This window comes from Jaculus jaculus, chromosome 9 (assembly GCF_020740685.1).
Source record: "Jaculus jaculus isolate mJacJac1 chromosome 9, mJacJac1.mat.Y.cur, whole genome shotgun sequence".
NCBI lineage: Eukaryota > Metazoa > Chordata > Mammalia > Rodentia > Dipodidae > Jaculus > Jaculus jaculus.
This window is the reverse complement of record NC_059110.1, coordinates 11375901-11520079: the sequence shown is the minus strand read 5'-3', so window position 1 is coordinate 11520079 and position 144179 is coordinate 11375901. Positions and strand designations below refer to the sequence as shown.

At 42.5% G+C, this 144179-nt stretch overlaps 1 protein-coding gene across 1 annotated transcript; it reads right to left on the bottom strand.

Moving 5' to 3' along the window:
• Positions 1–30324: 30324 nt before the first annotated feature.
• Nox3 (NADPH oxidase 3) lies at positions 30325–103938 on the bottom strand. The gene is made up of 14 exons (XM_004651111.3): positions 103853–103938; positions 103223–103318; positions 102994–103104; positions 101957–102041; positions 91850–91995; positions 88851–89032; positions 84788–84917; positions 76871–76963; positions 73429–73682; positions 63012–63174; positions 51118–51264; positions 47518–47642; positions 32913–33048; positions 30325–30853 (listed from the first exon to the last, which is right to left on the bottom strand). The coding sequence occupies exons 1-13, from the start codon at positions 103898–103900 to the stop codon at positions 32922–32924; spliced, it is 1707 nt and encodes a 568-aa protein (XP_004651168.2). The 5' UTR covers positions 103901–103938; the 3' UTR covers positions 30325–30853; positions 32913–32921.
• Between the last annotated feature and the right edge of the window lie 40241 nt (positions 103939–144179).

The following is a 144179-nucleotide window of genomic DNA, read 5'->3' as shown; positions in this document are numbered from 1 at the left end:
CTCCAGCCCATATTTATTTTTCCCACAAAGTTTTATAACTTGTTTTTGTTTAAGAAGCCCCAAAATACAAAGCCACATCCTTTTCTGTGTGCCGACACCATATCCTTCCTATACAGAATTTCTGTCTGGCAGCAAGAGACGAGTTGGTTCCATTCACACTAATTATATCACAGCCTCCTTTACTGCCAAGCGCTCCCATATGGCCATTTGGTCTGGTAAGTCTTTAATGTTTATTTGAAGCAGCTTTGCATAATGGATTGGTCTTTCACCATCTCTCCCATCCATTAGTTCTTCGATTAAGGCAGGCTTATTTTATTATCGTTATTGTTTTCAGATAGGACCTCAATCTCCCTCCTGATTGTTTTATTCGAATCTCGAATGGCCTGGATATTGTGTTCATCCATTTCCCTCCCTATTTCTTAATTTTAAACTTTCTGAGATGCAGAGGATGTCTTCAACAGCTTGGTGCTATTTTACCTCAGATGGCAGCCTACTTTTCCTCCATGGGCTCTATTTATCCCCAAACATGTCCCAGCATTACAAATCTCTTCCTTGTGTCATCTTGTCTATATATTCAGACAAGAACCTGCTTATCTTTAAATTTTTTTGTAGAAGTTCCTTTAGAGTTGGACTGCGGCCTCTTGCCTTGTCCCAGGCCTGGTTCTCAATGAATCCCTGTATTTGTCCATCATTATCCTTTCCAGCGTCAGCCCTCTGCCGGAAGAAGGTGAGCGCACGTGTTAGGACAGGCAGTTCACACGTGGAACACGGCTCACAGAGGAACTTCTTAGAGCGGATTCCAAACGAGCATCACCAACGGCTGTTCTCACTGCTGCGCTTTGTCTTTGCTGTGATGCAGATAGTACTGAGATAAAGATCAAGAGAGCTGATTTTTTTTTTTTTTTTTTTTTTTTTTTGGTTTTGCAAGGTAGGGTCTCACTCTAACCCAGGCTGACCTGGAATTTACTTGGTAATCTCAGGGTGGCCTTGAACTCATGGCGATCCTTCTACCTCTGCCTCCTAAATGCTGGGATTAAAGGCGTGTGTCACCATGCCCGGCTGATTTTTTTTTTTTTTTTGAGGTAGGGTCTCACTCTGGCTCAGGCTGACCGGGAATTCACTATGTAGTCTCAGGGTGGCCTTGAACTCTCTGTGATCCTCTTACCTCTGCCTCCCGAGTGCTGGGATTAAAGGCGTGCGCCACCACACCCGGCTCTGAATATTTTTTTTAATAGCTGGTCTTCAAGTCTTTATCTCCAACAGTTTGGGAGTGTTCAAGTGGACACAATGATATGCCCATATGGTCTGATAGTTGGCATATAGAGATGCAATTTACAGGAGCACAACTCTTTGAAATAAAGTCTTATGTGATCTGAATGTTTCCTCCCTCCAAAACTTTTTAAAAATTTTCTTCTCAGCCGGGTGTGGTGGCACATGCCTTTAATCCCAGCACTCGGGACGCACAGGTAGGAGGATTGTCGTGAGTTTAAGGCCACCCTGAGAACGAAGAGTGAATTCCAGGTCAGCCTGAGCTAAAGTGAGACCCTACCTTGAAAAACCAAAAAAAAAAAAAAAAAAAAAACCCAAAAAAAAACGCCCCCCCCCCAAAATTTCTTCTCTCTCTCTCTCTCTCTCTCTCTGTGTGTGTGTGTGTGTGTGTGTGTGTGTGTGTGGTATATGTGGCATATGCATATGCATGTGCCCTTACAGGGTCCCATCAGTGGAGGGGAGGGTGTAAGGTCTCACCTGTTGTGGCCAGGGTCGAACATAGGACAGAGGAGAATATCTTCCACCTGGTCTTGTTTTGAGTCTGAGCCCCCCCCCTGTTTTTTTTTTTTTTTTTTTTTTTTACTGTTTCTGGAGCTCGCTAGGCTCTGTAGATTTTCAGTTCTCTGCCCCCCAGTGGGAAAGGGGTTACAGGTGCACACGGCCACATCCAGCTGCTCTATGAAGGATCTGAGCCCAGGCAGTCTTAGGTCTCCCCGGGCTCTTGTACGTGCACGGGAAGCGCCTGCCACGCCGCTGGCTCATCTCTCCTGCCTACTCTTTGCAATTTCATTGCTATTGTAACAGTTCTAAGAGGGGGAACCTTTAAAAGGTAATTAGGTAATGAAGGCCCCTCTCTCATGGGTGAGATTGGGGACATTATAAATGGAGTTTGCTTGCTTTCTTGCCTTCCGTCTTCTGCTAGTGGATGACAAAGCAAGAAAGCGGAGAGGTGTGGGCCCCGTGATCTTAGAGTCCCTAGCATCCAAAACTATAAGTCAATATATTTTTTTGTTCATTATAAATTGATCAGTTTGCGATTTTTTAAAAATATTTTTATTTATTTGACAGAGAGAGAGAGAGAGAGAATGGGTGAGCCAGGGCCTCCAGTCACTGCAGACGAACTCCAGATGCCTGTGCCCCCTTGTGTATCTGGCTAACATGGGTCCTGGGGAATTGAACCTGGATCCTTTGGCTTTGCAGGAAAATATCTTTTTTTTTTTTTGGTTTTTCGAGGTAAGGTCTCACTCTAGCCCAGGCTGACCTGGATTTCACTATGGAGTCTCAGGGTGGCCTTGAACTCACAGCGATCCTCCTACCTCTGCCTCCCGAGTGCTGGGATTAAAGGCGTGCGCCACCACGCCCGGCTGCAGGCAAATATCTTAATGGTTAAGCCATCCATCCAGCCCTGTGATTTTTTTTTTTCAGCACAGAATGGAATATGGTGAGCCTCAAGTTTTGATTTTTTAAGTGACAATGAAAATGATTACATCTGTCAGGGCTTCAAGGACCTTGTTATGCATATGAGGACTCAGGGGAACAAAAAGAGAGTTACCTCAAAACAAGGAAAAAAATACCAAGACCAAAAGCCAGTTACCCAATTTCGTGTATATAGTGTCAGTTTGAGCAGCGCTGGCTCCAGGATACTATTTCTAATGGTCACTTTATGAAATGCAGCACTTGTTTCAGGTCCAAAGTCCAAACTGATTTTGTCTTCTTATTCTCAAAGTCTCTTTTTACAAAAGTAATGACTATCCCAGATACCAAAACATCTCTCTCTCTTCTGGGTCCTCAGGCCAAGTGTACAATTGTGTTCCCTCTCGCTCTCCTTCCTTTTTGTAAAATAAGGCAAACTGATTAGGTAGAAGAAATAACGCTTGAATGGAGACAGATTTTGGATTTGGTATTTCTGTGGTAGAAATGAGAGGCTTGAATTGAGAAATATGATTATTTCTTATTGTTTCATATGAAGTAAGAAAAATGGTATAGACAGGATAGTTTTCTGCTTCCCACACTAGGTGCATTTTGCACGTCTAGGTCCGTCTCAAAATGCTGCACTGCCGTGTGTCAGGCTTTGGGAAATACACACTGAATATTGAGGTTGACTGGTCTGTGATGTTGACAATCCACATCTGTTCTTTCGTGGCTTTTCTCCAGAGTCCTGGCTGCTTATTTCGACTCCCTCCCTGAGTCTGGGTTTTGCCCCTGCTGATGGAATCTGCTTCCATCAGGGTGACGTCACAAGTCAGAGGTTACAGAGGGTAGTGGGCAGCCAGTTCTCTGCATTAGATAAAGTTGGGAGTGTTCTGACCTCATGGCTTTATTTTCAAAGACAGCAGGCCATGACACAGAGGCGATCCTGAACATGGTGACTGCTACGGTCAATCAAGTAGAAGATGCAATATTCTCAATATAAAACAGCCCGGTTTAGGCTTTGATGGTGTTGCTCAGTGGATTATCAGGCAAACAAATGCTTGATAAGGCATACATAAGCGATGGATGATGATATTAACGAAGCCATGTAAAAAAAATCATCACTAGACCCCAAAGACAAAGGCTACATGATTCTGTTTATATGAAGTGTCTGGAGTATTCAAATTTACACACACAAAAATTAGCATGAAGGGAACCCAGGGGGAGGACAAGGAAGAAGCAAGAAATTGTTTATTGGGTACAGATTTTCAGCTTGCATTCAGCTTGTATTTAGGACATGAGTGGCGGCGATGGCTCTGCCATAATGCGCGTGCATGTTCAATGAGATATGAAGTACTAGCTAGAACTGGCCAATTTTATAGTGCATATACTTTACCACAACTGGAAAAATGGTTCGAATAATGTATTTGGTTCTTGTACATCACCACTTTTAAGCTATATGAAATATTGTCTGTATTTGGCCTCTCTGTTCTCATAAAGATTCAGGATAATAGTGTTTTTACCTCATGACTCTGATAATGTACCTTGTTGGGAAATGTGCTTTGTGATAACTGAAATTATTTGGCCAGAAAGAGTTGACCATGGTTTCTGGGAAGGCTTTTTTCCAGAATGCCACAGGTATTTCAACTTATGAGATCTACTTTAGTATGTCTCTAAACCATCAAAAAACCAAACAAGGGCTGGAGAGATGACTTAGCAGTTAAGGTACTTTCCTGCAAAGCCAAGGGGCCCAAGTTCGATGCCTCAGGAGCCATGTAAGCAAGATGCACAAGGGGGCGCATGTGCCTGGAGCTCATTTGCAGTGGTTGGAGGCCCTGGAATGCCCATTCTCTCTCCCTCTCCCTCCCTCCCTCCCTCTCTCTCTCTCTCTCTTCTCTCCCTGTCAAATAAAATAAATAAAAATACAATATTTAGAGTAAAGCAAAACAAAACATGATGGGCTATGGAGATGATTCAGTGAATAAAATGGTTGCTATGCAAGCAAGACTGGAGTTGAGATTCCCCAGCACCCACATAAATGCCGGGCAGAATAACGACCCACCTCTAATGCCAGCACTGGGGAGGTAGAGACAAAGGGGGCATCTGGAGAAGGCTTGCTAGCTAGACTAACTGAATCTGAGAGCTCTGGCTTTAAGTGAGGGACCTGAGACCTTGCCTCAGTAAGAAAGGTGGAAGAAACGAAGGCAGCTGATGTTAGCCTCTGGTCTCTGCATGTGTACACACACACGCGTACCTGCATGCATGTGTCCTCACATATCAACATGTACACACCAGCACATGTGCCACACACCTGTAAATGATAGTGAGTAAACATGAAAGATACTAGTAATTCCATAATGTGGCACACACACGGCTTTGCTCTCTTCCGCCTTTTATGCTGGAAAAATTGGAATGTCTAGTAGACTTGGGGGAGTTTTATCTTTCACACAGTTTTACTCAGAACGTTCTCCTATTTGAAATTTCTTCACTATAAAGGTTTATATAAAATCCAGTTTTATAAATTTGACATTTAGTGATACCAAGTTTATGGAGCCTTTTGAAGCCACTCGGAACAGAGTTCCCAAATGAGCCATTTTTTTTTTTCTTTTTTCCTTCTTTTAAAATCCAGACATATCCAGGTACTCATTTCTCATGATTCACAGGGGCAGAACACGTGTCATCATATGAAAGACCTGGGGAAGAACTTACCACAGGACAAAAAAAAAATGTGACTGTGTTTGTTCCAGGCTTCTGTGGGTTGGAGGAAATGGATGCACAACAATGCCCTCTTTCTTTCCCCTCTAAGTTCTCGATCAAATCCTGAAGTAGTATACGGAAGACACAGGAAGCAAAGAGTTAGTTTTCTTATGATATTGGATGGCATGGGCTCAGAAGTGGCATGATGTATCTAAGCATGCGACAAGTGGACCCTCTGATCACAGGCACGCCACTGTCCCTGCTGCAGAGACAGAGAGCCATTACACCTGGCATGTCATGCCCAAAGACAGGGCCATGCTTCCAGGTCTGCTACTTGTTCCCAAGTTGCCCAGTAAGGTCAAGCAGACCTCTTTCTTAGGAAGGGAGTGGCCTCTCCCAGGGGTGCAGGAAGCCAAGATCAGGAGTCCTTCCTCCTACTCCCCCCCCCCCCCCCCGCTGCATCAACCAACCTTCTGGTCAGAACCTGGACAGCTGGGCTTTGGAGGTGGGCACAGCCTCTGTCTGTCACCGTGGCGCAGTCCCTGCGGGAGAGGCTGTGCAGAGGGTCAGAAGCAGGAAGAAGCTGGAATGTGGAGATCTTAGGCCTCAGAGCCGCCGCCGAGACTCGATGTGGAAGGGTCTATCCGCATCCACAGCTCACTCTGGACCGTGGCTGGCCACAGCCTGTGTGGCCTTGCCAGCAGGCACCAGTAGCAGTGATGGCAGCTTGGAGATAATAACATAGCAATAACGACAAAAGCCAATATGAATAAGCATTTACAGAATGCCAAAAATTTTGATAGAACAATTCACATGCCTTATCTCATCCTTTACAGTTTTCTGGTGACTGAAGGGTAGAATCTGAATGACCAACATCATCCTCTGCTAGCTATACACACCTTGTGGTATTTGTGTGTGTGTGTGTGTGTGTGTGTGTGTGTTTGTTTTTAGTGGATGAAGGTAAACCACAGTACAGATACCGTGACATTCTACTCCTAAATCTTTCAATACACACCTCCTTCCAAAAAAAGAATATTTAGTATATAATCATACCATCATTATCATTCTGTTCAAAATTAACAATTTTTCAATATCGTATGCCCAGCTATATTCCGAATGCCCCAATTATCCCCAAGACATGACTTTTATAGCTCATTTGCTTAAACCAGAATGAAATTAAGTGTCGTATCTGATTATGATATCTCTTAAATATCTTGTAATATATTTTAAAAAAACCTCCTTTATTCTTTTAAGCATCAACATTATCGTTTAAAATAAGTCACAAGACTGGAGGGATGGCTTAGCAGTTAAGGCATTTGCTTGCAAAGCCAAATAGTCTCGGCTCGATTCCCCAGGACCCACATAAGCCAGATGCACAAGGGGACACATGTGTCTGGAGTTTGTTTGCAGTGGCTAGAGGCCCTGGCGCACCCATTCTCTCTTTCTCTCCCTCAAATAAATTACATATATTTCTAAAAAAAAAAAAAAAAACCTCATGACGTTGGGTTTTGAAGAGAACAGAACTGTTGTGATTCTCCATGTCCTTCCTATATTTATCTGACTGTCTCCATGTGGTGTGATTTAGACTTCTCTGGCCCCTGTATCAAAGGACCTGATTAGATCAGGGTGGACCCTTTGCAAGAATGTATCCTGGGCATTCTCACCCATATTTCTGTTGGCAGGGAGGCACCTAGTTTCTGGAGATTTCATCAGTAATGACACTGGAATTGGTTACTGGGTTAAGGGGCCGACTGCCTGATACTTGCATTGCTGCATTTTATCTATAGTGCTCCGCTGTTGTGGGTACCGTTCCCATTGGACTGAGAAGGAGCCATCACACCGGACTTCAGTTCCTGGTGCTCAAGGGCTTCCTCTCCCTGGCTTCCCTGCCCCACAGCAGAGGCGCGGCCAGCCTTCCGTGAGCGCTGTGTCGCAAGCCCGCTAAGCTGCTCCAAGGAAAGAGGGGAATGGCAGAACTGTCCTGGGCACTTCTGGAACCCTGTGTAGGAACTTAGGAGAGTAGAAGAAACAGTTTTGCAAATTGACTTTATAAATTTACAGATTTCCTTGTTTACGTCTTCAGTCTTAGCTTATTTTGGCCTGAAGAAACATCTCCTGGTTATACAAACTCAAATCAAACGCATTAGTAAACATCGGTGTGGCCACAAGTGACTGCTGTTGGTGAAAGGCTTGGATGGTGTAAACAGTGTAAAACTGTCCGTCAGAATGATTAATCTTTCTAAATCTTTTACTACTTTGGGCCATTTATCCTTTTTTTTTTTTTTAAATTTATTTATTTGAGAGCGACAGACACAGAGAGAAGGACAGAGAGAGGGAGAGAGAGAGGATGGGCGCGCCAGGGCTTCCAGCCTCTGCAAACGAACTCCAGACGCGTGCGCCCCCTTGTGCATCTGGCTAACGTGGGACCTGGGGAACCGAGCCTCGAACCGAGGTCCTTAGGCTTCACAGGCAAGCGCTTAACTGCTAAGCCATCTCTCCAGCCCTTTTTTTTTTTTTTATTCGTTTCTGAAGTACTGTTTCTCTACATGACTGTTGGCTTGTGAGGGCATGCTTGGTCCTCTGACTTTTAAAAATGATGTATCTAGGCAAAGGAGGCGTCTTTGGAGTCAGACTTAGATTCTGTTTTAAATTTTGTATTTATATTATTTATGTTAGAGAGAGAAAGAGGGAGGGAGAAAGAGAGAGAGACAGAGAGAGAATGGGTACACCAGGGCCTTCAGTCAGTCACTGTAAATGAACGCCAGATACGTGAGGCACCTTGTGAACCTGGCTTACATGGGTACTAGGGAGCTAAACCTGGGTCCTTTGGCTTTGGGGGCGAGTGTCTTAACCACTAAGCCGTCTCTCCAGCCCTAGACTTAGCTTTGAATCCTGGCCATGGTGCAGTTTCATCATTGGCACTCTGTGCCAATGAGCCCATCTTGAGTGTGCGTTTGTTTCCTCATCCGTAAGATGTGAAGACGCATGCGTCATGGAGTTACCGTGAGAGTCACGAAATGAGTCAGCACGTAGCTCTTGCACATGTCCCGGTGCCGAGCCTCCTGTGTCGATTCCTCACGAAGACCCGATGTCGTAGACCTTTCATGCATCACGTGGGAGACTAGTCAAACATTTCGCAGAATTTTAGCTCCTAGCAGAAGTTTCACAAATTAAAATGCTCTCAGTTTTCCCTTGCGCTCTAGTCCATGCCCGGGGTGGCGGGGTGGGGGGCAGGCATGCCAACTTCAACTGACACCTACAAGTCACCACGGGCAGAATGCCAAGACAAATGCCTCCACTCAGTTGCTTCTTGCTTTATTGTGTGGCTTTCCTCGTCTGTGTGTGGTGCGCATACCTGTGTGTATGTATGTTCTCACGTGTGGAGTCACATGTGCGTGCACATGTTGTGGAGGACTTAGGTTGACCACGCGTGTTTTCCTCCGTTGTTTTCCATCCCGTTTCTTCAGGCAGAGTCTGTAACTGTCCACCCAGAGCTTACTGATGTGCCTAACTTAGCCAGCCACTTCCGCAGGATGGCAGGTGCGTTCTCAGGATCTGAACTCAGATCTTCATGTTTGCTCAGCAAGCATTTTTACCTAGTCTGCCATCTATCTACCTGGCTCATATCACTCGGCGTTGACACCGAGAAAGTCTTAAACATGAAAGAATGGAAACTTCCTCACTGAGAAAATTCATGGAACGTCCAGAAGCATGTGGTGCACACATAAATAAACAATGTCTATATCTAAGTTCACATGAAAACACATCCTAGACAGAGAGGGCCTAAATTTTTAGATCTGCACCATTTAGGGGCAAACCTAGATGTTAATAAATATTTTGCTTAGGATTTGGATAATTTCAGCTCATTTGAAATTTCCCCTTCCTATTTCTTTCTCCCTTCCCTTCTTCTTTCCTTCCTTCCTTTTTTTTTTTTTAAAATTGATTCTCATATATCAGGTTACTTTATTGTTGCTGGGACGAAATGCCCAACCGGAAGCAGCTTAGGGAAGTAAAGACTTTATTTTTGCTTACAGTTCAGAGGGTTGAGCCCATCATGGCAGGGAAAGCATGTCAGGAGCAGAGAACTGGCATCACGTCCTCACATCAGCAAAGAGGAAGGAGAGAGAGAGAGAGAGAGAGAGAGAGAGAGAGAGAGAGAGAGAGAGAGAGAGAGAGAGAGAGAGAGAAGCAAGTGGAGTTGGACTATAAAACCTCAAGGTCTAACCTTAGTGGCACACTTCCTTAGCAAGGCTCTGCCTCCTAAAGACTCTACAACCTTCCAGAACAGCGCCACCTGCTGGCGATCAAGTATTGAAACACATGACCTTATGAAGTATATATACTACATTCAAACCACTATAGCTCACTGTGTAGCCCAGGTTAGGTTCAAACTCTTAATTCTTCTGCCTCTGCCTCTCATGTGCTGGCATTATAGTCACCACACACAGCTTCCTTTTGTTTTCCTCCCTCCCTCCCTCCTTCCTTCCCTTTCTCCCTTCCTCCCTTCTGCCCTTTTGTGGTGTTTGGTATTGAACCCAGGACCATGTGCATGCTAGGCAGCTAAGAAAGTACCCCTTGCACGTCTCATTGTCTGTCTGCTTTTGTCTACCCGGCTTGGACTGTAAGCTCCTTGCAGGCAGCGCTGCAGTCTTAGACATTTTACCCTACGTTGGAGTGAGGGCACAGTTTGCGCTCCTGAAGTACGTATGCCCCTGTCATTATCAGGGCCCCAGCAGGAAGCACGTGGAGGATGTCAGTGTCTGGTCGGCAGCTCCCACCATTCTTTCGTGCTCTGCATTTCAGTCACACGTTGCTGCTCCACACCTCCGAGCATTCTCTGCTAAAGAAAGCTGACTGAGCAAACCCGTGAAGACGTTTTTCATTTCCCGTGATGGAGCATAATGCGTTCGTATATAAACACAATAACACAGTCATTACATATGCACTTACATTATTGTAGCGACTGTGTGCTCAGCAACACTCCCAGCCAGGCAGGGAGCCCAACAGTTCTCTTTTCCATTCTGATCTAAATCATGTTCATAATAAAAGAGTTTTCAATCAGGGTAAATACAATTTCATCCCAGCATAACATCTATATTCCTGCCCTCCTTTTTCTTTTCTTCTTCTTTTTTTTTAAATTCCTTTCTTTCATTCTAGGTCATTCACCCTGCTACGCATGAGATTGTCCTCCAGTAGGGGATAACAGCCTTGCTCCTCAGTGAACTATAACAATGGCGCTAAATGCATCTCCTGTAACATACCTCTGTGATTTGCGAAAGTGGGAATAAATCAAAGCCGGGAAGAGATGCCACGTTAAAGCCAGAAGCTAAATGTTACATCATGGAGCGTGAGGCCAGGGAAGAGCAGGCCTGCTTTTTCCGTGGCAGCACAATATCTTTGGGCTTGTTACCTTCGCCACAGACCCATTAAAACAATCATTCTGAATCGGGAGGAAATTGTCACCTCTTTCCTTCCTGCCACGGCACCTGACGTTGGAGGCTGCAGACATTGTTCATTCCTTTCAAGGCTCTTAACACACACACAGAAAAGAAAATGAAGCTTAATTTATTAAAAAAAAATAAATAAAGTGTCAGCTTACCCTCAGGCTCAGCACTGGCACCAGTGGGAAGTTAAAAAAAAAAACAAAACACAAAGATAAATACCTCTTGGTGAACTGGCACTGACTATAATTCTCTGCTCTCTCTATTGCTCCCCCGTATGCAATGCATTAATCACGCCGGATGGGTTGACGTTTCAAAAACTTAAGCAATTTTAAAACAAAGATGCACCATTAAAAAAAACACCCCATGATAACATAGCTTTAATTTGTGATTCTTCCTTTGTACCAGTGGTGAATCTGAAAAAGATGCCCTGGACAGGAGTATCAATAACGCATGCTTTGTTAGGGGGCTGGTGGGAGGCAAGAGGGGACATTGTGTGGCCACTGCAATCCTCTCTTTCCCCCAAGCCCGTGACCTTCCTGAGATCACAGAGCGGGCCCCATTTGTTTGTCTTCCCATTCTCTAAAGGCTTAGCTCTGCCCTGGATGCTGGGGGGACTTCCCCAAGGGACGGACGATCTGTAAACAGCTGGATCACTTTATCCCACGGAACGTAAGATGCTACTTTCCCAGACCCCAGAGCCCAGGCGTGTCTCAGGACTTGTCCTTGATTCCATGCCATACTCACATGACTACAGGGACCTCTGCTGCCGACTTTCAGCCACTGTGGAAGTGCCCCTTCTTGATGAAGACCCTTGTCACCCTGAACCCAGTGTGCTGCCCACTTCCCGGTGCCACCCCCTCTAGAAGTCCGCTGCTCACTGGATCTGCTCATGTCGTCTTTGGCTTCTTTGGTGCTCTCGCTGGGTCTTGTCCCCAGCCCTAGTTGGATGAAATTTGGGAGGTTTACACCAGCTTCCTTCTCACGTCTCCTTCCTTTGCTACTGTCTTTCCACTGCATTGTCAATTTCAGTCCAAAGTCTGAAGGAAACAGGCGAGCAGAAGTGGAGTGAATGTTTCAGGGCTCTACAGTGGTCACATGGTCACCTCGACATGGTCACATGGCCAAACACACTTCGCACTGGATTGGGACATCAGTGGACAAGGAGGGTCTTGTAGCATGCGCCTCGTATTGGTCAGCCTCACGTTGCCGGGGTGAACCTCCAAACCAGACACGGTTTATGGAGGAAGGGATTTCCTGACCCTTACAGATCCAGCGGAAGTTTCCATCACAACAGAAGAAATTGACCCCCTTTCAGAGATCCAAGCAGAGAGAAAAGCCAACCACCAACCCCACAAGCAGGCTCACCCAGGGACTCCAGCAGAACTGAAGCACTTTGCCTCCCTTTAGAGTGGAATCCAAATCCGCCCCTGCACCTTAGGGCTGGTGCCAGGGTCCGCCCACAGTGACACCAAGTTACAAGTGGGAATTGCACTCCTGAATCTATTGGGGGACATCCATTCAAACTATCCCACTCCTCAAAACACGAGTCCTATAATGACCAAGGGAAGGGAGGGAGAAAGGAGGAGATGAGAGGGGATGAGAATGGGAGAGGTTAAGCCCAAGGTAGTTTTACTATGAGCTTCTGAAAGTTTTCAAGACATCTGTCATCAATTGTGAGTCATATCACTTTGTAAGAGATACAACGTAAAACCGGACATACTCTCCTTGTTTCTAGAAGGTTTTCAATTTTTCACCTTTAATTTGTGGCACAGTTACATAGACCATCAGCAAGGATGAACAGGGAAACACCATTCACTGAGGAAAATTCATTTTTTTTCTCAATTATAGCTTAAGAATAATCCCTTGCCTAACAGAGCAAAAATCAATCAGGAATTATTTTCTCTTAGTTTTTTCTTCAGAAAGCTTTAAATTTTATTTTAAATTAACAAATAATAATTCTATATATTTATTATTTACAATATGTTTTGATCTATGTACATGCATTATAGAAATGTTCAGTCAAGCTAATTATTAAATCAGTCACTTTGCCAACTTTTCTATATTTCTGTGATGAAAATCTTTCCCTAGCCCTGAGAACTTCCTTCTCTTTTTTGAAATTTTTTTTGTTTGTTTGTTTATTTTTATTTATTTGAGAGTGACAGACAGAAAGAAGGAGGTAGAGAGAGACAGACAGAGAATGGGCGTGCCAGGGCTTCCAGCCACTGCAAACGAACTCCAGACGCGTGCGCCCCCTTGTGCATCTGGCTAACGTGGGTCCTGGGGAACCGAGCCTCGAACCGGGGTCTTTAGGCTTCACAGGCAAGCGCTTAACTGCTAAGCCATCTCTCCAGCCCTGAAATTTTTTAAAAATATTTTTATGTTTATTTATATATGAGAGAGAGAGAGAGAGAAAGGGAGAGAGAGAGGGGGGTTAGAGAGAGAATAGGCATGCCAGGGCCTCCAGCAGCTGCAAATGAATTCCAGACACATGCACCACCTTGTACATTTGGCTTATGTGGGTCCTGGGAAGTTGAACCTGGGTCCTGTGCTTTGTAGGCGAGCACGTTAACCACTAAGCCATCTCACTAGCTCCTTCCCTCTCTCTCTCTCTCTCTCTCTCTCTCTCTTTTTTTTTTTTTTTGAGGCAGGGTCTCGCTCTAGCTCAGGCTGACCTGGAATTCACTATGTAGTCTCAGGGTGGCCTCGAACTCATGACGATCCTCCTACCTCTACCTCCCAAGTGCTGGGATTAAAGGTGTGTGCCACCACGCCCGGCGCCTCTCTTTTTTAATGTATAATTTTATTATTGACAACTTCTATACTTACCAACAATAAACAATTATAATTCCTTCCCCTCCCCCACTTTCCCCTTCACAACTCCAGTGTTAGTCTTTCTTTTATTTTGATTTCATCATCTTTTTCTCCCATTATGAGGGTCTTGTGAAGGTATTGCTAGACACTGTGAGGTTGTGGGTATCGAGGCCAATTTCTGCCTGGACATTTGCATTGTAAGGAGTCCTACCCTTCCTTTGGCTCTTACATTCTTTCCACCACCTCTTCTGCAATGGACCCTGAGCCTTGAAGGTGTGATAGAGATGTCTCAGTGCTGAACACTTCTCTGTCCCTTCTTCTCAGCACTGTGTTGCCTTTTGGGTCATCCAAGTGGTCACTACCATCTGAAAAGAGAAGCTTCTCTAAGCAAAAGTGAGAGTAGCATTAATATATGAATATGAACACTAAGTGTAGTGCTTACTGGGCAGTTTGGTGAGCATAATATATGCATTTAACCAGATGAGAGCAGCTTTTATACCCCCAAGGCTCATGATCTCCCCTGCCATAGGCTGTTGACTAGGTTTTCAGTACCAGGCATGTATTCCCTCCCAGTCCAAGTAGAGAGCAGTTGGTTTCCCCAGAGCAGACATGCCACTATTATACTCATTCAGTCATTTGGCCTGTCTGGCCAAACTTGAGGCTTCCAGTGTCCACTGTTTTCAATGTTGATGCTTTCTGTCTCCCCCAGGGTTGCATGTAGTGCAGCTTTTTCCAGATTTCAGTCAGCTGGTCTAGAGGGAGAAAGTTTTTAGCTCAGCCCCAGCTTGATTTCTCAGTGACCTTGCCACCTAGGCATGTGAAGTCTTCAGCAATAGGGTCTTACCAGCTCTTTCTCATGGGAAACCAAGGGCATTGGCAATAGCCTGTAATGTTTAAGAGGCAACAGGGACCTCCCTGGCCAACAGCTCACTGGAAGGTATTCCATCCCTGGCACTGAAATTTTTCTAGCAACAATCTATGGCTTCTGGATATGCCATTATCCAAAAGTAGGTTTTTATATGTCTTATTCAGAATATTTTAAAATTTGATTCACCCACTCCTCCACTTTTTTATGCAGTCTCTTCCCCTGGCCTTGCTTAGACCATTCCACTCTCTGTAATCTGTTCTTCTACTTACATATATACAATACCATCTCCTTAAGTCCTTCCCTTTCCTCCTTCCCTTATAGCCTTTTTCTAGCTTACTGGCCTCTGCTACCAATTTTTGGTTCTGACTCACACACAAGTCTACACACTTGTATCTAGGATCCACATATGAGAGAGAACAGGCAAAGTTTAGCTTTCTGGGCCTGGATTTACTCTTTAGTAGAATCATTTCCAAATCCATCCATTTCCTTGCAAATTTCATTTTTCTTTACCGCTGAAGGGTCCATTGTGTAAATATGCCATATCTTTATTATCTATTCCTCTGTTGAGGGACATCTAGGCTGGTTCCATTTCCTAGCTATTGTGAATAGAGCAGCAATAAACATGGTTGTGCAAGTATCTCTAAGGTAGTGAGAAGAATCATTAGGATATATGCCTAGGAGTGCTATAGCCAGATCATATGCTAAATTTATTTTTAGCTGTCTCAAGAACCTTCACACTGATTTTCACAATGGCTGCACCAGATTACATTCCCACCAACAGTGTAGAAGGGTTCCCCCTTTTGTGCATCCTTACCAACATTTATTGTCATTTGTTTTCTTGATGGTAGCCATTCTGACAGGAGTGAGATGAATCTCAAAGTAGTTTTAATTTGCATTCCCCTGATGTAGAATACTTTTGTTTTTCCAAGGTAGGGTCTCACTCTAGCCTAGGCTAACATGGAACTCACTAGTCTCAGGGTGGCCTCAAACTCATGGCGATCCTCCTACCTCTGCCTCCTGAGTGCTGGGATTAAAGGCGTGTACCACCATGCCCAGCTAATTCCTTCCTTTTCTATTTCATGGAAATGATTGAGAAATAGTGGTATTAGTTCTTTCATGAAGGTCTGGCAAAATTCACCAGTGAATCCATCTGGGCCAGGGCTTTTTTTAGTTGGGAGACTTTTTATAGCGGCTTGGGTCTCTATACTCATTGCAGATCTATTTAAGTAGTTTATCCATCTCAATTTAATTTTGGTAGGTCATATGGATCATGGAAATCATCCAATTCTTTCAGATTTTCAAACATATTGGAGTACATATTCTTAAAAGTATGTTCATATGATTTTCTGAATTTCTTTGGTATCTATTGTAATGATGCCTTTTTAATCTCTAATTTTATTAATTTTTGTCTCTTCTCTCTTTCTTCTGGCCAGATTTGCTGAGGGTTTATCAATATTGCTTATCCTTTAAAAGAACCAACTTATGGTTTCATGGATTCTTTAGATTATTATTTTTTGTTTCTATCTCATTAATTTCTGCCCTAATATTTAGTATTTCTTCCCATCTACTGATGTTTGGTTTGCCTTGTTATTCTTTTTCCAAGGCCTTAAGGTGCAGGACTAAACTGTTTACTAGTGAACTCCAATTTGTTAATATAGACACTTAGAGCTACAAATTTATCTCTTAGGACTGCCTTCATGTGTCCCAAAAGTTTTGGTATATTATATCCTCATCATCATTTGATTCTATGAACTTATTGATTTCCTTTTTGATTTCTTCAATGACCCATTCATCATTCAATATTGTACTGTTTAGTCTCCATGAATTTGTGTATGCTCTGTAGTTTGATCCCATTATAGTCAGATAGAGTACAGGGGCTTATTTCAATTTTCCAGTATTTGTTAAGGTTTGCTTTCTGTCCTAGTACATGGTCTATTTTGGAGAATGTTCCATGTGCTGCTGAGAAAAATGTATATACTGCAGCATTTGGATGGGATGTTCTATAGATATCTGTTAGGTCCATTTGTTCCATGGCATCATTTAATCATATGTCTCTCTGTTTGCTTTTTGCTGGGCTGACCAGTCAATTGATGAGAGTGGAGTATTGAAGTCACCCATAACAATTATGTTTGGTGTTATCTGTGACCTTAAGTCTAATAGTGTTTTGGGAGCCCCCATGTTAGGTACCTATATGTTTAGAATTATAATAACTTCCTGTTGGAGTGTTCCTTTGATCAGTATCAAGTGTTGGTTTGAAGTCTATACTGTCAGATATTAGGATAGGAACGCCTGCTTGTTTCCTAGGCTCATTTGCTTGAAATACTGTTTTCTATACTTTTACCCTAAGGCAGTGTCTATCTTTTATTGAGAGATGAGTTTCATGGAAGCAAAAAACAAATAGCAGGATCCTGTTTTTTGATCCAATCTGCAAGTCTGTGTCCTTTGGTTGGGGCATTGAGGCCATTGATATTAAGAGTTATTATTGAAAGGTATGTGTTTATTCTTGCCATGCGTCTTGTTTTGTAGTGCTTTCTGTTTTCCCTTTACTTTCTTGTTCCAACTGTTATTTGAGTGTGGCTTATTTTTTTTCCTGTTTCCTCATGTGTGTGCTTTACTTTCTCTTCAGCAGGAAGAATTCCTTCAAGTATTTTCTGTAGAGCTGGCTTAGTTGTCATAAATTCCTTTAGCCTTTTTTGTTGTGGAATGTCCTTATTTCTTCTTCAACTTGAATAGATAGCTTTTTGGAATAAGATAATCTTGGTTGACAGTTGTCTTTCAGAACTTGGAATACATCATTCCAAGCCCTTCTGGATTTGAAAGTTTGTGTTGAGTAATCTGCTGTTACTCTGATGGACTTACCTTTGTAGATGACTTACTTTTTCTCTCTATCTGCTTTCAATATGTTTTCTTTGGTTTGTATGTTTAGTACTTTAATTATAACATGGCGAGGAGAGGTTCTTTCCAGGTTTGGTCTGATCGGTGTTCTAAAGGCTTCCTTTATCTGTACTGACATTACTTCCCCTATTCGGGGGAAATTTTTTTCTTTGATTTTGTTGAAAATACCTGCTATGCCTTTGGAGTGAAATTCTTCTCTTCTACTTTACCCTGATCTTTTCATAGTGTCCCGAATATCTTGAAATTCCCATTCATACCTTCCTATTAGCTAGTCTTCCACGTTGTTGGACTGTATGAGGTTTGCCACCTGGTTTTCCAGTTTAGATACTCTATTTTCTCCTTCATCCATTCTACTGGTGAGACTTTCCACAGAGTTTTTATTTGACTGACTATGTTTTCCAGTGCTCCAATTTCTGCCTGGTTTTTTTCTTCAGTATTTCTATTTCCTTACTCATGTCTTGTAACGACCTCCTTATTTCAGTAAGCTGGCTTCCTATGTTCTCTTAGACTTCTTTCATAGGGTTGTTTTCTTCTTTAATTCCTTTGATTTCTTCTTTGATAATAGATAAAATTATTTTTTTTTGAAATATTTGTCAGGCATTTCATCTAAAACAGTCTCTTTGGGGGTCATTTCTGATGGATTTATAATTTTTGGTGGGGTTGTGTTGTTTTGATTCGTTGTGTTTCTTGTATTATCATGTAGCAATTTTTGCATCCTGAATTGATTTGATGCTTGGGTTTTCTAATTATTTGTGGTGCTTTTAGACTTGGAAATCCAATTTTATGTACCTTCAGAGCAGGAGCTTAAGATGCCAAGTGTAAGACTTGTACTCCAATTGCACTGACGACGGAACCCTAGGAGTTGAGTTTGCCTGTTATTCAAGAATTCTAGTGGGCTAGGTGGAGCAATTTGCTGGCAAAATTCTAAAGCTCAACTGAGCAGTATACACATTCAATAAAAACCAACGCAGAGTATGCAAGTGTGGGGATTGAAACAAACAGATAACCTTATAAAGCTGAAATCCCTAAGGGTGTGTGTTGCTGTACACCCTAATCCTATCAGCTGGGATGTTGAGATTTCTGCTCTGAAATGGGTTCCAGGTCAGCGTGGGTCTGAATCAGACCCTGCCCCCCAATAATGACAGAAGAAAAAGACAAAGGCCCTATGAATCTGAAAGTATCAAAAGCAACAACAGGCAACCCCCAAATTCAGCTTAATTGAAAATGGTAAAGCCATCCACAAGTATGTAACCCATTACCTGCCCTGTCATGGAAATAGAGATTAGCACTTCCAGTGCAGGCCTATGTACCTGATTTTTTTTGTCAGTCGGCCCTGTTATCTTTTGGGGAGGCTTCCAATCTCACCAATGCTGAGTGCTGTGGAGCTGGTGCTCTGATCAGCTGTGCTGAATGCCCTGCCACTGGGGGCTGAGTGCGTTCTACGGGGGTTCATGCTTCTGATGGTTGGGGAACAGGAGAGTGCAGGAAGCTGGAATCACACTGGAGCTGCTCAGCTGGTCCCACCTGTATCGCTTTCAGCAGCTCCTTAGCTGATCTCTGCCGTCTCCCCTTCAGGTTTGATGAGGTTGGAAAATCCCCTTGTTTGGTCTTTGCTCCCACAGCTGGGTGCTGGGCTGGGTGGGTGTGCGGGTTTGCGTGGGCTGCAAGTGCCTCCGCAGGGTTCTGGCTGTTTTCCTCCTTTCGGGTAGATGTTGGTCTCTCCTGCTTTGCTGCTGTGGCCAATAAAACCTATTCACCTTCACTTTTTGGAAGAAAAATGTATTTTGCTTAAATCCCTCCCTAGGCTGGTTTGGTGTGACTCCTATGCAGCCACCTTACGTAGAAGTCTCCTCCTTCCCCCTCTTTGGATGAAGTTGTTCTTTGCTATAAAATTGCCTCTCAGAACTGCTTTTACAGTATTCTATAAATCTGAGGATGTTGTGTTTCCATTTTTTTTTTTTTTTTTGGTCTCAAGTTCTTTAGATTTTCTCTTCTTCTTTGGCCAATTGGTTATTCAAAAGTGTGTGTGTGTGTAATTTTCACAGATTTGTCAATTTTCCAAAGTTCCTCTTAGAAGGTTCTACTTTATGCCATTGTGGTCAGTAAAGATATTTGATATTAGCTTAATATTCTTGAATGTAATCAAAACTTGATTGGGAGCTATCCATGTGATGTATTCTAAATAATCCCAATTTTGTTTTTGTGTGTGTGCATGTGCATGTGGGTGCATGTGCGTTTGTGGAGGCAGAGGACAACCTTGGATGTCTTCCTTGAGTGTCATCCACCTTTTTCTGTGAAACAGAGTCTCTCAGTGGGCTGTAAGTCACCTAGTAGGCTAGACTAACTGGTCACTAGCCCTAGGAATCTGTTTGTCTCTGCCTCCTCAGCACTGAGATTATAAGCACATGCCACCATGGCTGGACTTTTAAAAATGTAGGCTGTAGGGATTGAACTCAGGTTCTCATGCTTACAAAACAAGCACTTCACTACTGACTGAGATATTTCCCTCACCCCCAAGAATGTCTTAATATTATGAAACATATCAGATATATATAAATCTGAAAGTATATGTAATACAAATTAAAAAAATAAAACTGGTTTAAGAAATACTAACATTGCTGGGCGTGGTGGCGCACGCCTTTAATCCCAGCACTCAGGAGGCAGAGGTAGGAGGATCAGAGTGAGTTTGAGGCCACCCTGAGACTACATAGTGAATTCCAGGTCAACCTGGTCTAGAGTGAGACCCTAGCTCAAAAAAAAAAAAAAAGAAAAAGAAAAAAGAAATACTAATATTACTAAAGCTATTAAAACTCTTTTTTTTTATTCCATTTTTTTCCATTCTCTCTTTTCATCAGAAATTATCTAAAGTTAGGGCTTGTGACCATGTGCATGTGTGTGCATGCATGCATGTGTGTGTGCGTGCGTGCACGTGTGTTTATAAATGTCACTGTCTGGCTTGCTATGCAGTCTGGTAGGATGGTTCCATTTTTTATATATTCCTGTATAGTGTTTGTAACGTGCATCCATCTTGTTCTCATCCTGGGATCGGCAGACTATGGCCTTTGGGTCCAGCCCATCTGCTGGTTTGTTTTTATACAGCTCTGGGGCTCAGAATGATTTACATTCTTAAGGAAATGAATAATAAACAAAACCGAAGGAGTGGATGTGAGGAAGGCCAGATGTTGGTCAACAATGCCTGGAATATTTATCACAGGGCCCCCCATAGAGAAAGTCTGAAGGCTCCTTCCCCTCCGCTTTGTCTTCTTCCTCTTATCCTGCTGCTCTGCACACTTCTACAAAGTGAGCCTGTCAAGTTTCATGAAAACCAAAAAACCTTTTTTAGGACTTTGATTGAAATTTATAGGTTGCTTGGAAGACAACTGATGTATTTGTAATATCATGCCTTTTGATCTTCGTGTTATATGGTTGCTATAACAAAGAATCAAAACATTAGCAGCTTGAAATAATACAAATTTATTATCTTATTGTTCGGTATAGTTCAAACATGAATTTCACTGGACGAAATTCAAGGTATTCATAGGCTGCCTTCCTTTCTGCATCTTTTTTTTTTAAAAAAGACCTTAGTCTATCTTACTTAGCTATTTATTTGAGAGAGAGAGACAGAGAGAGAGAGAGAGAGAGAGAGAGAGAAAGAGGCAGAGAGAGAAGAGAGAGAGTGTGAGAGAATTGGCCCACTAGGGCCTATAACCACTGCAAACAAATGGCAGATGCATGCACCACTATGTGTATCTAGCTTATGTGAGTTCTGGAGAATCAAACCGGGGTCTTTAGGCTTTGCAGGCAAGTGCCTTAACTGCTGACCCATCTCTCCAGTCCTCCCTTCTGCACCTTCTAAGGGAGAACCTACTTTTTTTCCTTCCTGATTTTGCAAGGATGCTGTGATGGTTTGATTCAGGTGTCCACGGTAAATTCAGGTGTTCTGAATGTTAGGTTCCCAGCTGATGGAGATTTGGAAATTAATGCCTCCTGGAGGTGGTATATTGTTGGGGGTGTTATAGCCAGTTTCCCAATGCCAGTGTTTGCCACACTCTTCTGTTCCTGTTGTCCACCCTCTGCTCATGCCATTGTTTGCCCTGCCATCGTGGAGCTTCCCCTCGAGCCTGTAAGCCAAAATAAACCTCTTTTTCCCACAAGCTGCTCTTGGTTGGGTGATATCTACCAGCAATGCGGACCTGAGTGCAGCAGACGCCCACATTCCTGGGCTTGTAACTGCTGTCGGCATAGTTACCTGCTTGTTTTAGTCCCTCATCACCTCTCACCCTGACTCTGGTCCTTCTACCTCCCTGTCACTTGTGACCAGCCTGTGATAGCGCTGGTCCCATCCACCTTGTGCAGACTCATCTTTCATCTGGATTCATAATTTCCTTTGCAGTATGACATCACATGCCTCAGGTTCCAGGGACCGGAAGGTGGAAGGTGGACATCTTTATTCTCTTTTCTGGGGGGGGGGGTGGAGTGGAAGGAGGGCATTATTTTACCTATTCTAAGCCTGTCTAGTGATGAGTTTTTTTTTTTTTTTCAGTAGCATAATCTTAAATTTTAAGACTTGTGTTTAGTTCTTTTTGTATCTTCTTTACTGAGACTATTGTCCCCCGCCCCATTTTTTCAGCAGGGCTTTTAAATGTTAGTTGGAATGTTTTCACAAAGCTGCTTTAAAAAATCTTTTTTTAAAAAAAATTTTTTTCATTTTATTTTTATTTACTTATTTGAGAGCAACAGACAGAGAAAGAGAAAGAGGCAGAGAGACAGAGAGAGAGAATAGGCGCGCCAGGGCTTCCAGCCACTGCAAACGAACTCCAGACGCGTGCGCCCCCTGGTGCATCTGGCTAATGTGGGTCCTGGGGAATTGAGCCTCGAACCGGGGTCCTTAGGCTTCACAGGCAAGCGCTTAACCACTAAGCCATCTCTCCAGCCCTGCTTTAACAAATCTTTGTCTCGCATGCGTGCCATCTTGGTGGTGGCACCCGTTGCTTTTCTTATCCGAGTCAAGCTTTTCTCATTGTTTGAATGACAAAGAGTTTGGATTTTATCTTACACACTGTGGGTACAACCTCATGACATTTGGTTTCTTATTTTGACCCTTGAAGTCTAGTTGGCAGTTGGCAGGTTTAGGTTTAGAAGACACCTCCTGTTCCACTTTTGAGGTTTGTGGCTCAAATGCCAATTCAGTTTCCTAGGGCTTTGCCATGCTATTTCAGCACATTCCCCACATGTGCCATCCAGAGGCCCATCTAAAACCTGGGGAGCGACGCGCATAGGGTTCAGTTCACAAATCTTTGGTTGCGGTCAGCTTACCACACTGCTTTCTTGGAAACCTTCCAGAAGTTCATAGTAGACTGAAGAACACTATCCTCTGTCTTCTCCCTCATCTCTATACCTACACACTCAAGATATTCTCTAGGGTCTGCATGTATTTCTTTTTAACTTTAAAAAAAAATATTTATTTGCAAGTAGCAACACAGAGAAGAGAGACAGGCAGAGAGAATGGGAATGCTAGGGCCTCTAGTCACTGCAAATGAGCTCCAGATGCATGCACCACTTTGTGCATCTGGCTCATGTGGGTACTGGGGAATTGAACCTGGGTCCTTAGGCTTTGACTTAACGGCTAAGCCATCTTTCCAGTCCCCTCTGCATATATTTCATAAGTTCAGGGCAGGAATGATTGATAGGTCTCAGGGCAAAACTGGGTTGGTGGATGGGACCTCAGTAACAAGGTAATAGGGGATGAGTAATTAATAGCTTTGTTGTTTCTGTTGTAAAGGTTTGACATATTTTGCTAGATTTGCTGGGACAGTAGACTGTTAATGTTGTTTTTATACTTCTAAGCATTTAAAAAAATCAATTTAACTTCTGAGGTAAGTTGGGATGATTTGCAAAGAGTGGCATAAAATGATCGTAAATTATGCAGTGATATTTCTTCCCTGAGTTAGTGGCTGATGTAATTGCATAACTAAATTAAGGCCCTACCACTCCTGAGAGGCTGTCTTGAAAACCAATCAGGAACTTTTAGAGTAATTTGAAGGTATTTAAAACTGATCAAGAATTCTTCAGGTAGTTTTCTTCTGTTCTGTTTGAGGAGAGGAACTAGAAGAAAACAACTTAGATAGAAAATTAGTAGAAAGAACGAATTAAGACATGAGGGGAAAAGGAGAGAGAGTGAGAGGTGGAGGTAGATAGATAAAAATTAGCACGTCAGTAGCTGGTAGATGTGTAAGAAAATAGTTGAGAGGTTTTAGCTGTGACTTATATGGATGAAAAATGCCTGACCTGGATTTATCCACCTCTTGGAGAAGGGAAAGTTCTTAGCCTGGTGACCAGGGCTTTATTCACTCCAATGGTTGGGATGGACTTTGCTTGGAAATGTGTCCGAACCCTTTGCTTGATGTTGAGTGAGGCCACAACAGCATAACCTAGACTTTTCTGAAGTTGTCATCAGAAAAGATGAAACAGAATGTCAAAACAGTGATTTGGAACGGGGTTTGAAGTGAGTGTTGAGAACACAGAGGAAATAAAGATGACTCAGAAGTTTTTAATGTTTTTGGCTGAGGTGTTTTGACAGGTGATGGTTGCTTAATCTGAAATCAGAAAAAGTGGAGGAAGAACAGGATTGTATTGGTGAAGTGAAAAAGAAAGAACTTGGCTTTGCATATGAAACTTTGAGGTGCTTATTGTCCTTCTAGTGGTGAAATATGCAATTGGGTAGATTAGGGAGAATGCATGGAAAAAGTCTACACTGGAGTTCGAATTTGGGATCTCATCAGTAAAACGATATTGTTTGAAGCTATGTGATTATATGATATTACTCAGGGGAAATAACAAACAGAAGACCAGAGAACCTATAGGCCAGTCCTAATACACACCAACACTTTGAAATTGGGCAGAGGGATCTGAGATGGAAACAGAGATGTTGCACATGTCACAGAAATCAATAGAAGAAAACAAATTAAAGCAACATGGCCAACAATTTTAGTTGTTGATAAAAATTTCCAAGAATTCATTTCATACCCTGCGTGGAGGTCATGATGGGTACTGGACGTAGTCACATAGTGAAGGTGGCAACCCGATAGTCACGGTTGTGGAGATAACAATGCAGGTAGCGTGTGGTAAAGAGAATGCCAGAGCCTTTGGTGGGCTGTGCACATAGACCATTAGACAAGATAAAGAGTTGTAATCCATCCAAAACGAAACGAAGCAAAGCAAAACAAAAAAAAACACCTTACCATTAAGCCAGATGTGGTGGCGCATGCCTTTAATCCCAGCACTCGGGAGGCAGAGGTAGGAGAATCATCGTGGGTTCAAGACCACCATGAGACTACACAGTGAATTCCAGGTCACCTGGGCTCTAGAATGAGACCCTACCTTGAAAAACCAAAAAGAAAAGAAAAGAGAAAAGAAAAGCGTTGTAATAAGAGAAGTGTTATGGTTTGACTATGAAGTGGCCCACATAGGTTTGTGCTTTGAATGCTTGTTTCCCTGCCCTTGCTGCTCTTTTCAAGGCTGTGGAGGACTTAAAAGGTAGGAGGACGTGGCTGGTGGAAGAAGGTCACTAGGGGTGGGCCTTTGAAGTTTACACCAGCTTCTCTCTGCTTTCTGGTAAGGTTCATGGTTAAGACTCATTACCAAAAGTTGCCATGATCACAAGCTGCCACCACCATGCCTTGTTTGCTGTGACAGGTGACCTTTTGAAATTATGAGCCAAAAGTAAACATCTTCTCCCTTAACTTGACCCTGCTTCTTCTGCTGGGTAGCTGTGGACAAATAAGGAGCAGAAACAGGAGACCTGATTTCTCCATTGGGGAATGGAGTCATCTGAGAGCTTCCCATGGAATTAGACTTACATATACCTTCCTACACGCACGCAGTTGGAGCACACTGAGACATGGAGCAGTCAATATAGCCTCGGAGGGTAGGATGGAGCCTAGAAAACCTACTGTATTTGACAAGTTAGTAAAAAGGAAGGAGGGGGAGAGAGAAATAGAAAGAAATATCACATGGTTTTAGATATGATGAAGGGAAGAAATAAAGTCAACAGTTTATTCATAATGTAGAATAACCAATTAAGTATTTAGAAGAAATAACCTAGTAGAAACTGTAACTCACATAATTACTCACTATACATTCATATTCATATGCAGAATTTGAATGAGATCATTACATTAATAAGAGAGAAAAACACTGAGCTATAAAAGAAACAATGCAAAACAAACATCAGAGAGATTGCTCAGTGGTTAAGATACTTGCCTACAAAGCCTAACAACCCAGGCTGTATTCCCCAGTACCCAAGTAAAGCCAGAAGCACAAAGTGGCACATGTATATGGAGTTCATTTACAGCTGCTAGCGGCCCTGGCATGCCCATTCTCCCTCTCTCTCTCCTTGAAAATAAATAGAAATATTTTAAAAAGAAAAAAGGAAAACATAACACCAGAATGAGAACAGAAGAGACATTGGGATCTAAGGTAACAAAAGTAGCATCTTCATTTAACCAATTTTTGATTTGAATACCAAAAACAACAGAAGAGACATCACTGAAAGTTGAATCACAAGCCCAAATTCTTCCCTAATCTGAAATTCCCAAATGCAAATAATGAAAACTAAGTTTTTTTTTTTCTTTCCTTTTTTGGGAACCCACTTGATGGCAATGTGTCCTGAACAGATGTGAGGTTGTTTATAGTCTTTGTCTATTAACCTTAACTTGAATATTCATTCTTATAGTTTTCATTGAAAAACATCAATGCTTTTGAAGACTGCCTAGACTCTACTGGGAAAATCATAAAACATATGGCATATGCATTTATTATTTTATAAAACATGAAATCATTTGAATTCTAGGATACATCTGGCTCCAAGGAGTTCAGAGATTATGGACCAGAAAGAAATTAGGGGAAATGACCATGCAATAAAAGGATCAAAGAATTTACAATAATTAGAATTAATAGAAAGGAAAAAATAAAAGAATGACATATTATAAAAGTAACTGATGGTTCTGAAATAGGGAAACAAAGAAAATAGAAATGTGTTCAGAGACCTAACATAAGAAAATTTTCCTGAAGTAAATAAAAATCCACCACATAATATAGAGAATATTTTTAATCTTTTCTTTTTTTTTGAGAAAGAGAAAGAGAAAATGGATGTGCCAGGGTCTTTGGCCACTGTGAATGAACTCCAGATGCATGCGCCGTCTTGTGGCAAATGTTTGACATTGCATGCTTGCCTCACTGCATCTGGCCATGTGGGACTTGGAGATTCAAACATGAGTCCTTAGGCTTTGCAGGCAAGTGCCTTGACCACTAAGCAAGCTCTCCAGCCTGACATAGAGAAATTTTATGTGAGATGTTCTTTGTGTAGGAGATTTGAATTTCAAAGATAAAGGAAGACTCTGCTGATGTTTTCCTTTGCTTTTCAGAAACCTCATACTTTCATGAGTCCCTATAGTATAGAAGAAATTCATTGTCTGCTATTCTTCAGAGAGGGGTTAATATCTATAATACATAAGGAACTATAAAAATTAAACATAAAAATCTTGCCAGTTAATAAATGGATTGAAGAAATTAATGGACAGTTCCTCAAAATAGAAACATATGTATTCAACAGATAATTTGTTTTTCTAAAAATATTTTCTTTTGTTTATTTATTTGAGAAAGAGATGGAGAAGGAGAGAGGAAGAGTCAGGTAGACAGAAAGAGAGAGAGAGAGGGAGCGAGAATGGGCACAGTAGAGCCTCCATCCACTGCAAATGAACCCCAGATGCATGTGCCACCTTGAGCATCTGGCTTATATGGGTACTAGTGAATCAACTCTGGGTCCTTAGGCTTCCCAGGCAAGTGCCTTAACTGCTAAGTCATCTCTCCAGCTCCCCAACAGATATTTAAAATAATGGTCAACATCCTTAGTTATTTACACTGCTTTGAGATTCCATTTCACCCTAATCAGAATGTCTGTCATCAAGAAAACTAATAGCAAATGCTGGCTTTTTGGGTAAAGGAAAACCCATATTCATTATTGATGGGAACATAAACTGGTGCAGTCACTGAGGACGTCAGTGTGGAGGCTAAAAATCAAATTATCTTGTGACTACTCTAAACCGCTCGAGTAGATACCAAAGGGCTCTCTATAACGTAGCACAGAGATGCACCTCCATGTTCACTGCTGCTCTGGTCACAATAGCTAGAGAATAGAATCAACCTAGATGCCCATCAACCGACGACTGGATAATGACAACGTGGTCCATATACACAATAGAATTTTATTCTGATGTAAATATAAATGAAGCTATGAAATTTGCAGGAAGATGGATGGGACTGGGCATAATTACATTAAGCGAGGTGCCCCAGACCCATTTCTCACTGCATCATTTTTGAATTTCCTCCTTTTTTTTTTTTTTTTTTGGTTTTTCGAGGTAGGGTCTCACTCTAGCTCAGGCTGACCTGGAATTCACTATGTAGTCTCAGGGTGGCCTTGAACTCATGGTGGTCCTCCTACTTCTGCCTCTTGAGTGGTGGGATTAAAGGCCTGCACCACCACACCTGGCTCAGAAGTGTCTTTTAGTAGTTATTTCAGTAAGGGAAGACAATTTCAGATTTTTTTTTTTCCTGATTAGAAATATCTTTGTTTTTGGCTTTTTGAGGTAGGGTCTCACTCTAGTTCAGGCTGACCTGGAACTCACTATGTAGTCTCAGGGGGCCTCAAACTCACAGCAATTCTCCTACATCTGCCCCCTGAGTGCTGGGATTAAAGGCGTGCACCACCATGCCTGGCCTGCTTGGCAATATCTGTTTTATTTTTGTCTTCAGATATATTTTGTAATGTTAATTTCACAGATCCTCAAGTCTTCATTGGCAGTTGGAGTTATGTTCTCTCAGCACTTGGAAGATAGCATTTCCTTATTGTGGGGTCTTGGGATGCTGTTGGGAAGGTGGGGGCCATGCTCACTGGGAGGATATTCAGTTTTCTTCTGGTTGCTTTAGGTCTTATCTCCTTCCCTCTTTCTTTTTTTCCCTTTCTTTCTTTTTTCTTTTTTTATTTGAGAGTGACAGATGGAGAAAGAGAGAGAAAGAGAGAGAGAATGGGCCCGCCAGGGCCTCTAGCCACTGCTAACGAACTCCAGACGCATGTGCCACCTTGTGCATATGGCTTATGTGGGTCCTGGGGAATAGAGCCTGGAAATGGGGTCCTTAGGCTTCACAGGCAAGCGCTTAACTGCTAAGTCATCTCTCCAGCCCTCCTTTCTTTCTTCCTTCTTTTCTTTCTTAATTTCTTCCTTTCTTCTTCTTCTTCTTCTTTTTTTTTGTTTGGTTTTTCAAGGTAGGGTCTCACTCTAGGCCAAGCTGACTTGGAATTCACTATGGAGTCTCAGGGTGGCCTCCTACCTCTGTCTCCTGAGTGCTGGGATTAAAGGCGTGTACCACCACGCCTGGCTCTTTCTTTCTTCTTCTTTCTTCCCCTTCACTTCTGCTCCCTATCCTTTTAAAAAATATTTTATTTATTTATTTATTTGAGACAGACAGAGAGAGAAAGAGAGAGAGAGAGAGAGAGAAAGAGTGAGTCAGGGAATGAGAGAGAATGGGTATGCCAGGGCCTCTAGACACTGCACACAAACTCCAGATGCTTCACAAACTCCAGATGCTTGTGCCACCCTGTGCATCTGGCTTATGTGGGTCCGGGAAATTGAACTTGCTTCCTTAGACTTTGGAGGCAAATGCCTTAACCTCTAAGGCATCTATCCAGCCCCTCCCTAGCTTTTTTTATCTTCTTCCTCTTCTTTCCTTCCTTCTTTCCTTCCCTCCTTCCTTCCTTCCTTCCTTCCTTCCTTCCTTCCTTCCTTCCTTCCTTCCTTCCTTCCTTCCTTCCTTTCTTTCTTTCTTTCTTTCTGTCTTTCTTTCTCTTTCCTACTCTTTCCCTTCCTTGCTATGGGGGTTTGAATCAGATTTCCCCTCACAACTTCCTGTGTTCTGAAGGCTTGGTTCTCAGCTGATGGCAAGTGGGGAGGTGGAGCCCCACTGGAGCAGCCGTGCTGCTGGGGACCCGCGTACGGGTGCTATCGCCAGCTACGCCCTTGCCAGAGTTCGGCTCACTCTCTTGCTGCTCTACTCCACCCGCTGTGGCAGAGGTGACGTCCAGGGCCTGCTCATGCCACTGTCTTCTGCCATTATGAAGCCTCCACTGAAGACTCTAAGCCAAAACGAAGACACTGCCCATTTTGTCCCAACAAAGTTACTGCAACATTGCTGGTTACTACAACACTTGATTTATATTCATTTCTTTTCTCCATTACTTATTATTATAATTATTTTGTTTCTCTCTCATATATTCTTCTAGATGAACTTTAGAGTGAAGTCTTTTGAATAAGTAAAGGAAACTTAAAAATTCAGATCTTATTTAGCATACAAATTAGTTTGGAAGAATTTTGTATCTTTAGCATGTTTATAGTCACAACCAGTTACATCTTACTACCCATGTGAAATGTCTCCCAATGAATATTCATTGAGTTATTAAATTATCTTGAGTAATTTTTGTCAAATGAATATATAGGTTTTCTATATTTTTTCTAATTTAATAAACGATTCCTTTTTATTTGATTATTTCTGCATTAAAGAAATCAGAATTTTCTATTTTTCTGATTTGTATAGGTGAGAATCTCATTATATACAAGAAAGTGATATTAAAGGTTGAATAGCATCACAAGAACAAGTGGACAAAGTTTGTTTTTTATTTTATAAGTTTTATTGCATAAAAATTGGATGACCAAATAGCACATTTTATTTTCAAATAGGCAGGAAAAAAGTAATAATTGAATATGGCTAAGATAAAAAACTTTAATATATTTAATTTTCTTGCTAAAGGTTAGATTTGTCTTCAGAAAATTCTAGCTATGAAAGTTGAATCAAAGTTTAATTACACAGCATGTCTGGATGCATTAGAGTTAGTAGAGTCTGAATGATATATATAATGTGACACTTTCAGGTACTGAGAAATTTCCATGAAAAGGAAATAGAAATCATTTTTGAGATACCCTTGAACATACCTAACTTTACCTCATAGGGCATATTTTTCTCCTCTTAGAAATTATAGAATTGATATTAATATCTGGTAATAACACAAAATAAAATAAATGCTCAATTCATACTTTAGAAATCTCTGGAAGAGCTTAAGTGGCTGCCTATTTATAAAATCAAACCATATCAGACAATTTAATTTTCTTATGACAGCATGCTAGTCCATAAAGATGACAAGCATTTGAAAAACAAAATTTATTTTAATTTCAGCAAGTGCTTCTGTTCTATTGTGTATGACACATTATTTAGAAGATAAGGAAACATGGTGTAGTGTACAGTTCTCAATGGCTAGTTACCATAGTAGCTTTCAGCTAGATGGTGTTATTAACAGGTGTCCACAGGAACGTCTGCTGGGACCCTTTGAAGCAAGAGCTTGATATATAACCTAAATAAAAGATATGAGATGTTACTAATTAAATCTGTAGATCTTTCTCAGATTTTTCAGATACTTAATGGTATTGGGGGCTAAACTTCTGAAATATTAGACAAAAGATTTTAAAACATTGCGAGCATCAGGGAAATCTATATGGTGTGAGGAAAACTTTGGGCTGATACAGTAACATGGCTTGGACAGAATCCATGAGGATTCTACAAAGATTCCAGTTGTTTTGTGGCACAGAAGTTTAACTGAGCTAAACCATCTGTTAAAAGAGAGTGGGAAAGACATCAAAAAGGAAGGAAAGAAGGGAGGAGTTAAACAAACCAGGGAAGGAGGGAGACATAGAGGGGGAAAGAGGAGAAGTCAAAGAGGAGAAGGAACACAAAAGTAGAATTTCGTTTTTAAAAATATTTTATGTATTTACTTATCAGAGAGAAAGAGGGAGAGGGAGGGAGAGAGAGAGAAGCAGCTAGATATATATATAGAATGGGCATGCCAGGTCCTTTGGCTCTGCAGGCAAGCGCCTTAATTGCTAAGCCATCTCTCCAGTTTAGAATTTAGTTTTTATGCATATGATATAGATGATATAAAAACTCATTCTTCTACCCAATGGAAGCCATGCTTCTGCTTAGCAATATTTTTCATTTGGTCAACACATTTAAAAATGCTGTGAGGAAAAATGAAGAGAGTTTTGAAGAAGATAACAGGAATGATGGCAATGCTGCAAGACACACCCTAGACTGAACAATTAGGAACTTCGTATTATTTGGACTTCACAAGGGAAAGGCAAGGGATGGTCTCATTATTATTTTCAAGTACAGGAAACCTGTTTTTGTGTGTAACATGGTCCTCATAGTTGATTTCTGTGGTCTGTAGAATATGAAAGCAGCACAAAGGAGCGCATGACTGAAGCAAAAAGGCAAAAAAAAAAAAAAAATGTAGAAGAAATCTGCAAAGCAGGTGTCTAGAGCATCAGCGCCAAATACCTTGTGGAGTGTGTGTATGTGTGCGTGTGTGTGTGTGCCTGTGAGAGCGGGCATGTGTGTGCCGCACCACAGTGGGAATGTGCAATCCGAACACTGTATGTCCCTTGCCACCCACTGAGGCAACGTTTCTTGTTCACTCTCTTTTCACCAGGCTAGCTGGCCTGCAAGCTTCCGGGGATTCTCCTGTCTCTGCCTCCCACCTCTCCATAGGCACGCTGGGATTACAGATGTGTGATAGTGTGACACGCTTTTTATGTGTCACCGGAGTCCAAAACGCAGGTCACCACATTCAAGCAGCAAGCGCGTTTCTCCACTGAGCCATCTCCCTGATCCTGCTCAGAAATGATTTCTAAAGGAGACCTCACGCTAAGCAGCAATACGGATTTCCACAGGATGTAACATGAAGTTTGAAAAAAAAAAAAAAAAGCTGCGGAAAAATGACCTAAACTGAGGAGAGCAAAGTACAGACGCCCCACAAGCCAAATCTGACGCACTTCCTAAGTGTGGGCGACTTATGAGCTTTCACCACATTGCCCAATCAGCCATATGCCCAGCCCTGACCTTTGTATTTTAAATGATTGAAAATACAATACAAATTTCGTGAGGTAAAAATCATCATGATTCACTTTCAGTGTCCATAAATAAAACCTTGTTAAAACTCAATCCAGGGGCTGGTTCAGCGGTTAAGGCCCTTTCCTGCAATGCGTAACCCACCCAGGTTCAATTCCCCAGTACCCATGGAAAGCCAGATGCACAAAGTGGTGCCCTGTGTCTGGAGTTTGTTGGCAGTGACTAGAGACCTTGGTGCACCCATTCTCTCCCTCTCCCTCTCTCTCTCTCTCGCTCTCCATCTCTCTTTCTCTCCTTGCAAATAATTAAATCAATCGATACATAAATAATAGCCCTTCAATCCTGCCCATTCTTTCATGCTCTTGCTTGTGGCTACTGTACCACCTCGAAACTTCAGAGCCAATGACACTGAGTGCATGCAGTTCCCAAAGCCCAGAAGAATTACTATTTTGTTGGGTGGGCAGAGACTTCCTGATCCCTGACTTAAATGGTTGTGCACACATACTTACCTTCAGAACTTAGAAGTTTTCCCTGTTGTAATAAAAACGAACACCCCTAGGGTCTGCTGACGAATACACACGGCACATCTTTTGAAGTGTCTTTGACAGGGCTTTGGGTCCGCAGCAGAACACGCCTATGCTGCTGCTGTGGGAGGGAAAGACTGTTACCTGGGCCAGGCCAGCCAGAAGTCAACACAGACTCGAGACACGAGGACATGGTCCTGGTTACAGCTTATTTATGTATTTTCTTATCTGCATGGACTTCCTCCTCCACCCCCAGAGATTCCTTCCTCCAGGGTCCCCAAAGCCCTTGCGGTTGCAGAGACTGGAAGGGGCTGAGATGGCAAGGAGGGGACTTGGCGGTAGAGCCGGTGCCCGCTGGGCATGTGGTCAGGTGAGCTCATTCTGACCGCAGCACCTGCAGTACTGTCTGGCATAAGCAGACAATGGGCATGTTGTTGATGCAGGACTGGAGAAATGGTCGCGTTGATCATGACTATTGTCTGTATGGTTTGGGCAAAGCTGGAAGTCTCGCCTGGATAATACAAGGATAGAAATTACATTACGTGTTTTGTTTTTTTTTTTTCTTCAAGGTAGGGTCTCACTGTAGCCCAGGCTGACCTAGAACTCACTCTGTAGTCCCAGACTGACCTTGAACTCACAGTGATCCTCCCACCTCTGTCTCCCAAGGGCTGGGATTAATGTGTGTGTGTGTGTGTGTGTGTGTGTGTGTGTATTCTATATTAACTTTATATTTAATTTGAGAGAAAGACAGAGAAAGAGACAAGAGAGAGGTAGAATGAGAGTGAAGAATGGGCACTCCTAAGCCTCTGGCTGCTGCAAATGAAATTCAGAAGAATGTGCCACTTTGTGTGTTTCTCTCTTTATGTGGGTACTGGGGAATCAAACGCAGGCCAACAGGATTTTCAAGCAAGTACATTTAACTGGCAGCTCCACATTGTATCTTTTACTGAAAACAAAATGAGGCAATGTAATCAAGTGATTTTTAAATATTTATTGATTTAGTGTGTGTGTGTGTGTGTGTGTGTGTGTGTGTGTGTGTGTGTTACGTACACAGCACCGTGCACATGTGGAAGTCAGAGGACGGTACTCAAGCAGATCTCACTTCCACCTGCTGAGGCAGCGTCTCATTGCTCACTGCTGCGTTCTGGAGCTTCTGGGAAATTCTTCTGTCTCCACCTCGCTTTCTGCTGTCGGCACACTGGAAGGGCAGAGCTCTGCTTCCAGCTTTTCTATGAGGGTCTGAGGATCTGACCTCAGGCTCTCAGAGCTGCTCAGGAAGTGCTTTTTCCCACTCAGCCATCTTCCCATCCCTCAAGAAGGTTTGCAAAGGGTTAGCTATTACAAACATCATGTTCAGTCCCGCCATTTTTAAAGATAGTACCATGTCCACCAAAGCAATCGAAACTTGGATTTATTTCTCCTGCTACAACTGCTTTGATTCACAAAGAAGGCTGAGATAAAGAGATGGCAAGGAGATGCGTTGCTGAAGTCACCCAAGTGTCCCTAATCATGACACTTCAGAAGACAGGGCCGAGGGGGTATTTTTGCATGCGCATCACAAGAGCGCTCATGTCCCTTGTCCCTCTGTTTACATAGGAACAGTGCTTTGGATCAGGGGTTCAGGCTGTCCCTTGAAGTCAGGATTCACCAGTCCCCAGAGGAAAGCACATAGAGCACACCTTTCCTCCACCCTTGTCTTGAATATCATTATGCCTTTGAGCACTTTTCTACTTTCCTGAGTCAACAGAAGTTGTCAGTCTACTCTACATCAGAAGTTCTCAAACTTTACTGTGTGTGTCGGGGGGGGGGGGAGAGGGAATTATCTAGGCAGATCTTTAAAATACAGATTCCTGGGCTGGAATCCATGGAATGCGTGGTTGGCAGTGAGCCCGGGTGATTCTGAGGCACATGGGTCTATCATGTCTCTGAGAAGCGCTGCCTCAGGGAAATTCGTCAGACCTGGGGTCAGCCCTCCATATCACTTCTGTTCCTTCCATTGGCTTTTCTTGGGGAGTGCCTGGGCCATGGTAGAATTGATGGTTTAATTACACTGCAAAGAAGACTTGACAATTTATCAAATCGCTTCATTTATGAATGAAAATAAGATTAAAATGTTCACACACTGCTTTCAGAGATATTGTTCCCTTGGCTAGATTGGAGAAACACTTTAAAAAAAATACATGAACATGTAGTAATTTGATAATCTTCCCATCCCATTATCTTCCCTTGTCCCTTCTCCCCTGTCCCCATTCCCCTAAGGACCCTTCTCTTTCAAGGTAGTCCTTTCACCGTGTCGTTGTCTCATTCATTTTGTCCTCCATGACACAAAAGTTGATATACTCAGAACCATGTGACGTGTTGGGGGTAACTATTGAGGGGTTATGAATGTACCACATGGTTCATGTCAGAAAAAAGGGTGCCCCAAAGAATGCCTGGGCCCCCTGTGGCTCTTAAGTTTTTTTCTGCCCCCCCCCCTCTGCAATGTTTCATGAACTTTGGAGAGTATAATAGAAATCTTTTTTTCGAGTTTAGATCTCAGCTGATTATCCTCTGCTTTGATGAACTTTGAGTCTCCTCAGTGTCTGTTGCCATCTCCATGGAGAAGGTTCTCTGGCTGGCAGTGAGCATGGCACTCATGTTCATTCTGCCACTTCCTCCACAATGGCTTCTGGGTCTTGCCTGGTGTGACTGAGATGAATCATCCGTTGCTAAGCACAGGGCGTTTTTTTTTTTTTGTTTTTTTTTTCTTACCATTTTTGTTAGTCTTGGGTCTTCCCAGTGATTTCCTCCTTCTGCAAAAAGAAGGTTTTCCAGCCAAAAGTGAGATCAGCATTAACCAAAGGGCATAAGCATACTCATTTGTCAGGATTTTGGTGGGCATAACATCTTCATTTATCCCAGGAATAGTGGAAGCTTCCCTCTGGGGGGTCTATGACCTTCCAAGACATAGGTTTTTGACTAGGTTCTCAGTTCCAGCACAAATTCCCTCCCACTGAGCAGGCCTCATATCCAATCTGAGAGCAGTTGGTTATGCCCACACCTTAGGTGCCATGATTGTACTCATGGGTATATCTTGCCTTGTTGGTTGATTTTGTAGCTTGCATGCCACTGGAGAGCACTTTTTTTTTCTGAAAATAGTTCCCACTAAAAGAACATGAAGTGATTTTCCAGTGTTTATGGAAAGAAAAGGCAATGGTTAAAGATGCCGTTCTTTCCCTCATTTGGTTTCTGGGTAGTTTTGGACACAGTAATTGTCTTCTCAAAGCCTGTGACCTCATGGAAAAGTCCGGAGCATTAGTTTTGAGCTCCTGGAATCTCTGCTGCTCTCCCAGTTTCTCTCTGAGGATGAAATAAGACATGCCAGGTCCTGGCACGGTCCCATGTGTGGCACATGGTGGTTCTCTATTAAATGCCATTCTTATTCGTGTCCACAGGGTTCTGTGGCTGTGCATGGCTGAATGGGAGATGGGATGCCTGGTGTGAATGCAGAGGCCATTGCAGACTTGGTAGGGCTAGCACTGACCATCACGTTCCGCTGTGTGTGATGTGGAATGGGAGTGTGTGTTGTCTGTTTGTCTATGCTGTGCCCCGAGCACTTGCCTGCAATAGGGTGTGCCCATCTTTCACTGGCTGGAGCACAATGTTGGGTGTCTTGCTCCATCGCTCTTCCATCCCTCCTTTCTTTTTTCTTTTCTTCGAGGTAGGGTCTCACTCTGGTCCAGGCCGATCTGAAATTCACTATGTAATCTCAGGGTGTCCTCGATCTCACGGCAATCCTCCTACCTCTGCTTCCCGAGTGCTGGGATTAAAGGTGTGCGCCACCAAACCTGGCTCATTCTTTTTATTTTAATTAATTGATTTTGTTTTTTTTGAAGTAGGGGCTTGCTCTAGTCCAGTCCGACCTGGAATTCACTATGTCATCTCAAGGTGACTTCAAACCCATGACATCCTCCTACCTCTGCCTCCCTGGTGCTGGAATTAAAAAGGCATGTGCCACCACGCATCTTCCATCCATCCACTCATTTTCTAAAAAATATTTTACAATTTATTTATTTATTTGGCAGAGAGAGAGAGACAGAGAGAGAGAGAGAGTGAGTGAGAGCAAGCCAGGGCCTCCAGCCACTGCAAACGAACTCCAGACATGTGCGATCTTGTGCATCTGGCTAATGTGGCTCTTGGGGAATCAAACCTGAGTCCTTTGGCTTTGCAGGCAAACGCCTTAACCGCTAAGCCATCCCTCCAGCCCCTGTCCATTCTTATTTGAGCTTTTACTTTACAATAAAGTCTTGTACTGATTGTAGAGCTTGTAGTTCTTTTTCCGTGTGCATGTGAGTCCCAGTGATTCTTGGGCTTTTGCCCCTCTAAGGGACTGAGGTCAAAGACACACATGCTCATGCCCAGCTGCTTATGTGGGTATGGGGGATCAAACTCCTGCATCTCAGGGGTCCCCTCAAGCTATCATGCTTTCACAGGAAGTGGTCTTAACTACTGAGCCATCTCTCCAGCCTCAGCACTGGGTTTTGAGCTTTGGGTGGGTCGGGTAAGACCCTTCCTGATGAGGCCTCACAGCTTTGCTTCCTGTGAGATGCCCAGAGGTGTCCTTGCATCCATTTTCAAAGATGCTATTATGGATGGTGATATTTTACCATTGACGTTAGATGTCACCAAAGAGATTGCCACTGGCCCGTTCCCTACCAGCCGAGACCGCCCTTTCGTCTGTAGCCACAGGCCACCGCGTGCGGAGGTTGATGGCGCTCTTTGATGTTCTCTCTGCCTTTAAGACCTGTTTCAAAGCGTTCTGATTGCAGGCTTCCAGGTGGACCCTGGGTGTCTCCAACGGTTCACAGCTCCCCTGCCTCTTTGAAGTCAGGCTCCTACACAGCACAGTGAAGTACAGACTTTTCCGCACTCAGGGTTTATCACTGTCATGGTTATGCAATCACCAAAAAGTCTCACAAAGGCCATTCATTATCTACCTTCAGCTGTGGCCGAAAGGTCAGCCTTTCACTTGCTCTCTGCGCATCACCGTCCCCCAGGCCCTCTGCTGGCCCACTTGCTAACCCGCCTGGGCGGTTTATGGCTCCAAGTCCAGAGCTTCCACGATGCATCCTATGAACCACGCGGCTGAGAAATCTGCACCGAATGGTTAAAGCACAGATGTGGCAGGGTTTTAATTTTATTTTAGCTTTTTTTTTTTTTTCCTTTTATGAGGCAATGGACAAGTGCAGCAGAACCCAAATAGGGTTGGTAGAAAAAAAAATTCTTCCATAAAAATTTAATTATCCTCAATTGCTTAGGAAAAAAAAAATGATTCTCTGCAAAAGAAGTATAAAAACACAAGGCACCATTTATCCTCTAGTTTACAGCCTGCTCGCTGCAGAGCTTACGCAGGGCGTGAGGAGCTGCTGGATCAGGGACGACATTAATGGCATTGATCAGCCTGAGCGGCTGGCCTGACTTTGATGAGGAAAGGACGAATTTCACAGAGGCTGCAAAGGTGCTTAACAGTCACAGCATTATTTCGAGCTCTGGAACACAATAAAGAAACTTCCCCCTTCCCTTATATTTGCTAAATAACTACTGGTGCTCGTCTATGTGTGGTGTGGTGTGGGTGTGAGTGTGTGTGTTCAGAACAGTTCAGAGATGATATGCATGAAAGACATCAAAATATCACCCACCAGGAGATCTCAGCCCTGCAGATACATATGAGGGTGGGCATGCCCCAGAGTCATCCCACCACCTCCCTGGATTCACAAGTTCTGCTCCCGTGAACGCTTCTCTCTTTAAATTGTATGTTTGCTTTTATGCCTTGGCTTTTATGCTTGGTAAGTTATAACCCTGTAGGGGCAGACCCTAAACCCCGTTTAAAAAAAAATCAAATTACTTTATATCCTGAGTGTGTTCTGCAAATAAAATCGATAAACAGAAGCTTCCTGCGGATTTATGGAGGCTTTCGGAAGAAGGCACCATGAGCTGCAAACTGTTTTCAGGCACTGGACACACAGTTTCTGGTTAATCTTTGCTTGAAAGTGTTTTTCATTAGAAATGCCTCCACATGATTTATCACACAATTATATTTTGTACGACACCTTCTTTTTCATAACCACAGATAATAATTGTGCTGGCTGGCTTTTGTTCTTTTTAACCTGCGTCCTGGTCAACACGCAGCAGCCAGCTACACTGTTTTTGTCAGCGTCTGTGACAGCTAGTCTTGTCAACTTGACTGGATTTAGAAGCAGGGGTGTATCTGTGAGGAGCTGGACTGGAGAGGCAACACCCTGCCCTGAATGTGGACGGCACCATCCTATGGCTAGGGGTCCAAGGACGGATGACGAGAAGAAAACAAACGCAGCACCAGCATCCATCTGCTTCCTGACTACGGATGTGCTGGGAACAGCCACCGCAGGCTTCGGCTGCCTTGTCTTCAGACCTCTAACTATGAGCCATAAACAGTCCTTTCTCCCTGAGTTGCTTCTTGCCGGGTATTTGGTCACAGAAATGGTAACTGATAAAGCATCCTAAGTATTCAGTTATTCACTAGCATCATGCTGGCCATGAGAGACACACGGAAAGCAAGATGCGGCGGAGCAGTGCCTTTAGTCCCAGCACTGGGGAGGCTGAGGCAGGAGGATCTGTGAGGTCCAGGCTAGCCTAGGGCTACAGATTGAGTTCAAGCTCAGCCTGGACTAGACTGTGATCCTAGCTCAGAACAGCACAAAACAGCAAAACAAAACAAAACAAGTGTTGCTTGGCTAAAGCTGTTGGCCTTCAGGATCTTATGGTAAAATTGAGGAAGAAAAGAAATATAGTTGACTTGTAGCATTGGATCCAAGAAAATGACAAATACCTTACCCCCACTTTTAAAAATCAACTTTGTCCTTTCCCTTGTCCCCCTCCCGGTGAAGACATGCACAATCAAATATTTTTCCATAAGTAATATTTTGGTAGATGGTCTCATCAAGGTAAGTTAGCAATGACACACCTACCCCCTCCTTCCTGACCTCCTTTGCTTCTACCACACATGAGGTAGCACTAATAGTGTCCGTTGGCCTTCCACTTGGCCATACCCGGAGGGCCGAGCGTCTTCTGGTGGAAAGGTGCTGTTTAGATATGCTGACAATGTCCCCATTGTGTCTCCATGGCAGCTTTACTTTTCTCATAAAGCTATAATTCATCGTGGGTTGGATTTCCATTCGAAGCTATTTCTTTGGGCGTTCTGAACGTTTTAGTCATATAATGCACGTTTAGGATATCCTGTTAGATAAAGGAGCTTGCACGCTATAATCAGAATGCTAATTTCCTAAAAATATCACGCAACAACATTTCGCACATATGCACACACAAATGAGAGTGGAAGGGCGTGCACGCAGGCACATGTAGGTCCAGATGGACCCATTTACTCAATTTAGTCAAAAGGTATGTTTTTTTGCATTTCTGAAAACAATGGATGGTCTGAAATACATTCTCGTAATATATATCCGAAGCCCCGCGTCATATGGTAAATGGGCGCCTCCTACGTGTCTGGGTTGGGTTGTGCTGCCCTGAGAAGTGGCAGTAATCTTCTATTCATTATTTTTCTTCAGGATAAAAGAATAATTTCTGATAAAGTTATGAGAAAAGTGGGCAAATCTTTAAAGTTTTTATGGTAATTAATTACATAAAGTTCACACCTACAAGGCATGGTGAAATTATTAGCAGATAAGTCAGAAGCAGCAAACTATAAATATTATCTGAAGCACAAGATCAGAGACTGAAGCCCCATGGAAACACCTCTTAGTCAATTAATTAAAAACAGCTGAGCCACAGTTTCACAAGGGTGAATAGCTGCACAATGTGTGTTTGTCAAAAAGTAGCTAGATGTGACAAAGTTATATTTATTTTTCACTCTGCCTACCTTCTTGGAAATGATTTCCCGATTTCTGAACACTTGTCAAAAGGTTGGAAGCACATTGAGAATGTTTACCAAAAAAAATGAAGTACAGCTTCCATTTCTGTACAAGACATATTTCTATAGATTAATAAGACATAGGTGTCAATGCATGTATTTAATTAGCCTACTGTATTTTAATTGGGTGAATGAAGTATGCTTTGGGTCCCTTTTTTTTTGCTTGTCTAATTGAAGTCATATATAACAATTGTCAAATGTATGAGACTTTGGATGTAGCAATAAAAGACTTACTTTTTTAATACACCCATTTACCATTTGTTGGTTTTCTCTTAAAACTATACTTGTATTTTCATAAATCAGTGGATATAATTACCAAACTTCATTACAGATAAAAACAATAGAGCACACTTTCCTGTTTTCTCCTCCTAGTCTTTGATCTATTTTTAATTTTTTCTTCCTGCTCCTTATATGTATTCATTTTGATGCCATCAATTTGTTTCTCTATTACTGTTATTTTTGCAATTTTCTGGTTCCTTTAGAACTTGCCCAACTCTCTTTGATCTGCTTCCCTTCAAGCTTTATTTTTTGGTGCTGTTTTTCATGTTCTATAAAATTTTTTTTTTTACCCCTCTTCTCTTCATACTTTTGCTTTAAGACTTTCTTAGAGCAAGAGGAGACTCCAGCTTTGAGTGAGCGGAGTACATGCTTTTGTAAGAGTGAGTCCTCAGAATCCTTGGCTTCGTGCTGATGAATAGACACATTTGAGCACGTACTTCAAAGACCTTCAAGAACAAAGACCCTTTTCTGAGGCCACCAACAAACCCGCTGGTTCCTCCTGACCCATCTTTGCCAAAAGATGCGAGCTAATGGCAGGATGAGCCTGTCTTATGAGAGTAGCCAAGTGGGCTTGGGAACAAACATCTCAGTGACATAACAAGGGGAAAACACACTGTTTATCTCCTTAATAACCATCTTGACGAAAATTAATGTGACTTTGTCCTTTGTCCAGAATAGTAATTGGACCGGGTGCTTCATTTCTACCTGGACAAAGGCCAGGATATTGAAATGCTTTTCAGTATTAGATTTGCTTGTTTAAAAATTAAATTTTATTGGCATTCTTTTTCTGAGATTTCTTCATTAAAAGCTTCATCAAACATAAATCTTTTTTTTTTTCCTTACACAGCAGAAAAACAAGATTATTTTAAGGAGGTCATTGTAAGAGTCTTCTAGAAAGACAGTGCTAAGCTTTGTACTGGTCATTTGCTTTTCTACAGGGACCTGACATTCCAGGGATGACATAATGATTGACTTTGTTTGGGTGTGTCCAATATTAAAGACATTGATGCTTAAGGCTATATAAAAGGTCACTGTGTTCTAGAGTCTCAAGTCTTTACAAATATGACATTTAAAATGTCTTTCAACTAGGGAGTATGCTGTAGTGTCTTAGTTCTATGACAGCCAAACCTTAAGGCCTTGTCTCCCCTTGGATGACACAAAATTATGAGTCAGGGAGAGAGAGTCTGCATTGCTGCTGTGTTGGGAAATGCAACCAGCCACTAAGTGTGTCTGTGTCCTTTGGTGATGGCTCCTAGAAAGAGATGAGCAGTGTTCTGACAGGGGAGACAAGGGACGGGAGGACGATACAGTTTTCTCCGCTTTAAACTGTCCTCTACTCACTCCACAGCGAGATGGAGCAGGTACATCTCTCAGCACTGCAGAGCATCAGTTTGGGGGCAGAGGTTGTGCAAGTCTAGTTTGACCTCAGTCTCTTCATGCTCTGAGTTTCTGGCTCACACTTGCTGAGCAAAAAGAGAAGATTAAATGGTTTGGTTGGAAAGGCTTTCTCATCTGCTGTTATAGGTACCTTTCCCATTGCTGGGCAACCATCTGACCAGAAGCAGCTTTTTTTTAAAAAAAATTAATTAAATTATTCATTTATGAGAGAGAGAGAGAGAGAGAGAGAGAGAGAGAGAATGGGCACACCAGGGCCTCTAGCCAATGCAAATGAACTCCAGATATATGTGCCACCTGATGCATCTGGCTTACATGGGTCCTGGGGAATCAAACCAAGCAAGGTCCTTTGGCTTTGCAGGCAAACGTCTTAACCACTAAGCCATCTCTCCAGCCCCAGAAGCAGCTTGTAAGGGAGGAAAGGGTTTATGTCATCAGGCCTACAGATTCCAGGTGAAACACCATCAATGGTGGAAGAAGTTGGCTTACTCCATCATACAGCAGACATCAGATACAAGCAACTAGAGCTCAAACTGCTCTGAACACCCCCGGCAGGGCAGGACTACAAGATCCACCCCACACCCCAATAACATACCTCTTCCCAGCAGGGCTCTGCCTGCTGGAGACTCAAGTTGCAGAGTAAATCTTAATCAAAAGCATCTGGGCTGGAGAGATGGGTCAGTGGTTAAAACACTTGCCTGTAAAGCCTGATGACCTGGGGTTTGGTTCCCCAGCACCCACATAAAGCCACATGAACAGAGTGGCATGCCATATGCAGCTGGAGTTTGTTTGCAGTGGCTGGAGGCTCTGGTGCACCCATTCTCACTCTCTCTGTCTCTCTGTATTCCTCTGCTTATACATAGTAAGTAAAAAAAAAATTTTTTTTAAAGCAAAAACACACCTCAGTTTATGAGACCATACATTCAAACCACCACATCCGGACTGCAAACTTCACGTGTAACCAAGCTACATACATTGCAATTGAACAAGCATAGTAAAGAATGGGGCTATCTATGTGAACTTAATATGAACATGTCTATGTTAGCAGTCTGAAAAGTAGGAAAACACATTTTGTGATCAATTAAAACTGAGGGCACATTTGTTCAAAACTACATTTTTCCCCCAAAGGAGAAAAAAAAAAATGAACAAAACAAACCAAGTCATCACATGTGAGCTTATAAAATGTTAATTTCTACATATAAACTTTTTAAGGCTTTTGCAGGTGAAATGATCCCATGTGATCTAGGCAAAAACCAGATGGATGTGAGGGGAGGGGAGGGGAGGTGACTTTCAGGGCTCAGAAAAGCTAGGGGTCTGAAACGCAGGCTTCAGTATTGAGGGGGAGCTTTAGGTCAAGGTTGTGAGGCTCCCCAGGCTCCTGGTGTTGGAATGGAGGGGCATGTCTGGAGGGAAGGGGTGGGGGGTTCTAGCGCTGGAGCCCTGGCGGAGCACTGGCAAAGCCAAGACAAGAAGCGGAGGAGGGCTTTAGTGCATGGCAGTTGGGGAGAGTGCCCAAGGCCATTTTCCACACCGCGGTGGCTCTGCCAGGGCATCTGGGGCTGAGCCTGTGGGAGACACAAGACTGTCCCACTCTTCAGGTGATCCGCACCCCTCCCTGCACGTTGAAGTTCAGAGTTAAACCCTTCCCGAACTGTCTTCAATTCTGCTCTTCTCGGGCTAATTCCAGGCCAGGAGGGAGTAGATACAAACGCCCCTTTCACTCATTTCTTCCCCAGTCTGGAGACCCTCACGGAACATCCTTGTCCCGAGGGTAGGGTTGCTCTGACAGGCTGCTGACAGGGGGGGACAGGGCGTCACAGACGTGCAGCAGCAGAAGTCAGAGTGACTTCCTACAGAGCAAAGGTGCTGGGGTTGCATGTTTATGAGCTTGGATGCTACTGGATCTCTTTTCCACATCCAGCTTCAACTAACGTCCTTCAAAATCCATGGAAGAGGGGGCAGAAAGATGGTTAGAGCCACACGTTGGGTCATTATGCACAGAGACATTGCCTCTTCTCCATAACTGATGGCTACCCCCACAATGCACGATCCACATTCCCCAATGAGGAGGGTCTCCATGGAGTGGGGAGGACCGGAAGGAGGCTAAGGATGGTACCAATATGACTTATACAGACTGTGTACATAACTAATAAAAAAAAAAGAAAGAAAAGAAAGCAGGGCGTGGTGGCGCACATCTTTAATCCCAGCACTTGGGAGGCAGAGGTAGGAGGATTGCCGTGAGTTTGAGGCCACCCTGAGAATACATTGTGAATTCCAGGTCAGCCTGGACTAGAGTGAGACCCTACGTCGAAAAACCAAAAAGAAAAAAAGAAGAAAAAAAAAATCTGCTTCAACAAATGTAGTGACAGTTAATAAGCAATAACATGGTCAGACGGTCAGCGTCAGGCTTGGCGGCAGACTCCATCTCAAGGAATTAAGGCAGAAACAAGATAGAGGAGGACAGCTGACATCATCCTCTGGCCACCTGAGTATGGGTGCACATATCTGCATTCACACATGCATACACCACTCATACATACACCACATACACAACCCATACCACATACCACACACACACACACGCACACGCACACGCACACACACACAACCCCCCCCTCCCCCCGGCAAACAATATCATAGTTCTGGCAGAAAGAAAACATAAGGGAAAATGTAAAAAAAATAGATGAATTGACCAAAATATGGATTATACTCACTGGAAAAGTATTCTATGGAGCATAAAAAATACCAGAGAAGTACAAAAACCTTAATGAAGCAGGGCAGGCAGTAAGACCAATGAGCAGAAATGCAAAGAAAATGTGCAAGAAATCACGGCCAGTGAAGTGGCCAGAAATATGCTAGTAGGTTTTCATTACTGATAAGTGAGACACAAGAAAGGCCCGGCGTAGGCATCCTATGCAGCATGACTAGGTATGGTGGACATATGTTCAACTCTGGGCCTCACACATAGGGAAGACATTTCACTGTCCTCCGACTGTTGTGGTTCTCAGAACTCTTGTTCCCTTCAATGTGATTCTTTCAATCTAATTCCAGTGTCATGAGTCAAAATACAGTCTACGTGCTGAGCTCCAGCTGCGCGTCGCCTGTGAGATCTTGCTGCCTTCACTGCCTACCGGACTCTGCATGCTTAGTATTGAGAACGGCTGGCACCCCGTGCCCGCCACCCAGCCACGATCCTGCTCAATCCCTCACCGCTGAGTGAGGGAATGCTGCAATTTGGTTTCATGCCCAACGCCAAGTCCATCAGCAAGTCATGCCAACTGAACCCTCAGAGAATATTCAGGATCACGCTGCTTCGCACCACCTCCACTGCTGCTCCTCTGCCTACCAAGACTGCTCACTTCTGTCCTACGCGCCTTATTGACCAGTTTCTTACAGCAGCCAGGGTGATCCTATGCCACTCTTGGGCTCATATGGCTAAGTTGCTTCTTTTCTGGGGTTCAAATTCAAAGTTTTAGGATGACCTCCAACTGTCCCCTTTCACCCCTCCTGATGTCACCTCATGGGACTGGCATTCTTAACTACTCTGTGCAAGCTTCCTAGATCATGCCAGGATCAATATCTCCTACCTCAGGGCCTTGACACTTGCTTGTTTTCAGGTGCCTCCATGGCACACTCTTATACTTCCTTCCACTCTTTCCTCAAATATGGAAACATTCTTTTTTATTTGAGAGAGAGAGAGAGAGAGAGAGAGAGAGAGAGAGAGAGAGAGAGAGACAGACAGACAGAGAGAATTAGTGCTCCAGGGCCTCAGCCACTGCCATCAAACTCCAGATGCTTTTGCACTTAGTGGGCATGCGCGACCTTGAGCTTACCTCACCTTTGTGTGTCTGGCTTATATAGGATCTGGAGAGTTGAACATGGGTCCTTAGTCTTTTCAGGTAAGTGCCTTAACTGCTAAGCTATCTCTCCAGCCCGGAAACATTTTTTTTTTAAATGAAGACAACATTCAGACATACTGAATTTTAAGATCTGTAGATGGTAAAGGTTCAGGACAAAGGCTGGCTTGGAAGACATGCAGTAGTGAGGGCCACTGTTTGCAACAGGGTTTTCCACATTACCAAGCTCCTCAACACACCAGCACTTCAACACACATGCATGTACGTGTTCCTAAGTATGAAAACAGTATCGTGCATGGGTATTATTATCCCTGTTATGAACACTCAAATAAGCTCCCTTGTCCAAGGTCACATAGCTAGAGAGTCCTAGAACCAGGAGGTGCAGACCTCACTCCAGTCTTGTGACCGTGCCCACAGCAAGTGTTCTCTGCGTAAAGTTTATTCCCCAATGATGACAGTGACAGTGACCACAGAAATGAGGAGAGCAACAGTGATGAGAGAGGCTGACGGAGCACCGTGCAGTATTGCGCTGTGATAGGCACTTGACACGCATTGCATTACTCACCTCTCCACGCAGGATCCCAGGAGGCCAGCATTGCTGTTTGCGATTTGCAAGAGAAAGGGACTGACTCAATACCGGGGTAGATACATAGCAGAGGCATCTCTATGGGAACAGCAGAGCCAGGACAGACTCTGAAGTACCCAGAGTCCTTAACCATCATCACCCTGCATCCTTGCTTGGTCTTAGAACATGTTTCTCTCTCCACTTTTGCTCAGCACACTAGATATACTGTTAAGTGAATTCTCTAGTTGGGTAATTAGAGACCAACTGTACTCACCAAAGAATTTTTTTTTTTGAAGACATATGTTGTTTAAGAAATACTATCTTTAAATTGAGGTTAAGTGTGAGGAACTCTCAGCCAGTTAAACAGAGGCTTTTGGCTCCCTAAAAAGATGAATAGATGGTGGCCATCTTTTCTGAGGTAGATGTTCATCGGGGAAAGAAACGCTCAGTGCCACCTGCAGGCTCACTTTCCTCCTCAGCAGCCATTCGCATAAGCTTCAGGGAGGTGCCCAGTGGGCAGAGGAAAGAGAACTGGCTTTCCTTGCTCACCTGGGGTGATTGTAGGCGATCTGCTTGAACTCATCCTTCCAGTTGGGTCTCCCAAAGAAGGTCTTGTGCTTTAAGCCTGTAATCACATCCGTGTTTTCATCCCAGTGTAAAGCTATGTGAATAGCCTAAAATAAAAATTGTGGTATCAGATGACATTTGGGAAAAAAAATAGGACTGTCTGTAAATGAAGGATGAAGTCACTATCCTCATTTGTTGATTGAATACAGGGTTGTGGACGCTTATCACTCTAAGCAGATGTCTCCAGCCCTGCACCGTAGGGCAAGTCTCATGTCTCATTCATCTTTGCCTTGGCCCTTGGAACAAAAAAGCTTCCCTATGTATAGTAGGTATGCAATGACAAGTCCTGGGAAGAATGTTTTTCTTTATACAGTAAATGTGGTTAAAGGAAAAGAGCATGAAGCAACTCCCCCTGCTTGTTTTTTCTGACAAGCTTCTCAAAAATTAATCCCACCTGCTGTCCCCATTCACCTAATGTTAAACCCAGGGGTCTTGAGAAGGGCATTAGCAGATCAAAGTGTCGAGACATATCCTGAAAGAAACTGGGTCTTGCCGTCGGGTCTGTCTGCTGGGTTAAAGCAGTTTGATGGGCAGTGATTTCTAGATAGTTCCTGCAGATTGGTTCTGGGATTGCCCTTCCCCAAGTTACTAAAGACTGTGGATGCTCAAGTCCTGCATGTACATTTGCAGTGTGCTTGTCTATGGCCTGCTGACGTCCCCCTGTAGACTTTAAATCATCTCGGGTTATCTGTAAAACCCTAGTGCCCAGCACATGCTAAGTGAAGAGGTGTCAGGTTACATTGTTTAGGGAAAAATGACAAGAAATAAAGTAGCTGCATATATTCGGCCCAATTGGATTGTTTTCCAAGTGCTTTCAAACTGTGGTAGGTTCAGTCCACAGCAGTAGCACCAGTTGACTTGTGGGTCCAACTGTATACTTTTAGGGTCCAAGCGTAGGGATCGTGCATTCCGTGAGTGTGATAGGCAGGGCGTGGGTTCAGGGATTCAGAGCACAGCAAAGAGTGCGGTTGGCACACTGGGCACAACTGGTTGCCTTCAAACGGAGCCAGTCTACCCAGTCATCAGGTCATTAGTGGCCCAGAAATAAGAGGCTGGGTCACATCTTCCTGATGACTAGGCACAACGTTGCTGTCAATGTATTTCCCAGCCCCTGTTGAATCTGGCTGGCTTCCTTGTTTGTTTGTCCTGAACCTCCCTCGAGACCCATCGCCAGCTCTGGAGCCCATGCATCAGTTTGCTCTTACCTTCTGCCTCTCACCCACCTCACAGTCTGGGTCCAGCTCTCGCCCCAACTTCCTGCCGAGAGCCTGACTTGCCTGGATGGCTTTCTAACTAACTGGTCTAAGGAAGCAGCTCAAGGCCAAGGAGGTTGAGGTCAAAGTCATGGCCGTTGCGCCTATAGGTCAGTAGAAAGGGGCGGACTGGACTCTCCAACATCCAAGCTGTAGGAAGTTGCCACTGGGTAAGGTCGGACACGAGATGCCAGTGCTGCCACTGCAAAAGGAGCTGAAGATCACAGCTGCAGGCAAAGTGTGGGGCAGCGATGCGTCTTGGCGGGGCCACCCTCAGCGAAGCTTGGAAGCACGCCCCAAGATGCTTCGCTTGGCTGCTCTAGGGCCAATGGGAAATAGTGGGGCTCGCCCAGAGCTAGGCTGAGTTGGGTGGCCCACAGAGTACTTGTTAAGAAATCTGGACATTATTTCATCGGGAAAGAAAGACTGTCCCTACCGTGGATCCACCCAATCACTGGTGTTCAACCATTTGGAATTACATTTGTTCCATGTTTCTCAGCCCACTGTTAAATTAATCTCCAAACTCTTTTGATTTGCCCTTCATAATACCTCTTCCATCTGTCCCTTCTGTTCTTGTCATTTTGCCACTTGGAGGTTGCTGAGTTCAGTCTAACGATTGGCTATTTCTAAAACAGCCTCTTGATGCTTGAGTTACTGACAGAATGCACCAATTATTTTTTTTTTCCCCCTTAAATGTTGAGATTAGTAATTTCCTGCCTGAAGTCTGGGAGTTTAAAGAATTTCCAACATGTCATGGGAAAATTTTAAGATGTCTGTTTTAATTTACTTGCATTTAGAAAAAAAAAAATATTTCATACCCTACTCCCAAAGGGGCAGCGATAGGAGAGGACAGGATTGTGTTGTCACAAAATCGACTTCAGGTCTCTGTTAGAATCAAAGTCTCATAACTCCCAAGTGTCAAGGCATGGCTAAGTGGACACTTGGGACTCATTTACCTCAGAAGAAGAAGAGCAGACAAGGGGCTGGAAAGGCAAGAGACAAGACGCTCATCTGTACTTCACCAAATGGATCATCCATCAAAAAAAAAAAAAAAAATCCCACTTGGATAAAGAAAATGTTTGTTTGGAAAACATAATTAACACTATATAATTCATTAAGATGTATCAAGCCTAGTTCCCAAGAAACCTATGATTCAAATTATCCCAGAGGATTAAATATTTAAGGAGGACTGCAAATAAGACTATAAAAATTCATAAAGCTTCTGAATTTCAATTTTGCAGCACAGAGCCAAATTACAATGATGCTCCATCTCTCTCTCTCTCTCTCTCTCTCTCTCTCTCTCTCTCTCTCTCTCTGTGTGTGTGTGTGTGTGTGTGTGCTTGTGTGTGTGTGTGGCCCTGCATAGTAGCGCTGAGCATTAATTTATAAATTTAGTGATTACTGTAAAGCTCCATGGCTCAAATCCACTTTCCTTAAACGTATGTACCAGTGATGGTGGATATGGAAGTACTGATTAAAATACAAATTTCATAGCCTGGGAACCACTTCATTGTTAACACCAATATTTGAAGAGTTACTGGACTCAGATGCAATAGTCTTCATTCATACATTGACCATGGTAGTATTTTCAACATTGAAATAGTGTTGTCATCGATGTCTTGACATGTGTTATTTTTGTCAGACTCAGTGTTCACATTTCATGAATACCATGCCTGGCAGAACACCTGGCCAAGCAAAGACTACCTGAATCTTAGGTAAATAAATAAAGATACATGAACACAATTTCTGAGAACACCCTATGGAAAAGAAATCTCTAGACAGATCATGCCTCTATAGCTATTTTCTGACTCATACACTTTTCAATACAAAAGACAAAATATAAACAATGGGGAATCTTTTTTTCTGTTTAATTGTGTGCAGCTAAGAACCAATGAGGAGCTCAACAGACGATGTGGCTGGTTAACGATGTCACTATGAAGATGACAGATTCAAACTTTTGGGGGTTTTCCAATCTCTGTGTTTTCTTCTCTTTACCAGCCCACTTACCTTGTTTTTGTTCCTCACTAAGATGAGAACTGGATAACTGGAGAACCCACTAAGATAACCAGAGGTCTTTTTAATTGCAACATCTTAAATAGCTGTTCCTAGTTTAATTTTATTTCACTCTTTTATTTTTCTTTCTAAGACCATAAAAAAAGTAATTCTTCCCTGGTACCAGATAAGCCTGCGGCTCACGACTGCAGTGGGCTCCTCCTCTCTTCACTCTGCTTTGAGTGAGGCAAGGACGGGGTTGGTCTTGCTGGTTTACCTGATTTTCATTCCAGCCAGTGAGGAATATATGGTAACTCAACAAGTGAGCTTTCCCTCGCTCACTCATCTGCGTTTCCAGAGAGAGTAGGAGATCAGCAAACCACTCAAAGGCCCTGGCGTCCCGGCAGATCCAGTACAAGTACACCTGTCAAGAAAGAAGGTATGAGAGCTGCTGTGTTCCTCTGCCCATAATCGCACACTACTTTATCTCCATTAAATTATTTGAGCCCAAATGGGCACTTCTGCAAAATAATATGCTTCTCTCTGCCAGTGAACAAACTATCGCACTGTGATTTCTTTCGGGGAAAAAAAAAATCACATTGTATTTGAAAAGGCCCAAAGTGAATTCAGCGAGTCAGGGGTCTGGGGACCTTGCCAGCGACTCTGGATGAGGATCAACGCACCACACTTCTGGCTGTGTCTCTTCTGAGCAAGATTAATACTCATAACTCACTGTGCCTTTCACTGCCCCCCAAAGGGGATAAGCCGTTAGACCAGCCCCTTCATCTTTCCTTATGACCTAAGCTCAGGATTTCAACTCTTTTTCTCCAGAGACCCTGAAGGCTTGGGCACTAATCCACTTCACCAGCCCGGGCCTCTGGAGAATGGAGATTATGGTAATTGCAGACTCAAGCCAGAAATTTCCTCTCAGCAAGACCGATCAGTGTCCAAGAAAGCCGGTGACTGTGCCTGTGTGTCAACTGCTGTAGTGAAATGCTGTCTGGGAAGAAGTTCATCCTTTTTTTTTTTTAAACCCTCTACGTTGAGCAAATGGCAAGTGACAGGAAGTAGCTTGGGTTTGCTAAAAGAAAGCCCAGGCTTTTGTGCTTTGAGTTTTAGATAATTGCATCTGGAAGAAACCCCAGGAGACAAATCTGTTAATTCTCTAGATTTCTTTTTTCTCACATTCCCATCTCCCACTGCCCACCACTCTTCCCCGCACCTTCTCCCAAAGAGACATCTATAGGGTTTCACAACATCTGTGCGGGCAGGTCCCCACTCCAGGTGATGCCTTGGCATGTCCCTACATAGAAACTTCGCTAACAGCCAGGGTTGGCTTGCCTCCTCCTCTGCCAGCCGGCCTGCATGCTCGCCATCATATAATCAGATTCGCAGTCGAGATTTAATTAATAATCAAATTCAGGAGAAAAAGAAAGCCGCAGAATGTATTTCAAGTCCAAACATCTTGCCCTCGTCTCTTCAGCTTTATGTAGGACTTTATAATATTTTATAATTTATAACATTAGCATCTGGGAAGAGCAAAGGCAGAAAAGCTAACCTGTATCTCAAGAGCCAGAGACCACATAATTGTTGGACAGCTCCTTCTGAGGAGAACACTGAACAGCACCCATCCCAGCATAAGTGAACCCTTAGTCCCCAAGCATGATGACTGCTCCCCAAAAGAGCACCCCTGCATTCCTGGTTTCCACCTTTCTATCCAATGTGCAGTGTTCAGCCCCTCCAGGCAGCTTCAGTGCCCAGTAGAGCCCAGAGCTTTCTCTCATGAGTTCCCCAAGAATCCCCACGTGCAGAGGGTGATGCTCCTTCACTCGTTCCCTGGCCCACACATGGGTCCGAGTGTTTACTATGGGCCCATACCACTCTACACTTTTGGAACAATAACAGTGGGCCAAAAGGACAGATGGATGGATGAACGATAGATAAATGATAGGTAGGCGGATAGATAAATAGTTAAAGACTATACTTTCAGGGATCTTTTCTGTAGTTTCATAAATAGATTGAAAAGCCCGTTCTTCCTGGCATTTGTATCCTGGAGAAGATGATACACAAATATGTAAAACACGGAGTTTACCAGGTGATGACAAGTCTTTATTCTCTGGGTCGTAGCAGTGCCTTCCTGCTCTTGGGATGTGCTGGGCCGGTTATACTTCTGCTTCCTTGCACTGGCTGTGTGTTTTTGCCTCAGTGATTGAGTCATGAGGACACAGGCAAGAGTGTGAGAGAGAAGGAGGAAAAGTGGATTGTCCCAGCAGAAGGGCTTCAGGCCAAAGAGACTTTGAACACAAGAAAGGGGTATTTACTTTGACTCCTTTCATCTTTACAATGGCAGGAGGCACTTGCTGTGAAGGGACACATAAGCTGCACCTCAGCATTTGGTCCAGGAGAAAGAGCATCGATAATGGCAGAACAAATGTCCCAAACAATGGGCTACAGCCCCATGATCTGTGCTTTCCAACCCTCACCCCATTTTGGTTTCTAAAAATAAAGCAAATCTAAAATTAGTTCCCTGTGCAAAGCCTAGATTTCAGAATTCTGCAACAGATATCAGAGGGCAAAAATACCAAAGGTTGCTGGGCTAGAGCAAGACCCCTACCTGGGGAAAAAAAAAGCCAAAACAAAACAAAAATAACCCCACAAAGGTTAAGAGTCTCTTAAACAGAAAGTTGTCCTCAGTAAAATAAATTTCTGAGCTTCCATGATAACCGAAGCTACACTACATTCCTATAGAGATAATAAGGGTGTGGCTACTTTAGGAGGCCACTCTGGGATTCTCTTAGGAGGGTTTCTCTGTGCGTGTGGCCTTCCCAGCCACAGTGACCTGATCTAGTGCAGACATGTCTATCATGAAGGGCTGGGACTGAGCCACATGCTCTCTCTCTCTCTCTTTCTCTCTCATCTTGTCCCATCCTTATGCTCCAAAAGTCTGGACTTTTCTGTTAAGAGTTCCTCCACAGCTCATCTATACCAGGTCAAAGTGATCTGGAGCCAGTGGGAAATTGACCTGTGTTAATGTTTTGATAATTCTGGAAAATGGAAAAAGTTGCCAGTTTGTTTTTCTGCTAGGTTTGGTTGTGTGGAGTGAATGGGAGTGAAATTCTTTTAGGCTATTAGTGTCATTGGAAGCTTTTGGCACAGCCTGGACACAAGACCGAGCCAGCTCTTCATATTAAAAAACGATTTCTTTCTTTCGGAGGATGAATGGGAAAATACGATTTGTTTATGACCCAACACTACTGCAGAGAAGAAGAGGAAGCGTCCATGAGGACTCCGGTGGTGTCCATTAGTCTTCTCACTGCTGTGATCACATATCTGTCCAGAAGCAATAAAAGGGAGTGGGTTTCCTCTGCCTTGAGGGGAATACAGCCCGTCATGGTTGGGAAGGCCTGTGGCAGGGGCGGGAGGCAGCTAGTCACAACTGCACCCGCAGTCAGAGTCAGGGAGGAAGGAACGGGAAGTGAGGCAAGGCTATAAAACCTGAAGGCTTGTGCCCAGAGACCCGTTTCCTATCGTAAGATTCAACCCACTGGGCTGAGGAGATGGCTGAGCAGTTAAGGGCATTTGCTTGTAAAGCCCGCTGGCCAGGGTTCAATTCCCCAGGACTCACATAAGGCCAGATACACATGGTGATACACACACTTGGAATTCGTTGACAGCAACAAGAGGCCCTGGTTCACAACCATCCTCTCTCCCCACCTCTTTACTAACAAATAAACAAAATGTTTTTTTTTTTTAAATATTTTAATTGTTTTTATTTATTTGAGGGAGAGAGAGAGAAATAGGCAGAGAGAAGGAGAGTGAGAGAATGGTGTGCCAGGGCCTCTAGCTGCTGCAGAAAAACTCCAGATACATGTGCCCCTTTGTGCATCTGGCTTACGTAGGTCCTGGGGAATCCAACCTGGGTCCTTTGGCTTTGCAGGCAAGCACCTTAACCAGGAAGCCATCTCTCCATCCCAAGTTTTTTTTTTTTTTTTTTTTTTTTTTAAGATTGCACCTCCTAAAGGCTCTACAACCTTCCCAAATGTCTTACCAGCCATGAGCGAGGTATTCAAACACCTGATCCTATGAAACCTACTTCACGTTCACAACACAGGTTTAGGTTGAACCACAGCACAGGCCTTCTGCATTGGGGGCCTCTGAGCTCTGGGACCTGTCTTCTGAAATCTGTGCTTCACCATGCAGGCACTGTGGAGCTGAAGAAGGCTGTTTAACTCGAGCCTAGATGACCCAGCAAGGATCCACGCGCAGAGCAGCTTGTGAGGTCATCGTGAGGATGAAAGACTACAACGTGAAGCACTTAGTGCAGTGAGTATTTTGACTACCATTTGGAGAGGTGAGCAGAGTAAGCGTGCATCATGTCATATTGCAGGGCAGAGAGAGAAAGCGACACTGGTCATACTTGGCTTGTGTTCCTACTGGTCACTGACCAATTATGGCAATGGTCCTTGAGAGGAGCGAATGCCAATCTTGATTTTGAGGACTAGTCTTAAACTGGAATTTCAGGGTCTGGAGAGATGGCTTAGTGGTTAAGGCGCTTGCCTGTGAAGCCTAAAGACTCACATTCTATTCCCCAGTACCCACATAAACCAGATGCATATGGTGGCACATGCATCTGGAGTTTCTCTGCAGTGACTAGAAGCCCTGTCATGTCCATTCTCTCTCTCTCAAATAAATAAATAAAAATAAAATATAAAAATGTAATTTCTTTAAAATACTGGAAGTTTAGCACAGATAATAGTTACCTAGTCTTTCAAGAGGAACCCTGCTTAGGGAAAGTTCACCTCAAGCTCTGAGTGTGCTAAACCCCTGTGGAGGTATTTCAGGGGAGCCTTGACTTTGCTACCTCCCCGACTTCTCCCGCGGGCTGCAGTGTGACTTGCCTCTGTCCAGACAAGTCACCTCTGCCCAGTGTTGTCTAGAAGGCATGGCCCAAACCAAAGTTCCATGGAAGCTTGGGGGTGGAGCCTCTGCCTAGAGGAGAGCTTGACTATCATGTAAAGCAAGCACTTTTCTGTCTGAAAGATACAGCCCGTGAATGCTGCTTAGAAAGCCAGGCCTCCTCAGTGAGCAGTGGCTAGTACTGTCTAAGCTTTTGCTCAGCTATGATATCGTCAAGCAATCCTGCTGAATACAGTAGCATAGAAGGAAATTAACACAAAAGTATATTGCTTCAAACTATTAAGTCTCCCTAACGTGTAAAACTCCTGGTGTTAAAGCAATAGGATTTCAAAAATTGGCTTCCTGGTAAACTGGGGCTGGGCATTGTATGTCACTTTTCATCCTTAAGATTTTTTTTATTTATTTATTTTTTATTTTTGGATTTTCAAGGTAGCCCAGGCTGACCTAGAATTCACTATGTAGTCTCAGGGTGGCCTTGAACTCATAGCAATCCTCCTATCTCTGCCTCCCAAGTGCTGGGATTAAAGGTATGTGCCATCCTGCCCAGCATTTTTAATTTTTTTAAAAAAATATATTTTATTTTTATTTATTTACAAGGAGAGAGAGAGAGAGAGAGAGAGAGAGAGAATATGGGAGTGCGGGAGCACCAGGACCTCTTGCCACTACAAACAAACAGCAAACACATGTGCCACTTAGTGCATCTGGTTTTACATGGGCACTGGGGAGTTGAACTCATGCTGGAAAGCTTTGTAAGCAAGTGCCTTTAACCACTTAGCCATCTCTGCAGCCCCAAGATTTTTTCCCTGCAGTTGTTATGACTGAATGTTAACTATCTCGTGACTATATTGTCGCTTTGCCCCCGCAGTCTAGGACTGGCCGCTTCTGTGTGCATTTGTCCTATGTACAGCAAGTAATCCTCGTTGGGCAACTGAAATGTTTTTGAATAGTAGAATGCTTAACGAGATGGCAGGCTAGGCATTCTATGGAGCACCCAGGCAGCGAATAAAATGAAACAGATCATTTGACATCAATGTTGACAGAACTCCAAGCCATATGTTTTTAGAGAATGATTTTTATTTTTTAAAAAATTTATTAGAGAGAGAGAGACAGACAGACAGAGAGAGAGAGAGAGAGAGAGAGAGAGAGAGAGAGAGAGAGAGAGAATGGACATGCCAGGGCCTCCAGCCACTGCAAATGAACCCCAGATGCATGTGCCCCCTTGTGCATCTGGCTTACGTGAGTCCTGGAGAATCGAACAGGGATCCTTGGGCTTTGCAGGCAAGTACCTTAGCCGCTAAGCCATCTCTCCAGCACCACCCCCCCCCCCAAGCCATATTTTAATGGAGACCAAAGCCGAAACAAATGGCATGACACTCCCTGTCCCCACAGCTCACACAGCTCTGCAACCCTGGTCACCCTCCACATCCGTGTGGGGTCTGTGGGTGCCAGTGTGTTGACAAGGGGTGGGGTGAGATGAACACAGTTGCTTAGTGGAGCCTGCCTGGGGGTCGACTGGGGCAGTAGTTAGTTGTTGAGAGAGATGAAAAGAACAAGGAGATTTAAATTTAATTAATTAATTAATTAAATTATGTGTGTTTCCGTGTGTGCATGTGTTTGTAAATCTTGGGGGTCATCCCCAGGAACACTGTCCACCTTATTTTGAGACAGAATTTCTCCTTGGTCTTCAGGTGCCCAGATAGACTTGAGGGGCAGGTCAGCAAGCTGCAGGGACCCTCTGTCTAGGCCTCCCCAGTGCTGGTATTACAGCTCTGCACTGCCATGGTTTGCATTTTTAATTATTTATTTGAGAGCAGCTGACAGAGAGAGAAAGAGGGAGGGAGGGAGGGAGGAAGAGAGAGAGAGAGAGAGAGAGAGAGAGAGAGAGAGAGAGACACGGAATGGGCACACCAGGGCCTCCAGCTATTACAAATAAACTCCAGATGCATGTGCCACCTTATGCATCTGGCTTATGTGGGTGCTGGGGAGTCGAGCTTCGAACCAGGGTCCTTAGGCTTCACAGGCAAGCACTTAACCGCTAAGCCATCTCTCCAGTCCCTTGACATTTTTATATGGGTTTTGGGAATCAAACTCAGGTCTTACAGAAGAATGCTTACGGGGGAAGCACTCTCCCCACTGAGCTATCTTTCCAGCCCCTAAAGGGAGACTTTTGACTGTGTATTTTTTATTTGAATCTTTCACATGGGGGACTTGTAGGATTAATAGACCAAAATGCTGCAAGTGCTCACACTATTATCTCCCCAAAGGGCAACGGTAAGACCTAGGGAGCACTAGAGTCTTTTGAGGTCACCTAACGAAAGTAGGGAGACCACATAATGTTCAGGAGAGGCAAACATGGCTGTAGCCTCTGGGCTCAATTGATCGCAGATCTCGGAGGCTGGGAGAGGTGGGTGATCAATTCCAGAAGTATGCAGAGCTCCAGTGAGAGGGGAAGGTGAAAGTAAATAATTTCTCAAACTAAACAGATTAAATTAAATGCATTTTTCATTCATTAGGAAAGAGAGCATGCCCTTCTTTGTCTTATTAATATCTTTAAGTAGAGTATGGATTTTTGTCTTTTTTGGCCTTCTTCCCTTATTCCCGGTGGCCCATCCTGTCTTTTTATTTGAATTATTTGTTTATTATATTAGGTTAAGAACCCAAAGGCCATTTTGCATGGGACCCACTATAAATACCCATTATCACCATTATCTATTATTGAGCTGATGAGGAGAGAAATTTATGAAGAAATTAGGTTATCCCAGTTTTTCTATAATATATTTTATTGTAGTCTGAAGATTGCGTATGTAGTTAAGAAAATGAACCAAATCTCCCCGTTGGCACATACCTCGGTTCCTTCTACCAGGCTGTGATATTGGGGAGAACTAAAATGTGTAAGCCAATATATTTATGTCAGCAGCCTCCCCCCTCCATCCCCATTCACACACACCTATTTCATTCATCATCTTGACAGTTTGCACAAGCAAACTGTCCTAATTTTTTTCAAGAGCCCTTTTCACAAATTGAGTGTGATGTAGAATTAATCATACCCGTTAGGCAGGAGTCGGAGGACTTTTATCACCACAGGGCAGTTTCTGCCCTCAGCACATGGCTACCTCCACATTGCATCAGAGATCCCGCAACCACCCGCATCTCCCTCTACCTCTCACACAATCCCGCTATTCTCTTCTCCCTTCAGCTTACTGAGGTTTGCGTTTCTGTGTTGAGAATATTCCTCTCATGTAGCACAACATTTCCCTACCACTCCCCTCCTCACCCCCAGCAAGCTGTCTTTGTATTTATTGTTATTCTGCCTTCTTGGGGAGTCTATCTGTGACCACTCCTCTTCCTTTCACTCCCCATCCCCTCTTAAGTCTGTAAAAATAAGAGACAGAAACAAAGACATTTTTTAAATGACAGCTTCAAGTAGAAAGTGCTGTTTACGAACCCCAAAGAGAAGCTGCTGTCTTACTGGGTATGTGCCTGCATTTTTCGTTGATAGGAATTTAGACTTAATGGCAGAGGAGACACCAGCAAGGCACAGTATCTCATGCCTGAAAACCCAACACTTGGGAGGCGGAGGCAGGAGGATTGCAGCTGGGCTACAGTGTGAGACCTTGTCTCAAGGAAAAAAAAAAAATGCTGTGTGCAATGTCAACAATGGGGAAAACTTTGGGGCACTCTTATTTTTTTTTTTGTTTATTTTTATTTATTTATTTGAGAGCAACAGACAGAGAAAGAAAGAGGCAGATGGATAGAGAGAATGGGCGCGCCACGGCCTCCAGCCACTGCAAACGACCTCCAGACACATGCGCCCCCTTGTGCATCTGGCTAATGTGGGTCCTGGGGAATCGAGCCTCGAACTGAGGTCCTTAGGCTTCACAGGCAAGTGCTTAACTGCTAAGCCATCTCTCCAGCCCTGGGGCACTCTTTAAGAAAATATTTCATTTGGGCTGCAGAAATGGCTTAGAGGTTAAGGTGCCTGCCTGTGAAGCCTAAGGAACCAGGTTTGATTCTCCAGGTCTCACATAAGCCAGATGTACATGGTAGCACATGCATCTGGAGTTCGTTTGCAGTGGCTGGAGGCCCTGGTGCACCCATTCTCTCTCTGTCTCTAATAAATTAAAACAAAAACTTTAAAAATTATTTTATTTATTTATTAGACAGAGAAAGAGGCAGATAGAGAGAGAATGGGTACACCAGGGCCTCTGGCCAATGCAAATGAACTCCAGATACATGTGCCACCTTGTGAATCTGGCTTTATGTGGGTACTGGGGAATCAGGCTTGAGTCCTTTGGTTTTGCAAACAAACCACTAAGGCATCTCTCTAGCCCACTCCTTTTTAAAAAAAATTTCTTTTTTTCTTTCTTTTTCTTTTTTTGCTATAGAGTTGCAAATTGAGGTTTGAACATACAAATGTGTGCCTTTAGGGCCAAGTGGTATTTTACACATGGAGGAGAACATTTCACCAAATTGTAGTTAGCTATTTAGGCTTAAAGTGCCAGGTCTCAATTCCTATGCTGCATTGCCGTCCTTCTGGGGATAAGAGAGAACAGCCTTTAAAAACTGTAGCCCAGACCCAAGACTGTGAAGATGCTACTAGATGCGTATGCACTGCTCTGCTTTGTTGCACTCTCAAAATTATATAGATGCTGACAGTTCAGTGGAAGGAATAATATTTATATCTCAAAAGCATGTGGGCGGCCCTGACAAATATTAGTTACGTAAGCCTAATAATGATAGCTGCATTCACACAGAGCAAAGTTGCTTCAAAGCAGAGAAGCTTCCTAAACTTGTGCTCACACGGGCAGACTCCAAGGAGCTGGGTGTAAGCGTAATCATCAACCTAAACTCTCAATAGCATGGGAAAGTCACTTTATTTTTTTTCCCCTGCGTGAGAGCTTTGAAGTGGAAATCAGAGATTCATGCGCAAGTCCTGACTCAGCGACTCACATATGCCTACCAGCGAAGGGGAGAGAGGCCAATTTCCAGAAGCTTACATTGCTCAGGGAGAAAGAAAAGGCTTTGTGTGACCCTTTGGGTGTGTCCAGTGTGGGTGTGGGTACATGTATGCACGCACGCGCACGCTTGCACGTGGAAGCCAGAGGTCAATGATCTGTGTCTTCATCCATCGCCCTCCACTTATCTTTTTACATTTATATTATATAATATAATTGCAAAATCATAATATAAAAGTTGTATTTATTGGGATGCGTGGGTGAAGGAGGGTCTCTTGCAACTGCAAATGAACACCAGATGCTTGCTGCACATTTTGTATCTGGATTTACATGGGTGTTGGGGAATGAAACTTGGGCTGGTGGTCTTTGCAAGTAAACAGCGTTGCCCACTGGGTCATTTTCCAGACCTTATTTTAAAAAATTAATTAATCAATTTGAGGGAGAGAGAAAGAATGGGCATGCTAGGGCCTGAAGCCACTGCAAATGAACTCCAAATGCATGTGCCACTTTGTGTATCTGACTTTATGTGGGTACTGGGGAACGGAACCTGGGTCTTTAGGCTTTGCTGGCAAGCGCCTTAAACACTGAGCAATCTCTGCAGCCTTTGACCTTATTATTTTTTTTTTTTTAAACCTACTGGGCGTGGTGGCACATGCCATTTATTTATTTATTTATTTGAGAGCGACAGACACAGAGAGAAAGACAGATAGAGGGAGAGAGAGAGAATGGGCGCGCCAGGGCTTCCAGCCACTGCAAACGAACTCCAGACGCGTGCGCCCCCTTGTGCATCTGGCTAACGTGGGACCTGGGGAACGGAGCCTCGAACCGGGGTCCTTAGGCTTCACAGGCAAGCGCTTAACCGCTAAGCCATCTCTCCAGCCCGTGACCTTATTTTTTGAGACAGGGTCTCTCACTGAATTTGGAGTTCACTAACTGGGCTAGACCACCTACCCAGAAAGCTGCAAGGGTCCTTCAGGCTCCTCATCAACAATGAGACAGCAGGCACGGGCTGCATTTTTGAGGCTGCTAGAGATTAAACTCAGCTCCTCACGCTGTGGAGCAAGCACTTTGCCCAGTGAGCCATCTCGTCAGCCCACTTTTGTCACTCTTCAGACATGAAAAGAAGCTGTGTGATACAGCAGGGGGACAGCAAGAAGAGGAAGAGACAAAGAGAGGCCGTCAGAAATCAGGTGTGGGGGCTGGAGAGATGGCTTAGCGGTTAAGCGCTCGCCTGTGAAGCCTAAGGACCCCGGTTCGAGGCTCGGTTCCCCAGGTCCCACGTTAGCCAGATGCACAAGGGGGCGCACGCGTCTGGAGTTCGTTTGCAGAGGCTGGAAGCCCTGGTGCGCCCATTCTCTCTCTCTCCCTCTATCTGTCTTTCTCTCTGTGTCTGTCGCTCTCAAATAAATAAAAAATTAAAAAAAAAAAAAAAGAAATCAGGTGTGGGCTGGGTTCTTTCATGCCTGTATGGGAGAGTCTGGCTCATGGTAGGTGTTGAATAAATATGGGCTGAGTGAATAAGTGAAAGGGAGATGCACACTTCTTACTGTCTCTGTGTGAAGCATGATGTGATCTTCGCTGTCATGGAAGCATCCATGAAGCAATGAAAACCACCTCTGAAAGTGGGTTTTAGTTGGTAGACAGCAAGCTTGGGGTGAGTAAAAACCTTGCTCTGATACCCAAACATGCAAAACAGTGGCTGTCCTGCTTTGTCTCTCTCATCTAGTGTGTGGAGGAAAGATGATGATGGTCTTTAGCATCAGAAAGACCTACATTCAAATTCTTGTTCTAATATTTTTCAAGTTCCTCATTGCTGAACATCAACTAAAATAAAATAAAATAAAACAAACAAACAACAAAAAAAAAAAACATTGTGAGAGAGCCAACATATCTCAAGAGAGGTCACAAGAGGAAGATCTAGAATTCAGTTTCCAACCACAGTACTGAACAAGAAGCCCAAGGGAAGGTTTCCTGTTAGCATGACTAACGACGGCTGCCTGGTCACACAGCCATTTGTAGCCTGCCCACATTTTATTGAGATGAGCAATTACATGTCCTGTAATGGCAATGAAGCAATAAAATTTATGTCTTGTCATCTTTAACAAGATTAGACATAACCCTTCTCATAAATGTAAGACTGGATGGAGATTTTTTTTTTAAAGAACATAAGTATAGTTAAGGATCCTTGAGTTTATCCCTCATAGTTAATTAAAATCCTCCCCAAGAATCGGCAGATGATAGATAGAAGGACATTGAACCTTTCACTCCATAGAAGGGTGAACTAATGATTTCTCCCTACCTTGTTCAGCTCTGGGAGGCTCTGAGACTCACAGCACTTGAACCACATGGACTTCAGCAGAGAGGCGAAGGGAGTGACTCCAATACCCGCCGCAATGCACACGCTCACAGGGTAGTGAGACACATCTGTCAGGGAAGATCCGAAGGGCCCATCCACCGCTATCCTGCAATGACACGGTGCAGCCCATTGGACCTCTTCAAAACACCTTATTCTTGAATACAGCATCATTCCAAACCAGTGTTTTTTTTTTTTTTTTTTTTTTTTTAATAGGGTGGGTCAGAAAATGTGGGCCAAGAGGTTGCTGGAGTGTTCAAACATGCTCCAGTTGGGAGCTTGGTTTAAGCTTGAGGGCTCCACCTCATAGGAGGGCACCAGATCGCTGTGGTTAGGGGCCGTTCCTGAAGGGACACAGCCTGCCGTCTTCTGTGGTGGCTCATGCCCCTTCTACACGGCTTGCTCTCATTAGACGTCACAGGAGTGTGTTTTGGCTCTGACCAGCATGCAGCCTGGTAGGAAGCCTTCCTGCCTCTCTCCCCCAGACCCACCAGCTGCCGTCTAAAGGCAAAAAGAAGCTTCGAGATAGTTTAGAAAGCTTATATTTCCTTTTCCTAATGACATTCTCCCTGTGTCCATCTGTTTGGTTGCGCATCTTAGTGTTTTTATATACTTTTGGTCTAATGAAAGCCATTTGTTTGGCATAGATGTAATTTGGAAATTACTTATCAGTTATATAGAACTTGAAAAATTCAATTTGAGATTTTACTTACTAAAACTATTCTCTGATCATTAGGCTAGGGTCAGCAAAGACTTTAAAAATTTTTTTAAAAATATTTTATTTATTTGAGAGAGAAAGGGAGGAGGGAGAGAGCTTGACAGAGAGAAAGGAAGAGGCAGATAGTGAGAATGGGCATGTCAGGGCCTCTAGACACTGCAAACAAACTCCAGACGCATGCACCACCTTGTGCATCTGGCTTATGTGGGCACCAGGGAATCGAACCTGGGTCCTTGGGCTTTGCAGGCAAATGCCTCCACTTCTAAGGCATCTCTATAGTCCAGCAAAGACATCTTGTCTTTACTTAGCAATTTTTCTGTATGAGAATGAAATATACGGTCTGGAGAGATGGCTTAGTGGTTAAGTGCTTGCCTGTGCAGCCTAAGGACCCCGATTCTAGGCTCTATTCCCCAGGACCTATGTTCCAGCCAGATGCACAAGGGGGTGCACGCATCTGTAGTTCGTTTGCAGTGGCTGGAGGCCCTGGCACACCCATTCTCTCTCTCCCTCTCTCTCTCTTTCTCTCTCAAATAAATAAATAAAAATAAAAAATATTTTAAGAAGGGAATGCAATATATCATTTCACTAAAGACGATGGTCTCTAGCAGAGTCCTATGTGGGTGCACCCTGATTCTTTTCTGTCTCTTCTCACCAGTTCCCCGCATTGGCTTTTCTTTTATTTCCTAAAACACAGGATCATCTTCTACCACAGGGAAGAATAACAGGTCTCCTCTCTCTTCTTACTTGGCTAACAGGTACCCTTCCTCTGGGTCCTTTTCTTATCAGTACATCCCCAGAGAAGGCTCCTGAGCCCCTTAGACTAGGTTAAACTCCCTCATGTGATTCATAGCACCACATACGCTCTCTCACCATTGCTAGAATTTTAGTGTCTTTTAGTGTGGCTGCACACAAATGACATCCTCTTTGATGTCTGAGCTTCCAGGTCTATGGGACGTGGGAGCCGGGTCTGCCTCTGCCCATCAGTGTAACGGAGTACCTTACTACACGTCAAGGCAATGTCCAATAGCAATTTGTTGAATCAATTGTGTAGGGATTGTTTAGAGGATTTCAGTAGGCAGAATGTATTAAATAACTCAAACTATTCCAAAAGTACACATTTACATATGAACAAAGATATGCAAATTAAAAGGTTTCTAAGTTATTCATGATCATTCCCTGAGGAGTGCCTGTCAGAGGCACACAAGGTTGGCCCGTTTGGGTTTGACTATGTGTTCATGAAAGTTCAAATGGATTTATTTAAAAATATTCTGTATCCCAGACTTTCTAATAATTCAAATGAACTCTCCTCAAGTTAATCTTAATTAATAAGGCTTTATTACATATTGATATATGGAAATGGAAGAATAAAAATAAAAGGTCATTAACCAGAAAGTGCTAATATCTTAGCCCTCAGTAGATTATTTTATAAATAATTAGAATAATTAGATAAAGGAGAATAAAGGAGAGAGAGAGAGACAGAAAAAGAGAGAGAAAAATTGCTCATGGATTAAAATGTCTTATTTTTGATTATTTTTATAATTAGTCACCTTTGGGATTTGTTTGACATCAATTTAAAAAATTTAGAGAATGGTGTCACAAAGCCCACAGAAATTTATAATGAATTTATACCTCTTCAGAACTGAGAATCCTTCCTTCTGTCTCTCCGAGAGGTGGCTGTGTTTTGACGCTGATCTATAGGGTATGTCGTTGTATTCAGGGCAGGTTTGAGATTTTTTCTTTATTTCTCATTTCTTACTCAAATCTCTCTTCTGACAGCTCTTACCTTTTCCCTTTCTGAGAACCACATCCCAGGATTTTCTTGAAATAGTTGATCCAAGGGGAACCTCACATCATCCTATTTCTCAATTGGCTTCAATTAGACAATTCTTGCTTTCAGTTCTGTTTAGCTGTCACCCTTCAATTCAGATCCTGACTTTATAATAATAAACAGTAGGAAATGACTCCTTCCAGCACCCATGACCCCTGGCTTCTTGTTACTTATAGTAGCAGCACCTCCACCTCCAGCCCGTTAACCTCCTACCTCACCTCTTTGAAATAAGAACCATTTGCTCTGTTAGAGCTGATAAACACCTATAGCCATGTAGCAGGATACAAAATAAACACACAGAAATCAGTAGCCTTCCTATATGCTGACAACAAACACAGAGAGGATGAAATCAGAGAATTGCTCCCATTCACAATTGCATGGAAAAAAAAAGTACCTTGGAATAAACCTAACCAAGGAAGTGAAGGATCTTTACAATGAAAACTTTAAAAGACTCAAGTGAGAAATTGCAGAAGACACAAGGAAATGGAAAAACATCCCTTGTTCTTGGATCAGAAGAATCAATATTGTGAAAATGGAAATCTTACCAAAAGCAATTTTCACATTTAATGTAATCCCCATCAAAATTCCAATGGCGTTCTCCATGCAAATAGAAAAAAATCCAATCCAAAAATTTGTTTGGAAGCAAAAAAAAAAAAAAAAAAAAAAAGCAAAAACTCATATATCTAAAACAATTTTGAGCAACAAAATTAAGGCTGGTGGTATCACCATACCTGATTTTAATCTACACTACAGAGCCATAGTAACAAAAACAGCATGGTACTGGAACAAAAGCAGACATGTAGATCAATGGAACAGAATAGAGGACCCAGATGTAAGTCTGGTTGGCTATAGCCACCTGATCTTTGACAAAAATGCCCAAAATACTCATTGGAGAAAAGACAACCTCTTCAGCAAATGGTGCTGGAAAAACTGGATATTTATCTGTAGGAGGTTGAAAATAGATTATTCTCTCTCTCCATGTATAAGAATTAAGTCCAAATAGATCAAAGACCTTAATATTAACCTGAAACTCTGAAACTGCTAGAGGAAAAAGTAGAGGGAACCCTTCAACATGTTGGTCTTGGCAAAGACTTCCTGAATTAACCCCAATTTCTCAGGCAATAAAACCACAGATTAACAGCTGGGACCTCATGAAATTAGGAAGCTTTTGTACGCAAAAGACACTGTGAAAAGAGCAAAGAGGCAACCCACAGAATGAGAGAAATCTTTGCCAGCTATACATCTGGTAGAAGATTAATATCTAAGATATACAAAGAACTCAAAAAACTAAATAATAAGAAATCAAACAACCCAACTAAAAAATGGGCTATGGAGCTAAATAGAGAGTTCTCAAAAGGAGAAACACAGATGGCATATAATCATCTAAAAAAATGTTCTACATCCCTAGTCATCAGGGAAATGCAGATTAAAACTATGTTGCGATTGCATCTCACTCCTGTCAGATTGGCTACCATCATGAAAAAAAATGAACAGAAATGCTGGTGAGGCTGCAGAAAAATACACTGTTGGTGGGAATGCAATCTGGTCCAGTCATTGTGGAAATTAGTGTGGAGGTTCCTGAGACAGCTAAAAAAAGATCTACCATACGACCCAGCTATAGCACTCCTAGGCATATAGTCTAAGGACTCATCTCATTACCTTAGAGGTACGTGCTCAACCATGTTTATTGCTGCTCTATTCACAATAGCTGGGAAATGAAACCAGCGTAGATGTCCCTCAACTGATGAGTGGATAATGAAGATGTGGCACATTTATACAATGGGGTTCTACTCAGCGGTAAAGAAAAATGAAGTTATGAAATTTGCAGGAAAATGGATGGACCTGGAAAGTATTATACTAAGTGAGGTGACCTAGGCCCAGAAAGCCAAGCGCCACATGTTCTCTCTCATATGTGGATCCTAGCTACAGATGACTGGAATTCTATGTGTGTAGGAAGAAAATTCAGTATCAGAGGCCAGTAAGCTAGAAAAGCGATATAAAGGGAAGAGAAAGGGAGGGAGGGGGATTTAATAGGATGGTATTGTATATATGTAAGTAGAAGAACAGATTAATTGGGGTAAAAAGGCCTAAGTGAGGTCATGGAAAGAGACTGAGTAAAGAAAAGGTGGAGGGAGGGCTACTCAAAATCTAAGAGGATATAAATAAGTCATATGGAAAACTACTTGTTTGGACAATGGAACACACAGGAGACATAGATGGTTACTAGAAAATTTCAGTGCCAGGGATGGGATACCTTTCAGTGAGTTGTTGGCCAGGGAGGTCCCTGATGTCCCCAAAACATTACAGGCCATTGCTAAGGCCCTTGGCTTCCCACCAGGAATAGATGGTAAGACCCTATTGCTGAATATTCCACATACAAGGTCACTGAGAAACCCTGCCAGAGCTGAGCCAAAAACCTTCTCCATTTAGACCAGCTGACAGAAACCTGGAAAAAGCCACACTGCATGCAGTTCAATAGGAGAGAGAACTCACCAGTGAAGATACCCAACAGTGGACACTGCAAGCTTTATATTTATCCAGCAAGGCCAAATGAGCCAATGGTTGCAATAGTGGTACATCTGTTACGGGGGAAACCAACTTCCCTCTAATTTGAATGGAGGCCCGCTCCATGGGGGTGGCGGATACATCCCTGATACTGAAAACCTACAACAGGGGTAGTCATGAGCCCTACGGATGTAATGTCTGCTGCTGACTGGCTGAATGTATGTTCTATGCTCACCAAACAGCCCAGGAAGCTCTTCTCTTAATGCTCATACCCACATATTAATGCTACTCTCTCTTTTGGTTAGAGAACCTTCTCTTTTCAGATGGCAGTGACCTTGAGATGACTCAGAAGGCATTATGGTGCTGAGAAGAAGTTGACAGAGGAGTGCTCAGCACTGAAATATCTCTATCACACTTTCCATGGTTCAGGGCCCATTGCAGAAGAGGTGGCAGAAAGAATGTAAGAGCCAAAGGAAGAGTAGGACTTCTTACAACGTGCTCCCCCAGACACAAAATGGCCTGGATGTCCATCACCTCACAGTGCCTGACACCATCTACACAGACCATCATAGAAAGAGGAAAATATATGACATCAAAATAAAAGAGAGACTGATTGAGAGGGAGAGGGGATATAATGGAGAGTGGAGTTTCAAAGGGGAAAGCAGGGAGAGGGAGGTAATTACCATGGGATATTCTTTACAATCATGGAAGTTGTCAATTAAAGAAACAGAACCATTTGCTCATCTGATCAACACTTCCATCATCATCTTTGCGTGCCAGGCCTTGCCTACTTGGCAAATAGCTGCAGTAATTCTGAGCACTCACCAGGTACAGTGTTCACAGCATGTTAAGCTTCCATAAAATTCCATAGTTAATCCTACCTTGAGCCTTAAGTGTTAGTATGGTCTCCTTTCTTGGGCGTCCATTACCCTGAGATCATACAAAGTTGACTCTGATCCCTGACCACGTGACCCCAGAGCCCTCCTAAGCGTGAGGAGCAGGTTAGCTTTTCAGAAAGTCTAGCATCCACGCTGAGCAATTCCTCCGCATTACTCAAGAGGGTAGCCCCTTTCAAGAGATCGCCCTTCCCGCCTTTTGGGCTCACAGAAGAATGTCTCCTTGTTCTCTGCCTAGCTGTGTTGTGAGTCCTCCCTTCTTCTCTCTGTAGCAGCTGGGAGACACAGGGTTCTTTTGTTCAGCCCAATAAAGATTTAGAGGACAGAAAAATAGACAGAGCAAAGGAAACCATACTGTAGGGGAAGTGAAAGTAAGTGAAAGCTTCCATGGGGATGGGAGGGGCCCCAGAGCTGGAGCCACATAGTGGGCTCTGGCCTAGGGTTTTTATAGGGGGCCTGGGGCTCTCTCCTCCTTTATTAACTTGTCCTTTTTTGGTACTTTAGTTCACCCGCAGCACTGATTAGTTCTCCTATTTCCAGTCAGGCACCTGTTGATGTGTCTCCTAGGAGAGTGTCAGAAAGGGTACAGAGGGGCTGGAGAGATGGCTTAGCGGTTAAGTGCTTGCCTGTGAAGCCTAAGGACCCCGGTTCGAGGCTCGGTTCCCCAGGTCCCATGTTAGCCAGAGGTACAAGGGGGCGCACGCGTCTGGAGTTCGTTTGCAGAAGCTGGAAGCCCTGGCGTGCCCATTCTCTCTCTCTCCCTCTATCTGTCTTTCTCTCTGTGTCTGTCGCTCTCAAATAAATAAATAATAAAAAAAAATTAAAAAAAAAAGAAAGGGTACAGAGCATGAGATTATGAGATTCTTTTCTTTTCTTTCTTGCTTAACTCTGTGGTCCAACTCTGGTCCTTTTATTATCCCTGACTGTTTCTTCTAACTGTTCCTCATTTCCTTTTGGATACTGGGCACTTGATTACATCCTTCTTGAGTCTGAATCAGTGAAAAGAAAACTGTAGTGCTCTCCATAGTATGGTTCATTGAATGCCAAATTCTGAAGGGTACAATCACCCAAGCAAGTCCAGGAACATTCTAGAAGGTTTGAAATTCTAGCCGCCAGGTGTTAATACACTTGCTGGCAGATAGGCAGTGGCAGAGGGCAGAGCAGGCTTCCTTCATCAGGGTTAACTGTTACAGTCAGTCCCCAAGCGAGCACCGGGAGCCAGAGCCAGCTTAGGACCTGGAAGATACTAAAGTGACACAAACAGAGAATGCCTCTTTCCTCGTGGAGCTGACACACAAGTGTGGGAGAGACACATCAGGTAGATAATGTGATTAAACAAACCACTACATAGTATGTTACATGGTAAACACCATGGAAAAACTAGACCCGGGCGAGGTCAGGGTGCCTGTTGAGTTTGGTTGGGGTGAGGCTCTATCTGGGGAGGGATGAAAATGTGTTGTTCTAGGAGATCTGAACAGGGACCTGAAGGGAAGGTCAACCCAAACAGAGGTCTGGGAAGAGCACCAAGGACAACAGTGTGTGAAAAACCAGGCTGACCATCACCCAGTGACTAGATGACGAGACGTGAAATACATAATCCTTGGGTTACTTGTCAGCCTTCCAAAACTAAGGACATTCTCCTCCGTCTGACTGCTTGGCTGAGTGCAGAGGACATGATGGGAAGTGAAGCCAGCCAGGCTCACAAAGACCACCACCATCTGACCTCACACACGTGTGAGATCTAAAACAGCTCTCCTCACAGAATTGGATGATGATGTGGCGGTTACCCGGGAAGAGATGTGGACGGGGAAGAGGGAGGTGTTAGTGAAAGGAGACACCAGCACCCTGAGATGCAAGGGGCACTTTTAAGGGATGTCTGTGGTGCTTTTGAGCGTGAAGTGCCCCCCACAGGCCCACGTGCTTTGAATACTTGGCCCCTAGCTGGTGTCCCTCTGGGAAAGTGGTGGAGCCTTCACGAGGTGGAGCCTTGCTGGAGAAAGTGTGTCACTGGGGACGGACCTTCAGGATTTTAGCCCAGCCCACTTGCCAGTGCTGGCCGGCCCTTGCTGGTCCCTCTGTATGGATGATTCATGGCTATGTGAGCCAGCTCCTTGCTCAAACCATGTTTTCCTCACCCATGCTGAAACCTCCCCTCCAAACCGAAAGCCTGCTAAACTCTCTGCTTCTAGCAGCTGCTTCTGGTCAGGTGTTTTGTCCCAGCAATGAAAAGATAACCACTACAGTGTCTTTCGTACAGCAAAATGACTGCAGCTTATGATGATCTATAATCATGAAAAATCCCAAGACAGTGGCTGTTAAGTGTTCTCACTACCAGTGTTAACTATGTGAGGCAACACAATTGTTAGATTTAATTGAATACACATACATTACCACGTTATATGGTAGAATATATGTTTCAAAAAAACCCCTACCCATGTTGTACAAATAAATACATATCATTTTATATGCCAACTCCAGAAAAATCAAGGAGGCTATATCAGTGAAGGGTTAGGAGACAGAGCAGATGCACCTAGGGACTGGATCATGTTGGGTCTCTAGTCAGGAAGCATGTTGGCGATCAAGAATATCACTCAGTACTTCCTGGAGGATGGGTCGCAAAATGAGCTGGTTTGCGAAGGCCTTACAGTCTCCCACCCTCAGAAGCTTCCAGACAAGTGTGTTCCTATTGGATTTTCTACTGAAGTTCATAAGCAGTCGTTACTGCCTTCCAAAGAAGATAGAAATTTTACATACATACATATTTATATATATATATATATATGTATGTATATAATATATAATATGTATTATACTATATGTAATATATAATATATAAACATATACATATACATATACATATATATGTATATAATATATAATATGTATTATACTATATGTAATATATAATATATAAACATAAGCATATACATATACATATACATATATATATATATATATATATATATATAGAGAGAGAGAGAGAGAGAGAGAGAGAGAGAGAGAGAGAGAGAGAGAGAGAAAGACAGAGAGACAGAGAGAGGGAGAGAGTCAAACCTGGGTTTCATAGCCAAGCACCTTAACCCTTAAGCCATCTCTCCAGCCCAGAAGTGGAAACTTCTTGATGCTTTATTTATTTATAAATATATGAGAGAGAGGGAGAAAGAGGTAGAGAGAGAGAGAGAGAGAGAGAGAGAGAGAGAGAGGGAGAGAATGAGCATGCCAGGGCCTCCAGCCACTGCAAATGAACTCCAGACACATGTGCCTTCTTGTGCATCTGGCTTATGTGGGTCCTGGGGCATTGAACCCGGGTCCTTTGGCTTTGCAGGCAAGCCCTTTAACCACTAAGCCATCTTGTCCAGCCCACTGATGCTTCTTTTGAATATTCTTTCAAAATGTTTTTTTTTTTTTTTCCCCATGTTTTTCTGTGTTGTTGTTTTTCCGGGGCCCTACGCATGGTCTTTGTGTTTTGGGTGATCCCTCTGGAGTGGGGAGGGATCAATCTTCTGCCATTGTTCATTTAGAGGCACTTGGGCATAGCCATTGATATAGGGACCTGGGTCACGTGCTTCAGATTTTCTGAATCGGGTCATTGTGTGGACTGAATCCTGACCCCTAAGTAATGTGGTGAACTCTTAAGTCTTGTACCTCAGCAATGGACTTCTTTGGAAGGACAGTGTCAGAGGTAGGGAGTCAAGTTCAGGTGAGGTCACAGAGGAGCCACGTGGGCTGTGTTAAATAAGGCTGGAATGGCCCATCCTCGGGAAGAGCAACCTCTGCAAAGACAGCCTGACAGTCTCCATGTGGGCTAGAAAAGCGCTCTCAGCGTTGTCTGACTCACGGCAGGCTGGATATAATTAGACAAGAGCTGCTTTTGGAGCTGGGGAAGCAAACTGTTCCTTCTTCCTGGAGCCCTGCCTACTTTTGTTGAACATTTTTTAAAAAAAATTATTTTATTTTATTTATTTATTTGAGAGTGACAGACAGAGAGGGAAAGAGGCAGATAGACAGAGAGAGAGAGAGTATGGGTGTGCCAGGGCTTTCAGCCACTGCAAACAAACTCCAGATGTGTGTACCCCCTTGTGCATCTGGCTAACGTGGGTCCTGGGGAACCGAGCCTCGAACCTGGGTCCTTAGGCTTCACAGGCAAGTGCTTAACCACTAAGTCATCTCTCCAGCCCTGAACAGTTTTTTTTTTTTAAACAGAAATGTACTTCTCCTAAATTATACTTTTCATGTAGATTCTCAAAATAATAATAATAATAATAATAATAATTATTATTATTATAATAAAAACAGACTCAAAGCTTACAACCTGGCATAAAGATACTGCTGACTCTTGGTAACACGCTGGTGATCTGAGGGACTTTTCTGTGTGCAGAGCTGTGACGTGGACGTAAGAGGACCTTGCAGTCTCACCTCGGCAGGCTGCAGGGGTCCTTGAGGGTCTGTCCCTCTGCCCCAAAGGCCTTCAGTAAAGCCCTTGTCCAGTCTCCTGCTGCTCGGATGTGCACACTGAAGAAGTCCTCCTGAGGGGCCGAGGTGAGGGTGAAAGGGTGCCACTCGAGCGGGGATATGGATGGACACTGGATAAGGATATACTGTCCGGGTGCCATCCGAAAGTCGCGTTTCTTCATGCGAAGTTCCAGGACTGAGGACGGGTGACTTATCACCTAAGTTAGAATGAGACAGCTATTGGAATTTTCATATAGGTGAAGTAGTCAGAGCATGCTCTTCATTCCATTCAAGGTTTTCAAAATTTTTTATTATTTTTTAAATATTTTATTTTCTATTATTTATTTGAGAGAAGCAAATATATATATGATATAATATGTAATATATAACATATAGTATATAGCATATAATATATAAATAGATAGATAGATAGACAGATAGATAGATAGAGAAAGAATGGGCACCCCAGGGCCTCTAGCCATTGCAAACGAACTCCAGGTACCATCTTGTATATCTGGCTTACATGGGTATTGGGGAATCAAACCTGGGTCTTTAGTCCTCACAGGCAGACACTTTAACCGTTAAGCCATCTCTACAGCCCCAAAGGTCTTCAAAGAAATTTTTTAAATGTTGATTTATTTGCGAGCAACATACAGAGAGAGAAAGAGGGAGAGAGAGAGAGAGAGAGAGAGAGAGAGAGAGAGAGAGAGAGAGAGAGAGAGAAAGAGAGAGAAAGGGCATGCCAGGGCCTTCATTCAGCCACTGAAAACGAATTCCAGATGTATGCGCCCCCTTGTGCATCTGGCTAACGTGGGTCCTGGGTAATCAAGCCTTGAACTGCAGTCCTTAGGCTTCACAGGCAAGCACTTAACTGCTAAGCCATCTCTCCAGCCCGGTCTTCAAAATTTTAAACTGACTTTTCTGGTATATGATTTCCCTATAGCCATTGGTTACTAGTGATACAATTTCATGCCTGGACTTCCAACCTGAAAAAAACAATTAAATGCTTGGGCTGGGGAGATGGCTCCATGCTTCCAAAGCCTGCTGACCCCAGTTCAATTCTTCAGTATCCACGCAAGCTATGTGCACAAAGTGGCATATACATCTGGAGTTTATTTGCAGTAGTCTTCTCTCTCTCTCTCTCTCTCTCCCCCAATAACTTCTCTCTTGCTCTCACTCTCTCTGCTTGCAAATAAATGAAAATATTTTTCCAAATCAAAATATTGGAATTCACTGTTGAGCACGTTTTGCCAGATCACCAGTAACTGCACTTGGGTGTGAAGCAGTGATGTAATGACAGACGCCTGACTGCCTGCCTTCAATGGTCAAGCATCCCAGAGCCCCATTAACCAGCTCCAGTGAAATTCACACGGGATATAATGTGTATATATCACTTAATTCTACTTGATTCATGGAAATTTTCAGCTCATTATCTTCACTTTAAAGCATCTAGTTTTAATAGTGTTACCATTGGCAGCCAGTTGCACATGTCAATTAACCCTGCAACTTCTAGCTGAATAACTTTTTTCTACCTCTTACTGAAATGTTTCACTTTTTTTTTTTTTTTTTTTGGTTACTATCTTCTTGGGTCTTAGCCTCAGGTGTACGTACGTGTGGAGAAAGGTCTCTAAAGCTTCTAAGAGATCTTTCTGCCTAGTTACTTGTCTGAGGAAAGAATGAATCGTCCGCCACAGATTTCCGTCCCCCAAGTCTTCTTAAAAAAATTTAGTATCCAAATAATTGGAATAGTACTTTTCCATTTGGAGAGCATTTCACAGCATTTTAGTGTTTAGTTCTAGATTTCTGTTTTCCCTGCTAACATTGGTTCTGTGATTGCTGTCTCCCTGGTAACAGGTAGGTGTCCACAATTTTCCATTCCAGTTTAACATCCTCTGGTGCTTAACTTAAACTCGGAAGCAGCCCAGACACACGCTAAAGGGTTCGGGAAGGACTCCTTGCACTTCATTTTCCATGAGAACGGCGAAGGGGAGATGGTGTTCTGCTAAGACTGTGTTCCCTGTGGGGCTGGAGAGATGACTTAGCAGTGAAGGCACTTGCCTGGGAAGCCTAAGGACCCAGGTTTGATCCCCCAGTACCCATGTAAGCCAGATCTACAAGGTGTTGCATATGTCTGGAATGCATTTGCAGTGACTGGAGGCCCTGGCATGTCCATTCTCTTTCTCTATCTTCCTCTCTCTCTCTCAAGTAAGTAAATAAATAAATAAAAATATTAATTTTTTTCTTTTTTTACAAATTTTTATTTATTTATTTGAGAGCGACAGACACAGAGAGAAAGACAGATAGAGGGAGAGAGAGAGAATGGGCGTGCCAGGGCTTCCAGCCTCTGCAAACGAACTCCAGACGCGTGCGCCCCCTTGTGCATCTGGCTAACGTGGGACCTGGGGAACCGAGCCTCGAACCGGGGTCCTTAGGCTTCACAGGCAAGCGCTTAACCGCTAAGCCATCTCTCCAGCCCTAATTTTTTTTCTTAAATTGTGCTCCCTGAATCTTAGAAGTACTTTTGTGTATTTGCTGTACATGCATTCTTTATCAGTCTGTTCCTATCTACTTCCAACGTGAAGTAACAATACCTGAAGAGCCACGAGGATAAATAGCCAAACAGGAAGGTCCCGCCAGGTAGCGTTCCTGTAGGCAGGGTAGAGATCCAGGTTCACCCTTCCTCTCCATCTTGGGACCCTAGCTTTTATTCTTGCTCAGAACCTGTGACTAATTTTCTGGCCTCTCTTCACTGGTCCCTAGAAAGAGTGTGGGTACTTAACAATGTTTGTATAACATTGGTGTGCTTGCAAATTCCTTTTCTTTTTTTTAATGTTATTTATTTATTTGAGAGTGACAGACATAGAGAGAAAGACAGATAGAGGGAGAGGGAGAGAATGGGCGCGCCAGGGCTTCCAGCCTCTGCAAACGAACTCCAGACGCGTGCGCCCCCTTGTGCATCTGGCTAACGTGGGACTTGGGGAACCGAACCTCGAACCGGGGTCCTTAGGCTTCACAGGCAAGCGCTTAACCACTAAGCCATCTCTCCAGCCCTAATTTTTTTCTTTATGAGGTGCTGGAAGTCACTATGACCAATGTCAATCATCTTTAGTCCCCCGTCCTTTCCTCCCCACAGCGAAACCAGAATAGAGAGGAATGCAGATAACCGAGTGCTGTGCCATGAGCCTTTCTCGGAATTCCTTCTAAGCAGCATGGAGCCTTGATCCCTGTCTCCAGTCAAATTAGTCACACTAAAAGATGCTCCAGATACTCGCAATTATTAGAACCGAAGATGAGCCTCTAAATTACAGACAGTCCTGCAATAAAAATGGCGAATTAAAAACTTGGGCTAATAAAAAATTTTCGTCTATCCTCAGGCTTTTATTCAGACATAAAGCGGCACACGTACCTTGGTAACGACAACTTCTTGTTGAAATCGCCAGAGCCTAATTATTCTTTCAAGTGCATACAAGACCACAGGGCCCAAAACCCACTTCCAGGCCTGGAGAGACAGAGAGAAAATAAAACACAAATATTTTCAATTTGAACCAAATCAATGTATAACATGATAAGGTTTAGATATTTTCCTTAACTTTGCCCCAGTTGTCCACAACAAAGATGTCCCCTTGTATTTAATACAATAACATCCAATTATTCCTTGGAGCTGACAAGCTTATTTAAGAGATTAAACTCTTCTATATTGGTTTTTATGCTTACTTGATCAATGATGCCTTTATGTAATTAGAAATAATTGAATTTGCAAAGAAATACGAAAGCAGATTGATGTTTATGTTACATACGACGGGGTCGTAAATGCTTCCAACTCAGCCAAAGTCAAAGGCCTGTTATTACAGAGCAGCACCATTCAGCCAACAGAGGACATGAGAAATTAAATGAAAACATTTCACATGGTGAGTGTGTGTGTGTGTGTGGGGGGGGAATAATGCTTTACAACTGGGAGATCCGGCTAAATGAACACATCCACGCAACCAAATTTATCTGGAATGAGATGTCAAGCTAGATTCTTTTATGTAAGTCTTGAAGTGGAGGTTTATTTAATATAATTAATTTGTTTTTTAGGGGTGTGTGTGTGTAATATGTGGTATATGCACTGATAGAGGCCCGGAGAAGACATATCCGGAGTCTTCCTCTATTGTTCTTCCTCCTTATTTCGCTGAGACACAGTCTCTCAGTGAACCTGGAGCTTCCTGTTTTTTTTTTGTTTTTTTTTTTGTGAAGCTAGACTGGTTGATCACTGATCCCCAGAAATCCTCCTGTCTCCACGCTCCCAAGCATGTGGAACCCAGCTATGCTTTTTGTGTGGGTGTTTGGGATTGAACTAAGGTCCTTCTGCTTGCGCAGCAAACACTCTTACCTACTGAGCCACCTTCCTGGCTCCAGCCAGCTAGATTCTGAGCATCTTAAATATCAGTTACAGAAACAGCAAAAGCCAGCTGTGGTGGCTCACGCCTTTAATCCCAGTATTTGGGAGGCAGAGGGGGAAGGATCACCCTGAGTTTGAGGCCACCCTGAGACTCCATAGTGAATTCCAGGTCAGCCAGACCCTACCTTGGGAAAAAAAAAAAAAAAAAAAAAAGCAGGGAAAAAGAATCAAAAATTGTCTGGAGAACAGTGACAGGGGAAATTTCCATTTTTATTAAATAAGTCAGTTACTATGTTAAGCCTTCAGATGTGTAATCTGCATTATAGATGATCAGCTCACCAGCAGTCTTGTATCAGGTGCGTGTATAACACAAGGTGTCTTTCTCCAGGTTACAATTTCTGAAGTCTTATATTAGGTCTGATGTCAAACAATTACATGGGGCCTGTGATGTTCTCTTCATTTTAAATTTTTTTTTGTTTTAATTTTTATTTGAGAGCAACAGAGAGAAAGAGGCAGTGGGGGGGGGGGGTTAGGGTGGGCACACCAGGGCCTCCAGCCGCTGCAAACGAACTCCAGACACGTGCGCCCCCTTGTGTATCTGGCTGACATGGGTCCTGGGGAATCAAACCTTGAACTGGGGTCCTTAGGCTTCACAGGCAAGCGCTGAACCGCTAAACCATCTCTCCAGCCCCTCTTCATTTTATAGACGAGGAACCTCCGGCTCAGGAAGACCAAGCTTGTCAACCAGGCTCACCAGGGCAGTGAAGTGCCCATTGCATATGTGTCTCACGTGTGCTTGGCACCCAGCCTCAGAGCTCTCAGGACCCCAGATCCGGAGCATTTACTAGACAATGGGAATGAAATCACACTGTTTTCTGCCCAACACGAAAATCAGAAACTCATAAGATCACTGACTTTTGGGTATTCAGGATTCCTAAAAATCTAGTCTCAATCTTACAGGAAAAAAAATTGACATTCTGGGAATGGGTTTGACCTTTCTAAATTTATTTACTTATCTTTATTTTTATTTTTATTTTTTGAAGTAGGATCTCGCTCTAGCCTAGGCTGACCTGGAATTCGCTATGTAGTCTCAGGGTGGCCTCAAACTCACGGTGATCCTCCTACCTCTACCTCCCTATATTTATTTATTTTCAATGAGAGAGAGGGAGAGAGAGAGAGAGAGAAAGAGAGAGAGAGAGAGAGAGAGGAGAGAATAGGTGCTCCTGGCCTCCACCCATTACAAATGAGCTACAGCTGCATGCACCACCTTGTGTATCTGGCTTTACATGGGTCCTGGGGAGTCAAACTTGGGTCCTTGGTTTTTGCAGGCAAGTGCCTTAACCAGTCCCCCCCTTTTTTTTTTGAGGTAGGGTTTCACTCTAGCCCAGGCTGACCTGGAATTTACTATGTAATCTCAGGGTGACCTCGAACTCACAGTGATCCTCCTACCTCTGCCTCCTGAGTGCTGGTATTAAAGACATGCGCCACCACGCCTGGCTAACCAGCTCCATATATTTTTTTAAATTTTTTATTTAATTGAGAGAGAGAGAGAGAAAGGGAGGGGGAGAGAGAGAACAAGAATGGGCTTGCCAGAGCCCCCTGTAAAGAAACTCCAGATGCATGCACCACCTTGTGTGTCTGGCTTTACATGGGCACTGGGGAATCTAACTTGCGACCTGAGGCTTCTCTCCAGCCCCAGGATTGGGTTTTCTAGGGAGTCTGAACTCTACCCAAGAGAGCCCAGGCTGGACCCAATGCTTGGAAAATATCCCTAAATTTCCTTTGTGACATTCTCAGTCTATCTTGACCTTCATAGGGTCAGCTTCCTTCTTTTAAATCTGCATGCTCTTTTTTTAAATTTATTAAGTTTTTATTTATTTAGTTGAGAGCAATAGACATATAGAGAAAGAGGGGGAGAAAGAGAGAGAGAGAGAGAGAGAGAGGGAGGGAGAGAGAGAGAGAGAATGGGTGCACCAGGGCCTCCAGCCACTGCAAACGAACTCCAGACGCGTGCGCCCCCTTGTGCATCTGGCTAACGTGGGTCCTGGGGACTCGAGCCTTGAACCGGGGTCCTAAGGCTTCACAAGCAAGCGCTTAACTGCTAAACCACCTCTGCAGTCCAACTCTGGATGTTCTTTCAATTATCATTGCTTTCTATCTCCCTGCTGGTCATCTGGGTTCACCTATAAGATCATAACCCTTTTAGCATCATTTATGTTTTTTTAAAATCTTTCTTCTTTCTAATTCCTTCTTGCTTATTTTTGGCTCTGTTTACAAGGCACCTCTCTTCACTACGCCAGCTCCTTCAGCCTCTTACCTGGAGGTCTCTTGTTTGCTGGTTAAAGGCAAAATTTTATGCAAGCACCACAAAGCAATTTTCACCCACTTACTCTTTCCTGCCCTACTGGGGTTTAGCGACGTGTTCAGAACAGTAGGGGGAATCAAAGCCTCGGTCCCCTTGTGCTGAGGTGAGGCAGTGCGAACTAAACACGGGGAAGTGACAGGGGGATGGGTCCGGACCACGACAATGAAGCTCTAACTCTTCACGAGCTTAGAGAAAGATTTTCGAAGACGCTCGCATAGTCTTTGTGTATTTTCACACATAATCTTCTCTATCCACTTTGAAACATTTTGGACATCACAGGCCTCCTTTTGGTGGTGTGAAATCAGCCATGGCCTCCAATGATTCCATGCTGATGGCATGCAACGGATTATTATTATTTTTTTCATGTTTATCCAGGAAGAAAAATGTAAGCTAATTAATCCTTGTTTCTATCTCTGCTGTAGTATACAAATTGCTCCAGAAGGGATAGCGTGGTTTACTTTCACTGTGATACTCCTGGATCCTGGAAGTTCAGGAACGAGGAGATGCGATTAGGAATGAATATTAGGAAGCTGGCGGTCGGCATGGACAAGAATGAGCACAGCGGACAGGGAGCTCGCCTCCCCGCCCCAGCAGCAGCGGCCCACGGCTGGCTGTGGCCTTGGACCTATTGTTTTTTTCCTGTGTCTTCACTCACTCAGGTATACATGTGTTGGACTTTTTTGTGTGTACTTTAGGACATGATTAGAGAAAAATTATTTAAGCTCCCTCCAAGCTCTTCAATGTTTTGGATTTGTTCACAGAGATCAATATAAAGTTGGGAACATGAAAATGTGAGTCTTAGAGGAAGGCCACAGATCCAGGGAATCTTTCAGTGTGTGGAGAAGGTCATGGCTCCAGAGCCCGGGGCTCTGGTTTCCTGATGTGTCTTGGCTAGGAATGCCTCTTGTGCCATAGGTCACAATGTGATGGGCTGGGAAGATGACCTCAGTGGCGGAGTGAGAGCAGCTTACTTGTACAACCTGCTGGCCTGGGTTTGATGCACCAGTGGCCAAGTAAAGGCAGATGTGCAATGTGGTATATGTGTCTGAAGTTCATTTGTAAGGGCAAGAGGCCCTGACTTGTCCACACTCTGTCTGCCTCTCTCTTTTTCAAATAAAGAAATAAGAATATTTAAAAGAAAGAATTTGAAACTCCTTGGGCCTCATTATCCTCATGTCTTAAAAAAAATCAGAATTTTGTTTTTTAGCATATCAGTTTCTCTAATGCTAATATACTATGTGATATGTTAGCTTTCCTTTTGTTTTTCCTCTAAAAAAGACTCAGAAAGTCACAGCACAGTATGTTCCGATAGAAATGAAACAGTTGATTTGATAGCAGCAATAATGAAACTTGTTTTTTGTGCTTTCATTCCTACCAGAACATAAGAACATACTGTCTTTGATTCTATTTTATGTGTGTGGTTATGAAGAGCTTCTTTTTCTTTTATTCATTTTTGTTTGTTTGTTTTTATTTTTGTTTTTGCTTTTTTTTTTGAGGTAGGGTCTCACTTTAGCTAAGGCTGACCTGGAATTCACTCTGCAGTCTCAGGGTGGCCTTGAACTCACGGTGATCCTCCTACCTCTGCCTCCCGAGTGCTGGGGTTAAAGGCGTGCGCCACCACGCCAGGCAAGAGCTTCTTTTTCTGTACTGTAAGATTTATTGGGACAGGACCCGCACCTCTGCAAACACGTTACAGCCACTATGTGGCAGTTTGGGAACTGACTCTCTCCTGGGTCCAGCTTCTTCCTTTCCTTCAATGACCATTGTTTGCTAATGCTGCAGAGATAGGTGCTTCTTTGGTTAGGAAGGACCAGACATCTTTTTAGGCTGGATTGCACCTACTACATTAGAATCCAGAGTCCTGTTTGCCTGTGAGTTTGGGGATGGAAAGGAGTCAGACCCAAGAGGACAGTCAGTTTACATAAGGTGATGTACAAAGGATTCTTTGTCGCAACTTGGGGAATAATGCACTAGTAAGTATGGCACCAATAGAAACACCATGGGAAGAGCCGAGTGAAGAGAGGCGAAGTAGAAGAAACAGCCTGGTCGAGGAGGGTGAGGTGCCATGCAGCGCAGGGTCCTTCCTGTCCTTGGAATGCCTTTCTGATTCAGTGTCCATAAGACATCAGAGGGAATATTGTATGGCTCAGCCAAGCGATAATTGCACAGCCCACACACGCTTTGGATCAGGATCCATTAAAAATAATAGGAGAGAGTGACACCAGGAGTTTGGGTGTGCAAGGAGGTGTAGCAGGGGAGTTGCCAGAGAGATGGGTAAGTTCCCCCTCTTAATGATAATTAATGCCAGCAGAGGCTGCTGGGAGAGGGGCCTGTCTGTATTCATGAGGTGTGGGAGAATATTGATTTTTTTTTTTTTTTTTATGGAGACACTGTAGCTGAAAATTTTAGAGAGGCATGCGTGTTTCTCATTAATATGCAGGCTGGGTAGTGGCTACTGAGAGTTGAGTTGAAGACAGAGACAATCTATACCGGCCATTAAAAGAACCACAGTCTAATGGGCACATCTATTTCATTTCTCTCAATTTTAAGCATTTCTCCCAGCAGTTTCACCCTTAAAAACCTGACAATTTAATATATCTGAGGGTTTAAAAAATAGTGATTATTTATATTCTTCCTATGTGGACGATGACTTAGTTTTCTGAATCCCCACCACTTACGTATGATTATTATATTCTCTTATCCCATTTTTTTTTTTTTTTTTTTTTTTGGTTTTTCAAGGTAGGGTTTCACTCTAGCCCAGGCTGACCTGGAATTCACTATGGAGTCTCAGGGTGGCCTCGAACTCACAGCGATCCTCCTACCTCTGCCTCCCAAGTGCTGGGATTAAAGGCGTGCGCCACCACACCCGGCTCTTATCCCATTTTTAAATGATGCACTATTTTGTGCACTTACTTCTTTTTATTTTAATCTATTAGCTTCATTTATTTTCTGTCATACATAGTCCAGTTAAACCAAAAGTTTGCCCTGTTTCAGGAGACTGGCAGAGACCAAGTAGGATAATCATTATTGGTTACCCATGTCACCACCTGTAAGGCAGTGACTTACCCAGAAAAATCTAACTCTTGAGATCTGTGAACACTGTCATCCATTCAAATCAATTGAGTCTCTTCTTGGCCAGCACAGTCATTATTTCGCTTAGGAGAGCACAATTAGAACAATGAGTAGACGCACTGGATAATACAATTCTCTTTTTCCCTTCCTTCCTTCATTGTTTTTAAAAAATATTTTTATTTATTCATTTGTTGGACAGAGAGGGGGGAGAGAGAGAGAGAGAGAAAGAGAAAATGGGTGTACCAGGGCCTCCAGCCACTGCAAACAAACATTCAGCACATGCACCATTATGTGCATCTGGCTTATGTGGGTCCTGGGGAATTGAACCGTGGTCCTAAGGCTTTGCAGGCAAGTGCCTTAACCACTAAGCCATCTCCCCAGCCCCCTTGTTTTTTTCTTTTTGGTTTTTCAAGGTAGGGTCTCACTCTGGTCCAGGCTGACCTGGAATTAACTGTGTAGTCTCAGGGTGGCCATGAACTCACTGCAATCCTCCTACCTCTGCCTCCCGGGTGCTGGGATTAAAGGCATGCACCACCATGACCCCGGCTCTTTTTTTTTTTTTTTCCGGTAGGGTTTCACTCTATCCCAGGATGACCTGGAATTCACCATGTAGTCTCAGAATGGCCTAAAACTCATGGCAATCCTCCTACCTTAAAGGCATGTGCCACCATGCTGGGCCAATTTTTCTGAACCACAGGAGTGGTAGAAAGAAAGAAGGTAAGTATGTTTATGCAGAGTGTGTGGTTCTCCTTGTCCTCCTTTCGTCAGAGAGGGAGAGGGCGGCAGGCAGGGGGCAGGCAGAGCCAGAGAGAAGGTGTGGAGTGTGGGGAGTCAGGAGGCTGTGTCCCCAGAGCCATTGTTGTGCTGTTAAGAAACCCCACAGGCCGGGCATGGTGGCGCACGTGGGAGGCAGAGGTAGGAAGGAGCACTGTGAGTTCGAGGCCACCCTGAGACTCCATAATGACTTCCAGGTCAGCCTGGGCTAGAGTGTGAAACTGTGCCTTGAAAAACCAAAAAAAAAAAAAAAAAAAAGAAACCCCATAGCATCAGACATCCATATTTCATATTTAAACATTAGTAGAACCTTTCAAAGATGAGCAGAGTGCTTTTGGCTCTTTTAAAATTATTCATAACTTGGGCTGGAAAAAATAGGTTAGAGGTTAAGGCATTTGCCTGCAAAGCCAAAGGACCCAGGTCCTATTCCCCAGTATCCACATCAGCCAGATGCACAAGGTGGTGCATGCATCTGGGGTTTGTTTGCAGTGACTAGAAGCCCTGGAATACCAATTCTCCCTCTCTATCTGCCTCTCCCCCACCAAATAAATAAATAAAAATAAAATATTAAAAAGAGTTATCCACAACTAGATTTCCTCACTAGCTCACTTAATAAAGAGTTGACTTTGCTTAGTGGTGATATGTGTTGATCTTTCTTGAAGGATACACAAGTTCTCGGTATTTTAACAGTGGGGCGGTTGCTTTTAAAAAGCAACCAAGTTCATTCTTACCGAAGGCTCCTTGCCAGAAAATTGAGGTACGGGACACAGGGACGATTCCTGCCATTCAGCATAGTGGTCTTTACAGAAGGTGACATTGTGCACTGAGAGACTCTCTGGAGTTTGTCCTCGAATAATCTGACTTATTAAAAAAAAAACACACACACACACAAAAATGTCAGGCTGATTTGGTGCGGTCGGCTTTGCTACACACAAATTTATCCTCTACAATGGGCTCTGGAGCGACGTCTCCTTTTCTTCAAACTTGGGCTGTCACTCATTTCTTTCAGCCTCTTTAAAAATAGGCATTTAAAAAGCTTTGGATAACTTTGAAGATCCCAGAAAAAGAAGTGCCCCTCTGTGGTATCCTGTGTTAGACTGAAAGTGTCTATATTAGAGAATTCATAATGAAGGAAATTGTTTGAACATATCCTTTTGTAGACTGTTGAATTTAATTAGGTTTCATCTTGTCCTGATTGCTGATTTGGGCTAATTGGCTAACTTTGTACTATTTGGTTCTTATGCAGATTGGTTTAACTTCTCCCCTTCGTAGTTTGTGCCTGAGTACTTAGAAATTTCCAAGTGAACCGATCAAAGGAAGCGCCTGCAATCATGGTATTCCTCCCCTCCCCCCTCCCCTCCGCCCCAGTGACCACTAGCAGCCTTAGCATTTGACAAGGTCAAAAGAGGTCACGATGAAGTGTGTCTTCAAGGCAGTGTTGATGAATTTAAGAGTAGAAAGAGAAGCCAGCCAGCACACACGGAGCACTGGATGAAGAGTCCTGTAATCTTGCAATGTTGTATTTGCCACAAGGGGTCTGTGGACTGACCTCTGCCAATTGCTTCCATGTACACACTCAGGGGTCGTGACTGGTACCTTTGAAAAGCTGAAAAGGACCAGGCCTTGAGGTCACGTACTCTGGGAGTTGCTCAACTCCTGGGTGCTCATGACTGAGATGCACTAATTAATTTGAGGTTTTCATGCACTGAGAAACATTAGCACCCCAACAATTCATATCCTGGGCCACCTGTGGAGTAAGTGTTCCCCCTTTTGCATCGTAGGGCATAGGAGGAAGGGACAATAATGCCCTTAGGAACATTCTGCTGTCAGCTAGAACTGACACCTTGGTCTTTGTCCCACTTTGTTTTATGAAAGTCATGTGAACTTGGTAACATTCCTTGGGAGTCAGATGAGCAAGACTGGGTAAATCTCCCATGTACAAATGATGCCCACACAGGAACAAGGTGGTTAGTGAGTGAGAGCCAGAGGCAGGTGCCATGCATGCCAACACCTTCACTCTCAGGTGTTTGGCAACATTCCCTATGCTGTCTAAACGAGGCCCCAGATCACCCCATGAATGCTGTCTTATTAGAATGTTTAAAAACATTGTAACCATCTCCATCGACGCCTTCCCATAATAAGTGGACTTGTGAGCTCTAAAATATTTCAACAATCCTACTTTTTTGGATAATTTATGTGGAATTAGAAAATTACTTTTTATTTTTCCTTTTTCTGGTTTTTCAAGGTAGGGTCTTAGTCTGGCCCAGGCTGACCTGGAATTAACTATGTAGCCTCAGGGTGGCCTCAAATTCATGGTGATCCTCCTACCTCTGCCTCCCTAGGGCTGGGATTAAAGGTGTGCACCACCACGCCCAGCAAAAATTTCTTTTGATGTAAACAGCAGCTACAGAATACATTAAGCTGAGAAGATTAAATAAAGCCTTTTAACTAAGTTAAAATAACTAAGTAAAAAAGGGCTGGGGAGATGGCTTAGCAGTTAAGGCGCTTGCCTGTGAAGCCTAAGGACTCATGTTTGACTCCCCAGGTCCCACATAAGCCAGCCGCACAGTGACACAAGCGTGCAAGGCTGCACACGCGCACAGGGCTGCACTCATCTGGAGTTCGGTTGCAGTGACTGAGGCCCTGCTGTGCCATTCTCTCTCTCTCACTCTAACACATTAAAAAAAAGAAAACAGGCCAGTCTGTTGGGCTTGCTTCAAAAAAAAGCCAAACAACAAACTAAAAATTCATCTTATGCAATATTTGGATATCAAAATTGTCTCCTACAAGATGCCCACTGACATTCTCTCATGCTTCTGAAGTGTGCCAAGGTATGAGTGCAGGGGCTGTGGGTTCTGTGGGGCATGTGGGCATAAATTCTATGAAGAAGACAGTCACTTCATGCACGGCTTCTAGCTGGTACTAGGTTGGGCCCAGGGAGGAGCATTAGACAGGCAGACTCACGCTCTCGAGTAGAACACAGGACTATTCCACCCTGACCCTGCCTGCTCCCAAAGAAAAGAAAGGTGAGGTTCCCAGCCTGAAATAGCCAGTTGTGGCTACTTTTAAGCTGAAAGCAGATAGAAAGAAAGCCTTGATCCAGCCAGCAGCATAACCATGAAGGTTGGCTGATTAAGTCCAACCCTTGTCTTCCGAGTGGATGTGTCATGAAAGCATAGGATGGAGAGGAAACTCTTACTGAAACCCAGCTGGCAAAGCAAGAAATGTGACCCCTCCCAGGATCAGGACCCTGACCCAGAAGCAACATCACAAGTGACCCACTCGGCTGCAGATCCTAAAAATCTCTGTGGGACCTGATGTCACCGGGAGAATGGCCTTCACTGTCCAGGCATCTTGGGAAGCCGTGCATCTGCTCCTCCAGGTCTGCGAGGAAAGAGGTCCCCTTGGTCCACGACCCTCCATGTTTAGCAGAGGCAAGGGTAGGCACATGAGGGCTGCGGAGGGACAGGCTGTGGCGGAAGGTGAGAGAAGGTGTTCTGGCTGGCCAAGCCAATGTCAACATCACCAGCCACATGGTTATAAGACACAAGGAAGGCTTAACTGACAAAAATAATAATGGGTAGGACCCCTGCTTTTCAAGGCTTGCTAATAGTCTATATGATTGTTGTCTAAAGACTAGTGTTTCTGTCTGACTCTCCCGTTTGTTCATCTGGGCCCTTGGGTGCATTGCTTCATCCTCTGAACATTTGGCGTCTCCTTGGGAACTAGGACCCCACCACCTTCTCTGCTTGACAGAACTGCGTGCGGTCAAGGTCAAGTTGACCATGCATCTTACTGTGCCTTGAAAGACGTAGCATGCATATGAAAGGCATCAACTTATGAAATAATTAAAGCGGAACAAGCTTCTGTTCCAACAGCAATTAATCAATCAATTTAATTACTTCAAGACCATTAATTAATACTTAAAGGACTAAAAATCATGGTATTTGCGAATGAATACATTGTGTGCCCTCAGATAGTTCGGATGCTAGTTCTGCTTCTTGATGAAGGCATTAAAAACACCAGGAGAGTGGTGAATGCCAGAACATAGTCTCTGGGTGGATATCTGGGCAAAGAGGAATCTCAGAGGATAGATGGGAAACTGAGACTCAGAGAATTGCAAGAGTTTATCTATGGTCACCGTCATGGTTAACAGTAGAACCGATCTGGAGCCCAGGCCAGACATATCCATCTCTCACCTTCTCCTCTCACACACTGGGCTGCCTAGTTGGTGATTTTTGTCAGGCAATGGTGAAAATTGGGTATCAAAAATGTACCTTCTGACTAGTCCCACATAAGTTGCATTGTAGAAACAGGTACCGAATGAGGCAGGGATCTCCTACCATTCGGAACGCATTAGGATTCCTGAATCTTATGAACATGTCAAGAATCCCTAACACAGATGGGGAGGGAAGATAAATACCAAACTTTTCCATCCACACAGTTTCTATTCTATATTACGAAAAGGTGTTTACAGTAGTGAATATGCATTTTCCAAGTTTCCAAATTTTCCATTCTGCAGATGGTCACTTGATCAAAAGGAAGATTATTCCTCTTTTAAAAGATGTTTATTTACTTATTTATTTGAGGAAGAGAGAGAGAGAGAATGGGCATGGTAAGACCTCTAGCCATTGCCAACAAACTCCAGACACATGCACCACTTTGTGCATCTGGCTTTATGTGGTTCCTGGGGAATTGAACACAGGTCATTAGGCTTTGCAGGTAAACACCTTCACTGAGACATCTCTCCAGGCCAGATTATTTCTTAACACTCTGAGACTCATATGGCCTTACCCTGTCCCGTGGATAGCCAGACCAATGAAGAAGATGATGAAAATATGGTGTGTGTACCAAAACAACTCATAGGAGGCCTGTCGGATTAACTCAGTAGACGAGGTCACGATCAAGATCAAAGCCAGGGAGATCACAAGGCCAGTCACACCTGCTATTGTTGTTAGTGACTCGGTGGTCACGGTCTATGGAAAACAAATCCAGCACATTAAAATGAACACTAAATTCATATTTTCATGCAGTTTTGCATTTTCAGGGTTTCAACAAAGAGCCACTCAAAATGTTCTGCTCAGAGGTATAGGACCTTAAGGAGGCCTGAGCACAATTCAAGAAATGAGCTTTTCAAGTCCTTTCCCTCCCCCTCCGCATTATAGGGTGAACATTGCTTTTGCATAAGTTTTATACGATAGGGCTGGGAAGATGGCAAGCATGAGGACCTGTGTTTGGATACCAGTACCTACATACAAGCCCGGGTACGGTGACATACCCCTGTGGTCTCAACATTGAGGATGCAGAGACAGAGCGTCCCTGGAGCTTACTGGCCAAGCTAGCTAGACTACCCAAGTCAGTGCGCTCTAGGCTCCGTGAGAGGCCCTGTCTCAAAGAATAAACTGGAGAGTGACTGAAGAAGATCCTTCCCCCATTGTGGATGAGCGGCTTCCACACACATGTGCATAAACATACAGTACCCATACACATGCACACACACACACACACACACACACACACACACACACGTGTGCAAAAAATTCTAAAATCCTCTTATGTTTCCCACTTGTATAAATGAATTTCTATGTCAAAGCCACTATGTTGGTTTTAAATGAGAGGGGATTTTTAAGACAAAATGCTGTGAAGTACATTCAAGGTTTAAGTTTTCTAATATTTAAAATAAAAATGTGGATCACCATGCTTAATTGCATTTTAACATTAATAAACACATTTTTTTGCAAGGGTCCTTAGGGGCACCCTCTAATACAGCAGCTGCTCCCCCTGCTCCCCTGGTAGTTACTCTGTGCTCTTACTTTTTAATTGGAAGGACCATGACTTGCATTTCTTTCACATTAACTCAGGGGGCCTGGAATAAGGCTTGGTAAAATCCTCGTAATCAATAAACGTACAGCTATTCTTATCCAGCGGATACTCCCAAAGGGGCAGCATTTTGACCCATGAGTGCTAGGGACAGTTAAATAGCCTCTTAGAATAGTAATCACTAGGCATTTTGTTTTTCTTGTGGGTTTCCCGTATTCTTGCTTCGTCATTAGTATTCACAGATCATCCTTGCAATGCTGAGCCAACCATGAGCTCAATAAGCCCATGCTCTCTCTATCTTTTGTCAGTGAAACCTCATTAATTTGGGCTGCTTTGAGATCTGGAGGTAATTTGGACAGAGACTTCTCCATTGTTTATTTATTTTTATTCATAGAGCAAAGGGTGGAATATAATTGAAAGGGGTAGGTCTATAACATTTAAAATATAATTTTTTGCAAGTATACTCAGACACTTTGGAAATGCATTTACAGCATATGATGTGATAATTTTAAGTCATTCTTTGATGATTAAAATAGATCTCTACTTCTCTTTTCTTGTAACACACTTATAGACTGGTATGAGTTATAATGATTTGTGAAGTAATTCCACTACATCTCATTTGGAATGCCCCATAATGTTCACATTGTGTTATTGATAATCATCTCTCCAGACACCCCAAATTAGAGGGAATTCTGACTTTAATTAGTACTTACACAGTAAAATGCTTCTGAAGTTCTGAAATGACTATGTGGAAAGTTGCTTAATTATCTTTTGAGAATGCTTTAAAAGTTATTTATAAAATACCATTTATCATACAGTGCCTTCAAGATGTCGAGATTTATTGTTAGGTCTGTGCAGCAGCAAGTTTTGTGAAGTCTCATTAGGGACGAGTGTAAACCCAAACAGGTGTCCATATAGAGGCTGTGACTCACCTAAGTGCCACTAAGGGCATTTCTGAATGCTTAAGCCATTTGAAGTCTTGATGTGTGACTGTGAACCTTGTCATTCTGATTGCTGTCAGTTAAGAAAAGGTAGCTCCACTTTATGTTGAAAACCTTCATGAAATAATTAGGAGTTTGACTTGGAGGAATCACCCCCCCCCAAGATAGAATCTAAATTTTGCTCCCTTAAATCAAGCTAAATGAACCCATTAGCCTTTTACAGAGAAGATCCTTGCTGGAGTGGATGGCCTCAAGTCTTCTCTTGGACAACATGGACTTTTATTGAACCTTGTTTCCATGTTGAACATGCATCCCATATTCTAATATAGTGTAGTCCCTGGAAAAAGACAAGGAACCACAAAGAAAGAGCCAGGGCTGGATGAACGGAGAGGGAGAGCATTGTCTTTTCCCTCTCAAGGTGGGATGCCATGGGTGCATTTTGTTTTTGCTTTTGTTTTTTTTTCTTTCTGAAGGACATACTACTCCAAGCATATAGGGAATTAAGACTAATGATGTCACCAGCCATCCAGATCTCTGTATGACCTTAGCTAGTCAGTATATGATTCTCCAAACCAGCTATTCACATACATGCCAAAATATGAGGCACAGCAGAACAGATCCAGAAAACAATTTGCAAGTTGAAAATGAAGACATCCAACCTCTCATCCCTGGATTTAGATGGTTCCTCACCTGCTTTATGAATCTAACACTGGCAAAGAAAATCTGATCGTGAGATGTTTTTCATAATTGAAAATATTAAGGCTTTAGCAGGTTACTTATTTCTAAAGTACCACATGTTTTTTTAACTATAAATTAGTTAGCTGTCTTATGTTTTTCTCTCTGCTCATAACATCCCCACAACATAATGGCTGGAAAACTAAAAATGAAAGGTATAGTTAATATTAGCATTGGGCAGAAACTTCCTATATCCAGGTCTTTTATGAAAAGATTTTGAAATACATTGTTCTTGATAAAGAGATGGGGAGGGAGGGAATCCTTCGACAGGAGGCTCGTTGGCATGCAGGAACTCACCACGTGGAAGGTGCGGATTGGGTTGAGGTAGCTCTCGTTTGGCATGCTGCCAAGTTTCGAAAGGGCAGCTGGAAGTCCCTCAGTCCCTTCTACGTGGCTCAGGTGGTAGCGCTCCAGGTTGAACAAATGAGCAACAGTGTGGATTGCTGAGGGAGAGGAGACGGCAGGAGTCACGTGTCATACCAAACTCACCCCTTTTTGCTGTACCTAAATACTACATTCCCTTCTGCTCTTTGAGCTCTCTGAGGAGAAGTTACTTCTTTCTCTATCTTTCCCAGTGTCTTGAAAGAAGCAGATCAAATACATCTGAAGATGACGTGACTTACCATGTTCATTTTAATTTTATTAAGAAATAATATGAAACTGGAGAGATGGCTCAGCAGCTAAAGCACTCGCTTGCAATGCCTGATGGCCCTGGGGTTCAGTTCCCTGGTGCCCGTGTAAAGTCAGATGCACAAAGAGGTGCATGCATCTGACGTTCATTTGTAGCAGCAAGAGGTCCTGGCATACCCATTCTCTCTCTGTCTTTCTCTCTCTCTCCCTGCCTTTTTGTGTTTGAAAGTAACTAAATATCAAGAAGAAATAAAATCATTATCAATTCATCATAATTTAATTTTACATATATAGTCATTAGAAAATGAAATGTCTTAGATCAGGACACTTTTAAAAAATTATCTATTAGCTGGGCATGGTGGCACACACGTTTAATCCCCGCACTCGGGAGGCAGAGGTAGGAGGATCTCCAAGAGTTTGAGGCCACCCTGAGACTACAGAGTGAATTCCAGGTCAGCCTGGGCTATAGTGAGACACTACCTCAAAAAATTATTTATTAGAGACAGAGAGAAACCAAGTGAGAATGGGCATGCATGCACTGCCATGTGCATCTGGCTTATGTGGGACCTGGAGAATCAAACCTGGGTCCCTGAACTTTGCAGGCAAGTGTCTTAACCGCTAAGCCATCTCTCTAGCCCCAGGGCACTTTTTATCTATAGAATATTTTATCTAGAAAAATATTGTGATAGAAATATCATGCAACACTCCCTTAAGCCAGAAAACATTATTCTAGAATATTGTACCTCAGACAACTCATGTGCTGTGTATGTGACACATAAGTTGATACCAGGGTTATATTACCTTTGTTCGTTTTCAGACATGTTGGCTTTTCCTTTATGAGTTTAACTTATATGTATACATGCTTCTACCTACCTAGATATACAATATATTTGAGTGGGTTATTCTTATTGTATTAAATATTGTATAAAGTATTTATTAGCTAAATATGTTTTCTACATTCTTTTTGGTTTTTGGTATTTTTTTGAGACAGGGTTTCACTCTAGCACAGGCTGACCCAGAATTCACTCTGTCGTTCCAGGCTGGCCTCGAACTCACAGCCATTCTTCCCCCTCTGCCTCTCGAGTGCTGGGATTAAAGGCATGCACCACCACACCCAGCTCGTTTCCTGTATTCTTAAGAAGCAACCCCCACTATCTACTTCTGAGGACTGGTGACATCTAAATTCCAAACAAACTGAACAAGTTCAGGGTTATGGCATCATCTGTCAGGAAGATTCTTTATCTAATGCTGCTCTTTCCTGGCTTTCAAAATCTGTTGGGGGGCTAGAGGGATGGCTTAGCAGTTAAGGCATTTGCCTGTGAAGCCTAAGGGCACAGGTTTGTTTCCCCAGGACCCACATTAGCTAGATGCACAAGGGGGTGCACACATCTGGAATTCATTTGCAGTGGCTGGAGGCCCTGGTGCACTCATTCTCTCTCTCTCTCTCTTCCTCTTCCTCTTCCTCTGTAAAAAAAAAAAAAAAAAAAAAAAAATCTGTTGGGCAGCCAGTAGGCACAATATCCAGATGATGGCATCCTGCTGCTTGGGAATCCCAGGTGGACAGCCCCTTGATACCTGCCACTGGGCTGAAATTCAAGTGTGAATGCAGGATTTGTTATGTAGGATATAGATCATTTGCAAGCTTAATGACCTTTCTTCAGCATCCACAAGGAAGTTGGCCTATGGCTGTCATGGTCTGTATGAGCGATAGGTGGGTGATGGGCTCCTCTATGGCTGTCCATTGTGGGTTGACATGCGCAAGAATGAGGGAAAAATCTGATCAATAGGGACTTCTGAGAACATTGCTACCATTTTGGTCTCTGTGGTCATAATGGCAGATTTATTTAGATATGTCTTCTTCTATTTAGTAGCATTTTCTTCTCTGTTGCCTGAATTGCTTCCACCAGAACCATTCCCTTGAATGCTTTGCAGAGTTATTTCAGACCCAGTTTTTAAGTTGTTTTCCATACACATTCTTCAGTTCCATGGCACGTGCAATCATTTGATTAATGCATTTTCCAGAAATTATTGTTAGGAGTTTTTATTTATGTTTTTATGCTCCAAGAGACGTTGACTCCTCAAGACTTATTCTTTCTTGAAATCTCAGCCCCTGACACATCGCTTAGCATCAGTACGTGTTTAATAATTGCTTGCTAAATAACAGTGAGGTTACAGAAAGTTAGATGGGATAATGAAAGAGTCAGGAAACTAACCAATTCCAACTTTCTACTTTGGTGATATGTATATACCTCCTTATATACACATACACACACATATATGTATGTGTATATATATGTGTGTGTGTGTGTATATACATATATATGCACACATACATGTATCTATCCCTATATATGTATACACATGTATGACCATTGTATAGTTCTCTTTAGCCCTTAAGTTTAAAAGCAAGTCAGACATTGTTTTACTTGAGAGTCACCAAAGAAAGCAAAAACATTTGATACTGTTTCTGTAGTCATGTTGTGTAATGCATTCTTATGACCTTGAGGATACATGCCCCCAAATAATATATTTTCCCCTTAGGTTCTACAATAGTCTAGATGCAGTTTGTCTCTCAAAGGTTCATGTATTCAAAGCCAGGTCACCAGTGTGGCAATGTTGAGAAGTGCTGGAAACTTCACCCAGCAGGAGGGCCTCACTGTGCTCTGGCAGAATGCCTCTCTATGATCTTTCTTTGTCTCTCTCCTTCTCTCTCTGTTTCACTTGGATGTGATTCATCCAATTGTGTGTGTGTATGTGGGGGGGTTGATTGACAGAGCTTGCACTTGTGTGGAATTTCCCTTTGAAAATTGTGAGATAAACATACTTCTTTTTCTTATGAAGTACCAAGCATTAGGCTTTTCCATACAGTGATGGAAAATGGACAATATACTTATCTCAAGAACCAGAGGATGGAGAGATAGCTTAGTGGTTAAGGCACTTGCCTGCAAAGCCAGAAAACCGAAGTTTGATCCCCTAGTACCCATGTAAAGCCAAACATACAAGGTTGCACATGCTTCTGGAGTTTATTTACAGTGGCTAGAGGTCCTGGCACACCCATTCTCTCTCTCTATTTCAAATAAATAAAATAATAAAAAAGGAACCATGTCTGTGGGGCAGTTGCCTTCCTTAGTTTCAACACCCACGAATCTAGAGGTTACTAGCTACAATCTTTGACAACATGATATACTTAGTGTGGGAACATGGATGTTGTCCATAACTTCTGATAGTTATTCCACATTTTTTGAAAAAAAGAGAGGTAGTATTTCTCATTGTTAACATATATTGAATGTTTGCTACACACTAGGCACTCCTCAATGCTGAAAGTATATTCCCTGATTTAATCCTCAGGTGTTATCACAGCCTCATTTTAGAGATGGGTATTTGAAAAGCGTATGATAAAGGTGATATGAAACTCTGTTTACGTGACTTCAGGGTTCCATCTTTTGACACGTGGTCCGTATTGCTTCGCTGGATTAAACAAACGATGTTATACTTCACAGCGCACTTCACACTGGTTTCTCCTGTGAAGTTAGATACTCTGAGGGACTTATTTGATTCCTTTAGTGTAGAATCAAACTGCCACTGAGGGAAATGATTGATCCTGACACTTGGAGTCCTGAACACTCCACCCTTTGACCCTCTCTCCTCTGCTGGGAGCGTCCTTTGATCCTTCCCCAGAGGTGGTGGTGGCTGGGTCTTTCCATTTTACAGATGTGGAAGCTGGAGGACTGGCTTACAGATACACATACACGTACCAGTCAGAAGAGAATAGCTAGCAAAATCTCTTTTATACTGTTCCATTGTCATTACATTCTTCTCCTATGCAGTGCATTGTTGATCACAATCTGTTTTCTATTAGATTGATTTCCACATGAGAATTTGACACTGTTAAACTGCATCTAAGTATGTGGAATGGATGAGTAACGATATCGACTAATTCATTCTTATTGCCAGGCCTCCCCTAACACAGCAGAGGACAGTAATGAAGGACCCTGAGAAAGCCCACATGTTCTTCAAGAGGCAGCGTCCCAGGGAATACGCTGAGAGCTGTTCGCATACATTTCCTTGCAAACTCTTTTATGTCTTAAATGTTCCTTGGCTTCAGCTCTCTCCATCTTGTTTTGGTTTTACAAGACAGAAGATTAAAACATGGTATATTTTACTTGTCTCAGAGCCCCTCAGAGTGAAAACGGCCTGTACCCATTTTATGTAAAAATTTTATTTTCCTCTGAGGTCTGATCTCAATTTTATTGTGAATTTGGCTCAAAACTAAAGATATGCCATGTACTAAATCTAGGGTTGGTGAGACTTGATGAAGACCAGAAGAGACATTGTTTTTGTTTTGTTTATAGGCATTAAAGTTTTTATTCTTTATACATTTTAGTTGTGTGTGTGTGTGTGTGTGTGTGTGTGTGTGTGTGTGTGTGTTACTGTTGTTGTTTGAAGCAGTGTCTCACTCTAGCCCCAGGCTAATCTAGAACTCATTCCTGTAGCCCACCAGCTGTCCTTAAACTCATGGAGATTCTCTTAACTCAGTTTCCCAAATTGTGGGATTAAAGCTGTATGGCACCACACCTGACCCATTTTTAATATGAACAACCATATTATTGGTATATGGCAACAATTGTTTCAGATATGTGGTGCAAAGCTGATAAGGATGATTTTTCTCCCTCTCAGTCACCGGGACCATTTCACATTGTTAGATTTGGTGTTAGTATGTAGCAAAAAGAATCCTGATAAGAATGCTTTCAGTTCCTTAATTTCTTGCAGCCTCTATATTCTCATCTGTAAAATGGGTGGACTGGGCAAAAACTACATGATAGCTCTCTTCCATCTATGTGGCTCTGAGGTCTTTCTCTGAAGTAACTGGTAGCACTTACTCTAAAACAATATATAGGGTGATATGAAATTCACACTTTAATTTGCTTCCCAAACCAATATTGGTTTAAATAAGGGATTTTCAGTTTCCTAGTAAATCACTGACACGGACTTCAAATAAGCTATTTCTGGTGCCTTCGTGTGCTTCCCACAATGCACTGCTGCGTCCTTGGAGGAGCCCGAGGGGCACATTTCCACACTCCACCCCAGTGTGCCAGGCTGGAATGTACTGCCACCCGGCCTTGTTACGATTTTATTTTCTCACCAAAGCACTTTTAAAGGAGACCAGCTATCTTGGAAATGCTATGCATGCACGATTAATTGGTGTGTGAACTTCAGAGTTCAGATAAGGAATTTTTATTGAGGAGAGAACAAAAAAATAATAAAGGCTGCAATTAGAGCCAGTGGCCTTTTCCTTCTTTCTTTCTCATGCCCCCCTCCCCCCCCCCCATTTCAAAGGAAGCATAATTGTGGGGAATCTTGGAAGGGTGGTCAGTTCTAGCTCCCTTCTGCCTGCCTCACAGAGATAACAGTTGTTCTGGAGTTAGCCACCCTCTAATTAAGCAGCCCTTGGAAACAGGGACCCAGGAGCCAATGCTGGCGGGGGCTTCTCCAGGCATAGTGTGGCTGAGTGTTTCCAATGTGAGGATCTGGGCGAGGACCCATAAATTCTGGTACTATGTGTGTGCACTGTGCATTTGTAAATCGCATTAAACTCTACCAGGGCCTGGAGAGATGGCTTAGTGGTGAAGGTGCCTGCCTGTAAAACCAAAGGGCCCAGGTTCGATTCCCTAGGACCCACGGAAGCCAGATGCACAAGGTGGCACATGTGTCTGGAGTTCATTTGCAGTGGCTGGATGCCCTGCAGTGCCCACTCTTTATCTTTCTTTCTCTCTCAAATAAATAAATGAAAATTAAAAAAAATATTTAAAAAAATCCTACCAGGCAGGGCCTGAGCTTGCGCACCTCCAGCAGAACTGGTGTGTAGCAGCAATTCAAGGGTCAGATTCTGAGGAGCTGGTGTGGGTGGGGCCATCTTTGCCTCTGGGCCTCCAAATCACCATTTTCTCAGTGCCTTTGTTTCTGAGCCCACTCTTCCCACCCAGCCCCTGTTCTGTTTATTGATGTTGGCGAACTAATTTTAGCAACTCATCAGGAGCTGCACTCAGGGTAATTGTACAGCCCTGGAGCCTGGCAGACACACGCCAAGGAGCTTGCCTCAAAGAGCTGAGCGGGGTCACTATTTACAGCCTCCTTTGATGGAAACTCAGGCTCCGAGTGCTCCTTTTCAATTGGAAGGGTCTTCAAGGTCTACTGTGGACCAGGGAATCTAGAAAGATCCACATTAATAAGAATATAGAGGCTGTGAAACGACGATTTTTATACCAGCGGGGTAACAGGTCCTGCAAAATGATTTATTTAGTGGTCGGAGGATGCTGGGTAGCTCTTATCACCGGCAGGCAAGCAGGAAGGTAGGCAGCCAGAGGAAGGGCTCCTGTCATTGCCGGTTTCTTGGAGGAGATGCCCCTGATAATAAAGACCATTGTTTTGCATCTTCCCTCCTCCTCCCTAGCCTCCTTCCGCCAGTCCCTAATTATATCCCTCAATGATCTGACCAATTAGAGCCTGCAGCTCCACGTCTAGGGGAACGGATGAGAAATTAGAGGTTGGCGTGCAAACTTCTCTGTGGATGCATTTCTTCCAAGGTTACACACCTCTATTAAGCCGGCTGGCTATTTGAAAAGCGGCGTAATGGGCGAGTCTAATAAAATCAGCGCAAGGACACCGGCGGCTGCTCCCCAGTGAATACTTCCCAGAAAGAGAGAGAGAGAGAGAGAGAGAGAGAGAGAGAGAGAGAGAGAGAGAGAGAGAGAGAGAGAGAGAGAGAGAGAGAAGCAAGCAAGGTGTAGCTCTGAAAGCGAGGCTCCGCATTTTTCGCTCCCCCCACCCTAGAAAGAGTGGCTGCCAGCCACGTTTCCTTAGTTAATGCGCGACGCCTTAATTGCTTTGTCAGGTTTGGGGAGCAGGGAGCGCGCTCCCCAGCTCCAGCCTCTGCTCGGGCTGCAAACCGCGGCTGCACGGGCTGGTTGCCATGGAGGACGGGAGGACGGCGCTTGGCTCCCAGATGCAGTTCTGACTCTGCCGGGGGAGCCCGCGGGAGATGTTCGGGAGCCCTGCAGAGCGGCGGGGGGTTCAAAGAGGAAGTGGGTTGGAAAGAATACTAATGCTCCCCGGGGATTCGGGGAGGGGAGGAGGGAGGAAGAACGTGCTGGTTTCTCTCCTTGCAGCGGAACGTGAATTTGTTATCTTAACGATTTGGCATCATTTTGCATCAGTTAACTTCTCAAATCTGAGGTCTCCGCCACCCAAAGCCAGGGCACAGATGTCTTGTACCCTCCCCATCAGTTTCTAAAGCTGCCAGGGCAGTACTGTATCTACCTAACCTGGGGTTTGGCCCAGTCTGTTGGGGGGCACTGTTATGTGACAGGGACCAGGGATGCTAAGTTCTAAGAGACCCATTAGAGGAGCTGTGACCTTTGCGGGCAAGGGCATTGGGTCCAGGGGAAGAGAACGAAGAAATGGGTCTTGGATATGGTGGTATCTTCTCCAGGGAGGGGTGTTACCTGGGAATTTCATCAGAGGGAATGCCTGAGCAGAGGTACAGAAAGCTCTGTAGACTGCCCAAGGGAAAAAGGCCCCAGGGGGGATGTGAGAGAGACAAGCTGGACAGGAACGGTGGGGTAGATCAGGGGAGCCTGTGAAGCTTGCACTTGATCTTGTTGACAACAGCAGCAAGTGAATGCCCTTCTACCCTACGGATTTCCAAGTAGCTCCGGTCCTGAAAGCAATCGGCACACCTCCTGAAGGTGGACAAGTTGGATGGCTCTCCTTCCATTGCCACAGAAAACCCAACACTCGTAGCTGGAGATCACACGGCCACCGGTAGAAGAGAGAGAAAGCAAGCTGGCCATCTGATTCTAGTCATATGCTGCCCACACTGGGTCACCTACCAGCGCTGACCGTAGGGGAGAGAAGGGTCCTGTTACGGTGTCCTTCTCATGGGAGATATTCAATAAACATGCCCAGTGCCTATATGCTATTGATAGATGGGTGCAAATGAATAATATATGCCCATTGGTTTATGGAGAAAGCTATTTCATGCCAATTTTCCTGATAAGTTTTGATGACTCTTCTCCCATTTCTCTATAATATCTTTACAACTTAAGAGTCCAATTCTGCCTTTAAGCTATGGTATTTTTTTGCCATCTTTATAGTGTTAATGAAAGTTTTTTATTTTTTTTTCTTAAGATTTTAAAGGAAGCCTAGAGACTTCCTTGAATTCCTTCTCAGGTGAGCCCATGCAAGAGCACTGTGGCCTCTGCTTGGACACCACACATCACAGGGAGCTCAGTGCCCTTAGGGGGACTCTTATTTTTATGTTGGATAATTTCAGGGTGTGGGAAATGACTTCCATGTCTGAGCTGAAATCTGTTCTCCTGAGCCCTGACTCATTCACCCAAGGCTCTAAGCACACAGATGGGCTCTGCACTGACTTAGGCCCAGACCAGACTCATTCCTGGCCCTCTATTCCCAGAGCTGATCTTCTCTAGGACATGCCGTTTTTTTACCCTCATTTCTCATCAAACCATACAGACACTCTGTAAAGCACATCTCTGGTCGGTTTGATGTGGTGTTCAAGACAATCAGTGGGGAGACTCTTCCCCGCATCTCGGTGCACACCCAAAGTTGTGTTAATTGGCACTTGGGCACCGTCTGTCATGTCTTGTTGCTTAATTAAATTCACATTTGTTTTGAGTGTTCCTTTTAGTCTGCTATTTTTTATGCATGAGAGGATAAAAACAAATGAGGAAAACATTTTATAGTTAAATTAGTTTGAGGGAAAGAGTCCTGAATCATAACTCTTTATCGTTTCAATAGCCTTTTATTGCAATGTCTTTGTTTTCTAGCGAAACCACAAGCCAGTTGATGATGACCCCCATTTCCTCCTCACAAGTTGTGGACATAGGTGCTAATTTCTAGTTGAATTAGAAGTCTAATGATAACATGAGCCGTTCAAATGATAATGAAGACTCAACGATTTTTAAGATTCTTCTAGATCTACCAGCTCAGTACCACGCAGAGCTTGGCTTACGTGACCTCATGTTCTTTTCCTGCCTCTAGTACCAGAGCAAGGGACAAACTATATGTTATTGCACAAACACAAGCATTTTCTGCATCTGTATCTAATATTCATTAAATCATGATAGCCATTTTTCTATGAGTGTGAGTGAGGTTTTTGAGCATTGCTCAATTTTATTTCTGGTATACATTATATTGAATAACAAAGTGATCATTTTCGAGTTGGTATTTATCATGATATCACCAATGAGCCAAGTTATTCACACATGGAAGGAAATTCCACTAACTTCTTTTTGGATACATTGAGATCTTATCATGGGAAAAATTTCAAATGAATATCAGCAAAAAGTTTTGAAAAACCATCAATGTAAAGTTGGTATGGTCAAATGGAAGTTGAAAAGTGTTCTTACCTATGAGTATGATTAAGGATAGATTAAAACAAAACTACACCCAGAGACATTATCTCCCCCAATAACTCACTGACTGCTGCTCTCATAACACATAACCCACAACCCCATGGGGAATACCAGCAACCCCACTGAGGAGGATGCCCAGTGGAATAGGGGGCAGGGAGGAGGGAAAAGATGGTACCAACACATGATGCATCCACACAAGGTATGTTCTTAATAAAAAAAAAAAAAAACCGAAACAATAGCAAATAAAAACACGAGTTATATACAAAAGAAAAAGAAAATAAAATCCCAAACTACAAAGTTAGATATTACAACTTTCATTAGGCAATTAATAAGTACTTACTTGCATGAATAAGTACACCATAGGCGACCAGTTTGTGGAACTTGAGGTTTTTGTCTAATTGCCTTCTCCACGGTCCTCTGCAGCACTGGAGTAACAAAACAAATGAAGAAACAAAAGCCTGACCCAGGGAAATGACCGTGACGATGTCAGCGCTGGCGAGGGCCGAGAGACTTGGACTTGGGTTCCGCCTCTGCATGGCTCTGGGAAGGGCCCTGGCGTGCAAAATCCAGCCACGGTTGGCCACCCAGCAACACGAGAGGTTATAAGTTTCTTAGCTAGCATTTCAACTCAGCAAATAATGGGATCAGTGGGTCTCTCTGTACTTTAAAACGTGAATAAGGCTTCTTGTAGCCTTCTCTGGCAGGCTTGTTCATAGAGAATAGGAAGATGAAGGACTCTCATACTCATCCATATGGTTTAAGTCATCTACAAATTATTCCTTATTGTACAAAGAATGCATATAGAATGCATCTATAGCTAACATTCACTAAATCGTGATGATTCCATAATAGGTTACTTCTTTGGGTAAAGGGTATTCAAAGTGAGATACATATACATACATACACACACACATATATGTGTGTATGTATATGTATATATATATCATCTTCTTCTGTTTAACAGAAAACACAGGTAGACAGTCAACACTGTAAAATCAATGTATTTAAGAAAGGTCCTATTATGGCTGGGAGGTGCTAAAATCACCAGGTTAAGATGGAGGTCTTGTGATTATGGCTGTAACTTGGATCTCAGATGTTTCTGAGTGGCACTTTGTCTCTATTGCTTGTTTCTTCATTCAACCAGAAATGGGAACAGTCCAAGCTTCCACTTCATCTCCCTGGGGGAAGAGGTTGGGCAAAGACTGGAAAGTTGTGTAGGAAATCATTGGCCCAAACCAAAGTCAAATTCGATACACTGAACTTCAGTTTTAACCAGTGTTTCATAGTTTAGTAGGAAAATACACCCTTTTGATTTCAACTGGACGTATACTAATGCGTCACAACAACTGAACTCAGTTCAGGTATTTTAGTACTTACCGTGCTTGTTCCTTTCACGAAAGAAATAAGGTTTCGACTGACAGGTAACAGAATTAGCATACAGTTAAAATTCAGGCACACTGCAGATGCTCGGGCCCATGCCAGTGTCGACTAGGTAAAATATAGGCAAAAATACAAGAAGGAGGCACAGTAAGAACCCAGGAGCCTGGGAGAATAGGACTCATTTTACTTTCTGAAGCAGCAAAGTATGGTCACTGAGTCTACTTACCCCTAGAATAACTCGTGTGTAAAAGAAAGACTCCTCTTGTTCATACCAACAGAATGTGTCAATAAACAGATAGAAATTGGCTGCCAGCCATGAGAGCTAGGTAGAATGAAAAGAGATCCAATCCATATGATTTTCAACCTCTCCCTCTACTCACAATCTTATAGATTAGTTTTCAAAAGTGATCACAAATGATCAGAAATGATTAACTCTGCAAGGTTTTAAACACATAGGGTGAACTTCAAATAATTTACTGAAAAGCACAAAAACTTCTTAGCCAGCATTGATTGACAACAATGACAAGAATGGGAAGAACATCTCTAAAACACTCTGGAAAAAAAATTCTAATTTTGTAGACTGATTCAAAGACTGCATTTGATTTTGAGAAACATTCATACATTATGCAAACACAAACTACTTGACTTTAAAAATAATTAAAAATGAACTCAATTGGAAAACAGCTTTGCACAGTCCTATGTCAGGATAAATTAAATATATCTACTGAATGTTTGCTAACAACTTTTAGTATTTTAACTAAAGTAATGTTACAGGACTTTCCTGTACAAGTTGTCCTGAAAATCAGAGATGTTTTGACACATGCACTTTAAGCTGAATTCTGAAAGGGGTACTTACTACCACCATGACGGACACACTCTCATTCAAGACCCAGCACACCATCATGACACATTTTCTCTCTTGGTACCAGCAACTTAATCCTTTTGGTCACCTGAGCCTGGATGATATGTGCTTAGTAAGGGGTTCTTTACTGAATTCGTTCTCTCTCTCTCTCTCTCTCTCTTTTTTTATGTCTTTGGAAGCACCTACTGGGAGTAGCTCTCAAGGAATTTCTAATTAAGGACTTCTTGCCAAAGGCGCATCATCAAGCTGACATGCCTCATGACCTGGGTAAATACAAGGCAAGTTTCTGTCGAATGATTCCTTTCTTCAAAGATTTCATTAAAAAAAAAAAGAAAGCTTGTCTTATTAAATTGTCTCTGTGTACTTCAGACCCCACTCATTTTCTACATGATTGCAGTCAAGATGATAATAAGTCTGTATGTAAACTTGAGAATAACTGAACTTCTGAAGGCATGCAGAAAAGCACTTCTACCCCAGATGTCTCCCTTATGCTTATTTTTTTACATTTTTTTATTCCTCACCCCCCTTTCTAAAAAAACCTCTCAAGACATAGATTGAGGACTAAATAAATATGGATTAAATAATCTTTCAGAATATAGTGAAAAAAAGATTCTAAAAATATCATAGATAGGAAACCTCTTAAAAATCCCAAAATGTGATTATAGAAACATAAAGGCAGCTTCTTTGGGCATAGGATTGATGGAATAAAGTCCACCCCTGCCCTTGATCCTGCTGGTGCATACAGGGAACAAGGAGAGGCGACTTTTCGTACTTTAGTGATCACAAGAGTAGTACTGTGTAAGTCTGGTCACTCTGCTTTTTATTTAAGTCACAGTTATTAAGTTTCATAACTGTGATGCTGAGGCAAAGTTGTACAAATTGAAGCAATTTTCTGGCTAGTGCTGGACCAAACATGTCATTTAAAATTTTTAGATAATTAAAATGAAACTAGGAGATTTGAATCATTGGATAATTGCCTAAGGCTTTTGTGTTTTCATGTCTATTTAATAGTGCTGAAATAAGCTTTAAAAATTTTAAAACCTGGTAAGAATAATAATCGTGAACATTTATTGACCCATATTTATCTAGGCATTTAGTTAAAAATTTTCAGTATTTTTCAGTTAAATCATGCATTGACTCTGAGAGGTAGATTTCATAAGCCCTGTTACACAATCCTGGAAACAAGTTCAAATGAAGTAAATTGCTGGAGGAGCACGCAGACTTGAGTCGGCTCTCTTTGACTTTAGCTTTTTTGACCACTGCTATATATATGATGCTTTGTTTATGAAATCTTAGTATGTGGATTTATGCATCAAAATGTACTTGCTGCATAGAGATTAATGGGGCTGTGAGGAGGACCCAGCAGGTAAGAGCTTGAGATGACCTGGTTTGCCCTGAGTTTGATTCCTCAGCCCCTACATGACCATTTAAGTCTGTAGTCCAATCCTATGGGGAGAAGAGACCAGAGCATTCAGAGCATTGACAGGGTTTGCTCAGCCAGGCTGAGTGAAAATGGTAGCTCTAGGTTCAGTGAGAGACTTTATCTCCTAGAAATAAGTGGAGGACACCCAACATTTTCCTCTAGTTTCTCTCTCTCTCTCTCTCTCTTTCTTTCTTTTTTTTTTGTTTACTGAGGTAGGGTTTCACTCTGGCCCAGGCTGACCTGGAATTCACTATGTAGTTTCAGGGTGGCCTTGAACTCTCGGCGATCCTCCTACTTCTGCCTCCCGAGTGCTGGGATTAAAGGCGTGCGCCACCACGCCCAGCCTTCCCTCTAGTTTTTACATGCAAGCACACAGAGCACCGTGGGAGCATCTGCACACACACATGACATAACTATGAATTATTTGTTTTTAAGTTATCAGAATTCATTTATTTTATTGATTACAAGTAATGATGTTATATGCAATTAAGTATACTATTTCTTTTATTTATTTGTTAGAGAGACAGAGGGATAGGCAGATAAAAAGAGAGAGAATGGGCATGCTAGGACCTCCAGCCACTACAAATATACTCCAGATGCATGTGCCACCTTGAACATCTGGCATTACATGTGCATTGGGGGATCGAACTTGGGTCCTTAGGTTTGTTTTTTTTGGCAAGTGCTTTAATGGCTGACCCATTTCTCCAGCCCAAAGTATGCTATATCTTCATAGTGCAATTGAATCATTGAAAAAATGAAGAAATTACTCTCCTGTATTAACTATGTATTTTTTGTTTTACACATTTTGTGATCCTATGATATATTGAGACATACCTGTTTTAATGTGTTTCCAATGGGCTAGTGTTCACAGAAGAGGCCTATAGATAGGTGGTGAGGTCATGACCCATAGTCCATGCAATGTTCTTTATTAAAAGACAAATCCCGCCCCATTTGCATGCTTTCTGTCATCCTCACTGCTTCCACCATGGCCTGAGGAGATAAGGATGTCTCTTCCAGGTACCAGCAGTGACTTGATCTCCAAAACAGTGAGGTAATAAATTTTTATCATCCCAGTAGCATTAAAACAGACTAAGGCAGGGACTTAGAGACTCAGGAGGGGGCTTCCTAAGTTAGAGTGTCAGCTAATTCCCGGTGATCACAAATAACTTGCCTGTGATCGTTCCTTTCAAACATAAACCAATCAATCCAGAGTTTGGAAGCCCAGCCAACTTGTCTACAAACTTACATACCAACTCAATTTTTCCTTTGGACTAAATCACCCCGGGGGCCGATATGAGACTGAGAGGGGCCACCTATGGCCCAGAGCCCTGCTGGAATTGTGCAAACTATTAACTGTTAGGCCTGCTGGGCTGCACATAGTGTGTTGTCTCCTTTCCCTATGCCAGTCTCAGTAAGGATTCTGGACTGTATATCCCCCTTTTTCCTTTTGACTCTTGACCAACCGTTTCTCACATGACAACGAGTGACAAGAAGTGACTCCTGCTTGTGGGGACTTGAAGTCATGAGCTCTTTAGTCTGGGAAGATGCTTCTATGTCTGTCATTTTACTAAACCCCATTAAAGCAAGTTCCAGATACGTGTTAAAATACTTGCGTTTTTAAATACCCAGGACTTTGGTTATTGGACCTTTTGGTAATTAGGTGAACTTCCTACTTGTCACCCACCTTTGCCTGTGAGTTACCTGCTTTGAGTTTCAGAGTCCACATTTATTTACAAGGAGTAATTATAACATCTGACTGACTGTGTCAATTTGCTTCCTGTTCACTCCAATTATACACACACACACACACACACACACACACACACATACACACATACACACATACATACACACACACACACATATACATACACACAAACACACATACATACGCACACACACACATACATACACACACACACACAGAACACAGAGAGAAATTCATAAACATACTCAACACATAAGCAAGATAACATGTCTTTTGGAGGAGTCTTACATGTAGCAATTTAAAAACTTAATAAATTTACTTCTTAGAAAAGGCATAACTCCCAGTGAGCTTCCCTGTGTGGGAACAACACAGAAGGCCCAGAGGCTCTGGCAGCGTCTGCTTGAGATGGGAATGTGGCGGGCGAAGCACCTTCAGCAGCTGAGCAAGGAGTAACATGGACACGTAAAGGGCTCGTACTCATGTCTAAGCCAATAGTCATCCGTGAGGAAATGACGTATAACGTCTCAAATGTTTAGGGTTCACATACTTTAGAGGCCTTATTCAGCTGGATTATAAGTTGATTCAGAAAGAATGCATACAGCATTTTGTATTATCATCTATTTTATAGCCAGTGAGAGGAAGAGTTGACATTTCTTAGTCTCCTCTGCTTTTTGGACAACATCACAAATAAGAGACGTATATTTCTTGCTATGATTTACATCTCAAATGTTTTCTATAGGCCCCAAGTTAAAGGCCTGGTCAACAGTCTGCTGTCTTATTAGAAGGTGGTGCTATTTTTGGGATGTGGAGCTTATTTGAAGGAAGTTTAGTCCCTGGAGACATGCCTCAAAGGAGATTTTGTAATTCTCCTCCTCCTCCTTCTTCTTTTGTTTCTTTTTTTGTTTGTTTGTTTGGTTTGCTCGGGGTAGGGTATTGCTCTAGCAGCAGTTGACCTAGAATTCACTACGTCATCTCAGCATGGACTTACTATGATCTTCCTGCCTCTGCCTCCTGAATGCTGGGATTAAAAGCATGCACAACCCGGTCTGGCTACTTTCTGTTTTATTTTTTTCTTTCTTACAGCGACAAGGCGAATGGACTACTTGTCACATGTTTCCACCATGACGTTTTGCCTCTCCATAGGTTCAAATGACCATAGACTGAAACCTCTGAAACTGTGAATCAAAAGTAAGCAGTTTCTTTTTATTTATCAAAAGTATCGAAATGTTTGTGTTGGCTAACACATGCTAGGAATAATTTACACTTACTTCCTTGTTAATTGATTATAGTATTTCTAGTATCACAGTAAAAATTAGGGCTGGAGAGATGGCTTAGCAGTTAAGCGCTTGCCTGTGAAGCCTAAGGACCCTGGTTTGAGGCTCAATCCCCCAGGACCCATGTTAGCCAGATGCACAAGGGGGCGCACGCGTCTGGAGTTCGTTTGCAGTGGCTGGAGGCCCTGGTGCGCCCATTCTCTCTTTCTCTCCCTCTCTCTGCCTCTTTCTCTCTCTGTCACTCTCAAATAAATAAATAGAAATAAAAAACAAACAAAAAGAAGCTAGTTTAAAAAATTAATTTAAAAGTTCATGTTTAAAATTAATCTTTGCATAGTCCTTCCTTATTTCTAAAATGTGACTTGTTTATTCCCCACTGTTAATATGTAATGGACATTGTGTTAAAGTATAGCTATTATACACCCATAGCATACAAAACAGGTAATAGTTATATTATGAAAGCACAACTCATGATTTAACTGCATTTACCTCATAGATTTGTTTTTGCAGAGCTTGCAATGATTTTAGCTCACTTATGTCAAAGATTCGTGTGAATTTTAAATACTATTCAAATTCACTTGGAACTCCACAATTTTGTGGAATTGATAGAAATACATTTTCATTATAACTTTTCATATTTAATCTTATTACACCTGAGAACTGGCTTGTAATATTACAACCCACTCTTATAAGAAATAAGATCACATGTCAGAGTCCAATTCAGATCCTTCCCACTATTGCTCTCAGATTTTTATGAGTGAGACATTATGTTGCGCCTACAGTTTCACTATTTACCTGCTGAAAGTTTCAGGATGTATACCATACCTTTAAAAATCTGCCTCAGCTTTTACTTCATAGAAGAAATTTGTACTGGTCACAATTTATTTTATTGTTGAGGCAAGCCCGACAGACTGGCCTTTTTTTATGAGAGAGAGAGAGAGAGAGAGAGAGAGGGAGAGGGAGAGGGAGAGGGAGAGGGAGAGGGAGAGGGAGAGGGAGAGGGAGAGAGAGAGAGAGAGAGAGAGAGAGAGAGGGAGGGAGAGAGAGAGAGAGACAGAGAGAGAATTGATGTGCCAAGGCCTCCAGCCACTGCAATTGAACTCCAGATGCGTGTACACTTAGTGCGCAGGTGTGACCTTGTGCGTGTGCATCACTTTGTGCATCTGGCTTATGTGGGACCTGGATGTAAAAACCTGGGTTCTTAGGCTTTGCAGGCAAGCACCTTAACTGCTAAGCCATCTCTCCAGCATCCCCCCCCCACCCCAGTCACAATGATTTAAATCAAGACTCTGAATCATTTCCAAAGAATTTGGAACAAAGTTAGTGGGGTTACATCTAATGAGGAAGGACACTGCAATTCCCTGACATGTAAATGTATATGCTCAGAATGGGATCTGCTCATATCTAATTGCTTTCATTGCAAAAAGGTACTGCCTCCTTGTTTCTTAGAACTGTCACCAAATAAGTTAACATTTGATTTGTTTGTTTCCAAGGTAGATACTGGCTTTCTAATTAAATGCTTCCACTGATTGCCTTGTCCAGATCACTTCAAAAGAGGATGTGGAGGGCTCCCCCCGCCCGGTAAATCTCACCAATAACATTTCTTCTATAATGGAACAAAAGGGAAACAGCTTCATGTATAAAGGCAGGCTAATAGCTTATAAGTGTGAATGCAAGCTCTGCATTAACCACAGCGTATGCCTGGGCTGCATTTAATCCACTATATCTTCAGCCCTTTTCCATTTCAGTTAGTCAGTTGACCCAACAAAGAAACGCTTTGGTCCTCAAGGGCAAGATTGATCACCGTGTAGTCTTGGCTGCTGCATGCTAAGATCCAGGCTCCCTGCAGACACAGCAGTGTTCATGAAGCACACAAACAGCACTGCCAAATTATCTTCTAATCATTAAACATGTTTTATCCTTTTTATAAAAGCCACATGTAATCATTAAGGTGAAAATAGATTCAAAAATAAAAGTAAACAAGTCACGTAAACACATATTATTACAAATCCTTCCAGAATGGTTTTGAGGAACATCAGTTGTAATGATTATGTAATCACATTGGATATATCATATACTGAATAAATTCCACTTAAAAATATTTTATTTTTATTTATCTGAGAGAGAAAAGAGGGAGAGAGAGAGAGAGAGGTAGAGAGAAAAAGAGAGAGAGAATGGTTGTGCCAGTGCCTCCTTCCACTGCAAACAAACTCCAGACACATGCATCACCTTGTGCAGCTGGCTTATGTGGGTCCTGGGGAATTAAACTTGGGTCCTTTGGTTTTGCAGGCAAGTGCCTTAACTGCTAAGTAATCTTTCCAGTCCCAATAAATTCTACTTTTAAAGGAGAAGTAGAATAAGATAAAAATATTAAGAAGGCATATATATGAAAATATATCTGAATTTAAAATGAAATTTAAAGAAGTCTACCAGCAAACCTCACTTTGCTGAAGTCAGTATATTGTATTTTTACTTCAGAAAACATGGTGTTCTCTTAGTATAGTTTTACACAACTACTTTATTTACTCATTTGCAAGCACCACTTTGTGCATCTGGCTTTGTACGGGTACTGGGGCATTGAACTTGTGTTGTCAGGTTTTGTAGGCAAGTGTGTTAACTGCTGATCTGTCTCTCCAGGCCTCTTAGTGTAGTTTCTAAGTAATTAGTTCTGTGTGCACATAGTATGTGTTGGTCTCATTCCCCTTGTGTTATCCTGTTAGGTCCCTTTCTCACCCCTGTTACACTGAAGGCCTTCCTCAGTGGGTCACTGGTGTTCACCATGGGGTTAGGGATGCAACAGTCAGTCTCTGGATATTGGGGGACAGCATCTCAAGATACTCCTTCACATCCTGTGGCTCTTCCAATCTTCCCGTCCCCCCTCTTCTGCAATGTTTTCTGAGACTTGGCAGGTTTTTCAATGGCTTGCAGTGCAAACAGTTCACTTTCTAAATTCGAGCTTCCCCCATGTCTGGGACAGGTATCTTTCACTTATCCCATGGTCATAATTCTGAGCAGACACTGTGTGGACATCATGGCATGAGGCCTGGCTCTGTGGTGATGTAGCCAGGGAAAGGACAGAGGTATGTGCAGAAACTAAAAACCATTTCAAACAGAGGAAACCCCGGTTAAAGGGTCATAGTTGGGGCTCTCTATAAGAACTCTCTAAAGCCCTTTGCTTGGATTTCTGAGTCTAGAACTTCTGTTTTCATAGCTCCACTCTCTCCTGCATTCACTGTCCTACATGTTCAATTTATTTCTTCTTTTCATTTGCTACGTCACTAAAAACATCCCTGAAGTTGTTTAGGAAGCCCTGATGCTGGGTTTCCCAAAGATTCCAGTTTATAGAATGGCAGAGATTTGGGTGTCTTACTCCAAACTATGTAGGCCAGTTCGAACTCCTTGGCTTGGAAATCTGGTTAAAAGTAGGGCTCTCTGCTCTTTCATGCCGTGTTCCATGCCTGGCACACACCAAGAGTTCCTTCATGCTGAATAGTAAATCCAGAACCACATTCCTGTCCCGGCTTCTCTGCACATAAGAAAGTTCTGTGCAAATCCCGACACGGATGCGGTGGTGGGAAGTTTCCAGCAGCCAGTAGCTTTCATCAAAGTTTCAGAATGAAAGGGAAGTTTTCCTCTTTAAGTTGTGAATCACTTAACTTCTGACTCCAGGAGAATTTAAAGTTGAAGGAGGCTAGTCTAGAAATCCCTTCTTTGCATATCCAAGCTGTTCACCTCTCAAAAGTCAAAGTGGGTGCCAGCATTCCATAGATCTCATTTTTCAAGATGAACATTCAGATCCCAACATATTTCAAGCCAGATGGTTTACAGTTCATGTATTTGTTGGCGTTTTCCTGCCACAACAACTAAATATTGAGGACACATATTTGTGATGAGGAGCGCACTTCCTTCCAGCGCGTCTTCCCGCTGCTCGCTGATGGTGCGCGGGCGCTCAGCCCCCAGGCCCCCTCCACTGCACGCTGCCTGGAAGGTTCTGTGGAACTTGGAGTTCCACCAGCTTGATTTAATAGACAGAGGAGAGGTGATACAATACAAAAGAACCATTCTTCAAAAAAAAAAAAAAAAGAAAAATTTCTTGTCATAGTCATGAATTTTCTGGTAGCAAATAAGAAAGCAAAGGAAATCTATTGAAATACTGCATTTTCATGATCTGTTTAGACAAGCTAGAAAGTTTAGTTTTGTTTAATCCTAGCTTAGCTAGTTTGCCAAGCCATGGGACTGTTTGTTAGAGTTCAGAGAGGAACAAGAAAATAAAACAAAGTGTGGTGGTTTGATTCAGGTGTCCCCCATAAACTTAGGTGTTCTGAATGCTAGCTCCCCAGCTGATGGATATTTGGGAATTAATGCCTCCTGGAGGGAGTGTTTTGTTGGGGGCGGGCTTATGAGCTTTATAGCCAGTTTCCCCATGCCAGTGTTTGGCACACCTTCCTGTTGCTGTGGTCCACCTTATGTTGGCCAGGGGGTGATGTCCACCCTCTGCTCATGCCATCATTTTCCCCTGCCATCGTGGAGCTTCCCCTTGAGCCTGTAAGCCAAAATAAATCTCTTTTTCCCAGAAGCTGCTCTTGGTTGGGTGATTTCTACCAGCAATGTGAACCGGACTGTAGCACAAAGGTTGAAGGTTTTTTTTTTTTTTTTTTTAGTAAAACCACCAGGTATGAGAATATCTGCTGGAGAAAGAAAAGCATTGCATATTTGTACTGGAGGGCACCCATGTCACTCAGCAGGCACCCTGAGATCTGTCTTCCAGGCTAAAATTATTTGTTGGTCATTTGTCATCTCATGTATTCCTTGCTACCCGACTATTCTATCTGACTGTTGGTATTTGTATTATTTGTGTTTAAAGACTCATATGCTGGCAAAGTAAAATGAGAAAATTGAATCAGATCAATAAAAAATATTTAAAAATTGGCAAAAGTGCGCAGTTCTCATTATAGCCATCACCCCAGAGCACAGGACATGTACCCAGAATAGTATTTTTATTTTATTTATTTATTTACTTATTTATTTATTCATGAGCGAGAGATAGAGAACATGGGCATGTCAGGGCCTCTAGCCACTGCAAAGGAACTCCAGACTCATGTGTCATCTTATGTATCTGCCTTACGTGGGTTCTGAGGAAATCAATCCTGGTTCCTTAGGCTTTGCAGGCAAGCGCCTTAACGACAAAGCCATCTCTCCAGCCCCCACAGTAGTGTTTTTAGAGATGGCTTCCAGAGGTGTATGTTTTCATGATTCTTAAGAACTAAGGACAGCTTTGGGGATCATGTAGTGCCAGGGAAGTTACGGGGCCAGGTTAGGGTCACATCACTGGTTAGTGAAGAAGTGTGACTATCCTAGTGGCTAACCCACTACATCACTCTGAGCACCTGTTTCCATATCCTTGCAGTCCGCAGTGCACAGAGATGCATGAAATTAGCAAAGAGTATTTCCTGAGTGCTCACTCAGGAGCTGGGTCCCCGGGAATGGGCATGGGATGTGCTCATGGAAAATGATACCGTTCTCCCAAATTCTGGAGAGTAGATAGCTTAAGAGGGACTTCCAAATGCCAGGCGTTTTTGAAGCCATGATCTAGTAAGAAAAGATAACCGTCAAGTTACAAGCCCATTGTGTCTGATCCCCAGTCCTGGGTCTTCCTGCCTGGCCACGTCATGTTTAAAGATGCTCAGATGCCTGGTGACAACCAGCTGCTGACAACCTCCCTTATCTGCAGGAATGCTCCTGTTTTGATTGGCATCCTGAGCTAGAGATATTTTTATGGTGAGATGGATGATTAACTTGAACCAGAAAATGGGTTATTCTCAATGACTGGACCTTTAAGCCATGTTCATGGCATGTATAAGCCATGATCATGGCATGTATAAGCCATGATCATGGCATGTATAAGCCATGTTCATGTCCCTTGGAAAGAGAGGAGCAGTCATCACTGTTACTCTGCCCTCCCTTGCTGATAGCATAGATCTTCAGAGAGTGGGGATTTAATGCAGAGTTTTGAGAAGTTGTATCTAAAAATGTGTGTTTCCCCAAGGGAAGGATCTGATTTTAAAGGACAATTGATCTAACAAAATGCCTTGTCCTTGGTAGATAGTTCAAGACTAGAATTTATTTTTTCCCACCCTCATATTTTTAACAATTTTCTTTTTCTGGCCAAGAGGAGTAAAAACAGTAATTGCTCCAAATCAACTTAAGGTGATTTTTTTTTTTTTCAATGTAGGGTCTCACTCTAGCTCAGGCTGTCCTGGAATTCATTGTGTAGTCTCAGGGTGGCCTCGAACTCATGGCGACCCTCCTACCTCTGCCTCCCAAGTGCTGGGATTAAAGGCGTGTGCCACTACGTTTGGCAAGTTAAAGTGATTTTGAGAAGGTGGCTTTTCAATTGGGACCATGGACCCCTGGGAGCTGCTTCTGAGGCTTGATCTGATGCCTTGCCCTCTCTCCATGTTGTCTCAACCGTCCCAGCAAATGTCAAGTGTAGTTGGAATTGACAGGTGCTATTCTACAGCTCGTAACTGTAGCTCTTGTATTTTTTTCACCTGAGTCCCTTTCAGGAGGTAAGGCACACCTGGGACCTCATGGCTTTACATCACTCCATGAATTCCTACTGGTCACGATCACCAGAGGTTTGCAACACAGTCTAGACAGGCAAGAGCGGATAATGTGGTCTTGAATCTGACTTCCACTGGAGACTCAGGGAGGGGTTCTTAGTCAAAGACGCATGGAGAGTTCCCTCTGCAGGTCAGCCTCCTAGTACTAAAGGCTTTCAACTGATGGAGCGAGACTCACCACACTGTGGCGAATAATCTAATCTCCTCAAGGTGTACTGATTTAAATGGCAGTCATCCTTAAAAACTGCCATCTAGCACAGTCTCTACGATGATGGTTGACCAAACCACAGGCTACCATGTTTAGCCAACATGGCATGTATACTTAAAAATTCCAGCCTGGCGTGGTGGCACACGCTTTTAATCCCAGCACTAGGGAGGCAGTGGTAGGAGGATCACCGTGAGTTCAAGGCCACCCTGAGACTACATAGTGAATTCCAGGTCAGCCTGAGCTAGAGTGAGACCCTACCTCAAAAAACAACAACAACAAAAAATTCCATGCCCCCATCTAGATGTGGTGATACATGCCTTGAATCCCAGTACTGAAGAGGCAGAGGTAGGAGCTTTGCTGTGAGTTTGAGGCCAGCCGGGAACTATAGAGTGAGCTCCAGGTCATTCTGGGCTAGAGTGAGACCCTACCTCTAAAACAACAACAACAACGACAACAACAATAATAATAATAATTCCACATCCCACAACCTCAAGGATCAGGTTGAGAACGGGCTCTTCTGCAAGATCTCTATCTGTAAAATAATTTCAGCCTGCTCTAGAAAAGTGTTAAAAGGAGTTGTGGGATCTCCAGGGACAGTAGTGCCACCAGATGGCAGCAGTGACGGAGATGAGGATTCGGGTGCTAACCAATGACTTGGAATTGGATCCCCGGGAAGGGTCCTCCAGGCATGGGAAGTAGCAACAACTGAGGGAAATGGTAACTTAGAGACACAGGTTCAAGGTGTTGACAAAGCAGTGCGGAGAAGACATTGGAGAACAGGTACCTTGGGCTTTCACAACGAGTTTCCACAAAGATGGCAGCTTCACACGTACAAATTTACTTTCTCACCAGGCTGCAGGTCAGAGGTCTGGAGTTAAGGTCGTAGCAGGATTGGTCCCTTCTGTAGGCTCTGAAAGCTTCTGGTGTTTGCAGGCCATTGGTAGTGTGGTGTGCTGCTCAGCTTTCTGCTGTTGTGACAAAACCCCTGCAATCATCCACCTATAGACAGGAAGTATTTATTTATTTTTGTCTCAGTGGTTTCATTCCATGGTCATTTGACCACATTATTCTGGGCGCTCACAGTCCATCATAGTTGTGAAGAGCATGTGGTGAGGGAGGTCTGTTTGCCTCATGGCTCCTGTAAAGGAGAGAGAGAGAGAGAGAGAGGGAGAGAGAGAGAGAGAAAGAGAGAGAGAGAGAGAGAGAGAGGGAGATCTAAGGTCTTGATATATCTTTCAAGGCCACGCCTCAATGATCAAATTTCCTCTGGCTAGGTCCCACCTTCTAAAGATTCTACCCACTTCCCAGTTTCTCAATTGTGTCACAGTTTGGTGACCAAGCCTTCAGTATATGGGCCTTTTATGGGGTCACTCCTCATATTTAAAGTGTTTCTAATTCAGGATGATCTCATCTTGAGATACCTCCATTAAATCTAACGAGGTCCTCATTAGAAATAGGGTGTGGTAGTTTGAATCTGATAGTGTAAATGTAGAGTACCAGACTCAGGTGTTTTATTAAAACTGTATTGGCAACTTCAGCTCCTTGCAGGAAACTTCCTGCTACAAGGGAGCAGGTCACTGGGGGAAGATCTGATTCCAGCCCAAAGGTATGGAGAGAGCAGTGCTGGCTGTTTGGTGGTTTCACTCCGCTTGGATCTATGAAAGGGGGCCAGCTCCTTCTGCCATCGATGGGACTTCCCATGATCTGTAAGCTTGAAATAAATCCCTTCTTCCCATAGACTGTGTCTGGTTTGGGAGTTCATCCCAGCAATGTGGGACTGACTACAACATAGGTTCATATCCTGATTCTCCCAGTGGACATATACCTGGGGACTCATTTCTGGATCTGAGCCTACATTCAGGGACCACCTAGTAGGCTCCCAGCCCCCACACCCAATAGCTAAGGGTGGGTTAAAGTACATGCTGGAGGCCAAGCAACTGTGTGGATGGCTCCCTCTCCAAAAGCATCCATTGCTTGGCTCAGGTAGGTGTGTGGACCAACTTCGTGGTCGCTTTTTAATGTTTTGAAGAGAAATCATATTTCTAGAATTTTATATGGAATTTCCTTAATGTTTTATTTGGAAACAAATTTAAATGAAAACACATACAAGACTACTACTATCAATGAGCCCAAGAAACACATCTTTTGGCTTGAAATGATGCATGGATCTCCAGTTTAGGACATCATGGTAGTAATCCCTGTAAGAACATGAGACTCAGAGGTCCTGGTCATAGACTGTGATGACAGGAGATGCTTTGGGCAAAACAAATTGGAGTGAGAGAGCCCAGAAACCAGAGACAAAGTAGGGAGTCACTACAGTAGGCTGGTAGAAATCACGTGACAGTTAATGCAAAGAGTGACATTCTCTAACACACTGCTGAGCCTCATGTGGATGCTTACTAACTGGAAAGACAAATCGAAGAATGTGTAGATAGCTATAACATGAAATAACAAAGTTTACGAAGGCAAATCTTCTTTCCTGTTGAACTATTTGAAATATCAAAGAGTTCCTTTTTTCTCTTTCAAGAACTAGATCTATCAACTACCTCTTCACTTTCATTTCCAAATGAAAAATATAACCATATACATAACTAATTAAATTAATATAGCTTATTATGACAAAAATAATTTCTTTTAACTTTGTAGACAGCACCACATTTTATATTAAGCCGCTAATACTCACAACCATACGATTTCAAAATCAGCTAAGCTTGAAAAATTATTGTCTCTGACATTACCAATGATCAAAGCAACCTCAATTATAATATTATATTAAGCAAGCTAAAAAACCAGTATTACAATTTCTAACCTTTCTGAACTGTAATTAGTCATCTAGCTATGTATCCAAATTTATTTGATATATTTGCATAGTTAATTAATTATGATTTATTTAAAAGTGTTCCATTTATAAAACTTTGCTCTCCTTACCCTACAAATGAAATTGCCAAGTTATATTCAACAGTCTATTTTAGATAATAATTGCTGAGTTACAAATTTAATTTTTTAAATATATCCTTAAATTGTGGCAATATATTAACAACATAGAAAAAAGTGTTAGAAACATAATTCTTTCTTACTTAAAAATTTAGGCTTTTAAAAAGAGATGAGGGTTAAGTTTGAGGAAGGAGGTGGCTTAAATACAAAGGCAAGTGAAAACTCTTGAAGTCTCCTTGAAAACAAATTACTTATAAATGAGATGGTATTACTAAAACATGCTTGATGCACCTAGAAAGAGCCCTTTTAAACTTATAGGATGAATATCTGAAAGGGTACACTTAGGTATTACTTAAAGTCACATTATCTGGAATTCAGCAAGCCATTTCATATTGGGCCACTGGAAGCTTAATGCAGCCCACTCAAGGTCAAACCTGGCACAACAGAGACTTAAAATTGTTTGAAATGACTACCAGAAGGTAAACTGGATGAACCCACATGGTTTACAAAAACTGCAAGAAATCTGACTTTCAGGTGGGACATGAGGTCAGTTGTTTACCACTTTAAAATTCCCAAAACACCTGCGTAAAGACTTCTTCTAGACTTTTATTTATTTATTTATTTATTTTTTCTGAATGGTATGAACATACCTGTGGAAGTCTTTTGCATTAGTCAGGTTCTCATTTCTGGGACAAAAAGACCTGACAAAAAGCAGTGTAAGGGAGGAAGGGTCTGTTTCAGCTTACAGTTCTAGGTAAGAGTCCGTCGTGGCTGGGAAGGCGGAGGCAGGGGCCCGGGCCGGCTGCCCACATGCAGTGCACCCTGAGGAAGCCGAGGTGACGATGCTCCTCCTCAGCCAGCCTCCTTTTTATACAGTCCAGAACCCCAGCCCATGAAACTGCCACCTACAAGCCAAGGCAGTCTTTCTAAGTTTTTTTTAAAATTAACGTACTTTACTTATTTATTTTTGAGAGAGAGAGGGAGAGAATAGGCATGCCAGAGCCTCCAGCCTCTGCAAAGGAACTCCAGATGCATGCGCCCCCTTGTGCATCTGACTTACGTGGATCCTGGAGAATCAAACCGGGGTCCTTTGGCTTTGCAGGGAAACGCCTTAACCACTAAGCCATCTCTCCAGCCCCAGTCTTTCTAATTTTTTTTTTTTTTTTTTTTATTTGAGAGCATCAGACACAGAGAGAAAGACAGCTAGAGGGAGAGAGAGAGAATGGGCGCGCCAGGGCTTCCAGCCTCTGCAAACGAACTCCAGACACGTGCGCCCCTTTGTGCATCTGGCTAACGTGGGACCTGGGGAACTGAGCCTCGAACCGGGGTCCTTAGGCTTCACAGGCAAGCGCTCAACCGCCAAGTCATCTCTCCAGCCCCAGTCTTTCTAATTTAATTAACCTAATCAAGATAATCCCTCAAAGACATGCACAGTGGCTAACCTAATTTACATAACCCCTCACAAGCAGTTTCATGGTCTGTCAAGTTGATAATAAAATAAACCATTGCATACACCCTTCCTGACTTCTGGGCACAGTAATGGCCTTAGTAATTTGCAGGGACCTCTACTGCTACTTAAGACACATAGTACTGACAGTTATGCTATATTCTAGTATTGAGAAGGACACAACTGTTTTCATGATGAAAGTGAAAATTTCCAGATACCCACATGAAGAAACTCCGTAACACAGTAGCAGTGTGGTGTGGTGGTGCACGCCTTTAATTCCAGCACTGGGAGGGGGGGGGCAGAGGGAGGAGGATTGCTGTGAGTTCGAGTCCACCCTGAGACTACATAGTGAATTCCAGGTCAGCCTGGGCTAGAGCTAGACCCCACCGTGGAAAACCAAAACCAAACAAACAAAAAGCAATAGTGATTGGGTTCCCATTCGTGATTAGTTCCACTCCTGGAGTGGAACTTTAAGACTTACAGTCTAAATGGAATACCCGAGGCACATGCAGAACCGTGTGTTCTGTTGCTAATAACATGATATTACAGGGTGGGCAATTCTCAAAGAAAAGAGATTTATTTTCTGTCACCAGTTCTGAACGTCCAAGGTCAAGGGCCACACCTTGTTGATGGCCTTGCTGGTAAAGGCCCTCGGAGGTACAGGGCATCACATCATGTGTTAGTGTGTGTATGTTTACAGCTCCTCAGGTCTCTTGTTTTCCTTTTATAAAAAAATATTTATTTATTTATGAGAGAGAGGAAGATCAGGACCTCTAGCCACTGTAAACAGACGTCTGACACACATACCACCTTGTGCATCTGGCTTTATGTGGGCCCTGGGGAATCAAACCTGGATCCTTTGGCTTTTCAAGCAAGTGCCTTAACTACTAAGTCATCTCTCCAACCCCTCTTGTTTTTTCTTATAAGCACTAAGGTTCAATCAGGGGAGCTTTACTCTAGTGCCCTTACCTAATCCTAGTAATCTCCTAAAGGTCCCCTCTTTGCACACAAAACTCAGATTAAATTGGCACTCTCTCTTTAAAAATATTTTATTTTTATTTGAGAGAGGGAAAGAGGGAGAGAGAGAGAAGAAGAAGAAGAAGAAGGATGAGGAGGAGGAGGAAAAGGAGGAGGAGGAAAAGGAGGAGAGAGTGAATGGGCATGCAAGGGCTTCCAACCACTGCAAACAAACTCCAGATGCATGCGCCATCTTGTGCATCTGGCTTAAATGGGTCCTGTGGAATCGAACCAAGGTCTTTTGGCTTTGCAGGCAAGTGCCTTAACCGCTAAGCCATTTCTCCAGCCCTAAATTGGTACTCTTTTAACTTCACAATTGGAGTTAAATTTCTGCCTAGGAACCCTTTGAGGATAAACTGAGTCCGTCCATATCCAAACCACAGCACTGCTTAGGAGAAACTGTGAAGTCACTGTTCTGGTTGTTACCAGAAATGGAAAAGTCCTTGCTTGGAAAATCTAGAAAAAAAAAAAAAAAGAGAGTAATTCTTCATTCAGGTGAGAAACAGAATCACCTTGAGAATTAGAACTTATGGAGCCATAATTGATGTGAAAATGGTTCATAAATAGTGAAACTTCTTAGGGTCTTAGCAGAGGCTCTGATAAATGTCCCATAGGTAAAAGTCTACTACTGGGTTTCTTTTAAGACTTTATGATGACCTTACACATACAAATTTTAATAAACACAGGTTTAGAATAAAATAAGGCAGTCTGTAGACAATAGGTTGGGAAATTACCCTGTCAGTGATTAGGAATAATAGAGCGCCAATAGCACAGAGAGGAATTGTTTCAAGTTATTTTTAAAAAGCAATTTAATACTTACCTGGCAGGGGAGATACCATGATCAGAAAGTAATTTATCTACCTTTGAGATATACATTTGTAGGACACAAGGAAGTGAAACATGCTTTTAGTGGTAATATTCTGAGTGTTGTTAAGTATTGGAAAATAAAGAAAATGAATATTTTGTATTGGGTGTCATTGAAAACTAAGATTTTAATGTTAGGAAAAAGCATACTGGTGTGAAATTAATGAAGCTGAGTGGAAATGGAAACTATGTATTTAAGTTAGAACTATCAGTAGAAAGTCATGATTTAGTTGATTTAAGAGATTGTTTTTTCCAGCTATGTTCATAAAAAATCCAGTTAAAAAAGCATCCCTTGACTATGATTATAGTTTATAAATGTCATTTATCCATAAAAACCATGAGTCCATAGAGAAGTGGCTGAGTCTAGATTTGGAGCAAGTGGCATATAAATAAATTACCTAATTATAAACAAATGTATAATTTGAAATAAATTTAAATAATTTATAAATTTCATATGAGAAATTAAGAAAGATATCAAAGATTCCAGAGAAGCGACATGTCCAGGAGATTTTGGACCAAAATGGAAAAGTTCTCACTTCTCAGATATGTGACCATTTAAGGTTCAGTGGTGATTGTAATAGATATGTTCAAGTACCTGAATTCATCAAGGTGCTGGGAAATAACATTTCAGTCATGTTTGGAAGCTGTGGAGACACCAACTCATTAATTTGGAAATTGAAAAACAAGAGAAAGTGACTTATTAATTCTATTTTTCTGTTTGAGCTGCTGCTAGGGCTGTCATATAATTGGTGAGGAGAAAATTTTCTGGTGTGAGTACTCTATTCAAGCTTGTGTTTGCAAAGGCAAAACAACAACGACCCCCCCAAAAAAAAAAAAAACCCTTAAAACAATCATTTTACAACTTGTAACCCTTACCCTAACACTAACCCTAAGCACAAGCTGAAAGACCTACATCACACACACACACACACACACACACACACACACACACACCAGGCATCATCACATAGTTTTATGGTACTTAGTATTACAGGGTAATTTTGTCAAACAGTACACAGAAACTTTATCTGATCAGGCGTATAGGTGCAACCAATATTTCTCAGGAAACATTGGTACTGAAGGATATTTAAACTTATACCATTATGCATTGGACTAAGGGATGCTCTACAGGACACCGCATTCAGATTCATCAAGCAACAAACAACACCATTTCCAAAGCTGGAAGAGAAGCGATAGATGAGTAGAGGTTCCAGAGAACCTAATCATCTGTAAGGTATGGACCTTTGTACAAACCTAACAAAAATAAAACAACAGAACCTCATGAGGTTGGGAAATGTGACACTGAGTGCATCTGGTGATATTAAATAACTTTCATATCTTTACTGAGGACAATGTAAATGTTTGATTCATAAGAGCACTTTGTCTTTTAGGAAAAAAAAATATGGAAGCCTGTATGGATGGATACAGTGAATACTATCTGATTTCTACTCAAAAATACTCGAGGTGTTGGAGGAAAGCTCAGCAGTTAAAGGCACTTGATCCTCACAATGTTTATCTGAGTTCAGTCTGCAGGGTCCACATGACACGGATGCACAGTGTGTAATTCCAAAGCTCCCAAGGCAGTGGGTGGTTGCCAGTAGAGCCCTGAAGCTTTCAGGCCAACTAGACTGGCCTTTCTACCAGCAAAGCAGTAGTAGGAGAGACCCTTTCTCAAAAATGGAAGAAGAAAACCAACATCTCATGGTTGTCCTCTGACTTCTATATGCGTGCTGTGACATGCATGTACCCTTACACACACACAGACATGCATGCATTCATATATACACACACACTTGCATACATTCATATACACACACATGCATGCATTCATACACACACACATATGCATACATACATACACACACACACACAAAATCTAAAAACATAACTGAGGTTTAAAAGTATCAAAGGAATAAAGAGTGGCTCAAAGCTTACTACATTTGAAATCAGGATCAGATCTCAAGGGTTCATAATACTATTCTAAGATGGTCTGGGTAGGTGGTTCAGTGGGTAAAGAATTTAACACACAGCTCTAAGTAGCCGAGTTCAGAACCACCAGACCCCATTTAAAAGCTGGAAGCTGGGGCTGGAGAGAGCTTAGAGGTTAGGGCATTTGCCTGCAAAGCCAAAGGATCCCAGCACAAGGGGGCGCACACATCTGGAGTTCTTCTGCAGTGGCTGGAGACCCTGGCACACCCATTTTCTCCCTCTCTCTTTCTCTCTCATAAATAAGTAAACAAATAAAATATATTTTTTGAAAAGCTAGAAGCTGTAACAAGCTCCTATAATTTCAGTGCACCTATAATGATAAGGTAGGTGGGGTCGGGAGCATTTCCTGGAAGCTAGTGAAAAGAGTAGCGAACAAGGAGAGACCTTGCTGCAAGATGGGACGGAGAGTTAAGGCAAACCTGAGCCATTCACACCTGCCAGGGCACACTCACACACATATGAACATGTACTCACATGCACACACCAGTACACACACTAAAATTAAAAAAAATTGGGGCTGGAGAGATGGCTCAGTGGTTAAGGCATTTGCCTGTGAAGCCTAAGGACTCAGGTTTGAGTCCTCAGAATGCACATGGTGGCCCATGCATCTGGAGTTTATTTATAGTGGCTAGAGGCCCTGGCATGCCCATTCTCTCTCTCTCTCTCTCTCTCTCTCTCTCTCTGCTTGCAAATAAATCAATAAAATATTTTAAAAATGAGGTTTAGGGCTGGAGAAATGGCTTAGCAGTTAAGCGCTTGCCTAAGGACCCCGGTTCAAGGCTCGATTCCCCAGGACCCATGTTAGCCAGATGCACAAGGGGGTGCACGGATCTGGAGATCGTTTGCAGTGGCTGGAGGCCCTGGCGCGCCCATTCTCTCTCTCTCTATCTGCCTCTTTCTCTCTCTGTCTGTTGCTCTCAAATAAATAAATAAAAATAAACAAAAAAATTTTTAAAAAATGAGGTTTATTCCATCCTTCCCTAATTCAGTGATGAGATGATAGGTCAGGTATTCTAGAAAGATATCTATGAAAGCTTTAGAAAAGATCTCTATATTATCAAAACAAATCCCATGCTAGTATAATCTTGATGACCAACCTAGTTGAAAAACATAAGAAAGGAAAATTATAGACAATTTTGTTTTGAAACTTTTTTTTTTTAATTTTTTTTTAAATTTATTTATTTGAGAGCGATAGACACAGAGAGAAAGACAGGTAGAGGGAGAGAGAGAGAATGGGCGCGCCAGGGCTTCCAGCCTCTGCAAACGAACTCCAGACACGTGCGCCCCCTTGTGCATCTGGCTAACGTGGGACCTGGGGAACCGAGCCTCGAACCGGGGTCCTTAGGCTTCACAGGCAAGCGCTTAACCGCTAAGCCATCTCTCCAGCCCTTGTTTTGAAACTTTGTATGACATTTCTATGAAAAATATTAATAGTCTGAGTTTAAGTTGTGTAGAAAAATTTGCTAGAGCCATTTAGTGTTTAATGAAGAAATGTAAAGATTTTCTTTTGAGATAATAAAAAGCTTTTAGAGTTACTTATGACATCAATAAGTTCAGATGAAAAAAATGTATGATCATCTCAATAGATAAGAAAAGTCATTCTGAAAACCAATATTCATTTATGATAAGAGAATTTAACGAATTATAAATAGATGGTTGAGTCATGATGTAGAGCACCTTTAAGCATCTATATTAGGGCTGGGGAGATGGTCCAGGATTAAAGGTACTTGCTTGTAAAGCCTGATGGACTGAGTTCAGTTCCTCAGAACCCACATAAAACTAGATACACTGAGTAGCATATGCCTATGGAATCCATTTGGAGTGTGGGAGGGGGGCCCTAGCATGTTCATTTCTCTCTTCCCATCCCTCTCCTTCACTTACTTAAAAATAAATAATAAATAAAATACTTTTTAGAAACTATATTAAGTGCTGTATGTGGTGATAAAATTTATAATTATTCCCTTTAAGCACTTTACCAGAAAACGGTGTTCATTGTAAGTAACCAACAAAATAAGATAAGAAACAATACTACAATATACAGGACTGTAAGGAAAAAAAAAATAGAGCACAAATGGTTGTCTATATACATGGTCCAACAGGGCCAACTATCAAAATATTATAAATACTGAAATGTTTGGGACATTGCATATGGAGTATTGTTGTTGAAAAAAATCAATTTCCTACTTTAAAAACATAATAAGTTAGTAAATCTCATTCACAAAGACAACAAAATTTAGCAAAGAATTGTTAAACTGTTATGGTGAAACTTAGGAAACTATGTTGAAGAACCCTCAAGTAGAATCACAGTAATTAAGGGCTGTACCATTTTCATGAATGGGAAGACTCCCAGTCATAAAAATCTCATTTTTTTCCTTCCAAATCAGTCTTTGAATTCCTACGAAAGAACATATGTTGAATGAAAAGTGCAATATAATAGGCAGAAACTGAGCTACAGTTGTTAATATGAGAAAAATAATAAAGTACCTGCCTGTTATGGTTTGAATAAAAAAAATGACCCCCATAGACTCACATTTACAAATTTAACTCCCAGTTGGTGTTGTTCAGGAAGGTTGTGAAACCTTTAAGAGGTGAAGTCTTGCTAGGGAACGTGTGCCACTGGGCACAGGTCTTCAGGCGTTTGTTCCAGCCCGGTCCTGCTTGTCATTGTCTTTCTCCCCACTCTCTCTTCTTCCTGCGCATGTGATGATGTGACATTGGCTTTTCTGCTCCTGCCATGTTTTCACCAGCATGATGGAATCCAACTTCCAGAACTGTGAGCTGAAGTAAGTTCCATCCCTAAGCTGATTTCGGCTGGGTTATTTTGTCCTGGGAATTAGAAAATAACTGATACACTGCCTTATACTAATATGAGTTGATTCTGTAGCTATTAAATGCCTGAAGGCTAAAAGACACAAAAACTTGCAATGCAAGGACAATGCAATGATTATAATTTTCATCTGACAGTGCAAAAGGTCGTCATGAGCAAGGTCCGAAAACGACAATTTCAGGGCAGTGGAGAAGGTGAAGACAGTACAGGGCTTGCTGCATAGCATAATGACCAGGATTTGGATCCCCAGAACCCACATAAATGTTGGCTGAACATGCCTGCTACTTATTAATCCCAGCTCTTAGGAGGGAGAAACAGAGCTCCTTAGGGTAAGCTAGGTAGTTAGGCTAGCTGAATTGGTGAGCTCTGGGCTCAATGGAAAGACCCTACCTCCATAACAAGTAAAGAGAAGAGGGACTGAGGGAAGATGCCTGATGTCAACTTTTGCGCCCCCCTCCCCCCTTGCAAACAGGAGTATCCACACACACTTATGTCCATATGCAGGCACACATGCACACCATACACACACACCTGCAGACAAGTAGAACTCCAGAGGAGATTTATAAATTGATCACACTGAAATTAAACTTCATATATATATATATATATATATTGCATAGATTTAGTATATGCATTTTATATATATAGTGAAATTAAATTCTTTCCTTCCATTAAAAAAAACTAAGCAAAAATGTTCTAACATATGAAACTGGAATAAGACAAGCATTTTAAAGCAAATAAAATTCTGGAAATCCACAAGAAAGATATAAAAATCATTCTAGAAAAAGTAGGCAAATGGATCTAGGTATCTCTGAGAAGCAACAATGTTAACTAGAACATGAATGAAAGGAAGTTTAACTTAATAATAAGAAAAATACAAGTTGAAGGGAAACATAGCTGTGTTTACTCATTTTATCAGGAAAAATTAATGTGGAGAATGGAGCAGCAATCACATGCTGGGGAAGGTGAAGTTTGTTATCACCACTGTGGAAGACCATTTATTTGGTAGTGTGCAGTTGACTGGGATAGACATACTCTACCATTTAACAATTCTACTGCCTTTAAGAAACTCTCAACACATGTGTCCAATGTCGTATGTCCAAGCTGGCTTCAGCTTTCAAGAAAGTAGTGCATTTTAAACACCCTCATGCTTGAAGAAGAGAATGCGTATTCAGGCACCATCATTCTTATTGTTATCTTCATGACTTAATCAAATTAATCTATTGACCTTTACTTCACCACTCATGTGATGGGTCAAATTATAGGCAATTCTTGCTTCTTCAGTGATTCTCTGTGATTGCACTTTGAAATTGTGCTACTTAGCTTTCTATCAGTATGATCAAACACCCGAAATAATCAACTTAAAGGTAGAAAGATTTATTTTTGGGGCCAGGGTTCCACAGATCTTGGGACACAGCCCCTTGCTTCCATCATCTATGGACCCAGGGTGAGGCAGAGCCTCATCGTGCTGAGGGTGTGGTGGAATAAAGCTGCTCACCTCAAGGTAGCCAGGAAGGGAGAAAGAAGGAGGGATGGGAGAGGGGCGTTTGGAAAATGTATCATGCAGGACGCACTCCAATGATCTACTTCCTCCAAGTGATCCTTACTTCCTAACATTTCTACTGCCCTCTAGTAGCTAATTAAGTTGGAATTCACGAGTGAATTTATTCAGTCATGAGATCACAGCCTTCATGATCTATTTACTCCCAAAGGCCCCACCTAAACCCTGCTTCATTGGGGACCATGAGCTTTTCAATTCATGAGTATTTTGGGGACGTTAAAGCTTCAAATGTAATGGATATGTTCTTATCATTTCCTACATAGGACAGAAATTAGCCAGAAATTTGATATGATAGCCCTAAGTAGTAATCAGAAGCTTTGGATAAAGAAGGCATGTATGGAATAGATGGAGGAGACTGAACACAGAACGAGGAGGGACGGAGGTGTGTGAAGAGTGGCCATGCCGATTCATCTTGGAGGGGAGCTGGGATTCCAAAGAATGCAGGAGTGAGTTGGATACCAGAGGCAGTGGTCTTTCCTTATGAAGGTGTAGACCAGGTTTTGAATTTTCTATCTGAAATAAAAGAATGATTAAGGAACTATGTTATAAAAGACTATGCTATCAACATTAAATTATTTTTAGAGCTTATATATCTTTTTAAATAGAGTTCTGTTGTTGGCTTTTGGGTACAAATGCTATGAGACTGTTTTCTTCTTTTATGATTACATGTTAATTAAAGATTCTGATTACATTACATTGTGATTACATATTCCCACACTTGAGTCTTTCCAAAGGCAGAATTTTAGATGATCTTGAAGTAGTCTTTCATAAATTATCACTTAATAAAAGAAAAGAAGCGTAGCCAATTATAATTAAGTGCTCAAGAGCTAACTTTTTTTTTTTCTTTTCAAAAATAAATTCTGGGAAATTTGTGCAGCTTTATATTCTGAGAGGCTACAAAAAAAAAGCCTACAGCAACTGCAAAACTGCATTGTTAAATAAATGAGGTGCAAAATTTGATTTACCTTAATACTGTTATAGACTGGTGGGGAAAAATCCATGATATTCTTCATCCTGTCACTTACAAATTAAAAAAAAAAGTATCATTGTTTATTTTGGTCCCATAATGCTGTGGCTCTATGGATAAACTCAGATGCTGTGGTGGAACTCAGTTCTTCACTATGCCAGGGAGCACTTACTGCACACAGGCAAATCGATGTACTGAGCATACACGTGCTCACCTCAGTACATAATGCTCATGGGTATCCAAAGAACTGAATTTCAGTGACAGGGAGTCACGGTTCAGGGCAACCAATGGTGCTCTTCTGCTCATCTGTCTTGAACAATTAGCGAAGTTTCACTTATCTGCACATTTAGAACTCTTTATCATGCAGCTAATTTAGGAGAAAATTTTAAACTTTTGGTAATTACTCTACTAAATCATTATTTGGGTTTATGTCATTATTTCCATTCAGTTTTGGGTCACTTAGGAAGGTAGGGTAGAAGTGCCATTCAGGTTCAGGGTTAGTTTAAGCAAAATTAATTATCCTGTCGAGTGGTTTATCTGGATTATGCTGAGTCTGTGAATTAACCTTTTCCGGTAGTTAGCCAAACAAGTGATGCTACAAACAACTTGGAAACTTGGAAGTTTGCAGTGTGGTGCTCCCCAATAGACTCCTTGAAATGACAATATGGATTAACCCAGTCTTGCTTTGAACTTGTTTTTTTTTTAAAAATATTTTATTTATTTGAGAGAGAGAGAGAGAGAAGTGTTATGATAAATGGGCACACCTGGGCCTCCTGCTATTGCAAATAAACTCCAGAAGAATGTCCCACTTTGTGTATTTGGCTTTACACGGATATTGAGGAATTGAACCTGGTTCATCAAGTTTTGAAAGCAAGCATCTTTCACCACTGAACCAGCTCTCCAGCCTTTGAACTCTTTATGCTTTTTCTGCCTTAGACTCCTGCATGCTGGGATTATAGATGCATGTTACCATGCTTAGCTGTTATTTACACATAAAGTTTTTGTGTTTTTTTTTCTTCTGCTGTGGAACCACAGGGATTAATTATTTGTGAGGGATTAATAATTTTCATCTAGACAACAGCAGTGTTAGGCACAGAGTCACTGGAGCCAATAGCTTGGGTTCTTGTGCATGTTGGCTCCACTTTTACTAGATTGCTGAAATTGGATAACCTCAGTTTAACCTTGACTAAATTATTAGCCTTATGTCTTGGTTTTTGTAGCCGCATAAGGGCATAAGTATACTTACCTTATGGGCTAATTGTAAGGATGTATTAAGATCATCTACATTGGGATAGGAAGATGACTTAGTGTTTAAAAGCACTTGTTGGTGGCTGAAATTCAAATCCTAAAAAGCCATGAAGTACACTCATCTATGGTTCTGATGGACTTAAGACATCTTAAGACTGGGAAATAGAGACATGTGAATCCCAAAGCTCATAGGCGAGCTAGCCTGGCATTTGCACTGGCAGACGACAAGAAAGACTCAGTCTTAAACAAAGTGGAAGGTGAGGTGACAGCCCAGGGTTGTCCTCTGGCCTCCACATGCATGCCCCCTCCACACACACACTCACAGCACTCACACAGAAAAAGTTCATGTGCCCCATTCCTGGGTAGAGTCAATTATATAAAATGCCGTCACTTTTTGCTAAACAAAACCCAGTATATATTATCCCTAGAAGCGACAGTTTAGCATGATGGTTGCTTTGAGCTCATGGCCACTGAGAAGAATATAAATGAAACTCCAACTTCCCTATTGGTGTGATAGCAGGACACATATGTGTGGATTGTCTCTCCTCCCTATTGCCCTTTACAAGAGCAATCTCAGACTATAAAATCCCCAGGCCCACCTCCCAAAGGCTCCACCAGCTATGGATCAAGTATGAGGTTTAATCACAAATATATGAAATTATGGGGGACATTGTATGCTCAAAGCATGACAATATCCAACCATACAGAGGAAAGATAATATAAAAAGCTAACATTCATTTTGAAAGTGGCTAATATGTGCTAGCTCAAAACTGGCTACTTTGAATGATTATAATTATTATTATTAATAATATATATATATACAATAAATATGAATGGAATAAAAACTCTATTTTTCTACCTTTGGCTAATCTGTAAAGTGACAGTTTAATTTACAGGTCCTAACAACTGCTTAGGAGGGTAAAAGAGAAAACTTTTTTCTTCTTCTACAAGTTATTATTTGCCCTGTGCAGAGGTAGGTATCTGGCATGTGTTGACTCTTTTAATGCTCATAGTAGCTTGTCCAAAGGACTGCTCATGTTGCTAATAGGAACTATGAAGGACAGAGAGGAATTTCATAATTTGTATGAGGCCCCAAGAAGTTACTGTGGGAACATTAACCCTACGGAGAACTTGTGAGGCCTTGAACTAAGGTTTGAATGGTATAGATAGGGAGGAGAAAGCGGATTAAAATGTTAAAAAACTGAATCTGTATCAAAAACCAAATGGGGGGCTGGAGCAATGGATTAGCAGTTAAGGCACTTGCCTGTGAAGCCCAAGGACTCAGGTTCAATTCCCTAGTACCATGTAAGCCAGATGCACAAGGTGACACATGCATCTGGAGTGTGTTTTCAATGACTAGAGGCCCTGGCATGCCCATTCTCTTTTTTACTCTAATAAATAAATTTAAATATATATATATATATAAAGCAAATGGGGATGTGGGAGGAAGGAGCTGAGCAGTTCACCATTCTGGGCTTATCCATCATCCTTTATGGATTCATTGAGAAAAGACTTTTAGTTTTATTAAGTATTCTGCTTTTAGAATTTACCATCTTTAAGACCCTATTGCTGAAGATTTCACATGCATGGGCAGCAAGATCAATGAACAATTGAGCTGGTGCTGAAATGAAAACCTTCTCCCTACAGGCCAGCCAACTATAAGCTGGAAAAAGCTGCATTGCATGCAACCCTATGGGAGACAGAAGTCATCAGCAGTGCATACAGTGGACAATGGACGCCTCAAGTTTGGCCAGATAGGGCTAATGACCGAAGAGGTGCAATAGTGGCATGTCTGCTCTGGGGAAATCAACTGCTCCCTCTAGTGGGACTGAAGCCCCACTCTATGGGAGGGAATACATGCCTGGTACTGAAAACCTCATCAAAATTCTATGGCAGGGGAGGTCATGTGCCTTAGGTGATAAAGCCTGCTCTTGTCTGGATAAATGCATATATTACTCTCACCAAACTGCCCTGAAATCACTAAACTTAATGCTCATATTCATATATCAATGCTACTTTCACTTTTGGTTAGAGAAGCTTCTCTTTTCAGATTGAGGTGACCACTGGGATGACCCAAAAGACAACACAGTGCTGAGAAGAAGTGACAGAGGAGTATTAAGCACTGAGACATCTCTATCACACTCTCCAAGGCTCAGGGTCCATTGTGGAAGAGGTGGCAGAAAGAATGTAAGAGCCAAAGGAAGGGTAGGACTCCTTACAATGCAACTTCACAGACAGAAATTGGCCTTGATATCCATGACCTCACAGTGCCTACCAATAGCTTCACAAGAACCTCATAATAGAAAAAGATGATGACATCAAAATAAAAGGGAGACTAATGGAGAGAGGGAGGAGATATGATGGAGAGTGGAGTTGTGAAGGGGAAAATGGGGAAGGGTTGGGAAATATCATGGGTTTTTGTGTATAAGTATAGAACTTGTCATTAAAAAAAATTAAAAAAGGGCTGGAGAGATGGCTTAGCAGTTAAGCGCTTGCCTGTGAAGCCTAAGGACCCCAGTTTGAGGTTCAGTTCCCCAGGACCCATGTTAGCCAGATGCACAAGGGGGCATACACACCTGGAGTTCATTTGCAGTGGCTGGAAGCCCTGGCACACCTGTTCTCAATCTCTCTCTGTCTCTTTCTCTCTGTCACTCTCAAATAAATAAAATAAAAATTGAACAAAAAAAATAAATTACCATTCAATTGATGTTTAAAGACAAGGGTGTGAAACCTTTTGTCAGTGAGACCTGATGATGTCATCCACAAATACACTGCGCCACATTCACAGCTATTTTGAGGTGTATGCTGCCTGTGTTCTCTGACTCACATTCTCAATATTTTTAATATTTTTAATATTTTTAATATTTCTTTCATCTAGTCAACCCTTGTAGGTCATGTCAACATTTCAAGTATTTTTTTTCTCTTCTACAAAACTTTCTGCTATAATTTTAGAGCATTGTGATCTGCTCTAAAAATTCAGGCAAGTGATCAGAAGCAATGGCACACAGTGTGTAGGTACATGAATTTTGGAGCCGCACAGATCACTGGTTGAAGGTATTAGCTGACAAGTTTTGGGTCATATGATGGGTCTGAATGCTCATATTTTCTCCTTCAGTTCATATCTTGAAATCCTTAACCCTTATTTGGAGGTAGAAGCTTTGGAAGGTACTTAGCTCATGAAGGTGGAGCCTTCATTAATGGGAACTACAGTGCTCCTCATAAGAGAACTCTCCTGCCCGGCTCCCACCATGTGATGCCAGAGTGAGAAGACAAGTGTTCATAGGAAGCAACTCCTCAGCATATTCCTAACCTGCTGGTGCCTTGATTTTTGACTTCCAGGCCTCTAGGACAGTGAGAAATATATTTCTATTATTTTTGAACTACTGGCCTATGGTGTTTTATTGCAGCAGTCTGAATGGACAAAGGCAGGCAAGCTAATAAACTGTTTTGAGGTGAGCTTTTCTCAGCTGTAAAATGGGCATTTCAGTAGCCATGAGTACAGCAGTATAGAGAACATTAAATAATGTATGTAAACCCTTAGCACCTTGCCCGGCATGTAGTGAGCACTTACTAAATGTTGGGTAACATTGCCTTTGTTAAAACATGTCTCTGTTTATGTCCTTGTTCCCATACTGCTTTTTAATCCTTGTCTGCTTTGGCTTCACAGAAAGAATGCAATTATCTCAAGGGCAGGGAAAGCATTCGGCACATCTGGCAAATTACTAAATACTCCATAAATGCTGGATAATTGCACAACTTCTTTTGCTTTTCTTTCAATGGCTAGCATACTATCAGATTCACACTAGACACTTAATAAACACCGCTTGAGTGTTTTGAAATTATTAAAAGAACGATGTGTATGGTCTCATGCTTGATTAACTTAATTGACTGGAACTCCAAAAATATTATAACTGGAGGCATTTTCTCTAGTGGAACCTTGTATTAGTTGCTTTTTTTTTTTTTTTTTTTTTGGTATCACCAGTATCTGCATGAAAATATTCCTCTAGAAACTGGCATTTCTTTCACACATGCACAATTGCTAGTACTCTAAGGGTGAGATCTCTTAGTGTATCAAGAGGACACAGAACAGAATGGCTAGAGAGATGGCTTCCAGCTGTGCCCTTGCTTGTGAAGCCTAAGGACACAGGTTCAACTCCCCAGAACCCACGTAGGCCAGATGCACAAGGTCACATATGCATACAAGGTGGTGCACACGTCTGGAGTTCAATTACAGTGGCTGGAAGCCCCAATGTCCCAATTCTCTCTCTCTTACTCTGTCACCCTTTCTCTAATAAGTAAATAAATAGGACACAGAAGAATTTCTTCTTGTTTTCTTTCTCTCTTCCTTCTACCTTCCATCTATCCTTTCTTCTTTCCCTCCAATTCTACCCTCATTCCACAAAGGCATATCTCATGGTTACTATATGCAACACACGGTGCCAGCTTTGCCACCCAAAGAGAAACAGGAAGGAACAAGACACAGTCACTATTGCAAGCTTATGGTCAAGAAAGGTCCAGACTAGTAGACAGATGATTGCTGAGCAGTGTGGTAGAAGAAAACACGTGGTGTTATGGGGCCACTGACGCAAAATTTATGACACAATTTCCCGTCCTTCTGCATCCATTCAAGAGATAATTCTTTGAGTGTACTAAGTTAATGTGAAGGACACATCAATGTGACCTTCTGTCTAGAAGATGGAGGGCAAATTAGGTTGGGGCGTCTTTTTCTCTTCTGACATTATGCATCTGATTTCACTGAAATGTAGTACACAATTACTTCAGACGAGGGCCTATAGAAGTCTATAAAACCAGTGACCTTTCAAGACATAGCAAAGGTAAAAGGTTACTGTCATCACTCTCAATGAATCGCCTCAACATCAATATTTTAGACTTTGATGTAAAAGAACGAAAGTTTACTTATAGTATTGGCATTCCATAGTTAAGCCATTCCTTGCTCTTTCATAGGCAGAATCCCCCAATATTTCCAGATGTGCACATGCTGATCACTCTTGAGTTTGTCATCCATTTATAACAAGGGACTTCTTATACAAGTATGCAAATGAAATTTCTTTGTGTGTGTGTGTGTGTGTGTGTGTGTGTGTGTGTGACTTGCTGCCCAGTGTAGATTGTGATACTGTTTGTCACTCTGACATTCTGAACATGGCACAAATGGATAACGATAGAGGGAGCAAGGCCAAGACGACAGAACGTCTGAGACCATTTTGTTTATCCGGATGTTGTATTTCACTGTCCACCATATTTATACTTCTCACTTAGTGCATGTTGTGAAGGAAATCTTCTCACACCCTCATAAGTATGTCCCATATTGTTATTGCTACCAAATGCCCATTACTATATCTGACTTATTAAAAACAAACAGCTACACATACACTCATGCTGCCACCCATGTGACAAACCACACAGTTGACATCATGACATTAGCCTTTATGGGCAGTGGAGTAATGGATTTGCTGCTCTAAATTGCAAGAAGAGTTCTCATTGGAGCCATGGACTATTAATAAGGAAGGGCTGCATTCATTAAGGATTTATCAGGTTTTCCTTTCTGCTGTGAGCTGGCATTTAGGCATCTGTAAATTCATTTACATAAGATATTGAAATCAATTGATGGAGGCTATTTGAACAAGAGCTTTCAAATCTCATGAAGTTGTTATCTGCAAAGTTGAAGATAGAACAAGTCTAAATCAAATTCTGGCACTCACAATGATTTTACCCTAAGTGAAAACAACAGGCAAATCAGGAAACAGCACTTTGAGAAAGACAGCTTCTTGGATCGAGAAGCTGTAAAAATAAGTTCCATGAACCACCCATAAAAATGAGAAAACAAAAACAGGGAAAAGAAAGTGGTTAGTACTGACATCATTACAAGACACTTTGAATTTCAGTTCATTTTTTTTATAGCATTTTTTAGCATTGGATTCCTTTGCAGTGATCATGGAATCTTCCAGATTATCATTCAAGGATGTCTAATCATTTCAGATATGATTGTCCTTCTCTTACCCCTAGCTTTGCATTCTGATGTCTTGATTACCTACAAGGTTTGGTATATCTGTAGTTTTAAGCTCAACTGGGGGTTCTTGAGATGAATCCCCACAGATGAAGGTAGCATCTGTACACACTGCTACTTTGGTTTCCAGTGGTCAATAAATGCAACATAGCCTTGGTGAAGCACATAATAATGGAACTCAGAAACTAATCTTATCTTCACGTTCCCCCTCAGATTGTCCCATGTAAAGCGAAAAGTGCTAGACTAGATAACTTGTCAAATCCCTTCAAACTCTGATGCTTCATAAGCAAGAAAATTGCTGGAATGTTAACATAGATTTGCATTTGCTAAAATAAAAGCCCATATTGGCTAAGCTCTCTTTTCAAAGTTTTTTTTTTTTTAAATTATTTTGAGAGAGAGAGAGAGAGAGAGAGAGAGAGAGAGAGAGAGAGAGAATGGGCACGCCAGGGCCTTTAGCTGCTGTGAATGAACTCCAGACGCGTGTGTCTCCTAGTACCGCATGTGTGACAATGTGTGTTTCTGTCACTGTGCGTCTGGCTACATGGGACCTGGATATTCAAACATGAGTTCTTAGACTTTGCAGGCAAGTGTCGTAACTGTCAAGTCATCTCTTCAGGCCCCTCTTTATAAAAAATATATATATATATATATATATATATATATATATATATATATTTGAGAGAGAAATAGAGGGCTAGGGAAGATGGGCGTGCCAGGGCCCTTTGCCACTGCACATAAACTCCAGATGCAGGAACCACTTTGTGCATGTGGCTTTATGTGGGTACTGGGGAGTGGAACCCATAATGCCAGTGCTTTTAACCAATGAGCCGTCTCCCCAGTCCTGGGGTTCTCTTTTCCATGAGGCAGTGGTGTGCTAACTCCGTGGCTCTTACTCTCACAGTGGTAGCATGGCCTTTTGTGGAGAGGTTGGGAAAAACTGCCTTACTAGAGACACTCAAGACTGCAATCCATTTAAAACAATTAAATAATCGTTCTGTGTTTTGCTATTGTGTTTGCATTTAGAATAAAATAGCTATTTAATTTGTATAACAATTGGAAACTAATGATGCTTAAATCACCTCATACTGCTTGGTACCAGTGCCTATGAATCAGAAATTTAAATCCATTTGTAGCAAGCTCAGGATTTCTAGGCACTTGTATTAGATCTTTTCCAGAAAATGACCTAAAAACATACTGACATCAAATCCTTCTTGACTTTGGAGACTGAATTTCATAGTGCAAGAAATTTCGTATTAGGCCATAAATTTACTCTATCAGAATTTCTGTTTCTTTAGACTTCAGAGCTTGGTTTATGCTTCCAAAAACAATTATACTAATAAAAATGTCTAAGCAGAAGATAAGCAGAAGGAACAAGCACATTATAAGCCAAAACAACAAGAACAAAAAAAGTAGAGAGGACTAGACACCTCTTTGGCATTCGCCATTATAAAACACAAGATTAATGTTCTTCTCAATAAGAAGTCTAAGTGCATAAAATAAAAGAGTACAACCATTATCCATTTCAATGGATATGCCTCCAACTTACGAATTCCAACAATCCATAAAAAATACATGATGTTATTAGGTGGTGGAAGCTGGCAGTATACTGTCCATAACTTATTTATTTAAGGCTATCCTGAGAAGCAGTGTTTACCTGCTGGCTCAGAAGGCAAGAGGAGGGACTCTGGGGGTAGTGGACACAAATGCATCCTGAAAAGAGAAGAAGCTTGGGTCATCTTAACCTCTCTGACATCAACTACTACACCCTTTTTCAGTCTTCCTTCAAGCCTACACTGATCTCACCAAACAAGGGCTGCATTCATTTGCCAAGCCTCTGTACTGGTTATTTACCTCAGTGGTGGGTTTATGAAGTTAATACATGTCAGCAAAACTAGAAAACGGTGGTTACAGGCAATAGTGGAGTTATTTGAAAGGGCTGCTGCTGTTTGCTGAGCAAATGCATTGAGGCTGGCTTAGGCTCCTATGGGATTTTGTCTGCTTGGGATGTCAGTGGTCTCTAGAGAAAGAAATCATAGGTCATCTGAATGTGTCCGTTGTAATTAATAAGAAATACAGAAATGAAATTCAGCTACGGGGGGCTTAAATTTTGATGTGTAGGGGTCACAGGCTCCTGACAGAGGATACAATCTTGAGCCTCCTGGGAGGTTAGGGTTCACTAGTCAGTCAGGAAAACCATTTTATTTCCTATGTCCACCTTGGAGAACTGTAGTTTCTATGACTAACTATAAAGTTTTATTTATATACAAACCTGCTATACCTTTAAAGAAAAATAAAATGTGCTGTTTTAAGAATAAAAACCACAATGAAAACAACTTCAGTTTTCATTCAAGTTGTCAAAACAAGGTGCAAAGACAAAATAAATTTTATAAAGTTTGTTAAAGATTTGTGAAAGGTACCTAAATACAGAGCTAGTTCTCAGTGTTCATCCCTTTAACCACTTTTAAAAATAGTGACTAAAATTTTCCAGTAGGATATAATGGTATTCTATTGAACTTTGAATGGGATCGTACTCTCCCAATGTATCTGGTTGGAATAGCACACATCTTTTTTTTTTTTTAGATCATCAATTCATAAAGAAGTGAGATCAGCTTTTTTTTTCCTGAGATACTATGCAATTGATTTCTCAAAGGTCACCAAATGAACTCCTTCAAGTGAATTGAATTTAAATTTTAGTTTAGCCTTAAAGGGCATTGCAGTTCAGTGGTCTAAATCAGGGATTAACAATTACAATTTTCAACCCTGTTTTCTGGCATGTGGTAACATGAGAGATTTCATGGATGTCCAGTGTTAGCAAGGGTTACAAGTTCTTGCTCCTGCTCAGAAGTATTTTCCTTGCCTATGACATGAAATGTATTTATTCCTTTAAAACATCTCTCTATACCTTAAGGATTTTAAGATTATTATGCTTCATAACATAATACGATCTAGCGTAATAAGTTAAAAAAGATCACTCCCTACTGAGCTCAGTTGTATGAGGGCATTCAATCTTAATCCATGTCCATTAAAATAGTCTATTTATGAATGTATAGGTATAAACTCTACCCAGGGATATTCTCATTTGAAGGGTTAAGGCTATGATCCAGAAAGTATATGTTGTCAAAGTTCCTTAGTGATATGTGTGTGTGTGTGTCTGTACATTTTCATGCAAATATAAATGCATATTTTCCTCTCAAGATGCTATGGAAACTTTGCATGAAAGCATTCTATGAGCTCATTTCCTTAAAGGCTACATTGACTTATTAACTTGAGGAACATTTATTGAAGAGCTAGTTCTTTTATTCTCTGTGCCTCAATTTCTTCATCTGTTAAGTGTGGATAATAACCTTCCCTGTGACTTGTGAGGATTAAATGTGTTAATATATGCAAAGAGCTTAGTAATAAGTCTGGTAGGTATCAGGCATTATAAGGGAGCTGGAATGATAATCATCATCACTATTTTTAACCACACTCTGACAGTATTCCTGAGAGATATTAAAGTATGCTTGGAGGGTGTGTAGTATTTTCAGACAGCGGCAACTGCATGAGAATCAGATGATTTTTAAAATGCTTTTGTCTAAGGTGCCGTGTCATAATTTAAGAGGATAAGACAGTAACACTGAGGTGGACTGTGGAAGAATAAGAGTTGTTTGCTAGGAAGTGGGAGAACCCAGGACAGCTGATTTTACTTTGCCTCTAGGAGTATGTGACTAAGACCAGTTCATATATACATTTTGGGACTAAAGTCCTGCATGTCTAAAAGGAGACATCACCTCTAAGATTTCTGTAGCCACAGTGACTTGGCATTGTGGAAACAAACAGAACCTACACCTCAGATGGTTGATCACAGAGTGTAAGCTTTATGTGGGAGGTGCCTTGATACCCTCTTCAGTCTTGTTCACTTAAGAGTATTCCATAAAATCCTCTTAAAGACTGTTGAAAAGGTGATGCAATGGATGAAGTGAATATTAAGGCCCGAAGTGGGTCTTCAGACACCAATTTTCTGTAGCAGTTACCATCTCGTTGCTGGAGCAAAACACCTGACCCAAGGCAGCTTCTGGAAGGAAAGGGTTTATCTGGGCTTACAGTTCTGAGGGGAGGCTTCATCATGGCAGGGCAAGGCATGGCACCAGAAGACAGCTAGCTGGGGTTCACATATTGTCACAGCAGCAGGGATGGAGTAGAGCACACTGGCAAGCTGGGCTCACCTACAAAATATCAAGGCTTACCACCTCCAGTAAGGCTCCGCCAGCTGGGGCTAAGTGTGAGGCATAATGTCAAATACACGAGGCCTATGGGGAAACATGTCACATTCAATTCACCACAATACTATTTTTTTTTTGTTTGTCTTAGCTGATTATTTGGGTTCCCCTCTAGGAACCTCTCTAGGAATTTGACCAAAATGCTTATCTTTGAGTCTCTGAAACATTTTTTAGATGGATTTAAAATTGATTCTTAGTACATTGATGCCTATCAATTCCTATCACAAAATTAAAATACTATTAATTGAGTCAAACTAACAGCCATAAACTATTCTGTCTGGGATGCTTTGTTAAAGAAAGGAATGAACCAAGATAGCACACCACACAATGCTGGAGAAACTGAGGAAGGAGTATTTTTTTTAAGTTTCAGGCTAAGCCTGGGCTACAGTGTGAGACTTTATCTCAAATCAAAACTCAAGCAATCCCTCCCCTATTACCCCTTCCTTCCTAGAAGCCGAACAAAACAATTACAACAGCAACAAAATCGAGGTGAATGGAAGCTGCACTAAAACATTCCCTGTACTTGGGGTGTACTAAGGGAACACCTAGGGGGCAGTCATAATACCTCTTGGGGAGATGATTTCAATGCAGTCATGCAGACCACAGGCCCTGTTGGACAACTAACTGGAGTGGCCCTTTCCATGTTCACTGATGAGGATAGATTTTCACAGAGCTTCTGAAGGCTGCTCAGGATCTGGTTACTCAACAGCCTCTGACATAGAATTGTCTTTTTTTTTTTTCCTTCATGCTGGAGTATAGATTTTTAAAATGCCAAGTTTTATTTAATTACACAAATGAAACCAAACCACTCTTCTTAATCAGAAATATTGTGGGGGAAAAGGGTATGGAAAAACCAATAACTTATAATAAGTAATAGTAAGTTTTAATATGAAACTCATGGAAAGATGTAACAGGTCAACCAATCTATGAACCTCTGGAGGGTAACAAGACAGTAAACTTGACATTGCACAGTATTTGACATACTGTGGTATTTGACATCCAGTGAATCATTATTTACATTTTATCCAAAAACATTTACCTGAGAAAAGGTCATGACGTTAAATTTGGAGACATTTACAGCAATTGCCAAATGTTTACTATCTACATGAATGTCATGCTTCTCAGTCAGAAAGCAGGTTGATGTGCTAAATGTCAATTATTTCGACTTGTTTGATGGTAGCACAGATTGCCAAGCAACATAAAAAGAGGTTTAATAAATATAATATACACTGCTAACCATTAATCTTGCCCAGCGGAGGCTCAAGTTTTACATATAGAGGATTTATGACAAGAAACAGCTCAGGACATTAAAACTCAATTATTGCGGTCCTGGACAGCAACCCTATCATTAGCTTCTAGAAGTTGCGCCTTGTTTCTTCTTTGGCTGCTCTCACTTCTGAGAAGGTACTGGGGAGAATGGCATTATTTCAGGAAACAGTACTTTGTTGTTTTTTCTTTTCTGGTCCTTTTTAGAATTGGCAAGCAAAGGAGAAATATCTAGAGTTATGAGGATCTTTCTCACTAATTATGAGGCACCGTGATATTTTTGGGGAGGGTGTGTGGGGGGGTAACAATTCCAATAACTTTAAGAGAACAGAAAGCAATGCTAATAGGAATGCAATAGCACCAGTGAAATAAAAAAGCGCTGAAGGAACTACCAGCAAGTGAAATGCAAGGTAGTGTCCAGTGTGACTTCTCAGGAATGGAACCTGAGGGCAGAACTTAGGAGCTCTCTGCCTTTTCTTCTAATGGTATAGTGAGTGCAGAATAAAGGACTTAGTCCTATGACCTCAAAGATTCTTTGCATCAAGATTCCAAGGTGTCACCATTCTATACAGCTAAAACACACATACACAGAAATGCCATTTTATCTCTCTCTCTCTCTCTCTCTATGTATGATGTGTACATATACACAGGTAGACACACACATACATATGCACATATATGTATACATGTACATGTGCACACACATATGTAACATTGACTCCCTGTTCCTTGGAATATAAGTTCTTGAATCAACTCAGATTTCTGGCTTGCACTGGAAGTTATCTGAGAAGCACTTATTGACCACTACCTGGTCCAAAACAGGGAACAAAGGTCTCGTGTAGGAGATTTGGAATAACCAAGAGGATCATAGAATTATACAAGTTGGGCCAGGTAAAGACTCCAAAAAGGAAACAATAACAAACTCTAACTTCCTGAGGGTTTAGAAGGCCTTATTATGAGCAATATCAAGAATATCTTTATGGGAGCCTCTGTTTAGACCTTAGGGGGCAGGTAGAATGGGCTCACTTGGAAGCATGCTGCACAGGGCACCTGTGGCTCAGTAAAAACGTTTGTGTGCAAGGGACAAGGGGTACAGTGGTCATCTTTGCCAACGTTAGAGGACGTATGGAAAAGGGAAGAGGCAGATTTATGACATCTTATAAGGAATGCGGATTACCAGGTGGGAATTTGGCTTTTATTCTGGAAGCAAATGAAATGGCCCAGGTTCTCTGATCCAGTCAGAGCTGGTCTGGCAAGGGTGAATCTGACAGTAGGAAGTGAGAATGCCCTTGGTTGTAGTTTAAATAGAAAATGGCCATCATAGGCCCATGTGTTTTAATTACTTTTGTTTATTTATTTGAGAGTAACAGAGAGAAAGAGGCAGATAGAGAGAGAGAATGGGCACACCAGGGGCTCTAGCCACTGCAGACAAACTCCAGACGCGTGCACCCCCTTGTGCATCTGGCTAACGTGGGTCCTGGGGAATCGAGCCTTGAACCAGGGTCCATAGGCTTCACAGGCAAACGCTTAACCGCTAAGCCACCTCTCCAGCCCAGGCGCATGTGCTTTAGTACATGGTGCCCAGCTCCTGAAGCTGTTTGGACAAGTTGTGGAGCCTTTCTGATGTGGGGTCTAGCTGGAGGAAGTGGAGTGCTGGGGCAGGGCTTTGAGAATTGCACTTCAGCCATGCTTCTGGTCTCAGCCTCTCTGCTTCCAGGTCGGTACTATGTAATAAGCACATGGTATGTGCCTCTGCCACCATGGACTGAGACCTCTGATGTATCTTCTCTGAGTCATATGGGCTCTACCCCTGAATTATGATCCAAAATAAATCCTTTCTCCTTTAAGTTGCTTTGGTCAGGTATTTGGTCTTGCTGACAAGTAACTAATACACCAATGTTGGATGAATAGAAAGTTACAGGGCCATTCAGAAGTCTGGATTCAAGGCAAGAGGGGCAGGGAGACATACTCTTTAACTTAAGTTAATATAATGTAATTTAATATCTTTTAGTACTGTGAATCACACCCAGGGCTTTGTACATGCTAGGACAATGCTGTACTTCTGGATGCTACAACCCTAGTCTACCGGTCTTACTTTTTATTTTAATTCTATTATGGTGTTCATGTTGTGCGTGTGTGTATGAGTGTGCGTGTGTGTGTGCGAGTGTGTGTGCTGGCTTATGCACATTTATGTGCCCTTGCATTCACCTGGGTGGGATACACCTGCCTGTTGGGACTGAGTGGCAGGTTGGGTGTCCCACTCTGTTGCTCTTTTTCCCCATTCTTTTTTGAAGCCAGGGTCTCTTACTGATGCCAGAATTTGCTGATTTTGCATGAGCTCCAAAAATTCCAGGGTCTCTCCTCCCTTACAGGACTGAGGTTATAGGGGTGTGTGGCCATGCCCAGAGATTTCTGAGGGTTCTAACTCTGGTTCTCTCAGGCCCCTTCTGGCCCTCAAGCTTACATGTAACTACTGAGCCATCTCTCCAGCCCTCCTGGTTTTACTTTAAATGCTGCTCTGCCAAGGGTGATCACGGGAGGCAGGGGTGTTTACTTCCTGGGACACTGTTCACTTCCTGTCAGTCATGAAGGCTCAGAGGTCCCCTCTTGATACAGTCAGTTTAGGGAATCAATCCTTTCACCCAGATGAGACTGGGATTTCTAGAAATTAGTGCAAAGAA

Coding starts and splice junctions, on each gene's coding strand:
- Nox3 (XM_004651111.3), bottom strand. CDS start 103,900: ATGATGGTGTGCTGGGTCTTGAATGAGAGTGTGTCCGTCATGGTGGTA. Junction 103,105..103,222: donor ACACACGAGTTATTCTAGGG/GTAAGTAGACTC, acceptor TATTTTACCTAG/TCGACACTGGCATGGGCCCG. Junction 33,049..47,517: donor ATCGCCTACAATCACCCCAG/GTGAGCAAGGAA, acceptor TCCCTCCCACAG/CAGCAGCATAGGCGTGTTCT.